Consider the following 138,233-nt stretch of genomic DNA (forward strand, 5'->3'; position numbering starts at 1 on the left):
TTGCCTCACCACAGAGCCGATGCCAATGGGGTTCCAGCCCAAGGGGTCGTCCCTTCCACTACTGCTTGGCTGGTGCTGTTTTTTCTACTTCTCCTTGCTATGTTAGAGGCCTGAGATGGACAGTGGTTGTCCCGCTTTGGAACAGCAATGGGATTGTGCTGCGTAGGATCCCTTCCCTGCCAAATGCAAGTGAACCATCCACCAACCCGCCTCCCCACCCCGCTTCAAATTTCAAACCCCAAACAGCCAAAGTCCTTGATGCCTCCAAAGCCTTCCAGAAACCTCCCTGCATGGCCCTCCTCCCAGTGAAGACTTTGATCTGACAAAGATGCTTAACCTTTTGATCCCATCATGGGACTGTACCCAGTCCTTGGCCCCTGGAAAGGGAGAAACGGAACCTTCCTTACTTGTTGCCATTCTTGTTTCTTTGAACAAGGGTTAGCTCCCTTTGGGTCTCTGCTCTGGAAGAGGAGACCGCAGACTCCTGACATCCAGTTCCCATTCTTATTTCCTCCTCTTGCCTTCAGTGCCTCCCAGGTGCGGGCTGGGGCCCAGCGACCTGCCTGGGAAGAGCCCTGGCCTTTGAAGCCAGTCTCTGGGGTGGCAGGGGACAATAGGACACTGTTTTCCCAAATGCCTCCTTCTCTCTGCCAGTTGTCCCTCCCATCTCCCTTTGGGTCTCAGAGGGCTGACTTCCTCAAGTGAGTGGGTGATGGTAAGGGAGATAGGAGAGGGAAGGTGGAGACATCGAGTTCTCCCTGGATATATCTCCTACCCTGTCTAGGCCCCCTGCCCCCTGTGCGGCTCCAGTGCTCACACCAAACACCCTGTTTTGTTTCAAACTTCTTTTTTCTCTGAATTTATTGATACCTCTTCTTGGCAACTCCATACCTCCAGAGTAGTCTTTAAAAACATAAATTAGATCGCATCCTTCCTCCGCCTGATTCCTTGTAGTGTCTTTTGGCCACACAAGAATGAAATTCCTGTCATCTGGTTTCCACTCACTTTTCCCCACCCCATCTCTGTCTCCTTCTCTTGCTCTGGCTTGCTTTCCATTCCTGGCACTTGTTGGCCTTACAGGCAGGTCCTGCCTCAGGGTCTTTGCACTTGCTGTTCCATTTATCTAGCACTTTCCTGTCAGATCTTCCAGGGGGTGAGCTCCTCCTTAGTTTTCAAGATCTACCCAAACGTGTCACCTCCCCTCCTCAGAGGGTCCTTTTTTTCTTGACCTCTCTCCCCAACCCCTCCCCACAGGCCCTCTAACTTCTCATTTTGTTTTCCTTCCTTCACAGCCGTGAGAAATTATTTAGATATGAATCGGCATGGTTTCCCTGCTGGAATGTGTACTCTAAGATACGGGGACCTTGCCTGTCCTCTCCACCTGTGTGTCCCCAGCATCTAGAAGGGGCTTAGTCAATGTTTTGTTGGATGGCAGATGAATCCTCTCGAGGTTGCCCTGGGGCTGGAAAAGGCCCATAATGTGTGCAGAACACTGGCTCCAGATACTGGACAACCCAGTGGCAGTTTACATCCCCGCTTTGCCATACTCACTGCACAGCCCCAGACAAGTCACCCTGTCTCTCAGCATTTCGTGTTCCTCGGATGTAAAACACAAGCGCTACCATTTAGCTGCCGGGAGGACCAGAGAATCATGTGAAAGCACAAAATAGACCCGGAATAAGCACTGGTTTAAAAACAAACCCAGATGGTTATCCAAAGGCAGTAAAATTGCCCCTAGGTGCCGGTGCGCACCAATCTCTTCGCCACTCCTTTAATCAACATTATCGTCCTTTTTATTTAAGGAGGGTGACAGGCAAGGTGATGGCAAGGGAAGGACCAACAGAAAACCACCCCTCCCCCCACGGGGCAAATCCAGGCCCCCCACTGGGTTTTGTGAGGCCGGCAGGGAGGAAGGGTTTTTACGTTTATACGGGGTGGGAAAAAAATAAAATAAATAACAAGACTAACCCGTGACACATGAAAATTGCATGAAATTCACATTTCGGTGTCCAGAAATGAAATGAAATGAGAACACAGCCATGCCCACTCACGGGCCTGGCACCTGTGGCCGCTTCGGCGCTGGCAAGAGCTGAGCCGCACGGCCCCCCACAAATTTACTATTTGGCCCTCCCTGGAAGAAGTGCGTGGCCCCCACGGCTGATGGTCGGAAGCGAAGGGCTTGTCTCAGAGGCTGCTTGGCAGCGAGGAGGACAGCACGACCCGGGGGAGGGGGGGACCCCTCCTCTTTCAGGGCTCCCTGCGGGCTGCCCTGGAAGGCCTGCTTCACCCCAGCCCTCCCCCCCAGAGAAACAGAGGGGGCTGCACCTGCTAAGCCTTTTGGGGAAGAGGCTCCTCCCCCCCCCCCCCCCCCAGCAGCTCCCTTGCCCTCTGGCAGCCGCTTGCCTCCCCTTCCCCTTCCTTGTTCCCTGGGGCGGTGGGGGGGGGGCGGTTGCAGCGGTTCCAGCGGCTTAACCTCAGGCACAGCAACTGAAAAAGGTGGGGAGCCCTCAGCACCCTTTCTCCTCAGAAGCTGGGCCACGTCCACACCGCAGGCCCTGTGTAGGAGGCAGCCGGTGAGAGCCCGGGTAGATTCTTAGAAAAAAACCAGGAGAGCGAGCTGCTTCTAGGAAGTGGCAAGTCCGCTCCTAATGACAGGCCTCTCTCTCTAGGGAGCTTATAATCACCTCGGGAGGCTCCTGGCCCCTGTGGCGGCTGAGACGGTGGCCTTAGGGGTGGGGAGGGGTGTGCGAGTCTCCCAGGCTGTGCAGGGAAGGGAGAAGAATCAAAATGCAAATGCCGAGGCTCAATGCTTGAACCGGCCTAGGCGCTGGGGATGGCTGGGCAGTCGCAGCCGCAACCCAGGGCAGAAGCAGAAGCCTGCTGTTCCCTACCCGTCCTTCTGCGGGTCCCCCCTCCACCTCTCTGGGGAGTCTGGAGGGCAGGGCAGAGCCCCCGCAATGCTGCCCTGTGCCCTCTAAGGAAGAAAAGGCCCATCCTACCAAAGACTGCTGGGGACACAGAGACAGCCAGAGCTTGGTCCTGCCTCCCTGGCTTAGGTCCCAGCACCCTCCTCTGGCTTAGGTGGCCTCCCGTTCAAGTAATCAAGGTCAGGGGGTTAGGGGGTGGGCCAGTCTCCGACACTCAGCAGATGTGTAGCCCTAGAGAGTCACCTGCTGTCTCTGAAGTTGACAATACCTCTTCTAATACTACCTGTCTCCCAAGGTCATCGTGAGGACCAAATGACATGCTGAGGACGAAAGCCACAAGGCCAGGGAGGGAATATTCCTGGGAACGAGCTATAATCTTTGTGCCCACCCCTTGCAATACACAGAGTGAGCCTATGGGCCCAAAGTGGCTGAGTGACTTTGAAATCACCAAGGCCTAGCATGTCCCGAGCACGTCCCAAGCAGAGGAGGACGGGGACTGGAGGCTAAGACACTCTACCGTCAGGGGTGTGAGTAAGGGGAGGGACGCCTGCTTCAGAGCTGGGAGGCCTCACGGACACTATCAACAACTCACATCCAGGCAGCCCACCTCGTGTGGTCTGATCTCAGCATCTCCGATAAGGCCCAGCCTTCCGGTGCCTGCCCTGGCAGTTAGCAGGAGATGGCAGTCTGCTTCCTGCCAGGCCTAGAGCAACAGGCCTCTGGTCCCTGGCTCTCCCCTACTGCTCACCTGCCCAGGGTAGAGAAGGTGGGGGAGAGAGAGGTTTTGAAAGTATGGATTTCAGGGGCATCTTGGTGGCTCAGTGGGTTAAGCCTCTGCCTTTGGCTCAGGTCATGATCTCAGGGTCCTGGGATCGAGCCCCACATCGGGCTCTCTGCTCAGCAGGGAGCTGCTTCCCCCTTTCTCTCTGCCTGCCTCTCTGCCTACTTGTGATCTCTGTCTGTAAAATAAATAAGTAAAATCTTAAAAAAAAAAAAAAGTGTGGATTTCAGGTGGCGCCTGTCACTTGCCTCTTTTGTTCTTGGAAGGTGTTGGTGAAGTCCTAGAAACCCCCACGTGACCCCTGGGGAGCGCAGCACAAAGGGGGTGGGCCTTGGGTTCTAGTCCAGCTCTGCCACTCTGTAGCCTTGGTAAGTCACCTCTCCAGTCCTGTGTCCTCATCCTAGAAACACAGAACTGACACCTTTCCTGTCTGTTGCTCAGAAAGGTCAGGAGCAAATGGGAGGTGTCTGGGCAAGGGTTTTGAAAACAGTGCGATTCGCGTGCAAGGAATGCCACTTTCATGGATGGGGAAGGGGTCAAAGACACAGACTGGCAGGGCGAGGGGGACAGAACCTGGCAATGCCCCTGAGAAGGGGGTGGGAGGCAGGGGATGGGGGGAAAGGGGCCAGGACAGTGATTATTTACTGCTCTGCATCAGGCACAAGCGAAGTGCCCCGTACTTCTCACACGACCCCATGGGATGGGTACTACAGTCCTCATTTTGCACAGGGCAACCTAGGCTCAGCAAAGTTAAATCATTTGCCCCAAGTTTACTTCTAGTAAGGGCACAACTGGCCAGCAAGCCCAAGTCTAACTCCAGAATCCATGATCTTTGCACCTACCAAGTCTCTGGAGACCCTATTCTGGTTGTGGGTGTAAGATTAAAAACAGGGGTAGGTGGGGCACCTGGGTGGCTCCGTGGGTAAAGCCTCTGCCTTTGACTCAGGTAAAGATCTCAGGGTGCTGGGGTGGACCCGCATCGGGCTCTCTGCTTCCCCTCTCTCTCAGCCTGCCTCTCTGTCTACTTGTAATCTCTATCTGTGTCAAAGAAATAAATAAAAATTTTAACAAACAAACAAACAAAACCAGCGGTAGTAGGACAGAAATGACCTGAAGCGGAGGAGGGGAGAGTCAGGAAGTATTCCTCAGACAGGGCACAGAGCCTGGTCCACGGAAGATGCCAGGGCCACAGCCAGCCCGTACAGAGCTTTTATGCAATGTGGAGAAAGGGGGATGCAGCCATGAGCCTCACTTACTTGTGCCTCACTTACTTGGGGTGTGAATAACATGTACAACTGTACAAGGCAGCCCTGGGAGGGCCTCTGAAGTGAATTGAAGTAAAGAAAACCCAGGAGCGCCTGGCTGGCTCAGTCAGTAGAGCATGTGACTCTTGATCTCAGAGCTGTGAGTTCAAGCCCCACGTCGGGTGTGGAGCCTGCTTAGGAAGAAAGGGAAAGGGAAAGAAAAGGAAAAGAAGAACCAAACGAAAGCTAGGATGTAGATTTTTGTGGCTTGATCCCTTGCCCCTTCCTGGCCTTGGAGCCCAGAAGAAGGGCCCCTCCTACCAATTCCTTCTGTTTCTCTGGGACTGCAGAGTCTGGGGACTGGTGGCCCTGCCCAGACCTAGACTCAGGCCTGGGCCTCTCTTCCCTGCAGGCTTGGGGATGGATTGTGCAAAAGTGGTACCATACCCAGAGGCAAGAGGTTAGTTCACCATCTAATTACTAATTACTCACTTGCTTATTTTACTGAGCATTGCATCAGGACCGTGAGAATGGCTTTACAGCCGCTTAAATTACTATCAGTTCCCCTCACCCGGCAGACACGCACACAGATCCAGGGACAGCAGTAAATCCTGCCAAAAGTCACTCCAACCCAGCCTATTCCCAACTCCTGGCCCATTCAGGTCATCCCTCACAGAAGAGGGAAAGCTGTCCTGCCGACAGGATTCCCCCTTTTCGGATCCCTACGATAGGGCCTGCCCCGGGTCATCCTACTTATTCCTTAGCCCTTCGATCTACTGCTCTGGGTTCAGCTTGAGGGGACACTTAGGGAAGGGAGGTTAGTTATGTCACACCTTACCTGGGATGCCTGGGAAGTCCCTCCTCTAGTCTGACTCCCACCCTTCTTGCTGCAGTCCTAGCATTCCCCCCCCCACCTCGTGTGGCCCCTCCCCACCTCTGCCTCACAGCACTTAATGGTGGGTATGGCTGAGCCCTCCTCCTTGCAGTCCTGTCTTGCAGCCCCGAAGGTCAGCCCCACACGGAGAATGGAACGAGACCTTCCGAGGAGCCTCTTCCCTTGCACCCTCCTGCCCCTTGCCTGACTCCTCTATGTCCCCCCTCTGAAGACCATGGAGTCACAGCCCGCAACCAAATCCCCTTCGAGTCGCTTGGCCTCCCCGTCTGGGCTCTGTCTGGGCCTGCACGCGGCACTGAGGCACAGAGCAGAGAGAGGGGGAGAATGGATCCCCGCCTCGGCCACCAGGCAGGAAACTCAGGGCTCTGAGCACACCCACAGGATGGGCCTCGGGCTCTCCCTGGCCTCTGCTCTGCCACCTTGGGCAAGTCTCTTGGCCTCAGTTTCCTCGTCTGTAAAAGGAGGTCAGCACCTGCCTACCGTAGAGGGACCTGTGAGAATCAAACTCGGTGTCTGTGAAAGTGCTTTGTAAGCCGTTAAGTATAGCACAGAAGCAAGTAATTATCATTCCTTGTCACCAGCACACTGGCCTCAGAACCCTGGCTCGGGACTTGCCAGCCGTGCCCGGCTTCCCCGAGTTTACCGCGCTGAACCCTGTGATCGCGTCTGACCTCTGGACTTGCCGTGTATCCCCGAGGGTCCCGCCCTTGCTGTTCTGCCGCTGAATCAGAGTTTTGCAGCACGTTCTGTTTCTCTGTGAAGACCGCACAGCGCGCGAGGGCAGGGAGCACGCCTCCTCCGTTCCTTCTCACCCCTGCACAGCGCCTCCTCCGTTCCTTCTCACCCTTGCACGGCGCCGCCGGGAGGACTACGCAGGTAGGCCTGGATGCTTCTCCCTTATTTAGGCAACGGCCTGCATTCCTACCGACGAACTTTCTGCATAAAAATTGAGAATCCCAGGTTAAGGGACTTGCTTGCAGGCATCAAATTACTACATCCCAGCACAGAGCCTGATTTGTAATTGTTATTTCATACATGTTTGTTGAATGAGAAATGAGTGACTGGACGCCTGGTGAGGAGCCCTGGAGAGCCCACACTTTTTCTACTGGAGCACACACAGCCTCTCAGAGACGAGCTGGTGGGAGAGCTCCGGGCGGGCGGGGCGGGGAGCCTAGGAGCGGGGTTGCCTCCGGCTGTCCCTCCCCACTCTCCGACCCCCACCTCCACCCCGTAGTTGGCCCCTCTGGCGGTCTGAGCTCCTGGAGTAGAATCCCTGGCATTCACCGCGACTTAATCACCTCGTTGCTTCGGGCATTTTAGAACCCAGCCCAGTTAACAAGTGTCTTTCGCAGTTAGGTCCTTACAGGGAAGTTGCCTGGTTCACCCCTGAAACCCGTTCTGGGAAGACCGTGCTACCTTTCTCACCGCTGCCACACTGCCCCAAAGGAGTCCTGTCCAGCCTCTAGCCCCAGTCCCGACCGACCTGTCTGGTTGCTCAGACTGAGCGCTCTCCGCTCCAGTTCTAAGGCTCCTGGACTCGAACATTCTGCCAATGCCCTTAAAATATGGGGGAGGCTAAAGGGCTCAGGTCTGGCCTTTGAGAGGAGAGTGGGATGGGTTTCATTGGCTCTTGGAGCTGGGAAGAGCCGTTGTGCTCACCCAGGCTCACCCTTTACCTGGTACCTCAAAGCCTTGCAATGGCCCCACCAGCTTTTTTTTTTTTTTTTTTTTAGATTTTATTTATTAAAAAACAAAAAAGATTTTACTTATTCATTAGAGAGAGAGCGCAGGAGCACACAAGCAAGGGGAGAGGGAAAAGCAGACTCTCTGCTGAGCTGGGAGCCCGTGGGGCTTGATCCCAGACCTGGAGATCATGACCTGAGCTGAAGGCAGACGCTTAACCATCTGAGCCACTCAGACGCCCGGGTCCCTACTACCGTCCTTAACCTGCTTCCAGCTGTTTGCAAACCTCTCACTTAGTGAACTCATCTGTGATCTGGCTGCTGTGACTCTCTCCTCTGCTCTAGGTCTGCCCTCTGAAGCCATTCCGTTTTGACACTGACTTTGCTGCAAAAGCCGGCACCTCTGCAAGGAACCTTGGGTGGGCGCGTTTCCCCACCTCTGTTCTCTGCTCGGCTGGATCTCTCTGCTTTGGAGGCAGTTTTGGTCTCTCCCCTGGTTCCCTAAGGGGCCCAGGTGGGCCGGGAGGGAGGGAGGAGCGCAGAAAAATCAGAAGGAGGTTTAAATCCACAGGAAAGTTCTCTTTGTGAAAGGGTTTCTGGTTTTCAAGGTCAGAGGGAATTTTCGTGATGTGTTGTTGTTTTAGAACCCTCCCTGCATGGGGCACCACTCAAATGGGACTGCCCCCTGCGGTGTAATGGGGGACTGCATTGGCCAGCGATTCCAAGGCTCTGCCTTCTAGCAATGACAATCCAAGAGGAGCACGAGTGGCCTCAGGAACCAGAAGCTGCTGTCATTCCCAACCTTGAGCTTGAGAGGAAGATGTGGTTGCCCAGTTCTTCTTTCACTGGACTCAATTTCTTCCTCTTCTGCGCCCATGAAGTTTTTGTTCAGGGTGGAAAGGTGGCCCAGGTGTGGGTATAACCCCTCCAGTTCACTTTTCTCAAACTCTGCTCCACTTCATTTCTTCGCCCAAATGTCTAGGGGCAGGAGGCCCTGGGGCTGGTCTTCCTGCTCAGGTCCCTGGTGATTTCTTCTTCTTCTTCATTTTTTTTAAAAGATTTTATTTATTTATTTTAAATCTCTCTTTTTAAAAATATTTTATTTATTTGACAGAAATCACAACTAGGCAGAGAGGCAGGCAGAGAGAGAGGAGGAAGCAGGCTCCCTGCGGAGCAGACAGCCCGATGTGGGGCTCCATCCCAGGACCCTGGGATCATGACCTGAGCCGAAGGCAGATGCTTAAGGGCTGAGCCACCCTGGTGCCCCTATTTTTAAAAATCATTTCTCTGTCTAGATATATACTTAAGGTTTTTTTTTTTAAAGATTTTATTTATGTATTTGACAGAGAACACAAGTAGGCAGAGAGGCAGGAAGAGAGAGAGCCCGGGGAAACAGGCTCCCTGCTGAGCAGAGAGCCCGATGTGGGGCTTGATTCCAGGACCTTGGGATCATGACCGGAGCTGAAGGCAGAGGCTTTAACCCACTGAGCCACCCAGGCGCCCCTTTACTTAAGGTTTTTGTTTTGTTTGTTTTTTAAGTAGGCCCCAGCCCAACATGGGGCTTGAACTCATGACCCTGAGATCAAGAGTCTGCACGCTCTACTGCCGCAATATATACTTAATTTTTAAAACTTTTTACTTTGAAATAATTTTATATTTACAAAAAAGTTGTGAAGATAATACAGGGTTCCCATATAGCCTTCCACCAGTTTCCTCGGACGTTAATGTAACCACAGTACAATTACCAAACCTTAGGCATTAATATGGGTGGAGTACAATTTAATAAACTGCAGATTTTATTCAGTTTTTCCCACTAAGTTCCCTTTTCTTTTTTTCTTTTTTTTAATATTTTATTTATTTGACAGAGAGAAATCACAACTAGGCAGAGAGGCAGGCAGAGAGAGGAGGAAGCAGGCTCCCTGCGGAGCAGAGAGCCCGATGCAGGGCTCGATCCCAGGACCCTGGGATCATGACCTGAGCCAAAGGCAGAGGCTTTTAACCCACTGAGCTACCCAGGCGCCCCTAAATTCCTTTTTCTATCCCATAATCCAATCCAAGATGCCACATTGTATTAGTATACACCGGATTTTTAAAAAAATGTATCTCCCCCTGGGCATGCTAATTCGTAGTCAGCTATTTCCATTGGCATATATCATCAGTGCTTCCCTGTAAATTAAAATTCTCCCACGTGGGGACAACTGGCTGGCTCCGTCCGTAGACTATGTGACTCTTGGTCTCAGGATTATTCGAGCCCCACACTGGGTGTGGAGATTACCTAAAAATAAAATCTTCAGGGGTTCCTGGGTGACTCAGTTGGTTAAGCATCTGCCTTTGGCTCAGGTCATGGTATTGGGGTTCTGGGATTGAGCACCCCTCCACCCCCACTGCAGTGGACTCCCTGCTCAGCGGGGAGCCTGCTTCTCCCTCTGCCCTTCACCCCATTCATGCTCTCTTTCTCAAATAAATAAATAAAATCTTAAAAAAATAATAAAAAATAAGGGCTCCCAGATGGCTCAGCTGGTTAAGCCTTTACTTTCAGCTCAGGTCATGATCCCAGGGTCCTGGGATTGAGCCCCACATCGAGTTCCCTGCTCACTGAGAAGCCTGCTTCTCCCTCTCCCTCTGCCTGCCGCTCCCCCCGTTTGTGTGCTCACGTGTGCGTGCACGCTCTCTCTCTCTGTCAAATAAATAAAATCTTAATAAGATAAAATAAAATAAAATTTTTCTATGTTATCGCCATTCTTAATGGTGGCATCATGTTGCACTATAGGGATTTGCCTTAAATTGCTTACCAGTGGCTTATTATTCTGCTGTTGTTTAAATTATTTCTAGGGGCGCCGGGGTGGCTCAGTGGGTTAAGCCTCTGCCTTCGGCTCAGGTCATCATCTCAGGGTCCTGGGATCAAGCCCCGCATTGGGCTCTCTCTCTTGGGAGCCTGCTTCCCCGACTCTCTCTGCCTGCTTGTGATCTTTCTCTCCCTCTGTGTCAAATAAATAAATAAAATCTTTTTAAAAATTGTTTCTAGTTTTTCACATTATGAAGAATGATGAGATGAACACCTTGTGCATATTTCTGATACATTATGATACAAAATAATCTCTGATTATTTTGCCGCAAGAGAAATCCCGTAACTGGAATTACGGTGTCCAGGAGACCCATCCCTCTTCCTTCCCAGTCCACGGCCAAGATTTGGCTCTGCTGGTGGCCTTTATGCTTCAACAGATTGCTCACCCCTCACCCTGAGGCAGGCAGGGGAAAAAGCAAAGAGGCCCTTAAGGGACCACAGTCACTGGATGGCGGAGATGGCAGGACATCAAAGGGAGCCAGAGCCTTCATACCTTCTCAGCCTTCTTCCAGGCTAACCAGCCCCAGTTGGGTATCTGATCTCTGTAGAAAGAGGATGATGCTTCTTCTGAGTCCAGGGATAATGGGAAGGGACTGTGGTGGGGGTGGAGCAGAAGCTGCTAATGCATTTTTGCCAGCATCTTTGGTTTCTCCAATATCCAGCCAGACTATTAGCCGTTCCCCAAGGATGGCCTTGCTCCTCACGTCATCCCCCATTTCCTATAAATGGGAAGTGGCTAGGGAGTAGGCTGTGTGTGTGTGTGTGTGTGTGTGTGTGTGTGTGTGGTGGGGGCAGGGAGGAAGGAAAGAGACATGGCAGTTTTCAAGGACGGTAGACTTCCAGGGGAACTGAGGCCCAGAGAAGCTGCCACGTGTGCAGAAGGACCCAGCAGTGTGAGAAGTACGATGGGTGTCAGGACGTTCTCTAAAACTCTGAAGTCGCTGGTGAACCTCTGCCTTGTTTCTGGAGCCCAGAGATGATGGGGATGCGTGGCTGGGGAGTCGTCATTGGACCAAAGGATTGCCTCAGCTTCTTTATCCAAAAATGGTACTGGTGTCTCGAATTGTCATAAGGAAGGAGTGAGCTAAGATACGGGCAGCATGTAGAAAGTGCCTGGCACCATCAGTAATAGTTAGTTGTTATTATCATGACATGAGGCTACACCAGCAGAAAGAGGAGGGAGCATCTTCATAGCAGATGGCCCAGTGGAACCCTGTGCCCGGTGGGCAGGCCCTGGCGAGGGCTTCTACCTGGCTTGGTAAAGAAGTTCACCTGCACTTACTCACTCAAGGTGGCCACTGCTGAATAGGGCCCGGGATCTCAGACCACGCTGTCTGCTCACTGCCCTGAGCACAAGGCATGAAGCATGTTGCCTCCAGGCCAAAAGTCAAGGGGGCAGAGAGGGGCTGCTTCTCCTCTGAGGCAGGACAGACTTGTCTGTCCTGCTCCCAGAGCTGTTTCCCCAAGCCTGGAAAATACCATCGTCCACTCTCTCCTTCTCTGTAATTTTCCAGCTGACCTGGGATTCCTCTGACTCCAGCCATCTTTTCTGGGGCAGAGGGGACACCAGCTCAGGGACCCAGAACTCTACCCTAGTCTTTCTGCAACATGGGTATGCCAAAGGCTTGGGAAAGTCACTGGGGCACTAGAAGGTCACCTGTTGGAGGAATGAGTGCTGAGACAGTTTCCAAGTGTCTAGTGACTTTGAAAGTTCTCAACTTTGCTCTGCTCTCTCCTGCACCCTCTGGCCCACGGCCACCCCACGTGGGCTCCATTGCGCCTGGCCCCCTCCTATACTTCCCACTTTTCTTGGCCTCCCAGCTCCGTTGCCCTTAGAGCTGTTCTGGCCAACTGCTTACAGAAGCCCCAGGTACAGAAGGGACTGGCTTCCCATCACACCCGGTTGGTGACAGGGCCAGCACTGGGTCCCAGTGACCCAGGTGCCCAGTCCAGGCTACAGCCAACTAGGTCCTCCCCTTCAGAGGCATCTTCCTGTGATGCGGTGGCATTCAAGCGAAGAGTCCACACACGTATGATTTCTCTCCACCCCAGCACAACGCCACGAAGGAAAAAGGCACAGCTGGGCCTCCCCCACCCCAAGGCCAGCCTGGGCCTCCAGTTCTCCGTCTCCCACCTGCATTGTTCTGCTCTTGTCAAAGGCCTTCTGGAAACACGGGATCTGTTGGGAACTTGCTCAACAGCTGACAAAGGGGACATTTCACTTGCAGCTCCTCACTCCCTCTTCCCCAGTCACATCTTTCGGGGGACACCAGATTGAAATTCGGCTCTTAACTTCAGAGGGACTGAAGACTGAGTTAGGAAGCGCTTTCTGCTTCGGATGGTGGCGAACGGCAGGAAGAGCGACTTGGGGAAGAGGGTGCCATCTCCTTGGAACGGCTGGTCCCGGCTGGGTGGGGTGCAGCTCCGCCCGGGCCCCACGGACCGCCAGAATAGCACGTGCGGGTAATGGTCGCAGACTGGCTCCGGGGAGGGGAGGTGCCCCGCGGAGCCCGGCAGTCTTTACCTAAATGTTTTGGTGGCGAGCGGCGAGGGGGCGGTGCACGGCCCTAGGTAATGACAGGGCAGGCGGGGAGCCACGCGGGGGCTGCCCGTCTCGGTCGCGGCTACAAAGACCGCTCCGAGACCTCCCGCTTTCTTCCCCCGGGACCAGCCCCACCCCTTCCCACCCCTCCCGCACCCCCCACCCCCGACCCGCCTCGCCTCGCCTCGCCTCGCCCCTCCCCCTCCCGCAGCCCCAGCGCGCATGCTCTCTCCCCCCGCCGAGCAACCTGGAGATTTAAAAGCGGCCGGCTGGCGCGCGTTGGGAGGAGGCGGCGGGGACAAGCTCGCGCGCGCCGGCCCCGGGTGACAGCCGCACACCTCGGCCAGGTAGGCGCGCACCTCCTCTTCTCCCGGGGGAGGGGACCCCCCGGCGCGGGGGAGGGAGCGGGGCAGCGCGGCGGAGCTCCGCGGGGTGGCGTGTTCCGCGCCCCGCGCTACTGCGGGGGGAGGTGGCGGGCCCCGGGCGCGTCCCCTCTGTTCTGCCGCTCGGTCCCCGCGGAGTGGATCTTTCCTCCGCGGAGGGCGGGTTGGGCTGGAGCGTCGGGTCCCCCGCTGTCCCGGGCCCCGCGGCGAGTGGGCGGGGAGCGGGCCCTCCCGGGAGCCCCGGGCCGGGCGGACGGCGGGCGGACCGGCCGCTCGCTCCTGTTGCAGCTCCAGCGTCAGAGTTTTCTTTGGAAAGTTGCATTTATTTTCCTCCCTTGTCGCGGCTTTGCCGGAAAGGGACGGGATGAGTCACCGCGGCGCGCACGGTCCGGGACTGGGGAACCGGTAAAGGGGCCGGCGACCGGGATGCCGTGGGGTCCCCGGCCTCGGGCCGGCTTGCTTGGGCTGAGGTGCGGGGGTTGAAAAGGGAGGGAGAGGTGATTGAGCGATCTCGAACGTTAGTCTTGGGGCCGGGCTCTGGGCAGAGAGTTGAGGCTGGAGTGTGTGGGTATGTGGGTTCCTCTGCCCCCCCTGCCCCGCAGCCTCGGTCATCCTTGCGGGGGCGGGAGGGAGGAAAAGGAGAGGCCCTTTTCTCCGCGTCCCCAGGGGGCCTCTGGTAGGGATGGTGGCAGTGCTGAAATCAGCAAACAGGTGTGATGAGATGGTACCTGGGCATCCGATCTGGCTTCTCAGGACTCTGGGCTTAGGCAGCGGCATGGCCTGCTAGAGGAGCTCCCGGGGACCTGCGGCGTTTCTCCTGAGTGCGAGCCAGGTCTTCTGTTCCCCTGAAGCGCAGGAAGCCCCCGTGACTTGCTTTTGCCCTTGACCTCTGAATCAGCTTCCATCTTCCTCACGGACACTCTTGACTTGCTCAGCTTTTCCTCCTCCCCCTGGGCTGCTGTGCCACCCCGCTTCCTCCTTTCTCCAGGGGCCATAGTTGGGGTTGGGAGGGGTTTGGCATGGTGGGTACCTGGTGAGGACTTGCCCTTCAGCTGTTACACGGACCTGATCCCAGTGGAGCGGACACTAAGAATAGCCCCGCTGCTGTTTTGCTGCCCTGCATTCTGCCGCCGGGCACAGCCCGGGCACCCAGGCCCAGGGCCACCTTCACTACTGCTCCTGGAAGCCTTGCTTGGGGGTGGGGGTGAGGCCCTGGGGGGCCTCTGGCCGCCTTTCCTGATGCACCTAGCAGATCTCCTTTCAGAACAAGGAGCCTTGGTGTGGGGCTCACCTGCCCAAGGCTTGGGGAGCAGATTGGCCTTGGGGGTAGGGCAGGGAGGGCCCGGCAGGGACAGGCAGGAAGGGAAGCCTGGGGAAGTGTGCAGCCCAGCTTCTTCTAGGGAGTGAGTGCTGCGGTATTTGAGGTCACAGGCCCTTCTGTTGGATGGGTCCCATCCCCTCATTCCTCCCTTATCTCCTCCCCCCAGGCCTGTCATGGAGCCAGGACTCTGTTTTTCTAAAGGTGCTCAGAAAAATGGAGTTTGAGTCAGCAGGATGAGTCTGAAGAGGAAAATACAGCTGTGGCTGAATGTACAGCTGTGGACTTACAGGCCCCAATTAGAGTATGTGTGTGGGGTGTGTGAGGGGAAGTTTTCCTATTTCCTCATGGAGCTTGTGGTGAACTTCCCTGCCGCTCCTGACTCTCGGGTTATCCCGAAGGAGGAGGAGAAAGAGCTGCTCCTGATTCTCGGTGGCCCACCCAGGTCCTTCCAGGCCACCAGGTGGTGGCGGGTTGGTGTGGGGGTCCCTCTCGCAGCCTGGGCAGGGCTCTAGAGGGACAAGGCAGAAAGGTGGGGATGGTCTGAGGATGGTGAAGGTGAAATTAAGTACCATCATTTGGACCATTAGAACCCCACAACACAGCATTATGGGTAAGAACCTAGATTGTCAGAAAGACAGCCTCTTACCTTGGCTGCTCTCTTGGCTGTGGAAACATTGGGTGAGTTACTTAACCTCTTCGAAGCCTCCACATCCCTGGCTGCAAAATGGGGCTGATAATAATAATGACAATACTTGGCAGCTTTTTTTTTTTTTAAGTTTATTTAGGTAAGCTCTACACACAATTTGGGGCTCAAACTCAGGACCCCGAGATCAAGAGTTGCATGCTCTTCGGACTGAGCCAGCCCGGTGCCCTGTAGCTTTTTTTTGTTTCTTAAATATAAATAGCTAATGGTCTGTAATATATAAAATAGGAAAAATGTAGAGCTTTATTAAATCATGCATACAGAGCACTGGACTTTGTGCCTTAGGTAATAGTGAGTGGTCAATAAACGTTAGCTAGTACTTACTATGTCTATTGCCCAGGACCAAATGGATAGCAAGCACCCAGCCTGGGACTCCGTGCTTGGGTTCTGCTCTTGTTTCTTTGGGAGCAAGGTCTCCCGGACCTCGGGGAGTCTATATAACTAGTGAAGAGACTGGCCTCCAGCACCCAGGTGCCCGGATTTCAACCCCGTTTCCTCTTGTGCAAGTTATTTCACTATTCCGTGCTTCCTGTTCCTCCGTTGTAAGGCACCGCGTCACGGGATTCTGAGGGTTGCAGGCGCTGGGACAGGTGGAGCTCCGAGCGCGGCAGGGGGTGTAACAGAGCCTGATCAATGTCAGCTAGTGTTATCTGGTGACCGTGGAGGCAATATTTGTGGTTTATGCTTAGAAACCAGAGTTTCTGAGCAGGAGAGTGAGACCGTATATAATTATATGTAAACTGTGAATGACCTACTTGCTGTTGAACTTGTGGTCTAGTGCAAAGAACACACCAGGACTGGACATCCTGGTCTGTCCTCCATCAATACTGTGTGTGACTTGTTTTTTTTGTTTGTTTGTTTGTTTTGTTTTGTTTTTTATTTGTTTATTTTCAGAGTAACAGTGTTCATTGTTTTGGTATCACACCCAGTGCTCCATGCAGTACGTGCCCTCCCTATTACCCACCACCTGGTTCCCAACCCCCCCCCCCCCCCCCCCCCCGTGTGACTTGTTTTTTAATCAGTCCAGAAACTCTGGCCCTGCCTATCTCCTCAAGGTGGGCGAGAGAGAGTACCAGGAGATAATAGAGGTGAATACGTATCTTGAAAGATGAAGAGCCTTCTGTGCAGAAAGGTTATTTGCTGTGATTTTTAGGGAAACTATACGAGGAGGAGGGGGCATACTGAAGAGGGGGTTTTGCTCTGTTCGCCCCCGCACCCGGCCCCTAAGCCCTTTGCTTTCTGATGGCCAGAAGAAAAATCCAGCTTGCCTTTCTTTGAATAGTCAGTGGCCCTGTTTGCTGGGCAGCAAGGACAGAGGCTGGACCAGTTGGTACCAGGCCCAGCATCGCAATCACTGATGCCACTTGACTCCCAGCATTAGAGCTGGAGTGTGGAGCTTTGTCTAGTGTATTAAGTGTCCCTGCTGGGGGGCAGGAGCTGACCGAGCTGTCACGGGGTGGTCCTGATATCTGGCCAGAACTTCCTCTTTAATCCCTTTCCCTGCTATGAGGTCTATGTTTCCTCCTCCATGGGAGGAAGTCCACAGTTTTGCCACTGCCCCCCAATGACTTGTAGGGCTTCTTGCTTCTGATGTTGGAGACGGGCCCGCCTCACCTATTGGCCGTGGCATCCGTGTCTATAAAATGGTGAGGATAATATTCACCACGCAAGGTTACCCTGGGGATTACATGAGATAGGCATGTTTTGCAGAGGGCCTGCAGAGGCCAGGGGCTCAGTATGTGTTTGTCCCCTTCCCCTTCTTTGTTGATTCTGGAGATCACTCTCTCCGGGAAGCTTGGATAAGCCAGCAAGAAAGGGTTGGAGAGCAGCCCCTGGTCCCATGGCCCATAGTCCCGTAGTTCCTCGGTCACCAGTTTCAGACCAGACCCAATGCCCAGAGGGATCCTTGCTCTCAGGAGCAGCCAGCCGGAGACAATTCCCTCCTTCCCCAATGCTCTTTGTTACCTCTCACCCCAGCCTCTAATCTCGAATATCCTTTGAGCTGGCACAATAGTTTCGGAGCTGGAACCACACAGCCCATCCCTAGGGATGTGAAAACCTAGCTTCCTGCTCCTGGCTCCTGTCAGCTGCAAAGAGCTGGGCGCCCAGATACCGCGGGTGTGGCCCTGCCTGAATCCCTGTCAGGCCGTTCATGTCGCAGCAGACAGGAATCCTGATTCAGCCTCACTTAAAGGCCTTCTGTTGAGGTCTCCTCCTTCTAGGTCCTGGATGGGGACTGTGGTCCTTGCTTTCCAGGAGCTGAAGGGCTGATGGGACAGAGGGCAGGGAAGGAGACCAGAAGGACCACTGGCAGCATCCAACCCTGAGAGCTGCCTGTTGAGTGCAATAAGTTTTGGAGGAAAGAGGGGGTCCTTTTTTGTTTTGTTTTAAGATTGTATCTATTTGTTTATTTTACAGAGAAAGAGAGAGCACAAGCGGCAGGGAGAGGAAGCAGGCTCCTCAAGGAGCAAGGAGCTGGATGCAGGGCTTGATCCCAAGACTCTGGGATCATGACCTGAGCTGTAGGCAGACACTTGACGGATTGAGCCACTCAGGTGCCCCTGAAAGAGGGGATCCTTGACAGCTTGGGTTCCAGGAGCCCTAGAGGATATGCGGGACTTGAGCTGGACAGGAGTCAGATGAATGAGAACGCATCAGGGGGAAGTAACTGGAGTATGGCCACCCTTTGGAAGGAAAATCAGTCCCAGTGCTGATACATTCCCCCATCTTGGCCCAGATCTGAGATCGAAACCCATTGCCACGATTTTGGGTCTGGTATTCTTTCCACCACGTCTCACCAGGGAGGGGCCAAACAGAGAGGTTGGTGTGTGTAGAAGTACCAGTCTCCAGTGACTGTTTTGCAGGTATCTGCCCTTTTCTGCATAGGTCTGACCTGCTCAAGGCTCTGCAACATGGCTTCTTCCTCCAGGAAGCCCTGGGAGAACCGGTCATGCCCTATACCACGGGCCCCCAGCTCTAGGGACTTGGGTCTTAGCATTGCCAAAGGGGGCTGCAGGCGGTGGTCTCTGTATCCCCCACACCTTCATGGTGGGCTTGCCCATAATTGGATCTCAGCGAGCGTTGGATGGGTGGGTGGGTGAATGAGTGAGCCAGTTAATTTTAGTGCTCTTTGACATTCCTTTGGGGGAGCTTAGGTTGCACGCACTGAGGCATACTTCCTTCAAGGGTGGGCAAACTAGCACTCTTTAATAAAAGAGTCCTTTTTGGAACCCCCTTGCACCCTGCTCACTACTGAGTGACTGGGGTTTTGAGAACACATTTCCACAAGGCTGGCTCTGGCCCAGAGCCTTCTGATGACAAATAGGACTGGTCACAGACTGTAGGGTATCAGGGCTGAAAGGGCCCGAGACCGCTGAACTTGAGACCTTAGAGGTGGGACATCGCAGAGCTAGGACCTCCCCGCCTGGGGTTCTGCTCATCGTAGGTCTGTCCAGACCCTCTATCCCTGCCTCTTTTCTGCGTGCTTGCACCTCCTGAGGGAGGCCAGTCTGCAGGAATGGGGCAAGGGTTGGCTGTGTGGGGTGAGGAAAGCTGCCCGGTCTGGCTGGCTGGCTGGCAAAGTTCAAATTCACTAGGAGGGAGGCTGTTCAAGTTTCACTTCACAGGGGCCCTAGGAACTGAGAAGGCATCAGAGGCAGAGAACTTCCCAGTGGCCTGGAGACTGTGCCAAGCTCCCCATTCTCCCCACCCTGGACCAGGGGATTTCTTCGTACCTCTACCCCACGTTGTAGGGAAGCATTTCTTGTGGCCCAAGTAGAGAAAGAATTTACCAGTTTCTGCCAGGCAATTGGAGTCCAGCTCTGGAAGGGAATAGGGAAGAGGGCACTCTGCCCCCAGATGTCTTGGTTACTTGGCTCAGTTTCGGGTGGCCGCTAACCGCTGGCACTCTCCACCTGGTTCCCTGGCCTTTCTGTCATGGAAGGCTGTGAAAGCCCCCTCCCCAGTGCCATGTGGCCTTGGCAGTGAGCACTTACCCGAGGGAGAGCACCATACCCGAGGCTGGGGCAGGGAATGGGGTGGGCGGCAGGTGGGTACTAGATCACTTAGCTGTTCAGCGGTAAAGAACCCTAGACCGTATATAGACTCGTTCTCATTTTACACCTGTGAGTCCCTGGGGTGTGTGTGTGTGTGTGTGTGTGTGTGTGTGTGTGTGTGTGTAAAATGGCTTGTCCAGGCTACACAGCAGCAAAAGTTGCTGAAATTGGACTATTCTGTCCTGGTTCCCAGTTCAGAGCACTTGGCAGCATTTTCGAATGCTTGGAATCAGAGGGAAAGGCATGCCAGGTATCCAGCACATGCCAGACACCTCTGGACAGCGGCTGTCAGCCACTGTGATTCCTGTCCCTGAGATGGGATCCACCCTCGTCCCATAACGGGAGGAGGTTGACTCCACCCTCCCTCTCCTTCTCAGCCTCCGCCCCCGCCCGCCCGGTCTGCAGCAGTGACCTCTCCTCACCTGTCCCGGCCAGCACCTGGGGAGGCATTTGCATTCCTGGCATTCCTCTGCCTCTGGGGGCCAAAAGGGGTGTGAGTGGTGGTGAGGGCGGTGTGGGCCGCACGTGGGTGAGAGGGGAATGCTACCTGAGAAGGGCTGCTAGTCCGTCCTGCTCTGACAGCCGCTGCTCCCGCTGCTCCCGTTCGGGGGTGAGAGAGTCCTCTGCCAGAGGCCCGCCAGAACTTCCACAAGCTGTCTCTGCGAGGTGGTTGGTATTTGTCTCCGGGTCCTCGCCCTGCAAATGCGGGTGCTCATGGTCCCCACCTCATGCGGGGTGGGGAGGGCCAATGACCAGGTCACGTGAGTGGGGGAGCTGGCGTGCACACCCAGATCAGGCTACCACCAACAGGGGCACCCTGCCGAACCCCCCCAGGGTTCAAAGACCGGTGGCCCCTCCCTGGGGTAGAAGAGAACTGAAGGGTGAAGAGTAACTTCTCGCCTTGGGTCGGAGGGCACTCGGTCACGGTGACCTGATGTGACCCTTGGCCGCCACTGCTGTCCGAAAGGAAGTCTGATTGGGAGGTCTCTGCCTGGAGCCAGATGTGTGTCTGTGCAGAAGGTCACTGCGGGATTGCCAGGTGACCCCTTGGGAAGGTGCTTCACCTCCACTTCGGCTGGCCAGGACTGACCAGCCAAGGCGAGGGTCAGAGCAGCCCCAGAACTCCTATCACTGGGTTGCAGAGGGGAGGGGAGAAGAGAGTGGGCTCCTGGGACTGCCTGCCCGCCGGTCCTTTCCCCTCCCCTTCCCCCAACCTCTTCGCATTTGTTTCCTTTCAGAAGCTGGACTGGGGCTCTCAGACAGGGCAACAAAAGCAACTTTCCTCCAAGCCACTGCCACCTGTTGGGTTTTCACACATTGGGGGTGAGTGGGGGGAGGGAGCCGTTGCCCCTTTCCCAGTGTCTGCGCTGTGCCCCCTCTGCCCCCCCAGGGCCTGGGATTCTCTGTACTGCCCGAAGTGACAGGGCTCCGGAGCGGAGCTGGAGGGGGTGGGGGGCCCGCGGCAGCTGGAGGGGAATTGAGTGGGAAGGGGCCAGTGCTGGCAGCCGGGAGAGAGTTTGATGGATTACTCTGCAGGCCGAGAGGTTTCTCCCTAATCCCCCTTTGTGTCCCGGCCTGCAGCCCCCTCGCTCTCTCTGACAAGCTGCTAAGCAGAAGGCTTCCAGTCCGAGCGAAGAAAAGGCAGCGCAGCAGGGCCATCTCCAAATCCCTGGCCCCTAGGCCCTGGGGGAGGCCGGAGCTGGGGAGCCAGTCTGGGCCAGGGGTGGGGCCCTCCTCCCCTCGCTCCAGCCCTCCCTCTCCTCCTTTCTGCCCATTCCCTCGAGGTGGAGAGGTTGCATCCTGGGCTGAGCGGTCCGGTGGCTGGGGGCGCCCTGCGGAGCGCAGGCCTGGGCTCTTTCTGCAGATCGCTGCCTTTTTTGCAGGGTGGGGTGGAGGAGAGCGGACCCGCCCTTCCTGCGGAGTTTGAGCCCGAGAATCCAAGACCGAATGTGGGTGTGAAGGCGCGCACCAGGCACGGTGTCCTGTGTGCTGCTCCTCTCCCAGCCGCCCAGGTAGCAATACCCAGAGCCCCCTACGTCCTGGCCCGGGGCTGTAGTGAGAGCTGGCGCCTCAAAGGATGCTCGTTTGCAGGGCCCCTGGCTGGCCAGCACGGCCTCCTTCTGGGGCGGCACCGGGCCCCAGGAGGGCAGAGCTCATTTGGGGAGTGTGCTAGGTTTTACCAGTTAAGGCCAAGGACATTGGTCCCCTGGGGCTGAGGCAAGGGGTTGGGTCACCGGGATGCGGGGCTAGTGAATGCCCCAGCCCTCTTCCCCGCCCCCAACCTAGAGGGTTGAGAGAACTGGGAGAGCTCAGTTTGGAATGAGATCCTCGGATCCAGTTGGGTGTGGAGGAATGGGGGTCCCCTCTTCCTGTGTGAGGGAGACTGGCCAGGAGTGGCCCCACCCCCTTCCTGCAGCCGAGTCATTATTCCTGGAGGGAGCCCAGCCCACCCCCTTTCCTTCTCCATGGGAGGGGCCGTCTGGGGGCTGTGAGGGGTAGAGGAGCGTGTGAGAAAGCTGGGGCGGCTTTATGAGTGTGGCGGGAGGACGCAGGGGAGGACGCAGGGGAGGACGCAGGGTCGCCGAGCTGCTGGGGTCAGGGTGGGTGGGGGCCAAGCTGTTTGATGTGCCTGGGCGGGTGGGGAACGCCGGCTTCTGCATAAAGAGCCCATAGAATTGCGGCCTGACACTGGCCCGCGGCAGGCTGCTCTGGCCTCTGTCCGTCAGCGCGGGGAATGGGCTCCCCCAGCCCCACCTCGGGTGCGAGGGGGGCAGGAGCCCCTTTGAAAGCCCTCAAAGGCCTCTTTATGCGTCCCTCTGACCCTCCCTTCCCGCAGGGAGCCACCAGAAGTGGGCTCTCGCCTTTCCTCCCACCGCCTTCACTCTGTCTTTTGAATTTTGGAGAAAGTTCAGACCAAGTTTGTTCTCGCTGCTCAGTTTCGTTTCCCCACGCTTGCCTGTGGCCGAACCCAGCGCGGGGCTTCCTGCCCAGCGGGCTGTGGGTCCCCTCACCACGTCTGAAACTTCAGGAGCTGCCCCTTCTGGGGGTCTGGCCAGGGTTTCCCTGGTGGGGGTGGGGATGAGGGGGCCTTCGGACTTTCCCATCTCTCCCACTGCCCACCTCCTGCCCCCACACTACTTTCCGCCTGCCTTCTTTGGGGAAACGTTTCCCAGGTCCGTGGTGCTAGGAAGGTTGCCCATGGGGCTGCTGCTCCGGGGCTGGGCTCACTGACCAGGCCCAGCGGGCTTGCGTTCTGCTCCCCCAGGGATGAGGAAAGATGGCCTGGGGCAGAGCTCCATGGAGGTTCCTGGAGGTCTTGGGCTTCTCCCAGCCTTCTTGCTGTCTTGTCATTGGAGGACAGATACCTAGAACTTGAGAGGGACCTGTCCTCCCCGAAGGCTGATGTTCCTTTCCTGAGGTCAGGCCACAATCACCTCTCTATACCCCACTGCCCTCCTCTTCCTGTCCCCTCCCTACCAGGTGAGTCTCCAGAGGCCGGCTCTTCCGGTTGATCTTCCGTTTGCCAGATGGGCCCAGTGGTCCAGGAGCAGAGGGACAGGCAGGGTGCTGGGGAGAGTGCATGGAGTGCCTACACTCCTGAGGAAGACAAGGGATGCCCCAAATGGGTACTGACGGTCGGTCACTTAGAAGCTTTGCTGGGCAGCGTGCCCTCGGGCTGCAGGAGGGAGTGGTTGCCAGGAAAGTGGGAAGGTGGCAGGGAACCACTTGCCTCCCCACCCCTGTGGACTGGGCTTCTGTGCTTCCGCCCTGGAGGGACGGCAGGGGGTTAGCACTGAGGAAGTCCTTTGTGGTGCCCTCCACCCTGAGGACCCCGGAATGGGGATGCCATGGGGCGAGGCTGGGGCTCTGGGGAACGTCCAGGAGGGGGATCTTTGGAAGGGAGAATATTCTTGTGGGCTTGGAGTTCCTTAGGCAGTTCTGGGCTGCAAAGAATCAACTCTAGCCTAGGTGTGCCCTGGACCTTGGAGCGCAGTTCAAGTCAAAAGAGCGAGGATGGGCTTAGCAACCTAAGAACGGAGAGGCACTTTGAGCCTGCCCACCTCCTACCCAATTCCTTTCGATGAATTTTTCACCTGGCCCAGCCCCCAGCTACCTGGTGCAGCAGAGGGGAAGGGGCAGGAGAAAGGGGGGGGGTCCTCCTGAGCTATCTGGACTGAAGGAGGATGAAGGGAAATCCTTCTCTTCACCCTCTTTCGTCTTTTTGTCTTTCTCTCTTGTGGGCTAAGGAGGGTGTCCTGCGTCTTCCAGGGAGCAAGGGGCTGGCTTAGGGAGGGAAGGAGGCAGGGAGGGCTGTAATTTACTTGAAACCCCAGGGAGCAGTGAGAGCTTGGGAATGTGGGCAGGTTGTGGGTGAGTCTGGGGCTGACAGTCTGTTTGCTCAGGGAGGACCCAACAGCAGGTGAGTGTCCAGGACCTGCCCTGGGGCAGGGGCGGGGGCGGGGAGTAGAATGGGCTGGAAGCCTTTTGACCCAGAACCCCACCCTCCAGGTTGGAGCGCACCGCTCCCTCTCTTGGTCTGTGTGCAGGCTCCTGGCTTCCCCACGGATGCTGCGGCAGGGGAGGGGCTTGGCTCAAAACTGCCCAGCGGGGATTGATGTGTGTCCCCCTCCCAGCCACCCCCTGTTTTACACTCCTCCCCATGCCACCCCCACAGGAGTGCATGCCCCTTCCCAAAGTGGATCTTCAGGGTCTGAGCAGAGCTTTGGGGAAGAGGCCGGAAGTTGCCTGGCCTTCCTTTCTGGTCTACCAGGGCTTGGAAAGCGGTTATGGGAGGGACACATCTTCCCCGGAATGGCAGCCACCTGGTTTCCCTGTGGCGTATTTCAGAGAACACCTACCACAGGCTTTGTAGCGCCCTAGGCCACTGCGGGTGAGGGGCCCTAAGGGTGCTGGACCCAGTGCTGTTCTTGGGCCTTCATGGGGGTGAATCGGTGAGGCAGGGGAGGGCATCTAGACTCCTGCTGGGAGTGGCATGAAGCTCTGTCCGCATCTCTTTGGGAGGAATGAATGACAAGTTAGGGGATTTTTCTCAGGAAGACCCACCTTCTCTACTCCTCTTTGTGGCTGACTTGATTTTCCCTCTTCTGTGGTCACCCCTAAACAGAGCGTTGGGTCCTGTTGTCAGGAAGCAAGAGCTGGAGGCCAATTGCCTGGGACTGGGGGGGCACAGCGTGGCGTGGCTGCCCCAATGGGGTCTCTATGCCCAGGAGGCAGGCCTAGCAGGGAGGGCCGTGGGGACATCTCTGCTGCCATTTGGGGAGCAGAGAAAGGCCGCCCGGAAAGTGGTGGGGCCTTCCGGCAGCGCCCGGTCACCGGTGTCAATACAGGCTGGTGCCATTTGGTGCCCCTGTGAGGCGGGGACCTGGGAGCAGGCCCCACTGTCCCGTGACAGTTGGGCAGTACACGTGGGAACGTTCCACGGAGAGACTCCAGGGAGAGGTTTGCAGGCCAAGGTTCCTCCAGGGGCGCCTCTTTAGTGGTTTCAATGACAGGTTAAAACTCAACCCAACAAACCACAGCCTCCCCTTGTCCTCGTTCTTGGGGGCCTGGGGTATGAGGCAACGTGGCTTGTGGCCAGCAGCTCGGGATAGGAAGTGCTGCTCTTAACAGACGGGAGTTGACCAGCCCAGCTTTGGGAAGTGGAGAAAGAAAAGCAAACACACCAGGCCCGGCAGAGGATCTCCAGAGGCCCCTTGATAACAGGGCCTGGGGAACTGGGAATTCAATTGGTTTGATTTTTTTTTTTTTCTTTTTTCCATACCGGCAGGCAAGGGCAATGGCAAAGATATTCCAAAACAGAGAAAAACGGACGTCTGTTTGGCTCTGGAGTGTGCTGAGGTTTAAAAGTGATATTTACCTTATTAGTTATGTCAGCCTTAGGCTAATGTCAACGCGCATTTCCTGATCGGCAGCAGGCGTGGCACGGCCACTCTGTTGTCAGCCTGGGAGTGAACAGGATTCAGAGAACTCAGAGCAAATCCCAGAGGCCTGGTTCCCAGGATTGCACAGTCTGGGTTTGACTGTTACTGTCCTTTCAGGATCTGAGGGATGAGCTATGTCCCCACCGAGGCTCCCCGTGCCCACAGGCGTGTAGCGTGGCCTGAGGAGCCGGACCTGCACGGAAGGCTGGCAGAAATGGGCTCCTGGCAGAGGCCGGGGCACTCAGTGGCAGCAAGGAGGAGAGGCCTGGGCGTCCGGAGTAGGGCCGAGCCACGACAGCCGGGGAGCGCGTGAAGCCCACCATGGTCCAGAGGCTGTGGGCCGGCCGCCTGCTGCGGCACCGGAAAGCCCAGCTCCTGCTGGTCAACCTGCTGACCTTCGGCCTGGAAGTGTGCCTGGCCGCCGGCATCACCTACGTGCCACCCTTGCTGCTGGAGGTGGGGGTCGAGGAGAAGTTCATGACCATGGTGCTCGGTGAGTCCGGCACAGCCTCCTTGCTCCTGCTCCAGGTCCATGACACCCAGGAGGCAGGGTGACGGTGCCTCTGCCCAAAGAGGGAGAGGCGGCTGCTGGCTCTTCCTGAGCCAGTGGAGGCAGCAGGTTGGGCCCTGCTGGGTGGATGGGTGACTGTGGGCAGGGCTGGGGCAGTGGGTGCCCAGTAGGAAAAGAGCACAGGGACATTCCGTGGTCCCCTCAATACCCCAGACCCCTATGCAGTGCCTGGCATGTAGCAGACACGGCTCTTCCCTTAGTCCAGCCCTTTCTATCTGTTACTCATTGAATCCTTGCAATAGCCTTTGGGGCCCCCCGCTTCACAGAGGAGGTCACGGAGGCCGATGAGCAGTTGGGTGACTTAGGCAGGCCGGAGGGCTAGCTACCGATTAGAAAGATCAGGGTCTCCCAGCCAGGGCTCTTTCTTACCTAGGGCCCGGGCTGGGCCCCGACTGCGGATGTGTTCTGCAAAAGCCACAGAAGGCAAGAGGTCACCCTGGGGCGGCTCCCAGGATGCCGGGCTCTGGGGGTCACACTGCCTGTTGAAACCCCGCCTCGTGGTCCCCACCTCTACCTCTGCCCCTGTGCTCCAGGCTCACTTACCGGTTGTTCCGTGTATCATTGTGCCCATCTGAGGATGCGGTGTTAGTGGTCCTGGCTGCGAGGGCTAACCTAGAGTCTGCGTAACATACCCCGTACCATGTCGGGCAAAGAAGTGGCCCTGCGTGCGTGGTCATTTCCATCCTCCTCCAGGAGCTCGGTCTCCCTTCCCCACCACTCCTGAGGGCCCCAGCCTGTGGCTCATACGACGTGTCCTTCCTGCAGGCATTGGTCCAGTGCTGGGCCTCATCTCGGTCCCACTCTTAGGCTCTGCCAGTGACCACTGGCGTGGGCGCTACGGTCGCCGGAGGCCCTTCATATGGGCCCTGTCCCTGGGCGTCCTCCTGAGCCTCTTCCTCATCCCGAGAGCCGGCTGGCTGGCGGGGCTGCTGTGCCCGGACACCAGGCCCCTGGAGCTGGCCCTGCTGATCCTGGGCGTGGGGCTGCTGGACTTCTGTGGCCAGGTGTGCTTCACCCCGCTGGAGGCCCTGCTCTCCGACCTCTTCCGGGACCCAGACCACTGTCGCCAGGCCTTCTCCGTCTACGCCTTCATGATCAGCCTTGGGGGCTGCCTGGGCTACCTCCTGCCCGCGATCGACTGGGACGCCAGCGCCCTGGCCCCCTACCTGGGCACCCAGGAGGAGTGCCTCTTCGGCCTGCTCACTCTCATCTTCCTCACCTGCGTGGCGGCCACACTGTTTGTGGCCGAGGAGGCCGCGCTGGGTCCGGCCGAGCCGGCGGAAGGGCTGGCTGTCCCCTCCGGGCCGCACGGCTGCCCGTGCCACACCCGCCTGGCTTTCCGGAGCCTGGGCGCCCTGCTTCCCCCGCTGCACCAGCTCTGCTGCCGCGTGCCTCGCACCCTGCGCAGACTCTTCGTGGCCGAGCTGTGCAGCTGGATGGCTTTCATGACCTTCACGCTGTTCTACACGGACTTTGTGGGCGAGGGGCTGTACCAGGGCGTGCCCCGGGCTGACCCGGGCACCGAGGCCCGGAGACACTATGACGAAGGTAAGGCCTCAGCAGCGGGGGGCCGGGAGGGGGCTGCTGGGAGAGATCCCCCCCACCTCCAACTCCAGGGGACGGCCTGGTGTCGCGGGAGGCCCGCAGTCTGTGCAGTCTGAGCCGGGCCCATAGCTGTGCGTCTGGGTTCCCGATTGTTCCCGATTTCCTGGTCAGGACAACGGGCCTGTCTGTGCACGAGGCCGCCACAGTGGCTTGCAGTCACAGCACCTCAGGCCACGGAGAGTTTGCCCAGAGTCATTGCTCCCATTTGCCAGAAGAAAAGGCTCAGCTGAGTTAAGGAACAGGGGGGGCAGAGGAGTCCGGGCCGCGTCTCGGGTCCCCCTGGCCCCTGCTCCCCCTGTTGACTCTCCCCCTTCCCTGGCAGACCTTCAGCTCAGCGTTCCCGAGCTCTGTCCTGGAGCCAAGGGCAGAGCTGTCTTTGCGTTCCCGTCTTAGAGAGCCGAGCACTAGCTGAGGCCCCGAGCAACCCTCAGGACGTGGTCCCTTGCCCTTAGCTGGAGGCTTTGACCGCACCATCTAACGGCCGGCAGTGGAGGAACCTAGATTCCACGTGTGGCAGTCGGGTGGGCCGAGGTGGGGGGAACGGGCCTGGCCACAGTTCTGAGCCCTCCCCAGGTTGTACCGGCCTTTTCCTGCTCTGGGGCTGACTTCTTCTCCCCCCCACCCCTGCAGGGGTCCGGATGGGCAGCCTGGGGCTGTTCCTGCAGTGCGCTGTCTCCCTGCTCTTCTCCCTGGTCATGGACCGGTTGGTGCAGCGATTCGGCACCCGGGCTGTCTATCTGGCCAGCGTGGTGGCCTTCCCCGTGGCTGCCGGCACCATGTGCCTGTCTCGCAGTGTGGCCGTGGTGACCGCATCGGCTGCCCTCACCGGCTTCACCTTCTCCGCCCTGCAGATCCTGCCCTACACGCTGGCCTCCCTCTACCACCGGGAGAAGCAGGTACTCACGCTGGCCGCTGGGTGGGGCGGGGGCGGAGAGCTGGAGAGCTGGAGAGCGAGAAGTCCTTCTTTGACTGGAGAGGAAGCTGTGTAGCCCTGGGCCAGAGACGTGGGCTGCACGGAAGGAGGGTGTAGATTAGATTCTGGGAATGACTTCCTGGTGTCAGGACTATAAAGCACTTGAGTGGATAATTGCAGGAAATGCTAAATCCTTCTTTGGGGATCCAGAAGAATTGGGCTAGCGGAGGCGCTCAGTCTGGGCTGGGTTGTTCTAGGCAGAGGTGGGGTGGGGGGGGCTGATCAGATGACCTCCTGGCTTTAGCGCCCCGAGTGGTGCTGTCTGGCCTTGGCAATGGCTCTCTTTATTCAGGGTGGGGCACTGTGATGGGCCCTGCCCTGCTTTGATCTCCTAGAGGGAGAAGTGTCCTTACTACCCTTTCTCTTTCTGCTTTATCTTCTTTTTCTGCCTAATTCTCTCTTTTCCTGCCTCACACCTTTGCCTCTGTCCCCTCCCCCACCCCCACGGTGGGTCTCTGAGCCCCATGCACCTGGCACGGCTCACCGGGCCGCTATAAGTTGGGGGCCTCCTTCCTGCTTGGTCCCACGCCAGCCAGCCCCTCCAGGGGCCCCATTCTGTGGAACGCCTCGTGACCAAAGCTGTGTGGTCACTTTTGTCCCCTCATGGACCTCAGGGAGCTCTGCCCAGAGGGTAAGAAGTTGGAGTGTCCTGAGGGAGGAGACGCAGACCTGCCCTCCTAGGGCTTCCAGACCATAGGGAGGAAGTTTGTCCGCCGGAGGACACGAGTGAGGTAGCGGAGAAATGGCTAGCTAGGAGGGTGGTTAATTGAATAGGCAGCTGCAGGGGTGGGGCGTGTAGACGGAGGGGCCAGGGTTTTGCTTGGGGTAGCCCTGTCCCTGAGGCCCCTGTCAGCACACGATGACCTTCATCGGCCTCCATTCTGCTGCTGCCCCGCCTGGGGGCTCGGGGCTGGTGTCCAGAGGCCAGGCTTGGGCATGTGCACTCACACTCAGGGAACATGCTCGGGCTGGTCCTCCCCTCCGAGTGCGGAGTGTGTCTAACCTAGGGGCCTCTTGAGGCTGCAGGCTCACTGGTCTTTCCAGGGGTGGCAGGCGGGGAGGACAGGTCCCACGAGGCCCACTCCAAGAAGCAGTTGATGGCACACTTGGCCACGTACGCCGTCTGTACTTGTCTTGCCTGCTTCTGGCCACCCCAAGAGCTGTCTGCTTCCCTTTCGAGCTCTGCGGTGGGTCCCAGCTCCAGCGCAGCCGACTCAAGAACCCTTCCACGTTAGGCGCTAGTGGGCACAGGGACATGGGGGATGAATTCTGGCCCTATCCTTAAGTAGGGGGTTCTGGGCAGAGGCAGGCTACCCTAAGGCACACAGTGAGAAAGAAGCAAGAAGGTCTTCAACATTAGCCCAGCTAGGCTGAAGGAGTCTGGAAGATTCCTCTTGTTCCTCTCTTCCTCCAGGCTGAGTCTGCTGGGCCTTCCTTGTCCTGAGTCTGGGGTCATGTGCCTCACAGTACGGCCTGGGACCCCAGTGAGAGCAGAGCACCTCTCTGCGAGGTTGAGAAGCATGTCCCAAGGCAGAGTGGTGAGGGGCAGAAAGTAGGAGGGTTAACCCCCTGTGTGGGCATTTGGGCCCTCAGGGGTCCCATTTTTGGATTTTGTTCCTCTGTTCTTACACGTCTCTCTTCTCACCTGTCTTCTTTCTGTCTTTTCCCTCTACCTCGGAGTTCCATTCTCTTCCTGACCTGCAGTTGAAGTTTGTCTGCCCCTTACTGGTTCCAGGAGAGGCTAGAGGAGACCTAGACTTCTGGGTTCAGATCTGTCCCCCCCATCCCCTGCCCTGGAGGAGAGTCTTCATTAGATCCAGACGAAGGAGGGTCTGGCCTGCTGCACAACTGTCATTGAGGCTGGTGGCCTGGCTTCTTCCAGCCTCTGGTGTGAATGCTGGGGTCTCTTCTCAGAGCTGGGATCCCATGCTTGGATTCCCACCTCTCCTGTTCCGCTCCTCCCCAGGTTTTCCTGCCCAAATACCGCGGAGATGCCGGAAGCAGTGCCAGTGAGGACAGCCTGATGCCCAGCTTCCCACCTGGCCCCAAGCCCGGATCTCCCTTCCCCAATGGACACATGGGTGCTGGAGGCGGCGGCCTCCTCCCTTCTTCACCTGTGCTCTGTGGGGCCTCTGCCTGCGACGTCTCCATGCGGGTGGTGGTGGGCGAGTCGCCTGAGACCAGGGTCATCCCGGGCCGGGGCATCTGCCTGGACCTTGCCATCCTGGACAGTGCCTTCCTGCTGTCGCAGGTGGCCCCGTCCCTGTTTATGGGCTCCATTGTTCAGCTCAGCCAGTCTGTCACTGCCTACATGGTGTCGGCTGCGGGCCTTGGTTTTGTGGCCATTTATTTTGCTACACAGGTGGTATTTGACAAGAGCGACTTGACCAAATACTCGGTGTAGAGTCCCTGTGATCCACTGAGGGAGGGCCTGCCTCCCTGGGTCCCAACCCCTCCCCCACCCCCCACAGCGGATCCAGGTGGCCCCCTGGGGGGGGCCTTCCGGTTTGTCCCTGCCAAAGTGGTGTGGCTCTCTGCTGCCACCCCGTGGCGGTGAGGTGCAGAGCCGCACAGGTAGGGGACTGGGGCTTCTCTCTCCAGTCTTCGGGGCTGGCTGACTGTTGGTCCAAATGGGCTTCAGTGTGGACTTCTCCAGGGAGGCCAGAAGGGTAGGGCATTTCCTTAGCTCCGTGCACTGGAATGCGGGACACTGCAGGGGCAGGGAGATGACCCAGGCAGGGTTAACTGCTAGTGTCCTGGTCGAGACATACCCAGAGAAGGGATTTGGAGAGCTCAGTAATCTCGACCACCTGGTCTCTCACCTCCAAGCCCTCTTATCCCATAGATTCCTTTGATGTTGTCTTGCATGGAGGTTTCTAGTATGAAACTCCTCTGCAGGAGTTGAGACTATGAAAGTTATTTGTGGGGAGAGAGGAAGCCGCCTGGCCGCGTGGCACTGCCTTCTCCCATCCCCCAGCAAGTACATTTGATCAGGACATGGCTTGTTGGCCCCTATGTCGTCATCATAGGGACACAGGCCTTTAAATATTTAACTTATTTATTTAACTAAGTAGAGGGGAATCAGTTCCCCAGCTCTGCCATCTCGGTGTCTCAGAGGTGAGATCCCCAGTGGGCCCCGGGAGGCAGCTGGTTTATCGGGCTGAGCATTGCCAGAATCATCTTCCCTTGGGTGATCAGTCTGGCCCTAAAACTGCCTAACCCAGGAGCTTGGAAGCTCTGCTTACCCAGCTGATATCCCAAATCATGTTACCCAAGACGGGGAGCTGGGGGTGAGTGAAAGGTGGGGCTCCGGGTCTCAGCAGCCTCCCTAGCCTCCCCTCCTCTCTTGGCCCAGCCCGCCCCCCAACCCCACTCCCCTCTGCTGTCTCCAGGGCTGGACTGATGAAGGAGCTGCTCACCCCCCCACCCCCTTTCCCCACTGACTCCACAACCCTCTCCCTGGGGCTGTTCCAGGACCAGAAGCACAGAGTGTGGCTCCTTGAGCTTTTATCTGTCTCAACCCCCAGGGCATATCCGTGCTTGGGGAATCTCGCACGGAAACTCAGGAGTACCCCCTGCCTGGGCTAAGGAGGTCTTATCTCGGGGGGGTTTAAGTGCCGTTTGCAATAATGTTATGTCTTATTTATTTAGTGGAGTAAATATTTTATACTGTTTGTGAGCAATCAGAGTATAATGTTTATGGTGATGAAATTAAAGGCTTCTTATATGTTTCATTGGCCTGTGTTTATCTTTCCTGAGGGGAGGGATCAGATCTCTCTCAAATTATCCTCAGCTTCCTTCTCAATAGGGATCCTGTGTGGGCAGCTTCAGTTCCCAGTGTCACCAGCAGGTGGAACCATAGACCAGCACTCGTCCTATGTTTGGCGCTTGGGCTTGGATGTGCTACTCCTTGGATTGGAGAGTTGTTGGGAATTTGGGGGTGGGGAGCAGGGAAAACATGGAGTGCAGGAGAGTGGGGGCATCGTCTTTCTCAAAGGGCTCATAATGTGGCCAAAAGTTGGAACAAGCACCCTCTATCAACTACAGCAATAGGAAGGAGGAAGGAGCCTGGCCCGTGCAGGCTCGGATTTCAACGTCACTGAGCCTTGGTTCCTGTCTCCTTCACCCTTCCTGCCAGGCTGAGGGCGGATTCAGAGTCTTCCCTGCCACGCCATCTCTCTCACCTTTCCAGACTTGGCTGCCCTTCCTGTTCCCGGTCCTCTTGGAACAGTGTAGTTAACACCATGTGCAGGACCAGCTTTGTTTGGGGCACTGGGCTGGCTCAGTGGTTAGAGCACGGGGCTCCTGATTTTAGGGTCAGGAGTTTGAGCCCCACCCTGGGTGCAGAGATTACATTTTTTTTAAAGGACTAGCTTTATTTATTTTTAAGATGTTCTGTATTTTATCCTAAATAAATAAAATCTGAAAAAAGGGGGGGCACCGGGGCGCCTGGGTGGCTCAATGGGTTAAGCCTTTTCCTTCAGCTCAGGTCATGATCTCAGGGTCCTGGGATCTGCTCAGTGGGGAGCCTGCTTCCTCTTCTCTCTGCCTGCCTCTCTGCCTGCTTGTGATCTCTGTCAAATAAATAAAATCTTAAAAAAAAAAGAGGGGGGCACCTTGATGGCTCGGTCAGTTGGTGTCTGAGTTCAGCTCAGATCATGCTCTCAGGGTCCTGGGGCCCAGTGGGGAGTCCGCTTGTCCCTTCGTTCCTCACCCCCAGCCGTGCTCTTGCTCTCAAGTACATAAATAAAATCTTTAAAATATTCTATATTTAACTTTGTGTTCTGGAAAATTTCAAACATACATGAATAATGAGCCTGGTACAATGAACCCAATTTTAACAATTATTAGAATTCTGCCATTTTAATTTTATCTACTCTCCCTCCCCAACCCATTGAGGGGGAGGTATTGTGAAAGCATACGGCAGACACAATTTCATTTCACTTGTAAATACTTCAGCGTGTGTTTTTTTTTTTAAGATTGTATTTATTTAATTTTTTAAAAAAGATTTTATTTAATGATTTGACAGAGAGCTAGAGGTCACAAGTAGGCAGAGAGGCAGGCACAGAGAGAGGGAGAAGCAGGCTCCCTGCTGAGCAGAGAGCCTGATGTGGCACTCAATCCCAGGACCCTGGGATCATCACCTGAGCTGAAGGCAGAGGCTTTAACCCACTGAGCCACCCAGGCGCCCCTTCAGCGTGTGTTTTAAGAAGTAGGACTTTTTAGCAACTCACAATACTATGAACATAGCCAACAAATAGCAATTCCTTATTATCACCGATTACCCAATTCATGTATAATTTTCCCCAGTTGCTCAAAAAATGGCGTTTCCCAGTTGGTTTGTTTAAATTGAGATCCAAACTGGAGAACGTGTGTCTAGCAGCCGTATCTCTGGTTTCTTTTCAACTGTAACAATTTCCTTCTTTTTATTTTTTTCTTTATGCCATGCATTTGTGAAGAAAGTGTCATGTTTTCCGCCAGAGTTGTCCACATTCTATGTTGGGTAACTGTATCCTCGGTGTTAATTGAAGATGTTCCTCTTTCTCTCCTTTTTTCCCCTCTGAGCTGGTGACAAGATCCAAAGGCTTGATTAGATGCGTGTTTGATTGTCGCATCAAAAGGACACAGGCCTGGGGCGCCTGGGTGGCTCAGTGGGTTAAAGCCTCTGCCTTTCGCTCAGGTCATGATCCCAGGGTCCTGGGATCGAGCCCTGCATCGGGCTCTCTGCTTGGCAGGGAGCCTGCTTCCTCTTCTCTCTCTCTCTCTCTCTCTCTCTCTGCCTGCCTCTCTGCCTACTTGTGATCTCTGTCTGTCAAATGTATAAATAAAATCTTAAAAAAAAAAAAAAGGACACAGGCCTTTAAATTTTGACTCATTTAACAATACCTCTGTACACTTCTCCTACATAATTTTGAAACAGATTTCATTCCATTCACTCATACTTCATTCTAAAGTATGTCAGAATGTTTTCGGGGCGCCTGGGTGGCTCAGTGGGTTAAGCCTCTTCCTTCAGCTCAGGTCATGATCTCAGGGTCCTAGGATCGAGCCCCACGTCAGGCTCCCTGCTGAGTGGGAAGCCTGCTTCTCCCTCTCCCACTCCTCTGCTCTGTTCCCTCTCTTGCTGTATCTCTCTCTGTCAAGTAAATAAAATCTAAAAAAATTTTTTTAAAAAGAACGTTTTTCTACAAGGTAAGGACTTTAAAACAAAAAATATAATCCCATTACTATAATCAGACCAAAAAAATAATTTCTTAGTGTAATCAAATATCTAGTGTTCACATTTCCCTGTCTCATGATTTTGTAGAGTTTTTGCTCAAATTGGAACCAAAATAAGTTCCAGATGTTCCAGTTGGCTGATGTGTCTCCTAGATCTCTTGTAATCCGCAGGTACCTCCAAGTTTTCATTTTTTTTTTCCTTGTTGATTTTAGAGAAACCGGGTTGTTTTCCTACAGATCCTCTGGAGTTTGTGGATTACATTCCCAGAGTGACATTTCACATGTCATTGCCCCTGTGTTTTCTGTAAATTGGTAAAGTGAGAGACCAGATCAGATCTGATTTGTTTTTGTAAGAATACCTAATATGGGGACGCCTGGGTGGCTCAGTGGGTTAGAGCCTCTGCCTTCGGCTCAGGTCGTGATCCCAGAGTCCTGGGATCGAGCCCCGCATGGGGCTCTCTGCTCCGCAGGGAGCCTGCTTCCTCCTCTCTCTCTGCCTGCCTCTCTGCCTACTTGTGACCTCTAGCTCTCTGTCAAATCATTAAATAAAATCTTTAAAAAAAAAAAAAAGAATGCCTAATAGCTGTGTGTACTTCCACAAAAGGGAGCAGGGGCTGTCTGGCTGTCTTTCTTTTTTGATGTTCATAGTCCCTGATTTCTTTACTTATGCCCGTTATTTCACAGACAGTGGAAAAATCACATTTCTTCAAAAAGTGCTTGACTCCTCCCTTGTATTTACCGGTTTTCAAAACAAAGAATTGATTCCCCAACTTCCTGGATGCCACCAGGGAGGTCTGTTCCCTTCGTGTCCCTATGCGTTCGTGGGTTTAAGCATGTTTGCCGGCCTTCAACCCCCCACAGCTGTTGTGCACGGCCGTGTTGCTCCTATTGTTGGCTGGGGGGAGCCTCTCCAAGTCGATTTCCGAGTCCTTTCTCGACACCATCTTATTTGGTCCCCAAAAGCTTCTTTCGTTTTGGGGCCTGATTAAATGTCCAGGCTCATCTTGTATGTTTCCTGCCATGACTCGGAATGAGCTATTTCTTCCGAGGGTCTCTGATTGCTTTTTGTGGGGTAAGGTTTTTGGAGACCATAAGATCTGCCTCAGCAGTCCCCGTTACTGGGTACGTCATTGGTTTTAGGCCTTTCCAGGGTACAAAGCTGGACATTTTAAAACGTAAACACATCGCGAGTTTATACTGATACTTCCAATTCAAGTTCAAGACTGTACAACACACACACACACACATACACACGCATAGTTTACTTCTCTAATTTCTCCCACACTGAAACAGTCCTGGCCCAAAGGCTTTTAGTATCTGCCTGTGTGTGGGGGATGTAGGAAGAAGCAGAAAGAACCGCCCGTCCATCCATGTCAGCCTGTCTGTGCTGGAGCGCAGAGCCTGGCCCACCGGCCGGGAGCCCTCCTTGCTGGTACAAACTGTTCCAGAGTACGCCGGTGAAGACTGGACACTCGGGAGCAGGAGACCGGGGCTCACGGGGCTTTTCTAGGGGACGCATTCCATGTCTGGGACCGGCCACCCCCGCTCACAGCCCCTGGGCCTTGTGTTGGGAGTTCCTCAGGTTTTCAACTACATTCCTCGTGGAAACACACTTGCTAGGAAGGCCAGGGGAGGAGAGAAGCAGGGAGAAAGGGGACTCTGGAGCCGACGGAGGAGGACGCAGCAAGTAGCCTCAAAGACCTCCCCACCAGAGTCACCGAGTCCTCTCCACCAGGAGTCTCAGACAACTGCAGTCTGGCTCCGCCTGTAAAGACAACTGGGGGGCACCTGGGTGGCTCAGTTGGTCAAGCACCCTGATCCCAGGGTTCTGGGATCCGAGTCCCTGAGTCATCAGGCTCCCTGCTCAGCAGGGAGTCTGCTTCTCCCTCTCCCTCCATCTGCTACTCCCCCTGCTTGTACTCTCTCTCTCTCTTTTTTTTTTTATAAAGTATTTTCTTTCTTTCTTTTTTTTTTTTTTAAGATTTTATTTATTTGACAGACAGAATCACAAGTAGGCAGAGAGGCAGGAGGAGAGAGAGAGAGAGGAGAAAGCAGGCTCCCTGGTGAGCAGGGAGCCGGATGCAGGGCTCGATCCCAGGACCCTGAGATCATGACCTGAGCTGAAGGCAGAGGCTTTAACCCACTGAGCCACCCAGGCGCCCCTGCTTGTGCTCTCTGCTTTCTCTCTCTCTCTCTCTGTCAAATAAGTAAATAATCTTAAAAAAAAAAAAAAAAAAGACCCTTGAATTTAGGTGAGAGGAACAAGCATTTGTGAATCAGATGTACCACCATGTATGGGGTAGGATATGAGTGGAAAATGCAGAGCAGAAACCTGGGAGTTTAGAGGAGGGAAAAGTAAGATCTTTTCTACGGTGGAGAGAGGAAGGGCTGGACTATTCCACAGCTGGCTCCCCCGCCCCCCGAAAAGGATGGAGCCCTAGGTGCTAGCTTGTGGTTTGACCTAGGAATTGGAGAAAGGGGGGCGGGGATGAGGTTAGGTGGGTGGTGCCCCGTCCCTTGTGCCTTCATGGGTCTTCTTTCGGGCCTGGGGTGCCTGTGGTTGGAGAGCCAGTTACAGTGGGATCGGGGAGCAGGAGGAGGAGAGTGAGGAACAGCCAGTGGGCGGCTGGGATCTCGGGTTACCACTTGTGCCATTGGGAAAAAAACCCTTTCCAGGGTCAGATTTGATTACAGCAGCCTGGCCCTCTCATCACCATACTGGCTGGAGGCCCGTTTGAGACGGGGACTTTCTGACACCCAACACTGTCACTGGACTTCGGCACACAGTGGGGGGCATGCCCCGGAGACAAGGTCACCAGACCCCGTCTGCCCCTGACCGGCATTTGACCTCTCCATCGTGCTTTGCCCTGTGCCCCCCAGTCTCCCAGAAACTGTTGAGCACTGGACGGCCCCCAGGTAATGTTCTTGCTTCCTTTCATCACATGGTGTTTGTCCACCTTCCTGTGCACTGGAGCCTGTGTTAGCCCTGGGCTGTGCTGATGAAAGACATGGTGTCGGCTCAGACGGGAGGTGAGGACGTGCCCTGGGCACCACCCGCTGGCTGCCAGGAGCCCGAGGTCCCAGGGGGTGGGAGGAGGCAGCGGGCTCTGGGGGCAGCAGGCTGGACCCACAGACCACCCCACAGGCTAGCCTCATCCCAGTGACTTTATTCCAGTGACACAGGGACAGCATGGGGAGGAGCACACACTTGTAACCTTTTTCACCAGCGACAGAACTGGGGCCAGCTGGGAGGTGTGACGTGTCCAAGGCCTATGTTTACTCTATCACTGGTTGCAAAATGTGCAGGTGAGGAGTCCACAAGGAGCCTCCTCCACATTATCCCCGAAGCTTTTCTGTAAGTCTAATGGTATTCCAAAATAAAAAGGTCATTGTTATTTTTTATTTTTATTTTTTAATTTTTTAAAAGGTTTTATTTATTTATTTGACAGAGAGAGTAAGAGAACACAAGCAGGGGGAGCAGAGGGAGAAGCAGGCTCCCCACCGAGCATGGAACCCGATGCGGGGCTCGATCCCAGGACCCAGGGATCATGACCTGAGCCGAAGGCAGACGCTTAATGTCTGAGCCACCCAGGTGCCCCTATTATTTTTTTTTAAAGTGAAGGACTTTTGACTCATCACCTCTGATATGCACCAGTCAACTAATGAACCATTCCTGTTTACAGACCACCTGAGAGGCAGAAGGCACCCCTGGGCACGCAATGCGGGGCAGGGGGCATCTGGAGACGTAGGAAGTGTGGTCCTTTCTCTTTGAGTGCTCAGGTCTGCCCACGGGAAGACAAGACGGGTTCGGCGAAGTTAGCGCTAACGGTGCCGGCAGCTGACAAGAACCAACCAAGAGTAGGAGTGTAAAGGAGAGGAGGAGAAAGCACCATCAGGACAAGACTAGGTCCTTCTATGAAACAAGTTCAACTTGGCTTTGACCTAATGAACACGTGAAATACATGCACATTTCAATCAATCGCACATAGATTTTCTCGGTCTCCATGCATTAGTCATAAAGAAAACCACTGAGCCTTATTGATCCTGCGTCCTAAGTGTGCCTCACGCTGATTACCTCACTGCTAACCTCACTGCCACCGTCTTGTGGCCTCTCTCCACCCACTCGCTGCCGGGAAGGCCCTCACCAGCGTCCTCCACAGCGCACTGAACTCACTGCCCCCACTGGAGGGGTAGCAGCCTCAGGGGACTCACCTGCATATGGCAGGGAAGCTCCTTCACAGCCTCCGGGGGCTCCGTCCACCTCTTTATGCCCTTCACAGCCGCCCCAGCCTCTCAAACCTCAAACCTGATCCATCATCTACTTTCACAATTAATTTTATGTGCCTGTTTGATGGGGTCATGGGACGCCCAGATGCTTGGGCAACCATTAGTCTAGCTGTGTTCATGAAGATGTTTCTGGATGAGATTAGCATTTTAAATTTGAAGACTGAGTAAAGCCAATGTGGGTGGGCCCTGTCCAATCAGTTGAAGGCCTGAACGGTACATAAAAACTGACCTTCCTCTGAGCAAGACAGGATTCCTTCTTCCCGACTACCTTCAGATTGGGACATTGATGTTTTCCTGCCTTTGGACCCAAACTGAAACATCGGCTTTCCCTGAGTCTTGAACCTGCTGGTTTTCAGACTGGAGTTACCCCTCAGTGCTCCTGGTTCTAAGGCCCTCGACTTGGATTGGAACAACTCCCCGGCTCTCTTGGGTCTCCAGCTCACCAACTCTACCTGCACATCTTGGGACTTGTCAGGCTCCACAGTCTGAAGCCAATTCCTTGGGCTTTGTTTGTTTTTAAAGATTTTATTTATTTGGGGGGCGCCTGGGTGGCTCAGTGGATTAAGCCGCTGCCTTCGGCTCAGGTCATGATCTCAGGGTCCTGGGATCGAGCCCCGCATCGGGCTCTCTGCTCTGCAGGGAGCCTGCTTCCTCCTCTCTCTCTGCCTGCCTCTCTGCCTACTTGTGATCTCTCTCTCTCTCTGTCAAATAAATAAATAAATAAATAAATAAATAAATAAATAAATAAAAAGATTTTATTTATTTGACAGGCACCCCAGAAGCCAATTCCTTGTAACGAGCCTTTCCCTCCAGGTGCATTCTATTGGTCGTGTTTCCCTGGAGAAGTGACTAACACAAGGAGGTTTTTTTTTTTTTTTTTAATAAATTTTTATTTTTTTATTTATTTGACAGAGAGAAATCACAACTAGGCAGAGAGGCAGGCAGAGAGAGAGAGGAGGAAGCAGGCTCCCCGTGGAGCAGAGAGCCCGACATGGGGCTCGATCCCAGGACCCCGGGATCATGACCTGAGCCAAAGGCAGAGGCTTTAACCCACTGAGCCACTCAGGCGCCCCAAGGAGGTTTTATTAACACTGGACGAATCAGCGAATCAGCGTCTCAGAGATGTCAGAGCTCGAAATCAACCCCCCCCACTGAGTTTATAGATGACCGCACAGAAGCCCCAGAAGGAAGGTTGCGCCTTTTACCAACCACGCTCAGTTCTTAGCTGATGCTCATAATCCCCTTAGCTGGAGAGGGTCATTAGAAATAAGACTTAGGATGCAAATATCCCTGGGAAGATAAGGAACTGATATCATAGGAAACCGTTAAGTGGCTCGCTGTTTTCTGAAGAACCGTTGTTGAAGGGGAGGGCAGGGCTACAGGATGAAGACAGAGCTCTTGGGCCCTTGGAGGTCCTTGACCCTTGAGAGCGTTGGAGATGTGCGGAAGAGAACTAGGCAGAGCTGGCGTGGTTTAGTTCTTGAAAGTGAAAGAAGAGGTACCGAGGACAATGGGAGACAGGGGCCAGGAAGGACGGGGCAGCCTGGAGGCCTCACTCCTTATTACTCTGGGAGCTGGCTCAGAGCAGCGCCCGCCCCACTAGGCTGGGAAGCGGAGACTGCATGCATCCGGGGGGATGAATGCACGGAGCTGGCCCCATCCTTAATTCCCGTGAACTCACAGAAAACCTGAAAATATGGATTTCAGGGTGCCTGGGTGGCTCAGTCGTTGAGTATCTGCCTTAGGCTCAGGTCGTGATCTCAGGGTCCTGGGATGGAGACCCTCTTCAGGCTCCCTGCTTAGCAGGAAACCTGCTTCTCCCTCGCCCACTTCCCCTGCGTGTGTTCCCTCTCTCGCTGTCTCTCTCTCTCTCTCTGTCAAATAAATAAATAAATAAATAAATAAAATCCTTTAAAAAATACGGATTTCTAGCAGGAACGCTTGCATCTTTTTAAAGAGAACATTTTTAGCGCATGGCCGTCTGCCTTCCTAGTTACATTGGGATGTGTTGTGGGTAGAGTGGGTGGTAGGGTGCTTGGAGCAGCGAGGCAACCGTAGCCTACTTTCAAAGCTTAGGTGCAATGCTTTTGCTTTTTTGCTCATATGACACTTCTGATTGATTTTCTCTTTGGGTCAAGAGCTTGAAAGAGAAAGGCCCGTTCTGTCCGGTACAGTGACTTCCCCTCCTATTTAGAGCAAGGGCAGCGGGGAAAGATGGTGAAGCTGTCTGAAATCCCATTATGTGCGGGAGGGGTCGGGGGTGGGGAGGCTGGGTTCAGCTTGGCCAAAGACCCCTCAGGAGGCTGGAGAGCCGTCCTGGGCTCCCAGAGGGCTGATCTGGGGAGGCAGGAGTGGAATCGTGCTGTGTTCTCCAGAGAGCAGGTCTGGGAAAGGCTCTGGGAATACCCACTCGGACAGTCAGAGGGGAAGCAGGCTGCTGTGGGAGGGAGGTCGGGGCTCAGGGCATTGGAAGCCCTGGAACCCGGGCCGGACCAGCACTCGGTGCAGGTCACGGAGGAGACCCACGCACAAGGGATGGTCGATCTACACTACCTCCAAGCACCGCTCACCCTGAGAGTCTCTGACGGGAGGCTGTAGAGGCTGGCCAGTCGCCACGAAGAGTGGGGTCTGAAGAGAGGAAAAAATGATGATTCGTCCAACCAAACATGCTGGTCTGTGGTGTATAACGCACTCTGCTCAGCAAGGGAAACTAAGGTCCCCATTCCAAGGACACAAATGGCTCTAAGAGAAAACAGGGCATTCAGAGGCTATAAATGGGTGGACACTTCTCTTCCTTGTCTGCTCCACACAGAACTAGGGTAAGGTGGCAAGTTTGCATAGAACCTACGAGACTGTTTTAAGACAGCTAAGGAGAATGTCTCTGCAGGTGGGAGATGGTCAGTAGGAAACAGAAGGAGGCGACTAGATAAACAAGGTGTTGGGAGTGACTGGCCCATTGTTGTTCAGGGAAAGGGGCTCTCTGGCCTGTGGAGGTGCAGTCCTCTAGCGCAATGGGCCCATCTAGTTATCCCGTGCTATGGTCCAAGTATCGGCACCCCAGCATTTGTTGAATGTTGAAATCTTAATCCCTAAAGATGATGGTATTAGGAAGTCAGGCCTTTGGAAGGTGCTTAGATCCTGAGGCTGGAAACTTCCAGAATGGGATTAGTGTCCTCGGAAAAGTGACCCTACGTTTCCTCACTCCTTCCACTATGGGAGGACACAGAGAGAGGACTGTCAGCTATGAACCAAGAAAGGCTCTCATCAGAATTCAACCATCCCGGTGCCTTGCCCTTGGGCTTCCCAGCCTTCAGAACGGTGAGAAATAGATTTCCGTGGTTGATATGCACGCAGTCTGTGGCACATTGTTATAGCAGCCTGAATGGACTGGGATATTATGGAACATGCGATTTATCCAACCCTCCTTCCCCACTCAGCCCAGACACCATGCTCCCCAATTAGCATGGTGGTCATGGTTTGGCTTTCCCTGTCAATTTCTCTACAGGAAAGGTGGATGACAAAGGACCCCCATCACGGCATTTCTCGCAGAATTATGATTGTTTACTTGATGGTCTCCTACCCTAGACTGAAGGTTTTCCTATCCATCCCTCTCAGCACAGTGTCTGGAACGCAGCAAGAACTTGTGAAATATTTGTTAGGGGAATGGACCTGGAAGGGATAGGCATATCTCACTGGGATGGGACGTGGGCAGTGGTCAGGAAAAGCAGTGGGGAAGTGACATTTGAGAACTGGGAGTCCTTTATTCAATATTCAGGAGGTCCCTGTGATGGGCCAGGCACAAAGCTAGGAGACAGAGGGTGTGCGAAGATGACCGGCTCGGTGTTTGCTTTCAAGGAATTTCATGGAATGGAGGAGACGTTCCAGGCTGAGAGAGTCACGTGAACCAAAGGCTGGCGTCCTGGCAGTGCTGGGTGTGTCCGAGGGGGTCAGGGCTTATGAGGCTAGAGCTCAGACTGGAAAGGGGCTAGCCAGGAAAGGGCCACTAATCAAAACAGAGAACACCGGAGGGTGATGTGGCCCTTAAACCTTGCCCTTCACAGGCCTTTCAGGTTAGAGTTTGGACCTTCTCGCCGAAGCAGCCGAGAAATCAGTTGTTGGATACTCTAGAACAGAGGAGTGACCCACTCAAGTGTGTGTTTCAGAAGGTTTCCTTGTGGCCATGTGGAGGTGGGCTGGCACGTCCAGATCCTGGGAAAGAAAGTAGGAAGCCATTGCAATAGTCCTGGACAGAGACGGTGAGAGCTTTGGGGACAGTCATGGAGAGGGGGTGGCGATTGCTACTCTAGAGATTTGACACAACAGATCATGGTGACCTATTGTGCTTGGAGAGTGGGGAGGAAGGATTGCCAGGGATGACTGAGGTGATGCCCTCAGCTGGAAGTGGGAAGGAGGATTTGGCTCAGGTGGCAGGTATAGGTAATGAGTTCAACTTGTATATTCTGAGAAGAGGGGTTCTGAGCACATCCAGGAGGAGAAGTTCTTTTTTTTTTTTTAAGAGTTTCTTTATTTATTTCAGACAGACAGAGATCACAAGTAGGCAGAGAGGCAGAGAGAGAGAGAGAGAGGAGGAGGAGGAGGCAGGCTCCCTGCTGAGCAGAGAGCCCGATGCAGTACTCGATCCCATGACTCTAGGATCATGACCTGAGCCGAAGGCAGAGGCTTTAACCCATTGAGCCACCCAGGTGCCCCAGGAGGAGAAGTTCTGTAGGAAACTGGGGACAGGGATCCAGAGGTTGGGGGAAAATTTAGGGCCAGGAAGAAAGGTTTGGGGTCTTGAACATTTGGGTAGTGAACAAAGCCTTGGAGAGAATGAGGCCCCTCACGGGGAGTGCACTGAGGGACCATAACCCAGAGACAGAAGCCCGAGGAAAGGCTAGAACCTCTTCTTTAGAGCTGGTGGGACAGAAGCTCTGAAAGAGACAAAAACTGGTCAGAGAGATACAGGGAGACTCATGGAAGCCAAGAGAGGCCAGTGTTTCAGGGGAAGGTACCAGGAAGGGACAGCTAAGCCTGCTTTGGAGGCGGGGGGTGTTTGCCTAAAATGGGCTTGTTCAAGCTGGGCCTGAGGAAGACTAGGGGATGGTGGGAGGGACAATGCCTCGAAGAGCTACTGGTGGTGGGGATAGCAGACACATTCAGGAGATTGGAAAGCAAGTGGAAGCTGAGCAAGGGTAGGCGGCAAATAGAAACCATTATTTCTTGAAGTCTGGTACTGAAGGGAAGGAAAGGATAGGCTGATGGTTGAAGGGGGGGTTTTCTTAGGATGGGTGAGACCAAACAGGTTGACCGGAAGGATGGAGAGCTGAGAGGCTAAGGACCCAAGAGAGGCAAGGGGATGGTGTGGGAGTCAGCAAGGGGGAGGGCCCAAGCTCTGGGCACCCCACACCTTCCACTGCCATCTGCATCTCTGAGCTGGGTTCCCTCCCTTGGCCTTGCTGGTCTGGTGGCCCATGAGCACTTACTGAGCAGCTCCTGGCGAAGGGATGGCCCCAGGTGCTGGGCTGTGAGGGTGCCTGAGACCTGGGCTCTCCCCTCAAGGACTCAGCCTGAAGGGTGGAACAGACAGAGAAAGTGAACATGCTGAGCCCCACAAGCAGGGTCGGTGCTGGCCGCCATGGAGACAGTGGAGGTCACCAGCCTAGGGCAGGCGACGCCTGAGCTGAGACCTAAAGTCAGCACTCAAGTCAGCGGGGACGCGGGCCAGGGAACAGGACAACATCCCAGACAGAATGCTTCCCTAAAAATCCCCTCCTGCTTCTTCCAAGGCCTGGTGGGCTCCGCTCCCCTTCCTCCCTCCACTCCCCCAGCACACTCCTCTCAGCCTCTACTTAACTATCAGCCCCTTCTGTGACAGAATGGGTTGTAGCCCCTCGTCTTTTACAAAACTTCTAAAGAGACTGATCTTTGTCGTCTTTGCCTCTCCGAAAGTACCCAGTGCTCAGATGTGGTTAATGCTTAAACATTATATATATATATATATATTTATTTTATAAAGCACTGCTTTTTTTTTTTTTTGAGTAAACACTACCCCCAACATGGGGCTCACACTACAACCCTGAGATCAAGAGTCCCGTGTGCTACTGACTGAGCCAGCCGGGCGCTCCCCAAAATATATCTTTGCTCTGACATTTTCTGAGGACGATGATCACTATTAGTAAATTCTCAAGGGGGCCGCTGGCACAGTAAAGGCATAGAGGTAAAAAGGGAAAGGAAGGGGCACCTGGGTGGCTCAGTGGGTTAAAGCCTCTGCCTTCAGCTCGGGTTGTGATCCCAGGGTCCTGGGATCGAGCCCCGCATCGGGTTCTCTGCTCGGCAGGGAGCCTGCTTTCTCCTCTCTGCCTGCCTCTCTGCCTACTTGTGATCTCTGTCTATCAAATAAATAAATAAAATCTAAAAAAAAAAAAGGGAAAGGAAAAGTAGGCAGAGAAAGAAAAATAAGGCTGAGGGAGAGGGCTGGGGTGGGGGGTCGGGAGGAAGCAAGAAAACCAAGATCAAGTATATTTCCAGTGGGGAGGGAGACAATTTCAAACAAGATCTAACCAGAGCTCTCTTAGCCGGGAAACCTTGCCGTTGGGTTCTTTCCCATCCTGGGAGAACCCCCTCCTCCCCTCCACTTCAGGGCTCTCCTGTTGGAAGCTGATTTCTAGACATAGTTCCACGCACCACAGTTGTATCTTCAGAGCAGCAGGGAGAAGCTGAGAGAAAGAAGTGGGGCAAAAGCCCTATCGACCCAATGATTTCCCCATTTTACAGGGTGAGCCTAGACAGAATTTAAATTTCCTTCCCTTGAGAGTCTGAAGGAGGGAAGCTGCTGGCCGAGTCACCCTTCTGAACTGAGTATGCAACTCGTCGCGCCGTGTTCCTTAGCATGGCAAAACTAATTTTGTTTCGCAGCTGGATAAATAAAGTAAGGCAGAAAAAAGCTGGCATTACACATTTTTGAATTAGCACCAAGTCTTCCAAACTCCACCTCTTTCAGGAAATGTTCCTGAATGCAGTGGGAGGTGGTAATTTCCCTCCCTCTCCCTTCTCACCACAGCGCTGCAAAGCTCCAAGAGCTGTACTTACCCCTACATTTGTCAGCCTGACTCTTCCTTCTCCATGATCTCCGGATCCTCAGCTGAATTTTTTGGTCTATGTCAATAGGATCATAACAGATAATGCGAGAGAATGTAAAATCGATGGAAGTCGTGGAGAGGAGTGATGGTCTCCGAAGGTGTCAGTGTCTCTGGTCCACGACTGAAAATTCCTTAAAAAAAAAAAAAAAGAAAGAAAGAAAAGAAAAAAGAACAAAGACTTTTGGTGGTGGTGCCTGAATTTTTTGTCGTTCCCAAATTAATTTTAAGTGAAAAAAGTTCCACCCAGTTATCATACAATTTACAAGAGAGGAAACAACTCCAGGCTTAAAATTCAGAGAAATCGGTATCCTACAATGAGTTTAGTCAAACCCCCAGAATCTTACATGGTTACCCACAAGGTAGATTTTCAATCAAGTCACACCTTTCCCAAAGAGCAGTTAGAAAAAGAAGTGATCAGTTCTGTCCTCTTTCTCTAATATATACATATTCAACAGCAGTTTTCACAAGCAGAAAAAGTACATGTATCGAAGACCAATAAAACTGTTTTAGGTTGAACAATATTGGATGTTTCAGTCAGTTCAGATCTGACTCTTGATTCCAGCTCAGGTTATGATCTCGGGGTTGCAGGACTGAGGCCCATATCTGGGCTCTGTGCTAGGTGTGGAGTCTGCTTAAAGATCTTTTCTCTCCCTCTCCCTTTACCCCCTCCTGCCCTCTCTCTCTGAATCAACCAATCAGTAAATAAAATCTTAAAAAATATACACGTTAGTGGAGGAGGAAAGAGACTGAGTGTAGATTCCGGTGAAGAAAAGTACATGAGGTATTTCTGAGGTGTGTTTGGGATAGGTCATGAAGTGTGGTAGATCCGTACCATGCCCCAGGCAGGTAAGTGCAATAAAGTCATGTATCGTCATGTCCTCTCTGGGAAATAGGGTGTTGTGTAAAGATCACAGCGAGGGCCGAAAGACGTTTCTATGAGCTTTCCTCACGGTCTAGAGGCCACAAATACCTTGTTCAAAGGCTTTTTCATGGGTTTTTCCTCTGGACCTGGAATACCTTCTGATTATAGGTCTTATTGTTGGGCATGATATGTCTTTGCCCAGAATGACAGTCTTGGTGTAGAGGTATTTCCAACCATCACGCCACTGGTGGGTCTCTGGTGACTCTTAGGGCCTTGACCGGTACTGCCAGATGCAGTATCCAGCTAGCCTGTTTTATTTTCAAAGGTAACTTTTCCTTTAACATTTCAAGCCCCACAAACATAATAACTATAGGGTCATTCAAAAAGAACTCAAAATCTGCTTTGATCAACTGTCTTTTTCTTTTCCTCCATCCACCACAGACTACAAGTGAAAGGTATGGATAGATAGCTTTTATTTTTAAAGATATTTAAAGTGAGGCCCAGAAGCGATAAGTTGTCAGGATTTTCTCAGGAGGATCAAGCTTGGAGTTTCGGGAGATCGAAAGGCGAGAACTCAGAATTCCCTGAGTTTTATTGCTTCATGACACACGTGCTACGTTTTGCTTCACATCTGTCCCTATCTGGGGCTGCCGATGCTTCCTCTGACTTAAAGCTCTCTCTTCTTTACTTCACGTGCTGCAAGACATTTCCCGGAAGACAGGACAGGCAATCGGATGGTTCCGCGCTTGCTCAGAGTCCAGGAAATACTTCTTTTGGAAAAAGGGGTGTTAACTTGGGGTAATGAGGAGGCAGCAAAACAGAAAAGAGGGAAGGGGGGAGTTGCTTCAAGAAGAAATAATCATAACTAGGTGTTATTGGGATAGGAAATGTAATTAAGTTAGGGGAACAGAAGTGGCAGGACTGGGGTAAGTAAAGTGACTGAAAAACACAATTGAGGGAAGTCCTGGGAGAAAAACATATAGGAAACCACTTAAATAAAATCTGCAGATTTTATTCGAGATAACCCTGAGTGGCCAAGGCTACAACTGGAAATCTATTGAGTGGGAAAGTGACCAAACAAGATAACAAAAAAGCAACAAAATCACCATGGAGTTTGCAAAAACAACCATCTGTTGTGTGAGGAACCGTGGAGAGAGAGTCTGTATTTATAGAATCTTGAGTGGGAAAACAGGGCACATTAATAAAATTTTTTCTCCCAGTTCACCAATCTGAAATCTGACTTTCCTTCTAGTTTCTCTGCTGTCAACATGTACTGTTTAAAAAAAAAAAAAAAAGTCAATTTAAAAACAGACAGACTTGGGGTACCTGGGTGGCTCAGTGGGTTAAAGCCTCTGCCTTCAGCTCAGGTCATGATCCCAGGGTCCTGGGATCAAGCCCCACATCGGGCTCTCTGCTCTGCGGGAAGCCTGCTTTCTCCTCTCTCTCTGCCTGCTTATGATCTCTGTCTGTCAAATAAATAAATAAAATCTTTAAAAAAAAAAAACAGATAGACTTGCTATGACTAATTTAAGAGCACCCAAAATAGGCTCTTTTCAAAAAATACACTCCAATGGACAAGACTGTTAACTCCATCCAAAGAAATTGTGATACCATTGCAGACCCCGAGGCTCAATCCCAGGTTTCCTGCTAGTTTGGGCAGAGCACCGTAGTCTCTTGAAGAGTTCCACAACCCTTCACTGTTCTTGGTCTAAGACTTGACATGAAATCTTTCTATAAACAAATGTCCCCAAGGGTATATCTTAAACAGCCTACCTTAATAATTCTTATTTTTTCCTCTCCCCCACCCCCCTCCACCACCAACCCCCCCATTTTAAAATGGAAACTGTTGCAAGGAAACATTTTATATCAGAAGCCAAGAATGCTAGTGTTTTTCAGTTATTGCACGTTTCCTCTTAATGAAAATATGTTTACATCCTCTGGTAGAATTATTTTTAAAAAGGTAACATCTCTTGGCAGTGTTGCTTTCACAGGAATACCTCTGTGTTATAATTACTCTGTCTTAGGGTGGAGGAGGTTGAAAATAAAATGACGTGCCAATGCTCTTCGAGAAGCCTACCCGGGATAATAGGATCACACTTTACTCAGTGAGTTCAATTAATTTTACCTTGAATTCAGTTGTGGGGGTGAGGTGGAGGCAAAAGTAAATGACATCACCATTTGGTGGGGTGTCTAGTATGTGCCAGGAAATGCACTAAGTAGTGACAGTCTTTATCTCATTCGATCTTTTCAGCAATGCTGCATATTATCATCCTCATTTTAGACGAGTAACTGAGGGGCAGAGGTTAAGCAACTCTCTGCAGGTCTTTCAGGTAGTAAATGGCCCCATAAAGGTAGCTCACACACCAGCCTTCTGGTTTCTCGTTTAAAAGAATGTGCAATCTGTTTCTTGTTCAGCAGTCCAGCTTACTGACTGTGCACCCCTTCTGCTGCTGAATTACTCAAGTAGTGTATAGTACCAGTGTGACTTGGTTCCTTAAGAATTCTATTTAATGAGGGTCTCCGCCGAGTCTCGGACGTCTGGAAGCGGGGCCGCTGCGCCAGGAACCATGCCGCGTGGAAGCCGGAGCCGCACCTCCCGCATGGCCCCTCCGGCCAGCCGGGCCCCTCAGATGAGAGCTGCGCCGAGACCAGCGCCCGCAGCTCAGCCGCCAGCAGCGGCTCCCCCGTCTGCTGTTGGCTCACCTGCAGCTGCACCCCGGCAGCCGGGTCTCATGGCTCAGATGGCAACCACTGCAGCTGGCGTGGCTGTGGGCTCTGCTGTCGGGCACACGATAGGTCATGCCATCACTGGGGGCTTCGGTGGAGGAAGTAGCGCTGAGCCTTCAAGGCCTGACATCACTTACCAGGAGCCTCAGGGAGCCCAGCCAGCGTACCAGCAGCCACAGCAGCAGTTTGGCCCATGCCACTATGAGATGAAACAGTTTCTGGAGTGTGCCCAGAACCAGGGTGACCTTAAGCTTTGTGAAGGTTTCAGCGAGGTGCTGAAACAGTGCAGATTTGCAAATGGATTAGCCTAATCAGGAAGTTCAAATTGAAGATACGGAAAATCATCTCTCATGACCAAGTTAATTTAGCATAAAAATATAATTAATAGTGAATATATAAAGTATAAAACCACCAGTTAAGCCTCTCCATCATTAATTACAGCTTTCTTCAGAATTGGAATGAAAAAGCATGTTCTTACTGAATACAAGTTCATTGAGATGGTTTGAGTTTGGGGCTGGGAGGATGTTTGTGTTCCTCCTTAGATCACCTTTTGTGATGTTCTCATTTGTGAACTAATTAGAATAAAGTGATTTTCTCTCAGAAAAAAAAAAAAAAAAAGAATTCTATTTAATGAGAACCTGTGTGCTAGGAACTCTGCTGGGTGACTGGAGCGTCCGATCGATCTGCTTTGATCGTCACAGCTCTAAGAGACTGGGCTCTCTCCGTGTCACAGACGATGAAACTTTTGGGAAGTTAAGAAAGTTATTAAGGTCTCCAAGACGGTGAGGGGTAAAAGCTCGACTGAATTCCAGGGCTGACTTCATCTGTCACACCCCGGGCCAGTGAGCGCAGCGCTGATATAACAGTCACTGGGGGTGTTCGTTGTGTCCCGGGAGCCCGTACTTGGGACAGCAAGCTGCGGCAGCACCAACTCCTCCGTCCATTCGGCCAGGGAAAAGGCAGGAGTGGCCCAGAAAAGAGAAGCTCTCGCGCTTTCGCTTGGCCACAACGCAGGTGTTCCCCCGACCGCCGCCCTGCGAGCGCCACCCCCTCTCCCCGCCGCGGGAGATGCGGAGCCCCCACCCGTCCGGGAGTGCCCCACACAGATGGCAGCTCCGGAGCGCCGGACTCGGTCGGACGCTTCAGCGAGCCGTTAGCTGCCACTCAGTAATGAGGCGCAGAGCGACCAGTGCGGGACTCCAGGGGACACCCGCACCGCGCCCAAGCCGTCCCCGGGAGCCCCCGAAACCCGGGCGCGGGGCCGCCTTCGGTCCCGACCCTGCACCGCCGACGACGGCGGCGGCTCCGCCCTTCCCGCCCCGGAAGTGACGCGCGGCGGCAGCGGAGTCTGGGAAGGGCCCCGACGTAGCCGGGGGGTTTGAGAGTGGCGGCGGCCGCGGAGCGACTGGCAGGCCGGGCCCCAGCGAGGAACGCCCCGAGCGCGCGCCCGGCGGGTAGCGGCCCCACAACCCGCGCCGCCGCCGCCGCCGCCGCCGCCGCGTGCGGGGGCGGGGAGGGCGGGGAGGGCGGGGCGCGAGGAGCCGCGGCGGGCGCGGCGGCGGCGGGCGATGCGGGCGGCTGCGGGTACCCGGCGGGCTCCGCTCGGCCGCCGCCGCCTTCTTCGGCTCCGCCGCGGGGGTCGCAGCCGCTGCTGCGCCGTCCTCGAGCTCCCGGCGTGAGGAGGCGGCGGGCAGAGAGAAGCATCGCGCTCCAGGCGGAGACCCAGAGGCAGCCCCGCGCCCGGCCTCGGTGAGCGGCCGGCCCCGCGCGCCCCGTCCACCCCGCGCCCCTGGGGACTCTCGCGACCGCCGTCCCCCGCCGCGGGGAAAGGGGAGCGGCGGCCGGGGCCGGGGGGCGGGGGTGGGCCGGCAGCACAACAGGAAGTGAGCGTGGCGGCGGGCGCGGGGGCGGGCGCGTGCTCCCCCGGGACCTGCCCCCGGCCCGCCCTGCCCGGCCCGCAGCCCCAGCTGCGGGGCGCGCAGGTGGACCGCGGAGCGTCTGGGGTCGCGCGTGGCCCCTCCGGTCCTTGGGGCACAGGGTGGCAGTGGTTTTTCGGCCGGGGAGGGGGGTGAATTCTGACTCTGTGGTGACAGGAAGTTGGAAAATGAAAGTACAGTAATTCAGCGCTTCCCGAGGCCGCGTGAGGTTGCGGCTCTTCCCCGGACTTTGATCTGCTCTGGGGCGCACGGTCGCTGAAGTTTCTTCCTCTCCCCAAGCTCGCTCTTCATCCGGTGTCAAGTTTCATTTCTTTTTCTACTTCTGTCCCGCGAGCCCCCTCCCCCTTGACTTTCCGCTTAATGTACAGCCGCGGCGAGGCTGGTCGCTTCTTGGTTCCTGGGAGGATCAATTGGAAACATCTTTGGGGGGACGAATATTAATTAACTAGCCCTGGCAGGAAATAAGGGGTATTGTTGACTGATGGAAGTAGTAAAAAAAAAAAAAAAAAAAAATACACAGTTGGCTTTTTCCCAGGCTGTTGCTATTTGAAGTTTAGGGCATTCACTCTGGAGTCTCTGCCTCATCACAGCGGTGGGTCAGGTCCTCCCTTCCCCTTTGCGCACTCCCAGCCACCACCCCACTGCGAGGGAAAACTTGGTGCTTTAATATTTAGGACTGTCAGTGGTGTTTTCATTAAGATGTTGTAGGATTCCGTCCACCCTCCCCCACCTCCCCGTCAGGAACTCCCTTCTCTTTGATTTTACTTAAAACTACAAAAGTGAAATCCATTACATTCTTAGGGAAATACTGTCTTCCAAGTTTTAGAGCAATGTAACTATACTTTTAATGTTTTCGTAATATAGGTACTGAGCAGTTAAGAGATTCCTGGTTACTTTTCATAAACGATGGTGATTTTAATTCAAAACTAGTCTTGATACATAATTTGGTTTGGTTTTATTTAAGCAGCACGCTGAATTTGGAGACCTTTAGTATTTGGATCTTAGCTGCTGTTTCTGAAAAATAGTTGGGCTCTGGGTCACCACAGCAACTGGGCTGTGTGTATTATAAACATGTTTAGGGTGGAAAAAGTTTCATTTACTAGAGACTTCCTTTCCCTAATAGGTTATTTCAACATGCTTTCTTTCAGTTTACCTCTGGGATTGATCTGTCTTTGAAGTGTTAAGGTAGAATCAGTTTCAACATTGAACTCTCAGTCATGTTCTTTCATTTGCAACAGTTAAATATTTCTCTCCCTTGTTACACTTTTTTTTTTTTAAAGATTTTATTTATTTATTTGACAGACAGATCTCAAGTAGGCAGAGATGCAGGCAGAGAGAGAGGAGGAAGCAGGTTCCCTGCTGAGCAGAGAGCTTGATGCAGGGCTCGATCCCAGGACCCCGGGACCATGACCTGAGCCGAAGGCAGAGGCTTTAACCCACTGAGCCACCCAGGCGCCCTCTCTCCCTTGTTACACTTTTGAAAAGCCCTTCTTGAAGTGTAATTTTAGAAGGTAAAGGTTTTTATTGATAAGTAGTTAGAATAAAAGTATTTGTATTTTTCTATTCATTATTTCACCTTTTTAATAACTGCCTTCTGGAAGTTTTTTTCCTTAGTTCTCTTTTATGCCCGAGGAAATACTTGAATTTCATATTGATAGCACACCTTTTTTTAAAAAAAATTTATTTATTTATTTGACAGAGATCTCACAAGTAGGCAGAGAAGTAGGCTCCCCGCTGAGTAGAGAGCAGGGCTCAATGCAGGGCTCGATCCCAGAACCCTGAAGATCATGACCTGAGCTGAAGGCAGATGCTTAACGACTGAGCCACCCAGGTGCCCCTGATAGCACACTTTTAGAAACTGAAATGAAGAGTTCAGCTTGACTGTATACCCAGAGGTTCACCCAACTTTTCAATAGAGTATGACCTGATATCAGAATTGAATGAGTAAAATACTCCTTTAGATTACCCACTGAAGATGTCCATTTTATATCCGTGTTAGTTTTTTGCAAAAGAACATTCTTTTCCAGTGCTTCATTCCAAAACCACAATGCCCTTTGATTCTAAACAACCTTCTATCCCAGAGGCACTGTAAAGTTCTAAAAAAGCAGCAGCATTTTCCACTACAGTTAGATTCTGCCCCAAAGTAGCAGCAGCAGCAGCAGCTCACCAGCATTTGACTCAATCCCTGCGCTCCCCTAATAACCAGAAGGGAAGGTAGAAGTTGCAAGGTGAAACCTGAGCCCCTGTGGGTGCACGCATACTTGGGGGACCCTCTCCTTTGCCCAGGATGGCACTCCTGTGCTCATTGTGGAGATGGTGATGCTTATTTCTGTCTTTGTGTGTTTACCTTAGCCATTATAAACCCATGGGACTCAAGCATTATCTACATGGTAGGTATTAAGACTATAGAATTTAGTATGGCAATTCTTCCAAGAACAAATGGAATTACGGGCACCAAATTTGTAATTGTTCTGAGGTTTTAGCTCTGTCCTTCACCTTTTCCCCTCCCTCACGCTATCCCCTCCCTCCCTGTCTCCCCTGTTTCCTCTCCCCCTCGTGTTCTCTCTCTCCCTCTCTCTCTCTGACACACACATTCATACCCCGACCTCTGTAAGCATTATTTTTTTTTTTTTTAAAGTAGGCTCCATGGGAGCCCAGTGTGGGGCTTGAACTCAGGACCCTGAGATCAAGACCTAAGCTGAGATCAAGAGTCAGACACCTAACTGATAAGTCACCAGGAGCCCCGCTAGGCATTCTTGGTATGAAGATGATGTCTGGAAATATGGAGACAGTTCTTTGGTTAAGCTAAAATTTACTAGGGAGTGCTTTTAACAGGTTTAGACTAAAAAAAAAAAAATCATTTTAAATGGGAAACATGTATAATTAAAAAAGTAACTAGCCATGAACAGACATCATTAGAAGAAAGGGTCTCTGGTAAATTGAGAGAAATGGCATCCCCCTCCCGCCGCCCCCCCAGTAGTTGATGGCTCAGACTATAAAATCACTCTTTTCTATTTAAGTAAGCCCTGTGCTTACTTAAACCTGGGGTTTGAACTCACAATCCCAAGATCAGAAGTCACATGCTTTACTGACTGAGCCAGCCGGGTAACCCCTAAAACTACTCTTTTAACTCCTTTTAAGTGAGGCTCTGGGAAAGGTTAGCAGGGGAGGGTTACTTAGCATCAAAGTCACACTTCCAATTTGTAGGCCATTATCACTTAGTATCTAATTGTAATACTTGTTACAGCCTCCTGCCTTGTGAATACAGTTACCCACCTAGGGAGTGGTTCTCCTGAGGAACAGAGTTGGTGACTGGGAGGAGAGAGACTTGGATTCCTGGGCTCAGCCTCTCCATTAACTATGTGACTGGAGACTTCTCCTGTTTCCTGTTCTTTTTTATTTTCCCATCTCTACTTTCGGATGACAGTATCTGTAACCAGCTTCAAAGCGGCAATTGAGGATTATTGAAGGACATTTTGAGTGTCTCGGAAAAGTTCTAGAAGCCCAGCTATCTTCCACTAGTTTCTCATCTCCTGCCTTTTTGGGGAGCAGACATAGTTGACCTTCAAGGATCCCATCCTTTGTGAGTTACACATTGTTAGAATTAGGCTCCTAAGAATTATGGTTTTGTAATATTTGTAGTGTTTGTTTTTAACATCTTTATTGAGATAAAATTCATCTAAAGTTGTACAGTGCAGTGGTTTCAGTATGTTCAAAGAGTTGTGTAACCACCACCACAATCTTAAGTTCAGAATATTTACATCAACCCATAAACAGTCACTCCCCATTCTTCTGTCCATCCAGCCCCTAGTAACCACTGATCTGCTTTCTGTTTTGAATACATTTGCCTATTCTGGACATTTCATATAAATGGAAGCCTGGCGTGGGGTGTGACCCTAGGATCCTGAGATCATGACCCGAGCTGAAGGCAGGTACCCCGAATAAATAAATCTTTTTTTTTTTTTTTTAAAGATTTTATTTATTTATTTGACAGAGAGTGAGAGAGGGAACACAAGCAGGGGGAGTGGTAGAGAGAGCCCAACACAGGGCTAGATCCCTGGACCCCGAGACCATGTCCTGCGCCGGAAGACAGATGCCTAATGACTAAGCCACCCAGGTGCCCCCAAATAAATAAATCTTTAAAAAAAATTCCTTCAGGAATAAAGAATTCTCTGGCCCAAAATGTCAGTAGAGCCAAAACTGAGAAACTCTGGCCTAAACAGGAAAATCCTAAAACCTGGTACATTGAATGATTTTTCATTTCATATCTTGATAATCGAGTAAAAGCCACTCATCAGAGAAGGAGGATCTACAGGGGCGTCTGGCTGGCGCAGTCAGTAGAGCACGCGACTCTTGATCTCAGTGTCGTGAGTTCAGGCCCCACATCGGGAATGGAGTCTCCTTTTAAAAAAAATCGAAAAAGGTGACAGAACTTGTAAATTAAATCAGGGAGCATTTTCTGAATTTTCACTGCTGCCAATTTAAATGTAAATTAATTTATGAGAACAGAAAGGATTTAGAGGAGAAATGCCGTGGAGCAAGAGTAGACTACTCCCGACATCTTCCGGCCACCGTGAGACACACATGCTTCTGGCAGATAAACCAAGTTGCTTGGTTTAAATGGTCTCAGAGGGCAGGGCCATGAGCTTCTATAAAACTTCAGTAACGGCGGTCCTCTGGCAATCAGCAGTCATCACACTGCTCCTGTGACTCAAGGGACTCACTTTATCTTCCAGCAAAACTTTTCTTTCTTTTTTTTTAAATTTTATTTATTTATCTGACAGAGATCACAAGTAGACAGGCAGGCAGAGAGAGAGAGAGAGAGAGAAGCAGGTTCCCTGCTGAGCAGAGAGCCCGATGCAGGGCTCAATCCCAGGACCCTGAGATCACGACCTGAGCCGAAGGCAGTGGCTTAACCCACGGAACCACCCAGGTGGCCCCCAGCAAGACTTTCCTTAAGCAGTGTGCCCTGCTTAAGAGTCCGGGCTCGGGGTCCAGATGGCCTGGGTTTAAATGGCAGCTCCACCACTGACCTCCTTGGCCTCAGACTTAGCTCTTTTCTGGATCTGTTTTTTCAAATGTGAAATGAGGCTGCAAGGCTGTAGGATTGGACTGTTGTGGGACGGAAAGGAAGTAATGCTTCTGGAGCACAGTGCCTGGCATACGGTGTCCTGTCAGTGCCCCCTGTTAATTTCTCCCGCGTCTTATCTGTGTGCTTCTTTCAGCTCACTGCTATGGACAGTGCGATCACCCTGTGGCAGTTCCTCCTTCAGCTCCTACAGGAGCCTCAGAACAAGCACATGATCAGCTGGACCTCTAATGATGGGGAGTTCAAGCTCTTACAGGCAGAAGAGGTGGCTCGTCTCTGGGGGATCCGTAAGAACAAGCCTAATATGAATTACGACAAACTCAGCCGAGCTCTCAGATACTATTATGTAAAGGTAATACACATCCGCCTCAGAACAAGAACGGTTCTGCTCTTCTGATGAGGTTATAAGGGACTAACGTCCTGGTTTATTTTTGAAACCGTTTTAAACTGAGGTGTAATTGACATAAAATATTATATTAGTTGTAGCAGTACAGCATAATGATTCGATACTTGTGTACATTGCAAAGTGATCACTGTCCTGGCTTACTTTGATCCAGTTTATTTCATAACTTCGGCAGTTTGGAATTAGGGGGGAAACATGTCAGTGTTCAGCTCCAGCTCCCACTCTTCACACATGCGTTGTTCCTAATTGCAGTTGTCTTTAAAGAAAAAGTGAGTATAGGGTTGGGAACAAGGAAGAGAAAATTTGAGATTCTTGAGGACAAAATAAAACATTCTCGTGTGTATCATAATTTAAAGGTTGTCACATACATGCTTCTTTTGTAGCTTCACTTTTTAACCCAGAGAAACCAGATAAATACTTTACAGAATAGCTATTAATGCACACAGATTTATTAGTTAAAGTTTATTTTTTGTCTAATTTCTTATTATTTTGGATACGTTCTTGGGTCCTGAGGTGAAATGAATGGCTTAAATGGATAGAGTTAAAATGAGAAACTGAGATCCTAATTTCTTTCACCTTTAAGTGGTTGGTCTTACCGGTTTTCCCCATAGGGGTGTGGGGTAAGGAGGAACCGGAGCTGCGGAAGGAAGTCGAGGGCCCAGCAGACAAAACGTTCTCTTCCTTTGTGCTCACTCAGGATGCAAATGGCTGGCACCTTTGGGATTGTTCGAGTCCGCAGTTCAGGGATCTTTGACTTAATACAGATAATTTGCTTGAGGGTGTCAGGCAACTGAAACCTCTCTTTTACTTACGTACTAGGTCATGTCAGTTGTTCATAAGACATTTAAATACACTCCGTCTCGGCTCCATAGCGCCAGGACCTGGTTTGGTATAGCTAGATCGATGTGGGTGATTTTGAAGCTCTTAAGGAAACTACTTGCCAAATAGAGACCCTTATTAGGTCCGTTTCTTCTGAGCTGTGGGAATTGCATTTACAAGAAAGTGTAAGCATGCTTATTTCGTTTATCTACAGAATATCATTAAAAAAGTGAATGGTCAGAAGTTTGTGTACAAGTTTGTGTCTTACCCAGAGATTTTGAAAATGGACCCCCTGACCGTGGGCAGGACTGAGGGAGACTATGAGGTCGTGAGCTGCAGTGAGGTGGGCAGCGGCTCCAGGGATGCCGAGAGTGGGGGCAGAGAGAAGCCCCTGCAGCCAGGGGCCCGGGCCTCTAGCCGCAATGACTACATCCACTCCGGCTTGTATTCTTCCTTCACGCTCAACTCTTTGAACTCCTCCAACAAGAAGCTCTTCAGACCTATAAAGATCGAGAGTCCGGCTGAGAAGCTGGCAGAGAAGAAGCCGCCCCAGGAGCCAACACCGTCTGTCATCAGATTCATAACAACGCCTTCCAAGAAGCTGCCGGTTGAACCTGTTGCTGCCACTGCGTCGGCCGGCCCGGGCATTTCTCCGTCTTCGGAAGACCCTCTCCGAGCCTTGGAGACTTTGGCTTCCCCAAGACTGCCCGCCCTGGAAGCCCCGGCCTCTGCCCCCAGCGGCCCCGCCACCTTTGCCGCATCCCCCGGGCCCTCAGCCTCCCCTTCTGTGCAGGAGCCCCCGAGGACACCTTCACCACCACTGAGTCCACACCCCGACCTTGACACCGACCTCGAGTCAGTGGCATCACAGCCCATGGAACTTCCAGAGAACTTGTCACTAGAACCTAAAGACCAGGATTCGGCTTTGCTGGAAAAGGACAAAACAAGTAATTCCTCAAGATCCAAGAAACCCAAAGGGTTAGAGCTGGCGCCCATCCTGGTGATCACAGGCAGCGACCCGAGCCCGCTGGGGATACTGAGCCCGTCTCTCCCCACGGCTTCTCTGACACCAGCCCTTTTCTCACAGGTAATGGCCTCTCACTTTCTGGGGCCACCGATGATTGCATTAACTCCCCTTTTAAAACAAATCCAGAATCGATAACCGCCCGTTCTCACGCGGCTGCTTAGGTCTGCTCGAGAAAGGCGGGCTTGACTCCATGAGAGTCATCCGGTTCCGCACCTGATCGGAGCTGCTGCAGGCGAGGGTTGGAGAGGCTCTAGAAGGACTCTGAAAGGACTCATTGTCTCTGCAAGCCAAGAAATATCTGTCAGCCTCCTCCTAAAGCAACTATTGTCGCTCTCGCTTTTTTGGAGGGGAGTCCTTATAAGACTCAGTGGTATTTTATACAAAAATAGTGATAGCGTCAAAAGCTAGAAAACAATAAATCCTGAGAACCTGAAGAAAACCAGTTGGTGTGATGTTGGGAAACGAAGTTGTATAGTTACATTAGCTATTTCTTAACTTGCTCATGTCCTGTAACATTTATTTATTTATTTAAGAGAGGGAGAGAGGGGGAGGGAGAGGAAGAGAGAGAATCTCTTTTTTTCAAGATTCTTTTTTTTTTTTTTTTTTAAATTACAGACAGAGTGAGCATGAGTGGGGCAGGAGGGGCAGACTCTGTGCTGAGCACAGAGCCCAACGTGGGGCTTGATCCCAGGACCCTGAGATCATGACCTGAGCGGAAATCAAGAGTCTGACGCTTAACTGACTGAGCCATCTGGGTTCCTCCCCTGTAGCATTTAAATAGATGACTCCCAGGCTCCCCATTACTAAGGAGAACTGTATTTGTGACTTTAGTTACCCGTTATTTTTCTGCACGTGACCAGATTGGGCTCTCAATTTGGGAAAGACCCTACAACACACGTTAGAAAATATTTTGCCCTTTATCTTACTTAGGTTGTAAAAATAATTTCTGAGTTTCTCCTCATGAAAAATCTCAGACCTACTTAGTAGAGAAGAGGACAATATTTGGGTTCGGGGTTGGGACGCCTGGGTGGCTCAGTCATTTAAGAATCTGCCTTCAGCTCAGTTCATTATCCTGGAGTCCTGGGATCAAACCCGGACCGGGCTCTGTGCTCAGCCCGGACTCTGCTTCTCCCTCTCCCTCAGCCCCTCCTCCCGCTCGTGCACACGTGTGCACGCATGCGCGCGCGCTCTCTCTCTCAAATAAATCTTTAAAAAAGATTTGGGTTCAGGGCTCTTGGTGTGTTACTATAAGGTGGAAACACATCCTGTGAGTCACTTAGTGACTGGTTTTGTTTTGCATTTTGCAGACGCCCATCTTGCTGACGCCCAGCCCCTTGCTCTCCAGCATCCACTTCTGGAGTACTCTCAGCCCCGTCGCTCCCCTGAGTCCAGCCAGACTGCAAGGTGCTAACACACTCTTCCAGGTGAGTCACCTCCCAGCCCGTCTCCTGCAGTTGGGGCCTGGCACAGGCAGAAAGAGGCGAAAGACAGTGTCTTCACTTCTCATTCTCGTCCTTACCAAACTTCTGTTTCATAAATACGCTTTCTGAGGGTTAATGCCAGCCAGCAGACAGCTCTGGCAGATATGTACAGCCACGTTTCCTTTGCATTCTTTACTGTTCCATGCATTTCAGTTAGACCAAGAATTGTTTAGCACTGTGTAGATTTTTTTTTTAAAGATTTTATTTATTTATTTGTCAGAGAGAGAGAGAACACAGCAGGTAGAGCAGCAGGCAGAGGCAGAGAGAGAAGCAGGCTCCCTGCTGAGCAAGGAGCCGGATGTGGGACTCGATCCCACGACTCTGGGATCATGACCTGAGCCGAAGGCAGCAGCCTAACCAACTGAGCCACCCAGGCGTCCCAGCACTGTGTAGATTTTTGAACACACCCAATTTCTTTGTCATTTTAAGTGCTAGAAATCTTTTTTTTTTTTTTTTTTTAGAAAAATGGAAAAAAACGTTTGTGTGTGTGTGTGTGTGTGTGTGTGTGTGTGAAAATTGGCAGGAGAATCTGCACATAGGTCTCCACTTCTACCTGAGGATTTTTAAAAAAGAGAAAACTTTTGAGAATGGTCTATCAGATACTCCTGTTTCTCACTCATTTAGATTTGATACTTATAAACATTTTAAATACATGTTTTAGAAAATGGATATTGTAGTATCCCTTAACTGAGATCACAGGGAAGGTCTCACAGCATTCAACCATTATTTTTCCCCCAGCATCTAGACTTTACAACTTGTAGAGTTTATTTTGGTTGATTCATTCACTTATTTAGGGGTAACTCACTGGGAAATTTTCTTAATACTTTGCAATTTAACTTTTCATTTGTTCTTTTGGAAATGAAATGGTAAAGAAAAAAAAGAAAATTAAAAATCTACTTCTTTGTTGTTTTTTTTAAGTTTCTGAATTATTGAATAGAAAGTGTTGAGAATGTTTCATATTTTATTTTTACAGTTTTCTTTGCCTCTCACAGATAATCGAGTTCTAGAATGATCTAAGAGCTTAAGCAAAGGCACAGTGCTCGAGCAGTTTCAGCAACTCTCCCTATTTAACTGGTCTTAGAATACATGACGGGGGACTCTGTTCTAGCATGAGCACCCCATGGCTATTTGCAGTAGTTATACGTAGAGTTCATAGATGGGCATCTCTTTCTGGACATCCTTTTGACAGTCTGTGATTTGGTTTGTAATTGAATTACACTCTCTAGGGCATGGGTGAACTTTCTAAAACCCTCGTGTGAAGTTAAACGTAAACCTGTATATTTTAGGCTATGAGAGAAGGTTCTGGTTTGTTCTTTCCATCAAGGTAGGCCAGAGAGTGTTACTATTTAACAAGAAGGACAAACAGCTTCCTTCTTTAACGTTTTTGCTGTGACATCCTATTCTTCCGTGATAAGTGGTTACTCCCTTTGTCCCGTGAGCCACTGCAGGCAGCTTTCACATGCTGCCTCAGGGACTCTGGCAGGGACAGAAAGTGAAAGTTGGGGTTGAGTAATAGGATGATAATGTGTTTTACTTTCTTTCCCAGTTTCCTTCTGTACTAAACAGTCATGGACCGTTCACTGTGTCTGGCCTGGATGGACCACCCACCCCTGGCCCATTTTCCCCAGATTTACAGAAAACATAACCTATGCACTTGTGGAATGAGAGAACCGAGGAATAAAGAAACGGAGAGACATTCAACATGATTACCTTTGAAGTGAGCGGTTGATAGTTCTACAATGCTAATAATAGACTAATGTGATTTTTGCCATTCCCCATTGAAATGCCTTTTTGAGATTCCCTTTGAATATGACTCAAGTTGAACTGTATATAAAAATGCCTTAATCGGAGTCCAAACTCCACCTCCCTCTTCCTTCCTTCACTCCTTCCTTCCTTCCTTTCTTTCTAATATTTTGAGCTTTGTGTTAAATTTTTGGTGGGGTTTAGCAGCTTGCTATGGTTCGCAAGAGCAGTTAAGAACAAAGTTACTCCTTCTGCCTTATTGGGACCCTTTGGCCAGGAAAACAGTTATGCTTTGCGTGTATTATTTGGAGAAATGTTAACTGCAGTTGGCCATATCTTCAGGACTAAGTGTGTTCTGTGGAAAAACCAAAAGTGAGCTGTGTGCAAGCAGTGGAGGAAAAGCAGTCATGCCTGTCCACTCACACTAAAATCGGAGCAGTGCTATGGGAGAGATTCTGTTTGGCTTGAAGAGTAATGTATGTAAGCAATCCGCAGAAAGACCTCTTACCTTTATTGCGGTGGGTTTCTCAGCCACATGTGTGATCTTGTCTCAACCTGTGAACAGAGCACGGAGCCTAGTCTGTTGCAACATAGGAAGGTGTTTTAAACCTGGGGTTTAAGACAGTGTTTGCAACAACCAGTGAGAGCAGGGGAGCCCGCCTCTAGCACGGAAGTGCCGTCGGCTCTCTGGGTGGGATGATCACACCCCCGTGATACACAGCCTGGTTAAGTGATGGCTTTTAGAAGGAAACTGGGTTTTGAAATCCGGAGGCATCTCTGAGTAAAACATTCAGCTGTATGACTTGAAACAACACGCGGGGCTGTCCCAGTTAGAAGAGACTTTCTCTTTTCTGTTCGTCTTACCCTATTTTCTACTGCACGTTTACCTTCTTCTTTTTTTTTTTTTTTAAAGATTTTACTTATTTATTTGACAGACAGAGATCACAAGTAGGCAGAGAGGCAGGCAGAGAGAGGGGGAAGCAGGCTCCCCACTGAGCAGAGAGCCCGATGCGGGGCTCGATCCCAGGACCCTGGGATCATGACCTGAGCCGAAGGCAGAGGCTTTAACCCACTGAAGCCACCCAGGCGCCCCATGTTTACCTTCCTTTAAACTTCAGGTTGTTAGGGGCTGTGCTAGTTTTAAAGATGTGATGAGGAAGACGCAAAGCAAGGCGAAGGCTCCAAGTCTGCGGTGAGGTGAAGGTGTGCTTATTTCTTTGGCAAAATGTTTTTTGATGAGAGAGCAGCAGAACTGGTTCGGAAGTGCTCCTACGCAGGGATTGGATTGTTCACGTCAGTAGGGAGAAGCGGAGGCCTTCCTCTCTCTGTTACCACATTGAGAAACTTTCACCGCACCGTAATCAGTGCAGATGCAGACGAGGCTCTGAAGCCTCCAGACTGAATCGATACCAACATCGCAGCGGAATCGGCGAAAACTGTGGCTTTTGAAGTCTAGGATTAGGGATGCCCGGGTGGCTCAGGTGGTTAAGCTACTGCCTTCCGCTCAGGTCATGATCCCGGGGTTCTGGGATCGAGTCCCACATCGGGCTCCCTGCTGACAGCGGGGAGTCTGCTTCTCCCTCTGCCTGCTGCTCCCCCTGCTTGTGCTCTCCCTCTCTCTCTGACAAATAAATAAAATCTTTAAAAAAATAAATAAAAAAATAGTCTAGGATTAGATTATATGCCACGGCTACCACCACAACACTGCCCATCTTTTAACTCTAGAAACAGTTCATTGAGTCCCGTAAACTAAGTGGAAAGAGGGAATAAGGATTGGAGAGCTCAGAATGACACTGAGACAAGCCAGCGTCTTCCAGATGTATAATACTCATTGTAAATACGTTTCTGTACCGTGCAGAGACGCTGTAGTGCGAGACAGCCGAGCTAGGTTAGTGGTCGTGGAGAGGGACGTATTCAGGGAGCTGTCTTTCTGTTCGTAGCGTCAGAGACCTGTTAGTGGTTCACGTGTGGTCACCAGCTGCCATCTGTTCTTGCGGGGTTCCGGAGCTCTGGGGAGCAGACGGTGGGACTTGTCTCCCACACTGAGTCATTTACTTTGCATGCTTGTTTGAAAGCAGACCTCTCGGCAGCACCTTGGAATAGTTTTATTAGGCTAATGACTATTTTGTACTTTAAGTGTAAGTATTGATGGCTTGATTTAACTTGGTATTTTCAATTTTGAAAGCACAAAAGTATTTTATCTTTTTGAAGTAAAGGAGAAAAGCCATTGGTTGTTTTCATAGACAATATCTTTGAAGATTAACTGTCTCAGCACAGGGGTGCCTAGGAACCAAGGGCACCACTAAAACTCAGTCACAGCACCTTCCTGGGAACCAGTTTTAGTGAGTACTCTGTCTGTAAACCTACCCCGGAAGCCTCCAAGAGGTGTGGGCCTCAGGAGACGGATGATCTGCTTTCTGTTTGAGATCAACTGACGTGGAAAGTGTGTGTGTGTGGTGTGTGTGTGTGTGTGTGTGTGTGTGTGTGTGTGTTTCCTTTTCTAAATGAAAGTTTACAACTTGAGCTCAAGCGTATGAGGCAGACCGTTCTGTTTGTAAACTACCTCCTTCCTGGAAAAGTCTCAGCTTCATGTGTTTTTTGTTTTTTTTTTGAATATCCAGGGTTGTTCTTAGCATCAAAAGGTGACCTACCACTTAAGATCAATATTCACTGGACAGCCTTCTGGTTTGGTGTCTGTGGCTGTATCCCAAAAGTAGCCCAAGTTAAGGTAAAGGAGCAGGTCGAATGAGTTTCTGAGACATCTGGGATCATCTGAGCTTTTCATCTGCTCTGGCCCGTATCTACTCATTTGTAGGCTGGGAAATGTTTAACAACCAGGCTTTCTGAAAGGAAAGAAAAAAGTCCATAAATTGTAGCATTTGCTGATTTCCATGATGTAAATGACTCCCCCCTTTGGCTGATTTTAAGCCACCGCCTTAGTGTTGAGAAGGGATGAACACAGAGCCGCACACGCAGCCGGCGGCCGCCTCATTTATTCCATCCCAGGGTGGATTTTCACATAAATTCTAAAATCATTTTTTTCTTATTCATATGCTGATTTTTTAAAAATACAAAATTAAAATCATATGTCTAACTTTAGTAATCTTTTTTTTTAATGGCTTATCAGTGCTTTTGTGATGTAATATTCCTCATGGCATATTTTATGTGTTCGAACAAAGGTGAAAACTTCCACTGATTTTTAAAAATAAATAACGGGAATAATCCAGAAATTCTCAAAAAGTCAACATAAGCGTCTTAGAATTAAGATACAGGTTTAATTTTTCCACATTTTGATAATTAAATTATGAGTATCAATTTCTTCTTCAGATGTTGATGGGGAAAGTAAGCCCATGAGCCCATATGTGCACACACACGGATAAATAACGGTGAAAGGATACTGGATTTGTTTTAACTGGAAGAATTCCTTGACAATTTACATACAGTTTTAGAGATCCCAAGAGGCAGGTCTGTTGAATCTATTCACGTGGCCCAATTTCTAGGTTTTTCCATACTGTGTGTCACTTGGGCTTGGAGGGGAACGGAAACCAGGAGCTGGGGATGCTGCGGCTGGCACAGCAGGCTCTTGGTCCTCTGACTGCAGGCCCGCTCCGTTGGGTGAGGTCTGGCCTGGTAACCTTGTTTCATCCCGATCTCAGAATATGGGTTAGGATCACGAAGTTCCACAGGCAGTTGTGTAGGTTTCTCGGGAAGGTGAGCACCTGGAAGCACCCCCTGGCATTTCAGAAAAGCAGTCTCCAGCCTTTCTGAACACACACCTTGCTCAGTAAAAGTTTTTGAACACCAGTTTCCTATTGCAAAATCCTGTGTGTATAAATTAAGTTGTAAACCACTGTGCATCGTAAGACATACGCAAAAGTCAGAATTAAGGATGGTATAAAAAGGAAATCTTGACTGGAAGCTCTAGTATTTTCTTCTTGCCCCCAGGAGATCGTCTTGTGCGCCTTCTGGCAGCACGCAGTCTCCACCTTACAGACCGCTGCCCCGGGGTATCATTTACAGTCTGATCTTGAAGACAAAAGGTGGATGCTTTTGTTGTGTGATACATGGAGAAATCCTTTACATGTTTGATTTGATTTTCATGTCAGATCTCTAGAAGTTCAATTTGGAAATCTTCAGGAAATCTTCAATTTGTCTTCAGCTTTCTGAAATTTTACATTAATTCTTTTTTCCTACATAAGCCATTACCGAGCTTCATGCATAGTATTTTTGACAGCCTGTTTCTTTTCTCTCCGGATTAGGTAGGTCTTTTGTTTTACTAGTCTCCTTACAAACTTTTGGCCTTATTCATGTTATATTTTACCAACAAATCCTGAACTACTTTAAGTTGCTTTATGCAGAACTGTATAACCACCTCCATTTCCTTGCTGCTTCGTAAGTTTTGATTTTTGATTTTTTGAAACATTTCAGCATCTGAAGAAGTACTTTCCTTAATGGGCCGGTGCTACTGATCATTTCACTAACTCATATATATTTTAGTTATCTAGACCTGAAATCCAGACTTGTGCGCAGGCCGCTCTTGGGCGTGTAGATCATTCTGTAGACGAGTGCAGGCGTCTTTGTGCGGAAACCTGGAGCTCCGAGTGAGTTACCAAACCAACGGGAAAGTTAGAAAGATTACTCACCAGTTATCTGAGGGGAGGACAGAACTTGTTATTTCTAAATGGAGCTGAGAAGTTAATTGTTTACCCCACAGTCGGGAAGTGGAGGTCAGCATTAGTTATCTTTCTTCACCCGGTTCCCTGACCAGAGAATGGGGCCTGTGGAAAACATTTTGTGAATTATCTTCTCGGTTTTGGGTCAACAGATGTTGTTAGTTTTAGTGCAGCAGGCCTTACCTGAAACAAGGAGCCCTGTTACCCCTCTCAGGTCATCAGAATTCTGCTTACTGCAGTTTGAAGTTTTAATCTTCGACTCTAGAAGTCTTGTGGGTGGTAGAGTATTAAGCAAGAGAAGAAGGCAGTTTGATTTCATTTCTCGTACTTGGTGGAACCTGTTAGCACAAAAGTCATGTTTTGACCTGTAAACGGAGTAGTCTGAAAGGTGAGTTGTTGATGTGGTTTACATGTTCCACTTAAAGCTGCCAGTTTCTTCAGGCTTTTCTGGGGAAAAAAAAAAAAAAAAAGATTGCAATAGACTGACAGCCTGCCAGAGCGTGGCTGTGGCCGGGATGCTGCCATCCGTCGTGAACGCGGGAAGCCCAGAGTGGCTGGTGTGACAGGGAGGGTGTTGGCCCTCAGGCTTTCCGCAGAAACCATGACATTCAGGCTGTTGTTAACATCGTTTTAAATGAACCCCCTAATAAAACTCAGGAGGGGTACAACCAAACATAGTAAGGCTCTTGAACTCTAGGTTTTTTTTTTAGTTATAGTACACATCAGAAAGTTTTGTGAGGTTTAAAATTTTATTTTTAAAGAGGCAATAGGGAGACAAGAGCATTTCCTTCCAAGTCATTCTGGCTTATCGGCTGAGTACCTGTGTATGTGTGGATATGCTGATGTACTGAGCGTGTGTGTGTGCGTGCATGTGTGTAAATAAACCTTCCAGAGGGAACATAATTTTCATCCTCTTGGATGACTCCTAGGCTATTTTATACTGAAACTTAAAATCGGCCGTACTTTGCAGTTGCCGCTTTGAAAAAACAAATCCCTTGCACATTTCTTTTGAAATCCCTAGAATTATAGACCTTAAAGACTAATTGCTTGCCACCCTTTTAGAACTAGAAGGTTGCACGTGATGCGTGCTGAACAAAGCCGCGTTGACCCGCTGTCCTGTACGTGCGTCGTGGCCCTTTCCTGACATTCTACACGTCCACTTTTGTGTAGAATCTTCATTAAGGGGGGTCTGAGTTTCTCACAGAGAGGTTTTATACTGAGAGTCGTATTTCTAAAGGACGGATTCGACCGTAATTGATGAAATAAGTGCTGGGGGAGTTCTGGTACTGTTTATCCAAACTTTACCAAAGCAGCATTAGCAGAAACCTCAGAGTATCTTGGACTGAATGTTCTTTTCAGCTTTGCCTTGTTTCCCATCTCATAAGGGCCCATTCTGACTCTTGTCCCTCCAAGGATTATGAGCCACTCTAGGACAGGCCTGGGACCTTCTGGACAAAGGTGGGCGCACCCTGCGGCCGAGCGGGAGTTCTAGCCAGTAGAATCATTCAAGTCTGCCTAGAATAGAGATCAGGGGTGGGAATGCCACGTACTGGTATTGAATCACTTGGCACTTTTCGGGGCACCATTATTAGCACTGTTTTGTTACTAATAACTGGAAGCACTTAATGATTATTTTGTTTAATTTCGACCTAAGGATACTGAGGGTCAGAGAAGTAATGTTTATTTCTCATTTATGTTTTCTGGAATTAAGACTCTTTGGAGAAGAGACAAATGGATTACCTGATGAGCCATTCTTTCAGGCTCTGTAAGGTATGCTCTTTTGGCTAGGATGTTTTAAAATCATTTGCAAGCTTTTAATATTGTGCTTTGTAGAAATGAGTGACTTTTTAAATGATTTACAGTTGATGGAACACACTCAGCTTTGTAAACTGTCCACTTTCCTGTTCCTTCTCTGTTTACTCATTGTTGCTTATTGTCTGTTAGGGGACACAGTCCCTTGTAAGACATTTCTTATTCCCTGTTTTTGAGGCCGGTACGATCAAGGCCTTTATATGTACATCACATTCAGTGCTTAGGTGGGGAGTAGCAGTGTTTTATGTATTTCTGTGTTCATGATCCGTGAAATTAACTGATATGCATATATGTAAAGATAGAAATTAATACAATTAAGTTTCTTGATCACTCGCGGCCTGTTTTTTGGTCTGGCCATTGGAGTTTCCTAATCTCAGTCATATCGGTTTCCGCACTTTTGCCTTCATGTAGTTTCACTGACCTCTGTGGGTAGGGAAGATTAAATATGAAACAGTCCAGTCATTCTGCTACTGGTAACTTGGTTTGAGGTGAATACAATTTTTGACTAAAATCAGGTTTTTAGAATTCTACCCTTTATTGGCCAGATAATCAAGTTGGCTTAAAAAAAAAAAAGTGTAACTTTGCATTTTGAAGAATAAAGCAGTAATGTTCTGTGAGCCCTACTGGATCATCAGGTGCGGCTGTCACATGAAGGTTGAATGTTACTACATAGTAAACATTTGATTTTCATCCACCCCATGTCTGATGCTGAAGACCAGCATATGTCTGCTGGGGCGTTAATGTCAGAGAGAAGTGTCCTTTTACGTTCGCCTCGTAGTTCGGGATGTGCGGTAGTAAGAACCTGTCAGGGTCTTTCCTCCAGCCGGGACCAGCTTGACTGGGAAGACCATTCCTTCCTGGTTCATTGTCCCCCTTGTTTGTTGAAATTGATCTCTCACCATGTCTAGTGTCCAGCACTTCTGAGTACATGAGAGACCGCTAGGTAACACAGGCACACACTTACCCAGGGGCACGAATGACAGGTAACGCGTCCCTATGAACTTGTCTTAATGTCAGTGTAATTTGCGCTAGGGACACCCGCAGAATATTAAAATCGCTTTTTTTCTTCTTTTTCCTAACACTGCAATTAAAATGATGGTGACCGCTACCATTTATTAAAATCATACTGATGGCTCATGCCGCTGGAGAGCAGCTGCTGTGTCTTCTCGCTCGGCAGTCTGACCTAGCCTGTTGGGAACCAGAGGCGGGTGTTTTAAGGTTGGCTAGGATTGACTGTAGCCAGAGTCCCGAATTCCGATGGGTTGTGGCCGATGAGTTGTGGCCGAGCTCCTTCACACAGAGCGCAGGGGGGCGAGGACGAGGCGTTAGCACTTTGAGGGCTTCCTGATACACTGCTTTCAGAAGAGAAGAGTGTAGCTGGTTCTCAGCGCCTTTCGGACACAGCAGGGGTTGCACTGATAACCTGTCAGGTGACCATTTTTTCTATCACTTCAAGTTTTATGCAAACATTTTGTTAAATTCTGTAATGGTGATGTGTGTCTTTGTAGAAGGATATGTTAAAAACAACTATTTTTATGCAGGAACTGACAGAGGAATTTGCTTTGTATAATGGCAAGCTAGCTTTAAGAAAGCACTGTAGCAAATTTACTGAAGCCCAAAACTATATAGATATGTTAATAGGTATGTGTGCAACTAGATATGGACAACAATTGTATTTTTTTAAATAAATATTTTTAACAAAATGACTTTTTGAATTGATTATTCCTCTCACCTCCACTGAGGTGGTCTGTGTGGACTCTGTTCATCCGTGCTAAATGGGTAAGTGTCAGTTAAAGGTTCAGTTTCCTAATGGTTATCATTAAAACCTGCCCGTCAACTCTTTGATGCGTATCTACATTAAAATATTTAAAGCCTGAGTTGGCATATAGGTGGTGGAAAGGGGAGACCGTAAAATGATCTTTGATATAAAAAGGAATTAAGAGAACTGCGTGGGCTAGAAAAATGATTCTCCCCGTGAAATCTTTTCATTTTACTTGTGAATTCACTTTTTAATTTAAAAAATGTCAGACTCGTTCTAGCCCTCGCAAGAAGCATGTCTTGCTTATTTCTGCCCTAGACATTATCTCTTCACGTAGTTTTCAGCCTAAGAAACTGGAGACTGGGGTTCATGAAGTAAATGAAATGAGGCCCTTTCAGAACTGAGTTGATACGGTATCCACAGGGGAGAGCGGGGTTACCAAGTGGCACCCGTTACATCCCAGAGGTCTGTCTCCCATCCCCGGGTGTGGACCAGATAGAGTCACAGAGGGTTCTTTGGGGGCAGCAGTGATGCGTCCCTTCCGGTGGTGGGTAGCCGCGTGCAGGCGGCTGGGCAGGAACCACTTCTGACGAGTGCTGGGTCCTCCTAAGCCACTGCGGTCAAAATATTCCCTAAAATGAGAGTCCCGTGAGGTAGAATAAGTTTGGGAAATGGGGGCACCAACTCTTGGAGAGTCAAAATGCATTATTAGAATATGGTAAGCTCTAAGAAATCCTTCAGTAAAAAAGCTTGTTTGGTCCACCATTTTCTAACCTTCCTGTGGACTCATTCTCCTGAGAAGCGTAAGGGCCATTTTGCAGTCACTTTCCGTGTTTTTTAGATGCTTCTAATGACAAAATTCTAGCCTAACAGCGGGTCATCTCCCAGAGCTCACGTTTCCAGGTGGGAGAGAATCATGAGCTGCTGGAAGCTTTCACACCGGTTGTCCCTGGAAAGCGCAGCACTGAGATACGCCCTGTAACAGGAGTCCATGAAGGGGACCCCCTTCGGGATCGGTTACCTTCCGAGGACGGTGTGGCGTGAAAACCGAAATGGAGACATCATTTCCACCGGACGGAAAGCCCTGGTGTCGAGGCGGTTGCTGGAGCATCACACTGATGTCAGGATTCCCACTTACTGAATACGGCGTCGTCCTCAATGTCATTGTCAGAAACCCTGCGTCAAGGCCACCGTCCGCGTTGCCCAGGCCGGCGGTTGATGCTCAGTCCTCACTGGAACTCCTGGCGGCACTGGTTACTTCCTCCTCCTCGAGATAAGTCTTCACGATGCCTTCTAGGAAACCACAGTGCCTCCTGAACTTCCTCCTCTGGCTTCTCTCACTTGCCCTGCTGGACCCTGTTCTTTCTTCAAACCTCTAGGTGTTGAAGAACCCCAGGGCTCAAGCTTCCAGTCTCTCTAGATTCTCTCTCTCTTGATGGTCTCTTCTTCAGTCCCAGAATTTAAGTGCTATTATGTATGTGACCACGAAATTTATATCTTTGGGCTTGACTTTTAAGCTCTTTTTTTTTTTTTTTTAAGATTTTATTTATGTATTTAACACAGAGATCACAAGTAGGCAGAGAGGCAGGCAGAGCAAGAGGCGGGGGAAGCAGGCTCCCTGCTGAGCAGAGAGCCCGATGCAGGGCTCGATTCCAGGACCCTGAGATCACGACCTGAGCCGAAGGCAGAGGCTTAACCCACTGAGCCACCCAAGTGCCTCAGCTTTTAAGCTCTTAACTTTGAAATTCCCCAGCCTTCCTGATACCCAAAGTAGCATCAAAAAATGAACATGTCTGAAGCCGAACTCCTGAGTGCTGCCCCTTCCTCTTCAGTAGTCAGTGGCCTCGTCATAGGGCCAGTAACTCAAGTCACATGCCTTGGCATCATCCTGGATTCCCGCCTTCCTCACACCCACACGCCATCCATCAGCAAATCCTGACTTTGAAAAATACAGCTTGAACCCAGTCATATTCACTACCTCTGACGCTACCAACACTGTCCTAGCCATCATCCTGTCTTACAGAGTCTAGGCAGTTGTGTCCTTGCTGGTGGCCTGGTCTCACGCCAGTCCCACGGTTTTCCCCACACAACAACCAGAGCATTTCTTTTCAAAAGTGTAAATAAGGGGCCGCTCGGGAGGCTCAGTCATTAGGCGTCTGCCTTCGGCTCAGGTCGTGATCCCAGGGGGGGCTCTGGGATCAAGACCGTGTCGGGCTCCCTGCTTGGTGGGAAGCCTGCCTCTTCCTTTTCCACTGCCCCTGCTTGTGTTCCCCCTCTCACTGTGTCTCTCTCCATCAAATAATAAAATCTTTAAAAAAAAAAAAAAAGGGTAAGTGAGAGGCATCTGGGTGGCTTAGTTGGTTAAGCGTCTGCCTTGGGCTCAGGTCAAGATCCCAGGGTTCTGGGATCAAGTCCTGTTCATCAGGGAGTTTGCTTCTCCCTCTGCCTGTCTACCTCTTCACCCCTCCCTGCCCCCAACAAATAAATAAAGTCTTTAAAAAAAAAAATGTGTAAATGAGACTATGTGCCCTGCCTGCTTGCAACTCCCAATGGGCTTACCTAGAAACCACAGAATCTGGACTCCTGCCGCGGCTTGTGGGATCCGGCCCCTAGCTGCCACTCCCACCTATTTCTTGCCTCTGTCCCCACCTTCCCCACTGCACTAAAGCCCCGCTGACCTGCCTGCTGCTCCTCAGGGGACAACACACCCAAGCTGGCCAACACCCCTGCGCTCGCCCTGTCCCCGGCCCTGTGTCTGGGCGACAGGCTCTTTCCCGGTACTGAGATCACTGCTCAAACAACACCTCCTCAGGAAGGCTTTTCAGAGCATCTGACAGTTCCTCTTCCCACTCCCTTCCCCCTGCTTTATCTTCATCTGTGGCGCTCCATTACCCTGCCCCATGTTCTTGCTGTCCACCGGCCTCCGGCTGCAGTATAGCCTCCGGGAGGCAGGGACCACTCGCTCAGGCTCTGCTTTATCTCTGCGCCTAATCAGGGCCTTGAACACAGCACGTTCTCCATCAATCTTTCAAAAACGAATAAAGGAGTCCTCTGAAAGACTTCTAGCCACTCTGTCTTCCTTTAGTGACGCCAGCGCTTGGGTGGATTAGATTCCTGCCTCCGAGTAGCAGAGGGACAGCTGGGAACGGGATGATCTCCGGCGCTCGGAAATGTCAACTCTTAAAAGAAGGAGGACCATGTAAAAAGCCCTCCTTGCTCTGAAACTGATCTTGAAGTGTGGTATAAAAACATATCTGCCTTCCCTTATTCTGATTATATATAGAAGGGAACAGTGATTCTCACTCCTAAGAGTTTTGCTTCTTCTAAAATATCAGCCATGTGAACCTATGGTTTGAGGGAGGCCACTCTGCGGGAAATATTTTGTCATTTGTTTCTGGGCTCCATATAAAAGAATCCATTGTCCATAATGGATACCACACTTATTAAATTTAAAATATTTTATTTCAGGAAAGGTACACTTAGATTTGTTTCAATCTTGTTTTCTATATCCTTAAATTAATCATGACACCTTAGATAAAGCCAGTGATTCTTCTACACCTGTATCAAAAGGAAGGGTTTTGTTGTTGTTTTTGAAAAACCACCAGAAAAATACAACTGCTTTCTTTTGTGTCCAGGTCAGTGATCCCTCCAGTTCGAGTGCATATTTAAGTCTGGCAGCCATCAAAGTATTTAGAGATCGACTTAAAACAACACCCCTAGACCCTCAGCTTTCAAAACGAATTTGGATCTGACTTCCAATAAATATGTGCCAAACCTAGGAACAATTCTGAAGCTGCTAACGAGGAGGTTTGAAGAATAAAAATTGCTAACGTTGACGAAGCAGTTTCTCTGTCAGCCATATAATCGTCGCTTCAAACAAAGTCACTTTCTTACAGAAGTCCTTTGAGGTAGGGTACGTGCTTTTAGAAATGTCATTTTGATTTAAAAAAAAAAGAAAGAAAGAAAAAAAAGCCAGGCCGGAAGAGCATCCGTGATCTGCGTGCCCAGGGTCACGGATGCCATTGGAGGGGGAGGCGGACGCCCCCACCAGGCTGGCTCCCCCTGGAGTCCCACCAGCACACAGGGCGCCAGTGGGGCTGGCTCACATGACAGATGCTACATCTGGGAGACACCTGTCCGTGTGGGGCGCACTGCTCACACCCGCCACTGAGAACCTCGACGCACTCTCCCTGTTCACACCCGTACATCTGTACCGACACAGAGAACCTGCAGGTAAACGAACGTACACTTGGTGTGAGAGCCATCTCACTACCTACGGCCACCTCGGTGCTCTCAGCCCTTTCCCAGTGGCTGGCTGAGGACTCTTTCTGCGTTACTAGAGGACTCGCTCAGGACAGGAGGCCTCCTCTGGGGTGCTGCACCGTTGGAATGGCTCCGCGGTCCCGGCTTTTTGTTAAAGGAAACAAGCCGACACGGTATAAAGGGCTTTTTTCCTCTATAAACGACGGAAAGTTAAAATTAGGTATTTTGGAAAAGTTCTGGTGCTGTTTTTCCACCTTCTAGAAGAGCAGTCCAGAAAAACAGAATCTTCATCCCATTCTCCCAGAAACTTCGGGGCGGTTAGCATTGGTTGTTAGCAGTGGCATGCTGGTGGATGTTTAACAGCGGGCTGGCGGGGGGGCGGGGGGGCGGGCGCAGAAGAAGAGCCAGGATCATAGCCTTTGCCAGTTTCTGTGGGATGAATATTCCCACGTGGCCGATCTCCAGCCACCAAACACGTGATCCCTGAAAGTGCTTCGGAAAGAGATGCTCAGAAGCACACCTTTCTGATATACAGATGCAAGACAGATTAAAAAAAAAAAAACCTCAAGGAAGTGATGAGTTTTGAGTGGTTATGACCTTTGTTTTTAATGTAATTCATTGTAAGTTTCTGTAATTTCATTTTGAATAATGGCTGTGTGTAACAACCAGCTCTCGAAATGAAATTTTAACAAGGCAAGTTTGAGCTAGCCCAGCATACCACGGAATTAGTGTCCCAAAGATAGCAAGATCTAACTTTTCCTTATGATGTTTTAGATGTTAAATGAACTACTGATAGCAGCAACCAGAATCTGAGGGACTTCGGACTCTCAAAAAGAAAAAAGCACATACACCCATTGAGCATGCCAGGGAAGAGCTTGGGGTTTGTTTTCGACCAATTTAAAATATATTTACATCTAGCCATGATCTTTGAACTTTACAATTTCAACTTATCCTTCCAAACTTCAACTAAAAGTGATCTTCAAACCCAGGCGGGGCATGGTCCATGCAAGAGGAGACCAACGGAGTGAAGCGTGTGGCTGTCTTCCTCCTTCCCATCTGGATGTCCTGGACAGCTCTGACCAAAGGTCCAAACCAGGGAAGAGGAAGGGAACTTGAATATCCATCCCATAAACTTCTAATGATTTGCCCCAGGAAGATCCAGGTACCAGAAGTCAATTTAATCTCTTCTACCCAACCAAGGATTAGTGGAGGAGATCCGAGCCAAGGCATGGGGAGATGGCCCCCATGGCCTCCCCCCGCTGTCTGGAACACTTTGGTCTGTGCTGGCGCCCAAGGGCCTGGCAGTCTCTGCCGGGCCCCTTCACCCAGCTTTACCTCTGGTAGCGCTCTGGGCTTTCCATCCCTAGGGCTTTGTCCTGGGTAGGAACTAGGAGAGAAAAAAACAGGTAGTGTGGCAGCAACGATTACTTCTGAACGCTTTCCCAGGCTTTTGTTTCTCTGCCCCTTCTACGGCTCGGCCGGGAGCCAAGTCCAAAGGCAGACTTACTAGTTCCGGCAAACCAGAGCCAGTAACCACTGGGGGAGGCAGTTTGTTGAGACTAGTGTGGGCTTGGGGAATAGGGGGTACTTTTTGTCTCCCATGACTTGGGAACCCAATGGGTGTTGCTCATTGCAAATTCGGCAAACGTTTCTCGAAACTGAATGAAGGCTCCTGCTCAGCGCTAGGCTTGGTACCTGCCACCTGGGGAGCAAGGCCACAGCCAAGTGCTGACTGGGGGCCTCCCAACGGTCTTCTGGGCCTTTAAACTGAGTGGCCGCCTGCGAGAGAGAGGACTGCAGATACCTGGTCCACTTTTTTTGTGATTTTTTTTTTTTTTTTGCTTTTATGGAGAGGATAAGAGCTCTGCCCGGACATGTTATCTTAAGAACTGGCTCCGTGCAGGGGCGCCTGGGTGGCTCAGTGGGTTAAAGCCTCTGCCTTCGGCTCAGGTCATGATCCCAGAGTCCTGAGATCGAACCCCGCATCAGGCTCTCTGCTCCGCAGGGAGCCTGCTTCCTCCTCTCTCTCTCTCTGCCTGCCTCTCTGCCTACTTGTGATCTCTGTCTGTCAAATAAATCAATAAAATCTTTAAAAAAAAAAAAAAAGAACTGGCTCCGTGCAGAGCTGATATGCTTGGTGGGGCCTTGAGATCTCTGGGCAGAAAGGCAGGGAGGCAGGGAGGCTCGGGGGAGGCTCGGGGGTATGAAAATAGCTTTGGGACTCCCCTGCCTGGGGTCTCCAGGAATGAGACTATTCTTTGGAGGCGTCTCTGCCCTGAAGGAGCTTTCCTTTGCCGCTTGGCCCGAAGGACCTCTTTTTGGAGAAGGAATCTGGACGAAAGTCAAAATCCTAAACTGCAACGAGATGGCCAATTAGGCTTCTGGGCCGCGTTCCAGCCGAGGAGGCAGACTCGGCCTTTCAGGGCCCCAAACGGGCTGGAAAGAGATTCTTGGCCCGTGGTCCCATGGCTTGGTGGGACGCAGGAAGCCAAGTTCACAGTCCATGCCCCTCTCCTCCTGGAGAAGCCATGAGTCAGCCTATCCCATTCCCTCCTGCCCTAAGCGTCCAGCGCACACAATCGTATGGAAAGCAGGAAGAGGGGGAAAGGAAGCTGTAGAAAAATAAACATTTCCTTGCATTTGACTTGGAACAGAATAGCATTCGTGGCAAGCTAAGATCTAGGGCATCTCTCACGGCTCCCTCCTCCCCCCGGTTTTCCTCCTCTTGTGTAGACAGAGATTCTTTCCTTACCTGATGAGAGTTCAGGATGCATCCTGTGGAAAAACAGGAGCAAGATATAGAAGGTGAAAGCCAGGCAACCAAAGATCACGCCGCAGACCAGGAAGCTATGGCTGCCCTGAGCTTGGAATATCTGCCAGAGGGGAGAACAGACACAGACCGTCATACCATCGCATGAAAGGGGGACGGCAGGAAGCAGCTTTCCCTGATCCCCCACAGGCTTCTCAGTCGGGCTGCAGCCCCGGCACCACCCCGATGGGCAGGATCATGGGCGGGAGGGCCACCTTGGCCTCGCTTCAAGGTTACGTTTCTGGAGGAGGCAGAAATCCTGCTCTGAGGCAGGGGCTGGATCCCATGACCCCTGCGGTCCCTGCTGGCTCTTTTCTGGGATCTTCTGGAAATCTCCATCTCTTCCTTAAAAGTCTGAGCATAGGGTTCCTCTATGCACAAGGCCTAACCAGACTTTGCAGAGGATTTTATGGGTGTCCCTTTATCACGGAAAATGTAAAGCAGAGGCCGAAGGGGCTTATGGAGCTCCCAGGGACCCATCGCCTGACTCGAACAATTAGCACCAACTTCCTCTGTACGCCCCCCTCCCCGCCCCACTTCTTCCCTAGATTACACTGAAGCAAACCCCAGACATCACGTCATTTTGTCGCAGCCCTTCCCCCTCCGGGCAGGGTACCAGAAGAGGGAAGGAGGCTGTGATTAGGGCATGAGGGAGACCGAGAGACCCAGGCTTGAGTGTCCTGTTCCTTATTAGAAGTAGGACTGACGGAGGGCAAGTTGCTAATTTACCTGACCGTCAGTAACCCCCTTTGGAAGAAGGACAATGACAATTATATCAATATATATGCCTTATAGTCAGCAGATTTTTGGCCCCCTGGTGAGCAGATGAGACATGGGTCTATCTGAGAAGTGGGAGGGCTGGCCCTTGATCGGGGCGGGGCTTGGGCAGGACAGCTGGGCCCCATGGAGGGTGGCCAAAGCCTAGGAGAAGTGGGGTGGGGACAGCGGGATGAGAAGGGCTGGGAAACGAACTCCCGACTCCATCAATCCCATCCCAGGCTCTGGAAGCTAACAAACGTTCCCATGGGGCCCCGCTGGCCGCGCTCCCAGACAGGCCTTGTGTTTGCTTTGGATGGTACCATCCATGCCTTCCCTTCTCCAAGTCCCACATTCAGAAGCTCGGCTTTCAAAGCTGGCTCGGAAGCAGAAACAGGTAACAAAGGGGGCCCTGCCTGCTGGGTGGGACCCTCAGGGAAAGGACAGCTGCTGGCTGAGGCCTCCCGTCCGCTTGGAGGCCCCTTCCCTTGGAGCTTCCCCACATACCGAGCCAACCAGCATCTGGAGGACCATCTCGCCAATTCCGGCCCCCGTCACCAGCACCGTGGTCGCACAGCCTAACCCGAAGAGAAGGGTTTGGGTCAGTAAACACAAGTTAAGGAGACAGAAGTCAGCCGGTATAACCCGTTATTCCTGGGAAGTCTCCGGAAAACGGTGCGACGGCCTGAGAAGACTACCTCGAATTTCTCAGATTTCTCACACTCTGGCCCTTAACTTGGCTGCGGGAGTGCTTGGGTCCTGCTGTCACGACGTTTTCACGGTTCTAGAACCTTGAAGTCCTCAGGTTTATCTTCAGGGTGGATTCCAAGTTGCCCAGCCTGGCATTAGGAAGGGTCCTTCCCAATCTGACTGCCACCTGCCTTTCCAGAAAGGTTTCTTGACCTGCCCTGGGCGGACGGATGGCCTCCCTGCCCCGGCACCGCATGATGACCACACCTCTGCTCCCTCCGGCGACATGGCACAGACCGTCCAAATCCAAGCTTCCCAGTCCGGCTTAGGCCCCGGCCCAGTGGTGTCAGCTACTGGCCTTGTGACCTTAGGCCCGTTCTCTCCCTTCTCTAGGCCTCAGTTTCCTTCTGTAAAATGGGCACAAACACCTCCACAGGGTTGCCCTGTGGGAGGTCCTATGCAGTACAGGGATGTGCTTAGCTTCGTGCGGGTGCACAGCGAACCCTCGAGACCCCGCCAGCTGTCGGCCTCACCCCTTCAGGATCAAGTTCCCAGGTTGTCATGGGGGTTTGCAGGGCCCTTTATAATCCGTCCCTGTGGAAAGCTTAGCCACCTCTCACCCTTGCTCCCGATCTCTCCTCCTCTCCCTCCCACCAGGAGAACCACCTGGTTTCCTCCCACTGCCCACTCCTGCTGGAAGGCAGCTTCTGGCATGCTGCACGCCGCCTCCCCCTCCTCCTCTGCATCTGCCAAGCTGCTGTTCATCTTCTAGCTTCCTCCGCTAGACCTCCTCCAGCACTCTCCCCCAGGCCCCAAACCCGCATTAAGCTGCTCTTCCTCCGCTTCCCTCGGCCCCTCCGCCCTTCTCCCAGGTCCCCCACTGTCTGTCTACAAGCCCAGGAGACAGGACTGTGCCTTGAATTTTAGTTCAGAGGCCAACGTACAGTAGACGCTTAGTGTTTTTTGAATAAAACAGAGATCATCACTGTCGACTATGGGCATCAAGTCTTCTTGCAGAATGGCTTGTATTTGTCTCTCTCTCTGCCTTTGCCGTCACACTGTTCACGACCACCCCCCTTCCCTGGAATGCCTTTCCTTTCTCGTTCTGCCTTTCCAGCTCCTGGGCCAGCTCCCATCCCATCAACTCCGTGAAGCTGTGTGTGGATTCTGCTCCGGTCACTCCCTTCTCTGAATTCCGGTAGCATCCACGTCTGTTTTACTCATTCATTCGAAAACCCTCTAGTACTGTGCGTCAGGTGCCGAGCTGGACACTGAGAGGACTCAGGGGACTAGAGTTAACATGTAGATTGAGCACCTGTGAGGCGGTTAAGCTGCTAAGTCAAGTGTTCTACATTTCCTCAAATGCACAAACAATCCGCCAGGTAAGTATATGCGCCCCATTTTGTAGATGAGAAAACTGAGGCTCAGAAAGGGGAAGAAAAGGGAATCATACGAGGTCACAAAGCCCGAAAGTGTGCAGGCAGGACTGACGTTCCAGGGGCCGCAGGGAGCACGCTGTCGAGGAGAGGACACAGATACAGAAGCTGAGGTAGGTACAAAGGGGAGTGGTACAGCTTTCCAGGGGGAGTTCAGAGAAGCTTCTGGAAGGGGTGGAGAGGCAGGGACAGGGTAGAGTGGGCACTCCGGGCAGAGAACAGAAGGTCGTTCACCATGGCTAGCATGCATGCCCTGAGTGGCAGTGGGATGGCAGTAGGAGTGAGAAAGAAAAAGAGCCCCCCAGGAAGTCAGGAAGCCGCGGCCGGCTCTGTTTCACAGGGACCCCTCCGCAGCAGTGCAGGGGACAGCCTCCCAAGTGGTCCTAGCCCGGCTGCACTTCAGAGCCCCCAGCAGCTCTGGATCCATTCCATCGAACTTTGTGGAAACAAAGCCCAGGCCTTGGGGTTTGTTACAAGTGCTCCAGGGAATTGTAATGTGGGGGCAGTATTGAGAACCACGGAGGGAGGCAAACGCGAAGGGGACAGGCCAAGACCTGCCAAGGCAGGGATGCAGACCATCAGAAACTGGGAAAAGCTGGGCTCCATGAAGGATTCCAAGCAGGCACCTGCTGGGAAAGGCCTGAACTAAGGCAGGGATGGCGAGAGAGGAGAAGATGGATTTGAGAGATCATTTGCAGGCAGAAGCAACCATACCAATTAGTGTTATTATTACTGTTATTCCATCTGACTTAGTTCATTCATTAATTTCTTTTTAAGTAGGCTCTGCGCCCAAACAAGGTGGGGCTTGAACTCATGACTCTGGGGTCAGGAGTCCCATGTTGTACGGACAGAACCAGCCAGGAGCTCCTAGACTCTAACGTTAGCTGACCACTTAGAACTCTGGGATCTCCCGTGTGACATGGGATACCCACGTTATTTTTCTGCTTCGTTTACTCACTTGGGGTTTGGAGATCATCCTTAAATTTCAAGGACCCAGGCCTCCCATCTCTTATTACTGTGGGTAGCTGAGTTAGTCTTAGCTCTATGACTCTGCCCCCGGCAACCCCGCCACTCCTCCCCTAAAGAAATCACTCCTCTTTGACGTTGGTTTTCCGACACCCTAGGACACTCTAGTGGCTTCTACGGGTAGCGTTAAGTGTTCAAAACATAATTATTTTTAATGAACTCATTTTAAGAAAAGGTCTTTTGCTATATGCAGCTGGGAGGCTACAGAAAGAGGAGGGAGATTAGTGCAGAGAATTTGAGGTTTCTGACATCAAAGAACCCCGTCGTCACAACCCCAAGTCAAGTGCAGAGCCGCTGTTCCACTCCTCTAGGCTTCCAAAAACACCCAGAAGCACAGTGAAGCCAGGAGGTGCTGTCACTGAGAAGTGATCGACCCCTTTCCAACGCCATCACTGTCCTGGTCTTGGGACTCGGAATTTCCAGCACAGCCATGTTATACCAATCGCCAGCTGCTGGTGGGTAGGCATTACCATGGGAAAGAGAAAATAGGAAAGAGAAGCTTACTGCTTCTCAGGGGCCTGAAGTCAGGGCACCCAGGTGTAAGGCTGCATGGGGGAAGCCACGTGGGTCAGCGCAGGCCCACCTGGGAAGCGGTTCCCAGCCCAGTCCGGAGGGAGGTTAGTGGGGGGCAGAGCAGCAAAGGAGCCAGAATACAGCTCGGAAAGGGGGGGTGAGGGGAGGACACTCGGGGCTCTGCACCCCTGCCCACCCACCTTTGTACTGCAGAATGTCCTCCGTGTAGGCCAGCATGCTGGGGAACGTGCTGCTGAGGAACAGGCCCAGGCTGGCTGTCCCCACGAACAGGAAGGCGACGTTGTAGGAGAACACGAGAAGCACCAGGAACGTCATCACTACGCCGACCTTCGACAGTAAGGACGGAGACTGTTAGCCACTGGGAAGAGCGGGGCCTCGGCCTCCTGACTTGGAAAGGGCCACCCTGACCCCAGGGCGGCGCTGTGTGACCAGGACGCCTCCCTGTGGACTCTGTGGGAACTGCACCTTCCCCAGGCTGGGCCCCGCGGAGGAAGCCCTGGGAACGGAGGGCGGCGGCTGGGGGAGCGGGCGGCGAAGGAGCCGCCCAGACGGCTGGGCAGACCGCCTGCCATCACACTCAAGAAGCGCTTGGCGCGGCAGTACTGCCTGTCCCCAAGGTCTTATCTGTGACCACGGGGACTTCCAGCCAAGCCATCAGCTCTCTGCCCTCCACTCCGCTTCTCTTGCCCCAAAAGCCGTGAGCTCACAGAGGAAGCCCAGGGGTAACAGGAGAAGCTGGCAGGGCTTGGGGTGGTAGGAGGGGTGGGTGGTGGGGTCCCCACCCTCTGGGGACCCAGGAGGACCTCCCAGGGAGAGGGTCGGTGGCCGTGACAGGTTGGCTCCCCCCACCCGGGGCTTCCGCTCAGACTCCTGTGACCAGATTCCTGCTTGCGGTTAGAAGCCCCTGGGATGTGGACTCTGGGACCAGAGATCTTTCTAGTTCAGAGTCTCTGTCACATGGGCATTGTTTTGTTAAGTCACATTTTTTCTAAATTCCTTAAAAATGTTTTTATGTCAACATTGAATACTTTCTTTCTTTTTAAAACAGTTTTTATTTATTTATTTGTCAGAGAGAGTACACAAGCGGGCAGAGTGGCAGACAGAGGCAGCGAGAGAAGCAGGCTCCCTGCCCAGCAAGGAGCCCAATGCGGGACTCGAGCCCACGACCCTGGGATCATGACCTGAGCTGAAGGCAGCGGCTTAATCAATCAGGCGTCCCAATACTGAATACTTTCTATGCAAAATTCGCCTTGGGGGGGGATAAAATTCTGCTGGGAAGAAACAGGCAGCTTGGGTCTGGTGGCAGAATTTACAGGTGTAAGTACCAAGTCTGGGACTTTGAAGTCCTTGATCTCTCTGATTCTAGGCCCCTGGTCTGCAGAATGGGAGAGTGCTGGAGAAATGACAGCAGCACAGGGACTCTTAAACTGTGAGTCTTCAGACAACGCTCACTCCTAGTATTTGTGTTTTGAGCGTAGAAGGTATGTAAGAAACCATCTCCAGCCCCACCCAGACCCTGGCTGATTGACAGATGAAATGAGCCTGGGCACAGGGAAGGGATGGTCACCCTCCCGGGGCAGATCCCAGTGACGTGCTCCAGCTGGAGGAACGAAGCCAGCAACTGTCACCCATGAGCGCCCTACCCTTCACCCTTCTTTACCAACCCCCAGGCTCTGTGCAAGATCTCTCAGTCTCGGACTGAGGCTCAGAGGCCTTGTCAGCCTGTCCCCGAGGGGGTTCACGGCAAATGGCGGCTGACGGAGACACTCTTCACAACGGAGAAGCGAATCGAAAGACTTCTCTCATGCAGTAAAAATGCGAGAGCAGTAGACATAGTTAAGGTTCCAAATAGAATGTATTTCTTTGGCACCGAAAATGGCCCCACAGCCTCACTGCTCTTTCTTCCTCCTCTGCTCAATCTTTAAACGTTGGCGCGGCCCCAGACTCCCCTGGCTCTTCTTTGTCTGCATTTCCTGCTGGTCCAGGGCTGTGGTTTCAAATATCTCTACGCCCAGCCTCTTACACTCATCCCTCCAGCCACGACCTGTGTCCAGAGCTCCAGCCTGGCACGAAATACTACCCCTTTGATGGGTGACTGGCTGGCTGACATGATTGTCCGAACAGAACTTGGCCTTTCCTCCCCTAAACCGACTCTTCCCCCAGCCCCCCAACATCAGTGATGTCGGCCCAGCGGACAGACCCCGTATCTAAGGTAGTCCTCAATTCCTTATTTCCTCCCCTCCTACATTCAGGCCAGGGCAAATCCTACCAACTCCACCCAAATAAAAGGTAGACTCTTGGACCTCTCCAAACCCATCCTGACCACCTTCATCCGGCCGCAGCCTCTCATGTGTGGACTGCGAGACGGGCTCCTCACCATCTCCCTCCTTGATTCTTGCTCCTTCTAGATGGACTCTCACCCGGGACAGGGGAGTGTGTTTTTGAAATACAAAGCAGATCATGTCCATTTCCTGCTTAACACCTACTGAAGGCCTGCCTTACTCCCACTTTGAATAAAACCCCAAACCTGGCCTACAAGGCCTTTTGCAGGATCTAGCCCACGTCTGCTGCCCCAACCTGTCCTCCCTGCTCCCTGTCGCCAACCCTGCCCACCATGCTCCCTCCCAGTTACCCAGTTAACTCCACCCTTGGGCCTTTCAATCGGCAGTGGCCTCTGCCCGGACCAGTCCCCTCTCCACGCCACCGTGGCACTGACCCCTTCTGCAAAGTCAGTTCCCAACTTACGTGCTTGGGGCAGAACCAGGGCTTTGATGCTATTCCTGGTCCTCTCCTGCTGCCTGGCCACCCCATTTTCAAATCAGATTTGAAATTGCAGGAAATTTACAGGACAGCCATGAAGAGTCACCCTGAAAATCCCTAGACTTGGGGGAGTTTGAAAAACACCTCTCTTCTTTTAGCCTGGGTGACAAAAGCCTGAGCACACGCAGGGCCAGCTAGCAGCATCACCAGGCAGCCCTCCTCCCACGCAGCCTGCTTCCCACCTGCCGGCCGCCCTCATCCCGACCCTCCCCTGCCCATCTTTTTCCCTAGCTGAACTTCCCCTATGGCTGTTCATTCACCAGGAAGTGGTCATGGAGACCCAGGAGAACAGGTAGCAGGGTGACCATGAATTTAAACATGAGAGGACCGCTCAGAAGAAGTCGCAGGGACTATAGGACGGCCACTGGGCAGGTGCGGCACCAGGAAACTCACTCCGGGCTGTGGAATGGTAACCCTGATGGGGTGCCCACCAAAGGCAGCTGCAAGGCCCTGGAAACGATCCAGATGCCATGGCTCCTCTCTCTGCACCCCAGTCCGAACCTCTGGGGGAGGGGCCCAGGAATCTGTCTTTTGCAAAAGCACCAGTAATGTATTTGGGAGTCATTTGCTCTAGGATGGTGTTTTTCCATGCTTGCTTGATGACACGAACCCCTGGGGTGTTGGCTAAATGCATAGATTGCTAGGTTCCCTCCCCGGGACACTGCGGTTCATGAAGCCTGGGCTGGGCTCAGGAATCTGAGTTTCCTTTTGAAAAACCAGTAGTCCAGGTGCGTTTCTTATCATCAATGGCTAAGTCGTATGGGGGCTTCAGATGCTCTTCTCCCCCAGACTCCGAGTCCCACCCCACTGTCCTCTGTCTAAGCAGCTGACCTTGGGTCCTGCAGAGGCTGGCCACCTGGAGCACATGTACCCAGGACCTGCTCCTTCCCTGGAGCACAGCCGCAGCCTCCTCCTCACTGAGCTGCATGCTCCCTTCTCCACTGCAGTCTGTCCCCATTCCCACCCCAGGGCCTTCCTCTGTAACAATGGCATCTGCCCAGACCCCTCCTCCCAGGCTTCCTCCCTTTCTCCTCTGCCTACACACAGGCTCCTGTCAAGCAGAACTCTCTCCAGCTCAGAAATATTTGCCACAGTCACACCTCCACTTCCTGTCTCCCTCTCCCTCTTGAGTTTGGCTTCTGCCCACACTATACCTCCCATCTACGGTGAACGGAAATTGCTTTCTTAGAGGTCATCAACCAGCACAAGGCCAGTTATAAAGGCCTTTCTTGCTGCTCATGGTCTCTGGTCTCTGTAGCCCTAATATTACATCCCGACCCCCTTTCCGCTGGAAACTCAACGCAGGGAAGAACTTTTTGACTGTGGATTTGGCTACCTGGAAAGGGATGAGTTCCCGGTCACTGCAGGTATGTAAGCAGATTGTGGACCCCTGGAGGGGATGTTACAGATGTGACTGGAGCCCTGGAAGGGAGGCTGGGCTAGATGACCTTACAGGAATCTGTAATCTAGACCCTTCATCATAGATGCTGTCATGGACACACGACAGGTCCAAGGTCTGACAGCTTGGGCCTGAACACCCTGCCTTCGAGACAGGCCAGTTCCCTGAATGCCATCCTACCTTCTAGTCTGGCTACGAAGAGTCATCTGGGAGAGTTTCAAAATGCAGATTCCGAGGCTCCAGCCCAGAGATGGTGATTCGGGGGGCCATGGGGCTCTGACCAGCTGGGCGCCAAGAGGACACAGGAGGATCAAGGCCTGCACCTGCTTCCCTTGTACCCTTGGCACGTTGTGCCCTGGGATCTGCTCCATTCACAGCAATAACCATCTCTTATAGCCCCTTTCTTTTATAGGTACAAAAAATCAGAGAATCAGAGAGGGAAACAGTTTTTCCAAGGTCACACAGAGAGGCTCCACCTTCTGGATTTCCATCCCTTCCTCACGAGCCTCTCACTTCTGCTTTCCTCCAGCTACTATATTCCTGCTCTGCTGGCAGAGTCCAGTCCTGAGCAAATGTCCTGGGGCAGCAGGAAGGCCAGGAGTAAATAGGAAGTGCTTCCTGTGCTTCCAGGGAATGATAGGAGGCCACTTACCACATTGATGAAAACCATGGTGACTGGCTTCAGTTTGGAAGAGATGGGAATGGAGATGAGCCGACCCAGGGTGATGAAGCCCCAGAAGAGGCTGGGGAGGTAACCAGCCACCTTGTGCCCCACAGAGAGCGGCTTCTCCACTGCATAGCTGTACACAAAGGCTGAATACTCGCCCTGTGGAGAGACAGGCCCTGCTGAGCACAGCTGCAGGGCAGCTGGACCCTCAGAAAAGGCGACCCAGGTTGGGGGCAGGTGTGCTGAGGGCTGAGGGAGGACTGGTCCTGCTCCTAGAGCCTCAGTGAAAGGGGGGCTCGGAGCCAGGATCGCTAGACACATGCAGGCCTGAGCTGAGGACAGGACCCACGCCATGCCACAGCTTACAGACTGCACCTGTCCTGAGGGGCAGGCCAAGGGAGGCAGTGGCGGTGGTGGGGGGAGTGGGTGTCTCGGGGTCTCCACAGGGGGCCCCGGGGGGTCTGGGCACTTCTCTTCTCCCCGTCACCCCACCGGAGCAGACTTTCACCACATGTCTTATCTCTGAGGATGCCACAGGAAGGAAGGCTACCACGGCTGAACAAAAAGGGTGTGTGAGTATCTCATTTGACAGATGAGGGGACAGAGAGAAGTGAGCTGCCCGAGGTCACACTGAGAGCTGGAAGTCAACCAGGGCTAGCACGTGCATTTCCCCCTGGGCCATCTGTCTCCTGGGGCTTCTCTTTGGAGAGACCCTGATACGGCAGTCAGTTAATTGGGCCAGCCATTCAAAAGGACCCCGAGCGACTCCTACGAGACTTCTGAGGACAGACACTAACTGGAGTAGCAGAGGCCCCTGTGGCTCACGGAGCTGGGCCCAGTCCTGCGTGTAGCTTGTTTACCACCCGGCTTGAGAAGCTGGGGTTTGGAGTGTGTTCCAGGAAGCTGAGTGCCCTTGGGTTTACACGGCATGACCTCTACCTGGAGAAATAGGGCTCTGCTGCTTGATTTATTGTTTTTTAAAGATTTGTTTTGTTTTGTTTTTGTTTTTTAAAGATTGTTTTTGTGGGTTTTTTTTTTTTGTTTGTTTATTTGAGAGAGTGTATGTGCACAAGCAGTGGGCAGGGGGCGGGGAGGGAGAGGGCAGAGGGAGAAGGAGACTCACTGCTGAGCAGAGAGCCTGATGCAGGGTTCGATCCCTGGGATCATGACCTGAGCTGAAGGTGGACGTTTCACCGACTGAGACACCCAAGCGCCCCTGGGCTCTGCCTCTTTAAAAAAATGTGGGTAGCCCACCCTTGGGAACAAACCAGAGAAGCCCCTAACCACAGAGGTAAGGAAAACAAAGACAATGGGCTAGGACGGAAGAGATAGTACCCAGGGGCTGCGAACAATTCCACAGACAGTCTCCCCCATTTAGCATGAATGTTGGAATCCACTGTACTCGAGGTGAGGCCTTTAGGACACCTAAAGGTGATGCTTGGCTCTTTCTCTTGCTACCCCCAGCTGGAGTCTCCAGGGAGGAGGGCAGGCTCACCGTCATCCCGTCGGTCATGAACAAGACCAGGGCCGCTGTGATGTGGATGGCAAAGAAGGAATAAGGGGCTCCTTTGAAATTCTTCCTCTGGCAGCAGCTGAACAGGTCCTCGTGGCCTGGAGGAGACGCAAGGACGAGGGTGAGTTTCAGCTCCTGCTCCCTTCCCCCCTGCAGGCCCGGGGGAAGCCGCTGGCAGGTAGAGAGCCTGGCAGGATGGGGACCATGTACCGCCTCCCACCTTCTACTAACTTCCACCACCTGTTAGGGACGGCCCTCTCAGTCCTGGTGGAGGCAAGCCTCTGAGCGATCCAGTAACTCGGCCCAGGTCACGCAGGCCGGTCTAGGCAGAGGGGAGGCTGGGGCTGTTGAAGGGTAACCCGAGCCCGCACGCTTCGGCAGGGTTGCTCCAGCCCCTTCTCGCCAGGCCGGCAGTGCCGTGGCTTGTTTCCAGCCACCATTACCCAGGATGGGATCTACGTTCATCCTCCGGGGGAAGGGGACACCAGGGCATCCTCAGTGTGGGGCTGTGGGCCGCAAAGTTCGTTAGAGCTCCCACCTGGGTGTGGCTGAAACTTTGAGGACAGGGCAGAGGCATCTTCCTTCTCGGGAGGCTGCGTCTCCAGCGCCAGCTCGTCGGCAGACAGGAGCAGGGGTCTCCTCTGGGGGCAGCAGGCCAGCAGCCGCTCTTTGGACAGCAGAAACAGCACGGCCAGGGGCACCGGGAGCTGGGGGGTGGGCAGAGGGTCAGGAGAGCCCCGTTCCCAGCAGGCGGACCCCTTCCCGAGCCTGGCCTGCTGCAGACACCACCACGCGGTTGAACAGCGAGCATCTGCACAGTCCTGATGGAAGACAGCTCTTTCCCACGGTGTCCACCTGGGAAATACACTATCCCTGGCCAAGGGCGTCAGGTGTGTTGACCCAGCGCAGACTGGTTTAATTGCGGCCCAGCCTTAACCACATCCGTTTTCTGGCAGACAGCTCCTTGTCCCATGCCAGACTCGGACTCATACCAGGGCTCTGGTCCTGGAGAGGTGCCAGAGCTAAACTCGTTTCTAAGATCCTTACCCTGAATGGTGCCCCCACACTGCTTCGTGCGAGGACATCACCTGACACTTTATAAAGACAGCTTGCGTTTGTTTACTGTGCCCATTTTCCAGATGGGACGCCTGAGGCTCAAAGTTATGACTCAGTCATGACCTGTTGCAAGGGGAAGAGATCCGAACGGGAAGCTACAGACCCCGAGAGCGTTAGTACCTGGTCACACGGCTAATGTGGGACAGAGTGGGATGGAAGCCTGGGCGCCCTGACTGTGTCCAGGGCCAAGGCCCCCTCGGGGCTTGTCTGGTTGAGGTTATTCCCAGGAGGTACAGAGCCTGTCCTCAGGGGCCTCATGTTCAAACTGGAAAGCGGAGACAGGCGCTGCTTTGGATGCGGGCTCCGAGCAGCATGCACACACAAGCCCGGTGTTCGGCGCGCGGCTAGTCCCACTAAGCCGCTGGGGTTTCAGGAACCCCCAGAGCAATGAGAGGTATCTCCTGCCTCTGTGGTTGCCTGGAGAAGCCTCCGCCGCCTCCCTCGGGTGCCCTGCCTGCATCCAAGCTCCCCCGCCTCCAGGAAGCTCTTCGTCAAGTCCGACCTCTGCTTCCTGCCACAGCTTCTTCCCGGTTCCCTCCGCTCAGGAAAGAGAGGAAGCCCAGGGGGCTGCGGAAGCTCCCTAGAGGCCCCCCAACCCCCCCCACCCTGATGGACGCAGCCGCTGTGGACGTGGGAGGCAGCAGGGCCCACGTGGCACCAAGGGGTCCTCCCCGTCCCTGGAGCCAGGCTGGTGTATGGGGGCATTTTCCCAGGGGTGCTCCCCCCCAAGAACACCAGCCTAGTGCTGGCCCCTCCCTGCAGTGCTGTCCCTGCGGGAGCCTCCCTCCATACTCGGAGCTGCGTCCAGGCCAGACATGCCACGGCAACACCACACATCAGGCCCGAGGGGGAGGAGATGACCCCTGCCCGGAGGAGTCCGGGTCTGATGGGGGAGACAAACCCTCCCTCCAGTCTGATGGGGGAAACAGGAAACCCTCACCCAGAGGCCCGCAGCAGCAGAAGGCCTGAGTGAAGGCCAAGGGGAAACAGCTGTAAAGAGCCTGGTCACTGCAAGTGGGGCTTTCCAGGGAGGCACGTGGTGGGAAGGACGACACAGGGGATTGGCCCCGCGGAACACTGCCTTTATGAGAAGCCCATTCAGAGGAGGCGAGCTCCACCTTCAAAGTCAGAGAGTGCTGGGTGGGCTGTGCAGGTGGGTGTGTGAGTGTGAGTGTGAACATGCATGCCCACAAGCGTGCACGGCCCCGTTCTCTTCTGGGCTGGACTGTTTATCTTCAGAAACAAACCAGTATGAAAGTCCGGACATCCTGCAGCCTGAAGTGCCTCCCGTCTGCACTTCGTGGGGCAACAGAAAACAGACCACCACTTAAGCTGGACCTTCCGGCTTCCTGGTCCCAGAGTCTTAGCTTCGACGTTGTTTGGACAGTGCTCCTGCCCCTCGCAGGTCCCCCCTTGGCAGCCACAGGCCCAACACTGCATTGTTTCCAAAGCAACGATCGGCACGGGCAGAACATGGAAAGAGCAAGAGATGGGGCCTGGGTTTTGGAGAGCCCCGAGGGAAGATTCTGGTATAAGGAAAATTACAAAGGAGAAGAAAGGAAAAACGAGCACTGACTCTGGGGCAGGAGGAAGGGGGTCTGTGCGGGCAGTCAGGGTTCCAGCCCGGCCAGAGCGTTGCTAGCCACTGATCGGGTCCTTGCTGGCCACCGATGGTCCCAGGGACGGTGTGCCACCCCCGCTCTGCTGCTCCGCAGGACCGGATGATCTCAGAGACCCCATTCAGTGTGACATGTACCCCGTCACTTTGAAGCCCAACAGCAGCTGGGTGCCTGAACCCAGCCTGCCTGCCTCTGGAGGGGGACAAGTCTGCCTGGAGCTAACGGAAGCCCTCAGTCATGACAAGCCATCTGGTCCTCTGCCCACAGCCAGGCAAATGGCGCCCCCCGGAGCACTGCATCGGCACCCAGAGCCCAGGCCGGGCCCCAGCCAGGAGGCCTGGGCTGCTGCTGCTGCTCCTGACGGTGCTTCCCCAACTGGAAAGAGGGTAGGGGTGCCTCTGGCCACAGGCTGGGCTCCTCTGCGGGGACCTGTTGCAGAGCACCAGGGGTTTCTAGCCAGAGACAGTCAGGCTGATGGGGAGGACGGCCGCCGGGAGGCAGAGCAGCCTCAGTCACGGACCCAGTCACTGGCCCGTGAGTGGCCTCTCCGCTCCGCTCTGTGGCAGCCTTGGGTAGGCAAGACCCCTCAGAGGACATCTCGTCCATCCCCCCGCCTCTGCAGGAGCCCGCCTCACACCAGGGCGCAGGAGAATCCCATCGACGATTAAGGGCCCTGGGGAAGAGCCTGACATCCTACAGGCTCTGCCCCTGGATGTGCTTTGGCCTCGGAGGAAAAGAGCTGGTTTCCCATGGAGCCTCAGATGGCTTGAAAGGTGACCCTGATTCCATTGTGCTAAACCTGCTCACGGCTTTATCTCCCTTGAGATCACAGTCATGGATTGTCACCAGCAAGGACCTTCGAGATGACCTCCTGTGACCCCCCCCCTTTGCCTTCAGATACCTCCACGGAGGGGGGCAGTTTTCCCATCCCCTCGCCTTCCCGCAGGCCAGCACGTTGCTCATAATCAGAAGAGTCTACCCTGGTTGCTGGTATGGACTGGTAGGTGTGACTGTCCACTTGTCCCCACCCAGCCCTCCCCTCGTGGCACTCACATTGATCAGGGCCATGATCCAGAAGGCGTATGACACGCGGGTCCCTGCTCTGTCCTGCGGAGGCAGCTTGGAGAATGACTGGTTGGACAAATGCCACACCTCGGCATGGTGCTGGCCCAGGACCCTGGACGCGTGGAACAGGTGACTGCCAGAGGTGCTGTTGGCTGTGCCGTTGGCAGGCAAGCAGTTGGCCTCAGACAGGAAGGGGTCGGCAATCAGGGGGCTCAGCAGAGCACCAAAGCCCACAAAGAAATGAAGGACCTGAGGAGCGAAGAGAAGTGGCAGGGGTAGGGGGGATGGCTCAAGCTTCCTAGCCCATCCCCCACTTTGTGCCCCATCTGGGGAGCCCCTGCCTGGCCCCAGAGTGGGGGAGCAATAGAGAAGCAGGAGAGGTGAGGAGAGATATTCCTCTCCACGACCTTCTTGATCTGGGAGAACTTGGGTGACAGTGGCCATTCTCCTCCCTCCCACTTCCTTCATTCCCAAATCTTTTTTTTTTTTTAAGATTTTATTTATTTATTTGACAGAGAGAGATCACAAGTAGGCAGAGAGGCAGGCAGAGAGAGTGAGAGGGAAGCAGGCTCCCTTCAGAGCAGAGAGCCTGACGTGGAACTCGATCCCAGGACCCTGAGATCATGACCTGAGCCGAAGGCAGCGGCTTAAACCACTGAGCCACCCAGGCGCCCCTTCATTCCCAAATCTTAACCACAACCGGGGGCTGGCCCCATGATAACATCTACCAGCTAACAACACCATAAGGGTGGGGGCTTGATAAAGGGCAGGGCTGGACAGGAAGGGAAATACAGAGAGGGCGAAGGAGTCGAGAAAACAACAAGCCCTCCCGTCTTGCCATCAGAGCACTCTTGGGTTCACAAAGAACCTCTTCTGGGGGGTGCCTAGATTCCCGTGACCTCCCTGCACACGGCGAGCGTGACCGCCTTTGGGAGAGGAGGAGACCCAAGTCCAGAGATCGTGACTGGAAGTGGCCACACTGCACTGAGTCCCCAGGTCTCCTAGCGCATCACCACCCGGCCTAAAGTAAAACACACCTAGCCCCGGGGAGGGGCCCGGGAGAGGTGGCCAGGGCCCAGGGAGCACCCCGTGGCCTCCCACCACCCAGCCCCATGCCCACGAGTGCACTCACCTGGAGGAAGACGGCCGAGTCCTTCTGATAGATCCTCACCAGCTGCATGTTGGCCACGGTGTCGATGCAGCCCATGGCCAGGCCCGCCAGCGCCATGACTGCGGCCAGCACCTGCACGTCTCGGCATAAGGGGATGATGGCAAACACCAGCGAGATGGCCAGCGTGGACGTGAAGAGGGCCCATAACGACTGGGCCAGGCTGCAGGAGCAGAGGCATGAGTCAGGGGAGGGGCCTGGGTTCTTCAAATACAGAGCCCCCTCCTCATCCTCCCCCCCGCCGGGCAGCCTCGGAGAAGCCTCTGGTAGAAGAGGGGAGGGGGCTGCGGAAGAAGCTCTGTCATTAGCTTGGGGCTTGCAGATGCGATGTCCCTTGTGCCCCATCTTCTCGGATTGCAGTCCCTGCCGCACAGAGGCGGCCCTCGATGCGCACTGAATGACGTGTGACTGCTCCTGTTTCACGTACAAGCAGTTTTAAGTTGCTTACGTAGAGGGGCGCCTGGCTGACTCCGTCAGTAGAGTCCTGTGACCCTTGATCTCGGGGTTGTGAGTTCGAGCCCCACGATGGGCGGAAAGAGGACTTAAAAATAAAACCTTTAAAATAATAAATGAATAGTTTACTCATAAACTATTATATACAGAGCTCTTTCTGTCCCTCTCACGGATGTGTGAGGGGCATCTGCTTTGAGCATCCCAAGGTACTGTGCCATATTCGGGGAAACTGGGGGGGGGGTGGGGCCAAGGTGGAACCCAAACCCCTCCCCTCCCCAGCGGGGCTGCAGTGCGCTCTCCCCACACAGGAATGGCCAAAGGGCCCTTCACAGGCGCCAACTAAAACCACCTGAACCAAAGCCCACAGCCAAGGTATTTGGGTAATTTGGCACCTTCCTCCACCCCATCCCCTTGGCCCTTAGGCAGAGATCTTGGCTCTGCAAGTTTCTGGAATGGAGTCCCTGTGGCTGTCCCCAATGAGAGGTATCTGGGAGGTTGACCTTCCTGCAGAGGAGCCCACAACAGGCAGGCTGAGGCCTGTTCCCCTCATTTCTGAGGGGAAGTGAATGGAACACGAGTGAGCGAGTGAATGGTACCTCTTAAGGGCTCTGTCAAGATCACGTTGGTACATCCTACCTAATAACCAGACTCTGAGAAAGGAAGGATATCTAGTGTTTTCTGACCACTCTGAAAGGCTAATGTGGGTGAAGGACATTGGGTAGGAAGAAGGTTCTGGGGACGCCTGGCTGGCTCAGCTGGCAGAACATACTACTCTTGATCTCAGAGTTGTGAGTTCAAGCACCACATGGGGCGTAGAGCTTACTTTAAAAAAAAAGAAGAAGAAGGTTCTGGAACAAAGAGGTTATAAAGGAAAATTTTCAGATTATGGAAAGTTCTGGCAGCTGGATCTGGAGAGGTGGCAGGGGCGTGTGACAAGAAGATTGAGGTTCCAGCACATTAAGTCAAAGAGGGAGGCCCCAGGAGAGCTCTCGGCTATGTCTTTCCCTTGAAGGTCATGCCTCTGACCCCTCTGGCTCTCTGCTACTCCTTTTGGTCCATCTTTGATTACTTCCTTTATCAGAAGGCCTCTGCCGATAGCACTAGTTCATTACTTCCTCTTTTCTTGTTTCCAGGCTGATCTGCTGGGGAGATCACTGATCATGACCCCTGTCTGTTCCCAACTCTGTGTGAGCAGGAAGATGCGGACTCCAGCCATATTTCACCCCAGCCACTAGAAGGAGGCCAGGAGGGTGGTGTCATGGGGAGGGCTGCTCAGGTCTCTCTCGGCCCCCCTTCCCCTGCTAACAGCTTGCGGGGCCCACCGAGCTTCGTGCATTTCTGCTTCTGCAACCGGCCTCAAGTCTCCCTTTGCTCCCTGGCACCCGGTGCAAAGGGGATGCCCATGTCTCCACGGGTGATGAACGCGACAGGCTTCCCATGGTTGCTCACTCTCTCTTTCCTGTTCCTTTGCCTGCACAAGATGAACCCGGCAGCCTCCTGGCTGGCCTGACTTCAGGGATAGCAAGAGGGTCCCCCTCTCCCCCTCCACGATTCTCCCCATTGAGCGTGCACACGGGTTGGGGTGAACTCTCCACCACCTCGCTCACCACTCTGCAGTAAAGTGTGGACGTCAAGGGCAGACTGTCGTGAAGGGAACAGCTGTGGTGGCTGGAACATGAGCCCCCAGGGGTCCCTCTGCGGGCGCTCTGGCAGCTTCAAACCCTTCCTGGGATAACTGCTGGCTCCTGGCTCCGTGGCAAGCTCCCCAAGGCATGTGCGGCAGCCTGTTCGCTGCGGGCCCCGTGCCTGGCACCGCGCTCGGCCCTGAGCTGCTGTTCTATCCAGAGGTGCGGGCTGTTGCCGCCCAGTTGGGAAACGTGCTTGAGGAAGGCTTGCCTTGTCACCCCACACAGGACGACCTGGGGACTTAGTGGAGCCTGATGCGGGAGTTGCAGTACGTGACAGAGAGAGTCAGAGACAGAGACAGAGGCCAGAGATAAAGCCTTAGGTAGGGCTGGGATGACAGTGCAGCAGCAGGAGGCTGCGGAAGGGTGGGGGAAGGGCCACGGTCACGGTGGACTGCCCCGTCTTGGTCTCTCCTCTCCTGCATTTGTACCTTCTCACCTTGTCGTTCTGGAGGACACTTGATGCCCGCAGGAAGATTTTTGTTCCAGGGCTCAGGGAAAGCCAGAAAGGGATGAGAAAACAGAAAGGAGAGGCTGGAGGGAAACTAGCCTGGGAAGGCCCCTTCCTGCATCTCCTGCCAGCCCCTGGGGCATGATTTGAACCTGCCACTTACCAGCTGGGGCTGGGGAGGGCGAAGCCCATCTTGGGCCTGCGATTCCTGGGCACCGGGGGATGGAGACGTGCCCCATTTCCTGGGGACGGCTGTGGCACAGGAAAGCCTGTGTCTCCACCCCAGCAACGGCCTGCCCTCCCCAGCTGCTTCAGCGGGGCTGTGCCTGGGCATTCCAAAACCCAGCCTGAACACATTTCTTGAGAATGGCGTGCTGCTGCCAAGGGAAAAGAAGTCCCAGATACATCTCAGAGCCAGACTGAAGTAGACTAATTGACTTGGTCACTTAATGGTTTTTGGTCAAAGGCCCCTTCCAGGAATGTGGGTAATTGAAAATTATGGAATAATAATGTCAAAACGGCTTTGGCAGCGCAAATGTAGTAGGGCGTATAATCGGACTAGCACACAGAAATGTCCAATCACGATGTTGTGCGCTCGACACGGATAAAATACGTATGTCGACTATACTTTTTTTTTTTAATTGAAAATTAAAAATTTAAAAGAAAAAAAAAAAAGACTGGTCCTCCTAACCCTCCACTTTCCAGCGGCGGCTCGGGGCAAAGCATTTACACACAGTCCCTCTGAGCTTGCAGGGGTGAATACCTAGCCATAGCCCCTCTGAGCTTGCAGGGGTGAATACTTGGCTCCTTTATGAATGTGGACCCTAAGCTCTGTCTCCTGTGGCTGCACGCGCATGCAGTCAGTGTGATCTTACCGTCTTTTGCTTGCTCCCTGGGATCTTTCTCTGGCCACTGGCAGCTCCCTTCCCCAGTGCTCACCTCCTCCCTGGCAGGGGAGTGTGCTCAGCAGCTCCCGGATTCCCGGATTCCCCAGCCGGGCTCCGTCTCTGGTCTCTGTACGGGGCCGGGCCGCAGAGCCTGCTGGTCTGGGATGACCGCGGGAGGTCGGTTTAGGACCTGCCACAGTGGCAGCAAGGACCTACCCCTCATTTTATAAATCAGGAGCCGAGCCCCAACTGGGGAAAAGAGTCAGGATCTGGTTTTCTGACTCCCAATCCAGGTGAAGGCCAGCATTGGGTCATTTGTTGATCCTCCCTCCCCTGGTCCTGGGTTCAGAGGTTAATTCAGGCCAGTGAGAGAGGGAGTCCCACTTCCCTAAGTCCTGGGGAGATGCCGGAAGAGCTCAGAGATTTTAAGGCACCCTTCCAGGAAGTCTTCTTCTCAGGAAGTCTGAGAAAAGGCCAGGTTATTCATTGATGGCTCCACGTGGAAGGTGAAATGGGGAGGGCGAGCCTCATGGTGCCTGCCCCACCAGTCTGCTGTGTGACCTTGAGCAGGCTGCAACCCTGCTGGCCCAGGTGCTCTGCTTTACCCCGAGGATACACGTGATCACCTTGACTTGGCCTTGCCAGGGTGCTGGCTCTGGCCCTCCTGGTTCCGTGATAAGAGGAGGGGCTGCTTGGCTCCCAACCAGGGGAAGGGCTTAAGCAGTAAGACATCAGCCAGCCCAGCCTGCCCTCCACTCCCGCCAGTGGTGAGAAATGCTGCTGAGGACCAGCCCCTTGCCATCGCGACGTGAGGGACCCCAGGCTGGGCACTGCTGTGCCCCAGTCTTGCCTCAGGACATCCCCACCCTGATAATCTTCTTCCTGGAGGAGCCAAGGAAGAGGGGAAGTGCCCGGAACCCAGAAAGAGTCAGAGGCACCCCCAGGTCCTCCCCACGCCGAAAGGAGCCGGCAGCTTCCAAGAGAGGAATGGGGGCTTGGGACAAAAAAAACAGGAGTCAGGGCATCTCCTGGGATCTTGGGCAGGCTGGAGACCAGAGCTCAAGCTGCCCAATGGGGAAGGGACGACCCAGACCGAGGGGGCCAGGAGAAGGCCCCCCTCTAACTGGTCATTCCCACAATGACACCCCAGCCTGCTCAGGGCCCTGTGTTAAGGCTCCGGAGACTCAGAGGGAGCAGCAAGAAAGCCTGTCTCTGGGGCGATCCCAGCTTAAAGCAGGACTCAGGGCCTGTTAGGGCTATCGGGCTGGGGCTGCTTCACCACACCCCTGGCCCGCTGGGGAGCTAGCCTCGCAGGGAGCACTTCCCGGCTTTGGATGGACTTGCAGCTCCGTTTATGCAGAACCCTCTCCTCCAGTTACTCGCATGCATGGTTCCCTCCTGGCCTTCCAGCGTCAGCTCCAATGTCACCTCCTCAGAGCAGCCTTCCCGACCCCCTTGGTAAAAGTAACCTCTCAACTCTGCCACTCTCCAGCCCCACCCTGCTTCCCGTCCTCCGTCCGGTTCACTGACTGGGGCTCCCTGGGAGCAGGGACCTTGTCCATTGTGTTCACCCCTGCAAACGGGGTCTGGCTCGAAAGATACTTGTTGGATGAGTGAATTAAGTGGTGGGATGAGTTTTGAAACCTTTGCATTTCAAAATTCTTTTTTTTTTTAATTTAAGAAACAGAGACAGTGGGGGCGCCTGGGTGGCTCAGTGGGTTAAAGCCTCTGCCTTCGGCTCAGGTCATGATCTCAGGGTCCTGGGATCAAGCCCCGCATAGGGCTCTCTGCTCAGCGGGGAGCCTGCTTCCTCCTCTCTCTCTCTGCCTGCCTCTCTGCCTACTTGTAATCTCTGTCAAATAAATAAATAAAAATCTTTTTTAAAAAATAAATAAAAATCTTAAAAAAAAGAAAGGAAAAAGAAACGGAGACAGGGGTGCCTAGCTGGCTCTGTCAGTGGAGTGTGCAGCTCTTGATCTCAAGGCTGTGGGTTCGGGTCCCACGTGGGGTGTAGAGCTTACTTAAAAAAACAAAATCTTAAAAATTTTTTGAGATAATTTACATACCATAAAATGCATCTCTTCAAAGTATATGATTTGGTGGTTTTTAGCCGTTCAGAGCTGTGACGCCGTCACTACCATCTAAGTTTAGCGCAGTGCCTTCACCTCAGAGAGAAACCCCGTACCCACGGGGCGTCCCTTGTACCATGCCTTTCCCGTATGCTGGGAACCTACCACCCTGCTCTCTGTATCAGTAGATTTTCCCCTTCAGGACTTCCATGGAAATGGAACCATACAGCACGAGGTCTTTTGTGCCTGGCTCCTTCCCCTTAGCATTTTGTTTTCAAGTTTCCCCCATGCTGTAGCGTGCATAAGAGCCTCGTTGCTTTTTCTGGCTGAATACCACTCTGCTGTGTAGGTGTACTACATTTTGTTTGTCCGTCCATCCACTGATGAACATCTGGTCGGCTTCCACTTTTTGGCGATGAGGAATAATGCCGCTATTCCTGTACAAGGTTTTATGTAGACATGTTTTCAGTTCTTTGAGGCATATACCTAGGAGCGGCACTGTGGGGTCGTACGGTAACTCCCAGGCTGAGATGAGTTTCTTTCTTTCTTTCTTACTTTCTTTCTTTTTTTAAAGATTTTACCCATTTTGACAGAGAGAGACACAGTGAGAGAGGGAACACAAGCAGGGGGAGTGGGAGAGGGAGAAGTAGGCTTCCCGCTGAGCAGAGAGCTGGATTTGGGGCTCAATTCCAGGACCCTGGGACCATGACCTGGGCCGAAGGCAGAGGCCCAGTGACTGAGCCACACAGGTGCCCTGTTGAGATGAACTTTTTAAAGCAAGAATCACGTCTGGGGCCAGACCCCCAGGGGCCTCTCAGCCCAGGCTTGCTGCATGCTGAAATGTGGACAAGCTGCTGGAGGGAGAGGAAGAGCCTTTCTAGATGGGAGACCACCCAGGGCTCAGCTCAGAGGATGAAACTAGCTTTTGTATTGTGTTCCAGGTACTTCAGGGGGCCAGCGTCTTGGGGAAGCAGGTTTGACGGTGGCCTGGGAAACCCTTGCATGGAAGGAAGACTGGATTTCATGCAAGGGGCAGGAGGGAGTGAGAGCTGGGTCTGGGGCAGGGCAGGACTTGCAGGAATGGGAAAATTAGAGGTAGAGAAGGAGACAGAGAGTACCGTAGAGGGGAAGAACTCAAGCCTTCAATTAAGAGCGTGCATGCAGGGTAGAGAGGCCAAGGTGAGGCTGGGATAAGGCCAGGGAAGGTCTGAAAGCCATTTACCTACCCTGATGCCTTTGAGATAAAGGGGTCTCCCAAACTGCCCAAGGTGGTTAGACAGGTCCCCAAGAAACCAGGAAGAAAAACCCCTAACCTTTTATCTAAATATCCCTTTCTCTTTCCTATCTGACAAAGCACATACCTATACACCCTGTCAACCGAGTGACTTGATGTCTCTGATTGGCTCCTCGCTCCCGATAAGCAAGAAATTTCTCTCTCTGTCTCTCTTTTTTTAGATTTTTATTTATTTATTTGACACAGAGAGAGAGAGAGAGTACAAGCAGAGGGAGTAGCAGGCAGAGGGAGAAGAAGCAGGCTCCCACTGAGCAAGGAGTCTGATGTGGGGCTCAATCCCAGGACCCCAGGGTCATGACCTGAGCCAAAGGCAAACGCTTAACTGACTGAGCTGGGGGCAGGGGATGAGGAGTGGTGGAGGGTCCTGATCCTACCCTGAGCAGAGAGCTCCTGTCCTGTCCTGTCCGACTCTAACATCCAAGGTTGTTCACATGCAGACCCTCCAATGCATGTCCTTATGGAAGCATCTAGAATCCCTCTTCAGCCCTGGCCCTCAGTCTGGGCCAAGCAGTAGGCAGCTCTTGACTTGAGCTGCCCCGGGCCTCTCGCCTCTCGGGGAGTCTGTCCACAACAGCTGGCTCTAGCCCTGTGTCAAACCAACCCCTCCCCCATGCTCTCGGCCCCTGCCAGCGGGGAGCACTAGCAGGTAATCACTTAAGCTGAAAAGCGTATTTGGGTGGGGGTGGGGTGCTAGCGTCTGAACTTGTAGTGAGGGCCCACGGAGTCAGGCTTTAGTGGCTCGTTTCGGGGCTTTGTTTTGAGAAATTGGGGATTGTGACAAGCTGTCAGGTCCAAGCTGGGTAGTGACTCCCGTGGACACACAAACCACACCTTTCATGCCCACTGAAGTCCACTCTGCTCTTAGCCAAAGGAAAGGGTTCTTACTGACATTTTGTTTTGGGGGCAGGAGGACTGAGGTCCCGAATTTAAATGTGAACTTGAACTGATAGGACTTAATGCCCTCCACCGCACCCTACCCCCACCCTCAGATCCCAGCAGGAAGCCCCAGAGGCCCTGGGTTTCCTTCCCAGGAGTGTCCGCTCAGGAATCCGCAACCCATATGCCTGTGCCTGGAGAGGACAGGGTGTAACTTGGGCCCTACACAGTTCAAGCTGACTGCTCATAAAGCAAGAGCCGTTTCCCACGCATCTGCTTCTAGAGACGAATGCCTGGGTTCAAATTCTAACTTAACAGCTGTGTGGTATGACCTGGGGCAAGTGTCTTGCCCTCTCTGTGCCTCAGCTTCCTTATGCACAAAATAGGGAGAAAATATACTAATCTGTAGGGTTGTGGGGAAGACAAATAAGTCAGTTCAAGTGAGGTACGGAGCACAGTGCCTGGCCTTGAGCGAGAGTTCGGCGAAGTTAGTTATTACTGTTATCAATATCATTTTTCTTTCCCGTGAGCCCCAGGACCCTTTCCACTGCCTGCTCAGAGCTCCTGGTTAGGGAGGGAGCAGTGAGCGAGGTGTGGAGCAAGTGAAGAAGACAGGGCCCAGCTGGGTGTGGATCTCTGTTGTTTTCATAAAACCTGGCCCGACAACCTGCTATTTAGAATAATCTTCATTCCCCCTTCCTGTTCTTTGCACTACCCGAGGTCCTAAAAAATTCCAGGTAAGGGAGCTTTTGTAAGTCAAAATACTTTTTAAAAAGAAAGAAGGAGAAACAGAAAAAACACCCTGCTAGATTTCTAATTAAACCTCGAGGCAGAATCAGGAAGGATCTTGAGATTTTTTTGAAGATTTTCTATATCCCCCATGCATCCAATCTTATATAAAACCCACAGAAAAACCAGCGTACACAAGACTTGCTTCTTCAGAGGAGGATTCTTCCATTTACAAGAGAATTTGATAATGGGGCTAATCACACCCTAATTGGTAATGATTTGTCAGCTGGGTGCCTTAAAGTGGGGTCTATCTATGTGACACCTGCGTTCTCTCCATCAGCTCCAGAAGCAAGATGCATAGGAAAACCCACCCTCAAGTGGAGGAGTGAGCCAAGGGGGGAGAGCAACTGGCCCAGAAAGCATCCCCCCCCCCAGATGTTTCTCTGGGAAAGCCTAACTATGGTTTTGTTCCTGGCCCTCTGCTTGCTTGAGTCCATGCAGTCCAGAAAGCCAGCCAGCCAGAAGCTGGGGCTAGGGAAATCTCCAGCAGTCTCCAGCTTGCAAGTCATCTATTCCCTGCTTTGGGTCTGTTTTCCCAGCTGCACTAGGAGAGCGAATCCTGCTGCCTTTCCAGAGGGCTCTGCGGGGGCGGCCCTGTCCAATTTAAGGCCGGAGATTGAGGCTCTGCAGAGGCATACAAAGGGGCATCTCTGGGGCGGTGGCAGGCGGAAGCCAGAGCTCTGTCCTGGGGCAGAGGCCCGGGAGGAGTAAGGCCGGGTGGGAGAAGTGGGGGGGAGGGGGGCTCCTGGCACCAGAGATGGAGGGTCGCCTTACCAAGATGTGCCTGAGACACTCCACGCCTCCCCAACATGGCCCGACATGGTCAAGTTCTGAGTGTCTCAGAGGCAGAAGGGCTTGGCCTCCAGGGACCAGTGCAGGAACCGCAGTCTCTCAGAAGCAGGACCACACAGGACCCAGCGGCCCCGAGGCCCCCCGGGGGAGAAGGAATAGCGGACTAGCGGTGTGTTCGCTGAACCAGAGCCGAGGCTGTGCGTGGAGCCCGCCCCGGGGAACTCTGTCAAGCAGCAGCCCTCTCTGGCACCTAGCATGGCCCCTGAGGGGACACTCCCACTCCTTCCACCTCACTTCCAATTCCGCCCCCGGCAGCAGGGGCTACTGCCCGAGCTCGGAGCCGCGGAGCAGGAGGGAGACTCTCCCGCCGCCGCCAACTCCATCACCCCTGGCCCCGTGGCGCGCGGGCGGGGCAGCGGGTGAGAGCCGGGTTTTGCGAAGGCAAATAAATAATCCCGAAGTCACCTTCAGTCCCTGGAGAGACTTTTCCGGGGAGAGCTGGGGTGGAGGAGGGAGGCAGCCCTTCAACTAAGGCGGGGCGCGGCTGGCGGCGCGGGGAGGGGTGGTCGTCGCCCGCCCGGAGGCCGGGGCGCCGGGCAGCCTCAGCCCCGCGGGGGCAGGGACGCGGCGGCGGGAAGGGAAGGGGAGGGGAGGAAGGAAAGGACGGGAAGGAAGGGAAAGGAAGGGAAGGGAAGGGTCGGCGCGGCCGTGCCGAGGCGCGGCGGGGGGAGGGAGGTTGGGGGGCTGCGGGGCTCCCGGCGGGCCGGGCACTCACGTCCTCTTGAAGACGCCCCCGAGGGCGCTGCCCAGCAGGAGGCAGAGCTGCTGCGAGAAGAAGACCCAGGAGATCTGGGGCAGCGAGCTGTGCGTCTGGCAGCGCAGGTCCAGCAGCGTGGGCCCCAGGAAGGCGATGCACAGGCCGAAGCTGAAGAAGACACTCCAGTAGGTGAGCGTGGGCTGCAGGTTGCGGCGGAGCAGCCCGGACACGCGGCCGTCGCAGCCCATGGCCCCGGCTGGCGGGCTGGCGGCTGTGGCTCAGCGCGCCGGTGCCCGAGTGCCGCGCCGCCCGCGGGAGGGCCGGCTGGGCCCGGGAGGCCGGCGGCCGGGAGGGAGGGGCGGGGAGGGGCGGCCCAGCGAGGGGCCCCGCCCTCGGGCCGGGGGAGCGAGGGGGGCGCCTGTGCGGCCGGCCCGCACCGCGTGGGGGTCCGCGCCCTCCTCGTGCGGCCCGGGAGCCGGCGTCCCCCCTGCTTCCCGAACCCACGCTCACCCTCCCGGGCTGAGGGAGACCGACCGCCTGCCGCTCTTCGCTCCCACCCCCTCTCCAGCTGCCCGTCCCACCCGCGTCCTTGCGCGGCCCGCCCGGGGGCGGCGGGGCCTGAGCCCCCATTGCAGAGCTGGGCGAACTGAGCCCGAGACGTCCTGGATGTTCGCACAGCCTGGAGGGCCGGCTCTTCCAGCGCTCCGCGTCCGCTCGGGGAGCGACAGTTTCCCCCCAGACTCCAGCCTGGCTTGGGCTCTGCCTTGGAGGAACCCCGGAGCACAGCCCCCTACACTTCGGGGGCTTCACAGATGGACTTCGAGGGTCTGACAGCGCCCCCATCTTTCCCTGGAATAGAAGACAATCACCTACATACATGCTTTTCTTGGGAGAGTATTCATGGCTTTCGTTAGCACCTCGAGAGGGTGAGCACTTGCGACAGAAAACCTTATGAAACATCCCATCTTCACGCCAAGCTCCGCCCGAGAGCTGGTCTTGGCCCGCCACATCTCATGGGGCGCTGAACAGGTGCAGGAGGAGGCAGGATGCAGATGTTCTGTCCGACTCCGTCTCTCTCCTTCTTCCTGGTGGGGAGGGGGCAGGAGGAGAGGGGAAGGAAAGGGCAGAGATCTGGAGGAATCCCATGAGGAATTCCGAAAAAATTCTCTGGGTGTATGGGGTCGGTGAGGAGTTCTGAGGAAAATTCCTGGGGTTTTTTTTGGTTTGTTTTATTATTATCTTTTTTAATGCTGGAAAACCCCGGATGGGGTTGTGGGGGGAGAGGTGTTAGTCTCCAGACCCGCAGTTCTTGGAGGAGCCTGCGGCTGACATGGCCTGTGCCTCCCCCCAGGTGGCCATGGAACTGACAAGTCCTGCTTGGACCAGCTTCTGGGGGAGCCAGGGTTCCTGCGTTGGCCTCTGGAGGCAGAGCAATAAGTTCCAGACTGTCACCTCTGCTCAGGTGTTCTAGGGGTGGCAGAAGCTGTGACATCATGGCCACTGGCCCTCTAGGGGGACCAGAGCTGAAGCGGCTGAGGAGGTGGGAGGGTGGGTGCTCTCATGACAACGTGGCCTGAGGACAGGTAACCAACTTCTCCCGCAGGCACTGGTTGTCTCTCACAGCCACGCTGGCTCCCGCATCTGCTCCATCTGCCGTAGACTCTGAGCGCCTGGGAGCAGAGCCTCAGGATCTTTGTGGCTTGGTGGTTTTGGAGGTAATGAGAATTATTTATTCAGTGGTGCTAAGTGAGTCTACACAGTATTTGTGATTCAATTAGAAGTTATCCTCTGCGGGGCGCCTGGGTGGCTCAGTGGGTTAAGCCTCTGCCTTTGGCTCAGGTCATGATCTCTGGGTCCTGGGATCGAGACCAACCCGCCCCCCCCACCCCCACCCCTGCCTGCCTCTCTGCCTACTTGTGATTTCTGTCTGTCAAATAAATAAATAAAATCTTTATTTAAAAAAAAAAGTTCTTCTGGAAAACAAAACCAAAAATAAATCATAACGACAAGCATTTGATTAGGTCCTCTCTGCCATTCTCACAGACTTCTAAAACCATAGAAGGTCAAAGCTGGAAGGAACAATCTCCAACTTGAGTCTCCTATTCCCGCCCCATCATAGCTGGTAAGAGCTTGTCAGTCCTGTTCTTGACTGAGCCCTCTTACTGTTCTGGGCCTTACCTATCATTTCCGGCGGGTCCCTTCCACTGTGAGTCAGCTCCAGTTGCAAGGAAGGGTTTGGAACTCAACTGAAATGCCCCTCCCTGTGGCTCCCCCCAGCCACCCACAGGACAAGGCTAATGGCTCTGGGCATGTTAATCCTTCATGCATATGACCTTGTCCCAGCACTTGGCCTCTTCAGCCCAAACAAAATGTTTTCATAATTTCCTTAGATGTACTCCCTAGATACATCACCCTACTGGTTCAGCTCCTCTAGCCACAGTCGCCATGACCCTTGTACAGTGAGGCAGCCCAGCGTGTCTGGGGTGCTCGAAGCATTCTATAGCTTGATCTGGGTGGTGGTTAACAGATATAAACATACATAAAAACTCATTCACGTACAAACATATGTACACTTAGGATTTGTGTCTTATATTGTAAGCAAGTTATGGTTTGATTAAATAGTGAAAAGTAAAAATAAGTAAGCAAAAACAAAGTGAGAACTGTCGGTGAACACAATATCCAGCCTCCTTAGAGTTGAAGCCTGCCTTCCTTCTTCCTTTCCTTTCCTTTCTTTCCCTTTCCTTTCGGCGTGCAGGGCCCCTGAGCTGGGACAAGCAGGCAGGGAAGCCGGCGCAGCTGTGAGGTTCTTTCTGTCGTGGGGGTGCTTTGAGAGCCCGCAGAGGGAAGCATCTCATCTTGCCTGGGAAGGCTTCCTTACTGGACTGTTGTGGAAGGAGGAATATGGGAAAAGGTTTTGCTTAATCTCTCTTCTTATTCTTCTTTGTCTCTATTTTTCGGTATCATCATCTTGTCTACCTTCTTCAAGAAACTTCTCTGAAAAAATCCTACCCAATCCCCGAATTCCAGTAAGCCCCCGAACCCCTCCTGGCCCCCTATAATCTTCAGGGTCAGCTGTTACACCCAGGGACTGCCGGCTTCCTCTTCCTGCCACCCTGCCTCCCCTGCAGCCGGTTAAACGGTGAGTTCTTAAGGGCTGGAACTGTATTTACCATATTATATTGTATTTGCCAACTCTCCCCACCCACACCCAGGTGCCTCACAGAGCACCTTGCAGATAGCAGGTCCCGGATAAGTAGCTGGGTACTGAATTATTTGCACATTGCCCTTATAATTATTTTTGGTTTTTCATCTACATATCTTATCTCCCAATGGTAACAAGTCCCCTAAGGACAGAAGCTGTCCTCTCTTTCTTCTGAGTCCACTGTCCAAATGTCTAGCCCTCGCTGGGCACCTTGGGGTCGTTCTTCAATTTTAACGACAAAACCTTGGGTGATCCCTTAGTCACTCTCAGAATTCCTCCCGCGTGCATTGGAAGGAAATTATCCCCATCCCTCACTAGCTGTGGAAAGCAGTTTGAGACCCCAAAATACGGAAAGATGGACTAGATTGGCAGAAAAGATCTATGGGAGTGAAGGGTCCTCAGGCACTTGCCGACTGCAATTTATTTGCCTCAAGGGTCACCTCCTCTGGGAAGCTTTCCCTGACCTTCCTAGGGTCCTTACTTGGGGCTCCATCCTAAATCACTGCTACACGTCTGTGCAGTGCCTCTCCTCCAAGGAAGGGCCATGAGCTTGGCTCTTCACTGAGTGCCAGGACTGGCTCTTTGGTGAGAGCTGTTCGCCCTCTCCTGCCTCCCTGACTCCCGCTTCCACCTGGATGTTGATAAGCAATCCATCAGCCACCTGGGATCAAGCCCTGCATCTGGGCTCCCAGCTGGGAGCCTGCTTCTTCTCCCTCTCCCTCGCAACTTCCCCCCATACCGCTGTGCTCCCCCCCCAAATAAATAAAATCTTTTAAAAAAGAATGTATAAAAGGAAAAGTTTTGATGATCACAGCCTAGAGGGTTTCACCTGGACTTGGACCTGATTTCCCATTTGGCAGGATCCTCTGTGACTGTGGGCCTGCTTTGGGTCCCCAGGACCCTCTGATCTCTGCTTCCCACACTCGGAGGAAGGCAGGCAGGAGCAGCATTAGAAGTCTCTAGTTCAAGGTCACTAAGCACATCTGCTGTTCCTCTGGCCATTGGGGAATGAGGCCGCCCCTCCCCTGCTTCTGGATTTATCTTCGCAGCCCCCGCATCAACTCCTTGCTGGCCAGAGTGTGCAGAGTGGATTGGCAGGCTCGGTCTGGGCTCGGCACTGGGGGTGGGGGGAGTTGCAGACAGCTTGGTGCCAAGGACTGTATCCAGATGACCCGGCCACCTTACCCCACACGAATGCCAACAGCAGAGATGGGTATGTGTATGAAAATCTCCTTTGCCAACTATCTGGATGCACCGAGTTATCAGCCTGTGTGTGGGGGGTGGTGACTAAAGGTGCCAGGAGGGACCAGGAGAGACAGGATTGGGGAGATGGCCCAGGAGCCTCTTAAGAATGAGACTGGTGGCCACATGCATCCTGGAGAGAATAGTGGTGGTGCTGAATGTGTGTTAGTGGTTAACGGGGCTAACTGAAGCTGGCCTCACGTTGAGGGTCAGAAGGACCCTCTGAAATGATCCTTCCACCCAGACACCCAATCCCACTTACAGCACTGCCCAGGGAGCCACTGGGCCTCAGCTTTAGCATGCCTGGGCTCGGAGTCAAGCTGTGAGATGTGTGCAAAACTGAGCCTTGGTTTCCTCCTCTCTTAAAATGGGGGGAATGAGGGCACCTGGCTGGCTCAGCCAGTAGAGCAGGAGACTCTCGATCTTAGGGTCGTGAGTTCAAGCCCATGCTGGGTACAGAGCTTACTTAAAAGAAAAAAGAAAATGGGGAGGATAATACCTCCCTTACTGTGAGAAAGTGTAGACAGGGGGTGATACAGAAGCTGGTGTACCAGGCTCAATGATTTCTCCTCCTCGTCCTCGTCCTCCTTCCCAACAACAGCACAAATCGCTCTCCTGGTCTATACACTAGCACAGGGGCTAGCGAAGTATGTCCCCGGACCAGCAGCATCAGGATGTCCTGGGAACCCATTAGATATGAAGATCCTTGGGGCGCCTCGCTGGCTCGGGTGGTTAAGCCTCCAACTCTTGATTTTGGCTTAGGTCACGATCTCAGAGTCATGAGATCGAGCCCTGCATCAGGGCTTTGCCCTGGGCGTGGAGCCTGCTTAAGATTTTCTCTGTCTCTCTTCCTCTGCTCTGCCCCCCCAACAGCCGCTTACCCTCTCTCTTAAAAAAAAAAAAAAAAAAAAAAAAAAAAAGTAAGAAAGAAATGAAGATTCTGTAGGGGTTCCTGGCTGGCTCAGTCAGTAGAGCCTGTGACTCTTGGTCTCAAGGTTGTCAGTTTGTGCCCACATTGGCAGAGATTATTTAAAAACAATACTTTAAGGGGCACCCAGGCGGCTCAGTCATTAAGCATCTGCCAGGTCCTGGGTCCTGGGATCGAGCCCCACATCGGGCTCCCTGCTCAGCCGGAAGCCTGCTTCTCCTCCCACTCCCCCTGCTTGTGTTCCCTCTCTCGCTCTGTCTCTCTTCTCAAATAAATAAATAAATAAAATCTTTTAAAAAGAGAGAGAGAGAGAGAAAGAAATGTAGATTCTCAGTCCTGCCCCAGACCAGCTGGTCAGAAATAATCTGTTTCAGTAAAACCCTCCAGAGGACTCGGCGGCAGCTACAGTGAGCGAATGACTGCTTTAGAGCCACAAAGGAGAACTCGAATTCCCACTCTACAGAGAGCCATTCACTATTTGAAGACATTCCTCATGTTCTCCCTTGACAAGTTTCATTGTCCCCAGCAACATCCTCTCCACTTCCTTCAGCCATCCCTCAGTGGCCATAGATTCCAGACCCCTTGCGATGCTTTTCTGCGATCATGTCATGCTCTGATTTTTAGCGACCTTCATAAAAATGGGGTCTCCCAGCACTCTACTCTGCTCCGAGTGGTCTAAACTGTACTGAGGACAATGGGCTTGCTGCCTCCTCTTTTCTGGCAACTTTGATGGCTTTATCGAGTGGCCACTCTGTGCTAAGCATACGACATACAGTGACTTTTTGTTTACATTTTTCGAAGTAGACTCTGTGCCCAGCATGGGGCTCAAACGCATAACCCTGAGATCGAGCATCACATGTTCTGCCGACTGAGTCAACCAGGCACCCCTTGTTTACTTTACCTTTTTTTTTTAAATAGAGGTCAAACTTATGTAGATTAAAATATGCAAGGCTTAAATAAACAAACTGAATTTTTATATGTGTACATACCCAGATCAAGATACAGAGTATTTCCAGCACCCACCCCGGAAACGGTAATGGCCCTGCTCAATATTATGTCTGTGAGAGTGTAAGTTCGTTATTCTTCATTGCTGTGCCATATTCCGCCATATACATACACGCAATTTATTTGCATACAGTTTTATGGCATACAAAGTTATGTACACGAATTTACTTATCCCATCTGCTATTGATGGACATTCATGTTGTTTCCAGTTTGGAGCTACTGTAAATAGGGCTGCTGTGAGCATTCATGACTTGTCTTTTTGGGGAAGGAAACACTCGGTCTGTTGAGGATTTGCTCAGAAGTGGAGGTGCGAGGTCATGGGCTTGGTATAGCGTAGGCAATGCTGCCAAGCAGTTACCCATGGGGTTGTACCAGCAGACACTCCTTTGGGGTTCCTTTCTCTCCACGTCCTTGTCACCAGTCACCTTCACTTTAATCCTCATGTTGGAAGCCACTAGTTTCTTAGTTGTTGTTGTTGTTTTTAAGATTTTATTTATTTGACAGAGAGAGAGAGATCACACGTAGGCAGACAGAGGGGGAGGGGGAAGCAGGCTCCCCACGGAGCAGAGAGCCCGATGTGGGTGGGGCTTGATTCCAGGACCCTGGGATCATGACCTGAGCTGAAGGCAGAGGCTCAACTCACTGAGCCACCCAGGTGCCCCTTTTAAGGGTTTCCATCTGCATTTCTCTAATAAGAGTTACCGTTCAATATCTTATATACCTTTTGGTCACTTACACATGTTCTTTTGTGAAATGTCCCTTCGAGTCTTCTGTCTACCTTTTTTTTTTTTTTTTAAGATTTATATTTTCATTTTAGAGAGAGAGAGAGAGAGAGAGAAAGGAGGGTGAGGAGTGGGGCAAAGAGAGAGGGCAAGAGAGAGAATCTTATGCAGGCTCCATGCCCAGCACAGAGCCCCACATGGGGCTTGATCCCATGGCCCTGAGATCATGACATGATCTGAAATCAAGAGTTGGTCACTTAACCAACTGAGCCACCCATGGGCCCCACGTCCTCTGCCGACTTTGAACATTGAGTTGTCTGTCCTTAAAAATATTATTGAGGAGTTTTATTATATTCTAGATAGAAGTCCTCTCTCACGTATATTATAAATATCTTCTCCTCGTCTGCACCTACATTATCTTTAATCTTCACAATGATTATTTTAAAACAATACCTTAAGGGGCACCCGGGCGGCTCAGTCATTAAGTGTCTGCCAGGTCCTGGGATGGAGCCCCACATCGGGCTCAATGAGGCAGGCATTATTATCTCTTTCTTATGGATGAGGAAACTGAGGCTCAAGAAGGCAGAGTAACTTGCCCAGAGCCACACAGCTAGAACATATCGCAGCTGAATTTTTGAGCCCACTCCAAAGTCTGGACCCTCCCCATGACGCCATCTGCCTCTCACATTCGACTCCTACTTATACACCCAAGACTGGTGTGCAGGCTTAGAGCTGGTGACATCTTCCCCTAGGAACTGCTATTTTTTTTTTTTTTTTAGATTTTATTTATTTATTTGTCAGAGAGAGAGAGAGTACAAGCAGGGGGAACAGCAGGCAGAGGGAGAAGCAGCCTCGCTACTGAGCAAGGTGTCGGGAAGAAGGACTCGATCCCAGGACTCGGGAATCATGATCTGAGTGGAAGGCCGACTGAGCCACCCAGGCGCGCTACCCCCCCAGAACTGCAGTTGTCGAAACGCAGTTGACTTATGGAAGTCCTATGCAGTATAGCACTTGGTCTATGTGGAATAATAGAAGAATCTGGACGTGGGAGCAGGACAGACCAGCACTATGTTCTGGCCCCGCACTCGACTGTCATCTCCGCCCTCAACGTTGTCAGCCCAATTCTCTTAAACTGCAAAATAGCATATCCTTGCAGTGTGGCGGTGGGAAGAAATGAGAGCACACTTGAGCCTCTGGTAGAACACGGAGTTCGGTGCCGCCTACATTTTTAGTTGTCTTCCCCTACCCTGAGCCTCATGTAATTTCCATTTGGGTTTCTCTTCCCTGCCTGCACACTATGGATCCCAGTTCAGCCGTGCCGCAGAAGGGCCATTCCTCCAGCTGTCCCAGAGCAAGGATGGCCCCTCACATTCATAACGGATGGTGACTAACTGTCATCCAACTCATTGAGAAAAATATTGAACACATGTCCCATTCTCCACCCTCCTAATTAACCTTTCATTCGGAACTCAGGTGAGCTAGTCATCCTGTGGGGAGCTCCCCACACCCCTATTGCTACCTAAGGGGTCTGCCTGTGTTCCCTCCATCTCCTCTTACCACACTTCCTTGTGATCACCAGCTGGGGTGTCCTTAACGCGGATCAGATGTCTGCGCCCCAAGGATGGAGATTGGGTCACACATTAATCCTTCTATCTCAGGTGCACGGCCAAACACCTACCTGGTGAACAGCAGACATTCAGGAAATAGGAGTGTGTGAATTTCAAGTTTCATTACTAGAAACTTGAACTTACAAATAAGCTCTGAGGCAAGAAATAATATTTGTGGAGGGTTTGGTGAGGGAAGTACATTTCATCTATTAGTCATTCTCAGACCTGGCTGTGGGTCAGAATCACCTGGAAACTAAAGACAGTCAGCTTCTCTGGTTGATGGGGTCCTGTACTGGTATTTTGCCGAAGCTCCTGGGGATTTTCTCATGTGCAGCCAAGGTTGGAATCCACTGCTCCAGAGAATGGACATTTTGCCCTTGGAGAATTGCTCGCATACCCTGGCAGAGCATTTAGGGCCCGAGTTAAAGTGCCCTTGTTGAATTCTACCGGGGCTTTCTGCCTAGCTGGAGCGAGCCTACGATGGATTACTGCAGTTACGGTGGGAATGTTGCTGCCTACGGATCCCTATAGGAAGATGCCCAGGAGAGATTCCTGCCGGGCATCCGTACCAAGAAAAACTGTGATCCTCCTGAATATCCAGTTCTTTTTTATCTTGTGGATGCTGGGAATTATTTAATTAACATCCTTTCCAAGCTGATAGAAGCTGCTGGAAATCTCATGGCTGAAGTCATGGCCCACCTTGATCGCCTGTACAGAATTGTATGGTATATGTATCGTAAGCTGACTCGGTTCCTTCTTTTCTGTTCTGTCCTTTTATTCCCCTTTCCTCATCCCCCTCCTTTTTTTTTTTTTTTTTTTTTTTTAGTTGAGGTATAATCCCCGTACCATAAAATTCACTCTTTTAAAGTGAATGACTCAGGGGTGCCTGGCTGGCTCAGTTATGAGTGTGCGACTCTTGATCTCAGGGTTGTGAGTTCGAGCCCCATGTTGGGTGTAGAAGATTACTCAAATAATTTAATTTAAAAAAACAAAGTGTGTGCTATGGTGAGTGCCGTGAAGTGTGTAAACCTGGCGATTCACAGACCTGTACGCCTGGGGATAAAAATACATTATATGTTTATTAAAAAAATAAAATTTATTAAAAAACAACAAAGTGTATGAGTCCGCGGTTTTTAGTACACCCGCAAGATTATATGATCATCACCACTACCTAATTCTAGAACATTTTCATCACCCCTGAAGGAAACTCTATCCATTAGCAGCCACATCCCCTTCCCCCGTCTTCTCAGCCTTTGGCAACCACTGTCTACCATCTTTCCTTATAGATTTACTTACTCTGGACAATTCATAGAAAGGGACTCATATCATATGTGGCTTTTGGGTCTGGCTTCCCTCATTTAGCATGTTTCCGAGGTTCCTTCATGTTGTGACACGCGTCTAGTACCCTTTTCGTGGCTGAACAAGAAATTCCATCACAGGGCTGTGCCACAATTTGCTTTTCCATTCATCCATTGATGGACACGGGTTTCCACTTTTCTGCCATCACGAATAACGCCGCTGTGAGCACTTACATACGAGCTTTCACGAGAACGAGGTTCAGGTCTTTCGGGCGCTTACCCACACCGGATTTACTGGGTCACATAGCAACGCCGTGGTTAACTTTCTGAGACTCTTTCCTCACGGAAAATTATTTTTTTTTATCGTGTTGTACTGTTCGCCTCTCTGTAAGCCTCTACAAATCCTTCTTTCTGGAACAAGGCAGAGTATAAATAAATAAATAAATCCCCAAACACTCCCAAGCCATCTGTTTAGTAATCTGTGCTAGAATTTTGCCAGGATTCTATATTGAGTCGTTTGGTCCGTTGTTTCCAGAAATACCGTCTGTCTCTTTGCGAAAATCAGAACATTCTCTCATCGCCAACGTCCTCTTCGTTTATCCTGGTTGCTTTTCAGTCTTACCTGCAAGAGATTTCATGAGGTGTCTGATTCCTTGGAATCTGGCCTCCAGCCCTCACGTGCGGGTGCATGAGCCCGCCTTCTTGTCTTCCTTGGGATACAATTAAATGTTTATATCCAAGAACATCCTGCACTTGGTTAAAACTACGGCCGAACGGAGGCGCCTACGGTGAACAGCCCTACCTCATCCTCTCCCCGAGTCTCATTCCTCAGAGGCAACCACTTCTACCTCCGTTATTCTGGGAGTGACTTCCGTATCTCGAAATAATGTGCTCATGCTGCTGTTTCTGGATGTCTGCTTTCTAGACAGCCTCTATTGATTTGTTAACTGGGGAGCACAGGGGTGGAGTTCGTGCACATCATCCATCCAACCCTCTTCCCGTCCTCTTCCCAACATGGTTACAGGGCTGTTTTTATTCAGTTCCTCTCAACAAAATGAAAATAAGTCTGTTGATTACCTTTGCTGTTTCAGGTAACGTATTTATATCTTATTTCTCGTCTCGTCGGCTCTAGCTTGTCTGGATTTGCCATCTTGTAGGCTGAGCCTACATCGCTCCTACCTTTCCCTTGGGCTCTCCTTCCCAGCTTCTGTCTTCTGAACATTTCCTTGAAATTCTAACTTTCTAACCGTTGTTAGGTCTTCACGTTTTGCCTGTAGGTTGGTTCTAAAAGTTTAAGTCCAATAAATAATGTTCACATTTGTGACAATGTAAACACCGATTGTGGCCGAGCCAGCAATGTCTTAGAATTACCTTTCCTTTTATTTGCTTTAGTTTATCCTAGAGTTCGACTGCCTGTCTCCTTCTCCTGCCTTCTCCTTGTCCTTCTCTTCTTCTCTTCGCTTGATATTATCATTTCCTCAAGTTTCGTCTTCCAACTTTTCAGCCGATCGAGGATAGGCTTTATTTGTTTATGAGGTCCCCCTTTTCCTCAGGGATCCCGCACACAGGGTCCGCTCTCTTGTGCTCTAATTTGGGCAAGTTGGTTTTTGTTGTTGTCGTTGTTGTTTGTTTGCTTATTTATTTATCTAGTAATCTTTATGCCCATTGTGGGGCTCAAACTCACAGCCCTGAGATCAAGAGTCACGTGCTTTTCTGATGAGCCAGGCAGGCGCCCCGGGTGTGTTGCTTTTCTGTCGCACAGTTGTCCACCTGGGACTTCTTCCTTTCACTGATGCCCTGGCCTGGTCCCATTGTTTTCCCTTCCTTCCTCCTTCCCTCTCTCCCTCCCATCCTCCTTCTCCTCTTCCCTTCCCTCCCTCTCTTTTTCTCCTTTGTTTAGGCTATCATTTTCCCACACCCCGTTTTACATCAAAGTACTTTCTTAAGAGGGGGCTTATGGTCCATGGATTTTCTGAGTCTCTCCTTTCTGGAAGTGTCTTGGCTCCACCATCACACTTGAATGGTAATGTGGGTGGATATAGACTTCGCATTAAAAGTTATTTTGGGGGGCACCTGGGGGACTCAGTGGGTTAAACATCTACCTTCGGCTCAGCTCATGATCTCAGGGTCCTGGGATCCGCCCTGCGTCCAGCTCCCTGCTCAGCAGGAAGCCTGCTTCTCCCTCTGCCTGCCCCTCCCCCTGCTCATGCTATCTCTCTCTCTCTCTCTCAAATAAATAAATAAATAATGTTTATAAAAAAATTTAAAATCGTTTTTTTCACACAATGTTAAAGGCATTATTCTAGCCTTAGCTAATGGGAATCCTGAGGCCAGTCTAATTCTTTTTTTTTTAGATTTTTTTTTTAAAGATTTTATTTATTTAACAGACAGAGATCACAAGTAGGCAGAGAGGCAGGCAGAGAGAGAGGAGGAAGCAGGCTCCCCGCTGATCAGAGAGCCTCACTCAGGGCTCGATCCCCAGGACCTTGGAATCATGACCTGAGCCGAAGGCAGAGGCTTTAACCCACTGCGCCACCCAGGCGCCTCTTAAGGTTTTACTTTTAAGTAATCTCTACACCCAACGTGGGGCTCGAACTCACAACTCCGAGATCAAGAGTCGCATGCTTCACCAACTGAGCCAGTTGCATGTCCCTGGTTCTTATATTTTTAGAGGTAAACTTTTTCCCCTCTAGGGAAACTTGTAGGATCTTGTGTTTATCATTGCTATTTTAAAAGTTCACGACGACAGAGCTTATTGGTGTCTCATTCACTGGTGATTCTTGGTGTCCACTTTATACTCGAAAATTCTGCTCTTTAGCTCTGGGGAATTATTTTATTTCTTTATTTGAAAATTTCTTTGTACTTTTGTTCTGGATAGACTTTTATCATAATGATTTTCTAATTCTCTACCTTCCAACACCATTTACTGAAATATTTATTTCTACAATCCTAACTTTAATTTCTGGTAGCTCACACTATTTTCTCTTTTTTTCTTTCTTTCTTTCTTTTTTTTTTTTTTTTTTTTTTTGAGAGAGAGAGCATGAGGGGGAGGGGAAGAAGAGGAAGGGCAAAGGGAGAGGGAGAGAGGAAATCTCAAGCAGACTCCATACCCAGCAAGGAGTTGGATTTGGGGCTCGATCTCATGACCCTGAGATCATGACCTGAGCCAAAATCAAGAGTCGGACACTCAACCAAATGCACCACCCAGGCACCCCACTCACACTGTTTTCTGGTTGTTTCTTTCATAGCCTCCTGTCCTTGTCTGGGAATGCAACAGCCCTCAAGTCTCCCTGAAAATACCTATCAGGTTTGGAAGGTTTTCTTGTGTCTTCTGTGTCAGAAGGTGTTTCTCTTTCCCGTGGAGCATCCTCGCCGCCCCTGTGTACTTACCTTTGCATCCTTTTCACACCAGAGGCTTTGTTGGATGTCTGAGGGTCTTTGTCTTTCCGTGTTGAAGAGGGAGGCTGGACTGGTCAGTCAGCTTCATATCCTCCGGGGAGGGAGCCTGGGTCACGGGGGGGGGGGGGGACTCCAAGTTACAGAGGTGGAAGCCCCTTCTTTGGGGCTGTTGAACCTTCCGATGGGGATGGGTCCCTGGCTGCCCTTCATGTCGCTTAGGGATCTGCCGTTGCCGCGCTGTTGGCCAGTCCTCCTCTTTTTAGCCACTGCTGCGTCTCCTGCCTCCTCTACGCCGTCCAATCCCCGGCCTCTCTGAGCCCCACTGTGGTTCTGCTGGGATGCCGTGGGGCCTTCTCCGCCACCTCCCACTCTGTCCTCCCCCTTCATCGGGGACCTCTCTTCTCCATGTCCATCCCTATATACTCACCCAAAATGTCCCTCTCTGCCAGCCTCCCTTCTGTTCTCGTCCTCATTAAGAGAATGTACTTTTCTTCATTGCTTTATCGTCGGTTTCATCGTGGGGGGGGTCACAGGAGGGATAACAAACATGTGGCTAGAAGTCAGTCTGGAAACGGAAATCTTCAATTCCCTCTTTTTTGTTTTGTTTTTATTTATTTTTTAAAGTAACCTCTACACCCAGTGTGGGGCTCGAACCCACAACCCTGAGATCCAGGGTCTGGATCTCACTGCACTGACTGAGCCAGCCGGGCGCGCCTTCAGTTCCTTCTTCATGGTCTGTGTTCATGTTTTCAGAGCATAGGAGAATGCTCCAAATCCAGTTTCGTGCTCATCATTAGTATCTTGACACTTTGGGAACCGGAGTTTCCTGAAACCCAAGGCTGCTTTTGTCCCAGCTGTCCCCTCACATCAGGTGGGGCTTCCCACCCGCCCCACCGCCCCATCGCCCCATCACAGACCTCCACACACTCCCCTCCGAATGCTCGCTGGTGTCCCTGCCCGTGAATTCTAGGTCCGGCACGTGTGTTGCAGCCGCAGGTCCAGCTCCGACCACCGCCTTTGTTGGGCGGTTCTGACCCACAGTTCAGTCCCGGGCAGTGTCTCCTGCTCCACGGCAGAGCCTCCCCGCCTGTGCTGCCTGCCTGCGGCGGGTCCTGCCTTCCTTAGCCTCCAAGTTCCCACCTGCTTTCATACCTCATTTACATCAAAAGAGGGACACTTTATTTTTTTTTATTTTTACTTTAAAAAATACTTTATTTGACAGAGAGAGAGAGAGCATGAGCCAGAGGCAGAGGCAGAAGCAGACCCTTCGCTAAGCAGGGTGCCCAACACAGGACTCGATCTCAGGACCCGGGATCAGGACCTGAGCCAAAGGCAGATGCTTAATCAACTGAGCCACACAGATGCCCCAGAAGAGGAACACTTTCTTTTTTAAAAAGATTTTATTTATTTATTTGACAGAGAGAGACATAGCGAGATATCTGACAGAGAGACAGCGAGAGAGGGAACACAAGCAGGGGGAGAGGGAGAAGCAGGCTTCCCGCTGAGCAGGGAGCCCAGCGCGGGGCTCAATCCCAGGACCCTGCGATCATGACCTGAGCCAAAGGCAGACGCTTAATGACTGAGCCACCCAGGTGCCCCGAAGAGGGACACTTTAAAGCAATTGGTGTCGCGTCTGCAGAGGGCTATTTGGCATCAGCCATCAACACTTATGACTGCACCAGACCCCTGACCTGTGATCTCATCATCCTTGTCATCATCGCACTTCTAGAAGGCTCTCCCGCAGATAGAGGTGTTCTTCTGCAAAATGACCCCTGTCCAAAGTTATTGTTTGCAGCACTGTTTATGCAGGCAGAATATCACTAGAATGACCACGTAGGGACAGAAATGAGATACCTTCATATCATGCAATATTATGTCATTATAAAAAATGAGAAAACTAGGGGTGCCCGGGTGGCTCAGTGGGTTAAGCCTCTGCCTTTGGCTCAGGTCATGGTCTCAGGGTCCTGGAATCAAGCCTGTGTCCGGCTCTCTGCTCAGCAGGGAACCTGTTTCCCCCTCTTTCTCCGCCTGCCTCTCTGCCTACTTGATCTCTCTCTCTCTCTCTGTGTCAAATAAATAAAATCTAAAAAAAAAGAAAAATGAGAAAACTATATTTGATAGGAAAAGTATCAAAGATACACGTAGTAAAAACCGGGCAATGCAGTCAGCAGCTAACACTTGTGTAACATTTGTGAAATGGGGAGAAGGAAAGATGTGTTTATCTTGTCTACGCATAAAGTCCCTGGAAGTTTCCAACAATATTCACTGACTCCAAGGAGAAAGCTAGCTGGGGGGGATGGGCGGAAAGGGACATTTTCACGATATACTCTCTTGGACTTTTTGGATTACAGAGCACATGAATGTGTTGTCTATTGAAAATAAATAAATAAAATTTAAAACTCCGCCTTTGTATAATCTCAATCTAGTTTTTTAAAAAAGCACGTATAGAAGCACCTGGCTGTCTCAGTAGGAGGAGCATATGACCCTTGATCTCATGGTCATGAGTTTGGGCCCCATGTTGGGTGTAGAGATGACTTAAAAATAAAATCTTTAAAGAAACCAAAAAAGTAAAAAGTAAAAAGCATGCATATTATACTAAATTATTATAAAATGGGCACCTGTGTGGCTCAGTCAGTAAAATGTCTGCCTTTGATTCAGGTACATCTCAGGGTCCTGGGATCAAACCCCACATTGGGCTCTTTGCTTAGTGGGGAGTCTGCTTCTCCCTTTCCCTCTGCCTGCTGTTTCCCCTGCTTGTGCTCTCTCTCTGTCAAATAAATAAATAATCTTTTAAAAAAATAAATTACTATAAAATAACTTGTATGTTAATATGTATTCTCTGAATTCAGAAGATGTTCTAATATAACATAATCTTTCAGTATGAAATACACAATTTCACCGTATTAAAATGCCTGTATGGGGGTGCCTGGGTGGCTCAGTGGGTTAAGCCTCTGCCTTCAGCTCAGGTCACGATCCCAGCGTCCTGGGATCGAGCCCCACATTGGACTTTCTGCTCAGCGGGGAGCCTGTTTCCCCCTCTCTCTGTCTCTGCCTGCCTCTCTGCCCACCTGTGATCTCTGTCTATCAAATAAATAAATAAAATCTTTTTTAAAAAAGTCTGTATGTTTCATGTTGTATTGATCATACATATCCTCTTCTTAAATTTCTCTTTCTAAAAAAGAATCTGAAGGGAAAACATCAAAATGTTAACAGTGGTTATTTCTGGGTGATTGGCATCCGAGTGATTTTAATTTTCTTCTTTCTCCTTTTGTTATTTCTCCCCCAATTTTTTATGATAAAGATACATGGCTTCCAATAATCAGGAAAAAGTCCTGTCTGTTCCTCCTCCGCACTGTCGGCAGGGTAGAGCTCAGTCCCTTCCACAGGCCTCTCGAGGCCCCTGCCTGCATTTCCATCCTCCTCTGTTGTTCTCCATCCCTCCCGGACACCGCCCCCCTCCCCGGAGGATTTGTGACCCCTGAGCAAGGTCCCTTGGCTGTTGTCCCCTGTCCTTCAGTAACATGACCCAGCCTGTCCAGCTCAAATGTCCCTGCCCCCAGATAGAATCAGAGGCGCCCTCCTCTGTGCCCGGTAACCCACTGTCTCCCTCTGCGCTGGATTCCTTATGTGTGTGGTCTTTGTCGTATGAGTCACTGTTCTTCCGGGTGTAGGCCAGCCCCTGACTCACCTCGAGAGCCAAGCGGGGAAGGTGTGGGCCCCACAGGGAGTCCCTTGTGCTCCCTCCACCTTCTGCACGGTGGCGGAGGCCCTAAGAGAGTTACCGCTGGCTGCGGTCCCCACTTCGCTTTGGTGTCTCCTTTCTGTGTATCAGAGTTTCTGGGGTGTGAACTCGGTGTTCTGCCTGATCTGGCTGCTGTCCTAGCTCCCGAAGCAGCGTCCTTGGATAGGGCGGCGTCTTTCATGCCTGCGATGGGTGCGCACGGACCCGTGGTGGTCCGATGAGAGGACAGGGCCCTCCCAGGACGGCGGTCTGCAGGAGGCAAGGAAGCCCTTTTCTCATGTCCTTGGAGCAAGTCGGGCTGGGAGATGAGAAGACCTTTAGGGCAGAGATTTGCACACCACCCCTCCCCCAACCCCACTCCAGGAGCCTTCCAGTCTTCCTGCCCTCCCCATCCTGGAGGGACAAAAGGGAGGAGATGGGAGCAGGAGGAGTGAATGGAGCAGGACCCCACTGTCCATCTCCTTGCCGGGAGGACTGGAGTCTTCGTGCGATTTTGCAGATTCCTGCAGAAGAAAGTTGCTGCCAGGCAATCCGGCTTGTTCCCGGTTTCCCAGCGTGGACAGACCCAGTGGTTCACCAATGGCCCCCCCAGTGCCCCCATCTCACACCGAGCCCCCAGTTCACAGGGGAGCTGAACTTGAAAGAAATGGCAGAGGTCAAGTTCCTTTCCCATCCATTTCTGCCCTGGCTTACGGGATATTCTCACAGACTCTCCCCTAATCCAGCCAGTGGCGAGGGTCTCAGGCTGGGACTCATCCTCTCGCGAAATCTCCTCGGGGAAAACCCTGTGAGGACAGAACCAGGGCTAAGCCTAGATGCGGCAAGCACACACCCTGGGCAGACGAGGGCACTTACCTATGAAGCCCGGTATTCGAAGTCCTTCCGTTAATAAGCACTACTGGCTGATATTTACCTAGAGCTTGGGATGTGCCAGATATGTTCTGCGTGCTCTCCCCGCGTTAAGGAAGTGGGCATGTTGACGACAACTCCGGTTTCGCACACAAGGAAACTGGGACACAGAGAGGCAAAGCCGGTGGCCCCGGTTGCTTGGCTAGTGGATGGGCTAGCCGGGATTTGAACCCTTCTGCTCCAGAGGCTGTGCCCCTAACCACAAGGCTAAACTGTCCGGGGAGAGGCCGTCATCCAGGCTGACTGTGTCTCTCATTTGCAGCTTCTTGTGAAGGGCTCATGTTCCCAGGGAGGGCGCGGGTCTGCCTAGTTCACGCCTGACCTTGAATTGGCTTAGCAGGTCCGTCTCCAGGAAGGACCTGGCTACCGGCCGGAGGATGGCCCCTGGGTTTCTTGCCGGGTGGGTGGAGAATGGAGCCTCTAAAGACGGTGGGAGGGTCCAGGAAGAGACGAGAGGGTCCTCGGAGCTGCCTGAGGGTGGCGGAGAGGAGAGGGGAGCAGTGAGTCCCCCTAGCTCAGCTGGGACAGCAGCAGGGAAACAAGACGAGGAAGAGCGGGGCTAGAATGAGGAAGGGCGCGAGCTGACTCCTCAGAGCCCGTGCTTTCGGTGTGACCCCTGAAGTGGAGTGAAGGGGCTTGAGAATGGACAGATGCGGAGCAGAGAGCTGGCAAAGGCCCTCCAGGTCTGACCGGGGCTTCGGAGTCCGACCGGCCATAGCCCGAGCCCTGACCATCCCACGATGACCCAGGCCACTCCACGGGAGTCCAGAGGCACAATTCTGAATTCCAACCCCCCACACGCAACCCAGCTTTTGGCTCCCCAGTGGAATGGTGTGGGTCTGAGCCAGCTGGATGCTGGATGCCGGATGCTGCCGGGAGCCTTCCCTTGGCATTGCCTAAAAACCTAGAATAAGCTTCTGCCACCGCACACCGGCGGCTGCCCATTCCGTGCCTACAGTGCCCTCCCTGGGCCGCCAAGCGATGTGGGGAGGTGACCCAGATGAACTTCATCTGCCCTGTGAGGACTTGAGGTCGGGGAGGTTGTCACTTGCCCAGGATACAAACCCAGATGTGCACACACCAAGGGTGACTCCTTCCACTAACCCACAGCGGCACCCCAGGGCTCCCAGCCCGTCCTGTAGCTCTGCGCCCTTCCCCGGTCCCCGAGCCTCAGGAGTTCCTTGCCTTCCAGACGGCCTGGGCACTGCTTCCCAAACCTCTATGTGCTTCAGAATTGCCTGAGGAATGTGTTTGAGATGCAGGGCCCCAGAGTTGCCCCCCCAGAGCTTCTGACTCTGGAGGTCTGGGTTGGGGCTCAGGATTCCGAATTCTTAGCAAAGCCCAAATAATTCTAAAGCGGGAGGTTCCTGCTCGCGCCCAGCTCTGAGAAACCTGTACTCCTTGCCATCTCAGGTTCTCTGAAGGGTCTGTGCCAAGCTTCTTCCCATGGCAGGGGTCCACAAACATCCCAGGGATGAAGAAGGACCCCTTTATCCCTGATTCTGTTACATGGATTCCTCTTGTGGGGTTAAAATGTTACAAAGGGCAACAGGAGACTTTTCTAGACTGTAGACTGGCTGTCTTCTTAGGTTCCAGGTTGCCTCTCCTGGGTTTCACTGCTCAGGTAAGGGACAAGTGAGGTGAGAGGGCCACCCCTTGAGGTCTTGGCAGGGGCTTGGAGGTGCACCCATGCTTTCAGACCAGGTTGGGGGTCCGTTTGGCTAAAGTCATAGAATGGAGCCCAGACCCCAAGGTAGTGTTTCTCAGCCTGTGGCCCAACTGCTTCAGAATCACCTGTGTTATTTGGCAAAAATGCAAATTCCTGCCACCCACTCTTGCTTTATTTATTGAATGAGAATGGGGAACGGTGGAGGAGGGGAGTGTGGGGACAGGGCCCAGAAAGCTGCATTCTTCGCGAGCACACAGTCTGTTCTTATGCTTGTGAATGTTTGGGAAACCCTGCTATAGAACATGGACTTCGCAGTGTCAGAGACATGGGTTCGAATCTCAGCTGGGCCAAGAAATAGCTGTGTGTGTGTGGGGGGGGGGGGGTGGTCTGGAACTAACCTTTGTGAGACTCCATTTCCTCATCTATAAGAAGTGGGTTATGGGGGGGGGGCACCTGGGTGGCTCCGTGGTTAAGCCTCTGCCTTCGGCTCAGGTCGTCATGATCCCAGGGTCCTGGGATCGAGCCCCAAGTCGGGCTCTCTGCTCAGTGGGGAGTCTGCTTCCCCTTCTCGCTCTCAACCTGCTTCTCTGCCTACTTGTGATCTCTCTCTGTCAAATAAATAAATAAAATCTTAAAAAAAAAAAGAAGATGTGGGTTACTATGTCTGCCATTGCTTTTTTTTTTTTTTTTTAAGATTTTATTTATTTGTTAGAGAAAGAGAGAGGGAGAGCACTAGCAGGGGGAGTGGCCAGCAGAGGGATGGGGAGAAGCAGGCTCCCCACAGAGCAGGGACCCCGATGCAGGACTCGATCACTCCCGGGACCCTGGGATCGTGATCTGAGCCGAAGGCCGACGCTTCACTGACTGAGACGCCTCAGGCGCCCCTGCCCATTGGTCTTGCTGTGAGGATTCGATCAGACCATGAGAGAACACGGCTACCCGGCCGCTGGCACCGAGGGACATATCTGGAGGTGCACCCGGCCTGGGGGTAGAGAGAGGGATGCGTGAATAAATGCCTTCCCTGGGAGCGGACAGCCGGCATTACTCATCCTCCGCAAACCCTGAGCTGCTTTGAGACCTTTCTGACCTTGTACTTCCTGTGAGGTGAGCTCAATGGGGCTTTTCAAAGGTGTCTAGATGGGTTCCCATCCGCAGGTGTGGGAACTCCAAGTTGCAATCAGGTGACATAAACTAAATGACCATTCAATTTGGCTCCCCCGGCCGAGCCCTCTGTCCGCCTCCACCCTCCCACCCTGTTTCCCCTCCACGTGACACTTCCAACCCCTTGCTCTGTGGGACAAAGCCCTCTTGGCAAACGGCATGTGGGCCAGGAGACAGGTGTCATCCTGTCTTCCCTGCCTCGCCTCCCCCAGTCTGGCTGATCCAAAGAAATGCCAACGCTTTCGAGAAGCTTCAGTCATTCATAACGGGTCAGTTCCCTCCGGAAATGTTCCCCAGCTCTGCTGAAAGCCTGCCAGGCGACTTGGTGACGCGCAGCTCTCAGCCCACACAATGGGCACGGGCAGAACAATGTGGACTAGGAAAAACATCCCGCCTGTCTTTAGGCTCACATCCTCCTGGGGACCCCACCCCGTGCCCACCCCAGGGCTCCCAGAGCTAGTTTGTGGGGGTCGGGGGAGGAGAAGGAGGGGTGCAGAGAGGGGCCCAGAGCAGCTGTGGATGAGGGAAGGTGAGGAGCGGCTGCATTCTGAACCAGCTGGGCAAGTCAGATTAGAAGTCAAATCTGCTTATTCTGGCTCCCTTGCCGGGGCTAGAGGCCAAGGGCTCTGGGCCGGAATGAATTAAAGTCCTAGCAGGCAAACAAAGCAGTTCAGGTGTACCTGGTGGGAGGCCTTGCTGTGTCGTTTAACTAACCATGTGCACAAGGTGTTAAACCTCCTCAGACCTCAGTTTCCACATCCATGGAATGGGGTCATTGTGCCTGCCCTGTCTACCTCATAGGATGTTTTCAGAGCAAAACGGTCTGCTGTGCATGAAAGTACCACCGTTGTTGCCAAGGGACTACCTGGTCACCCACGGGCACCCTGACCCCAACAAAGCAGGTGCGGTGGGGGTGGCAGGCCTGGGGGAGATCACACTGAAGACCACCCAGGGAACTGAGGATCTGAACCCTGGGAAGAGACCTGACAGACACTGGGAACCTGAGTATGGAATACTGGCTGGGAGGGGCACCTGGGTGGCTCAGTCAGTTAAGAGGTTTAGTGTCTGCCTTTGGTTTTGATCATGATCCCACATCTGTCTGGGCTCTCTGCTCAGTGGGGAGTCTGCTTCTCCCTCTTCCTCTGCCCCTCCCTGCTCGTGCTCTCTCTCTCTCTCTCTCAAATCAATAAAAAAGAATCTTAAAAAGAAAAGAATGCAGGCTGTTAGACTTTCTAGATAGTCAGAGAACTGATGAGAGGTGGAGAGTGTTGGAGGACTTACCTAGAGGTCACATTTCCATACTGAGCTTTGTTTTTACTCAGGTTGTGCATATTTGGATGGCTTTTTGGGCGATGGAGCTTATGAGGGGCTGAAACCCCCTGATGCCCTTGCATCAGCATGGGTGCAGCCTTACTTGGTGCCAACAGAACCGAGAACATAAAGAGTGTTCATGGAGTTCATCAAGGAGGGCTTCCTGGAGGAGGAGAGTTTGAGGCAAGCTTGAAAGGAGGAGAGGGAAATGACTCGTACAAAACACTAAAGTGGAAACAGACAGGTCGGTGTAAAATCTGGAGCAGGGAGGGCCCTGCAAGGCAACCGGGACCCCTTCATGAAAGGAACAGGGGCACTGAGTGCCAGTAAGGGGAAGGCACTACTCAAGGCCCGGTGAGTTTGACTGAGCTGGAGCTACTGAGGGAGGTGGAAGAAGAAGTCCAGACAGAGGAAACATGCACAGATACACTCTTGTGTATCTTGTGACGGAGGAAGTGTCTCAGGGCATGATGGGTCCTTGGTCTAGCAGCAGAGTACACAGCACGCTGTGGGCGATGGGATACAAGCCAGAGAAGGAAGGTCAGAGCTGGGGCACAAAGGGCTTGGGTTGCAGGAACCTTGCAGGAGAAATGACAGTAGGACACTCAATGGCATGTTGGAGCTCAACCGCGGCCAAGGTCCTCTAAGCCTCCTGAGGTGGGAGCGGAGGGAGTAGGGTCTGGAAACACCTAGAAACAAGACCGGCTTTACCTTGTGACTGTGAATGGGCACTTACGCCTAAAGAGGTCTGAGCTCAAGGCAGGGGTAGCGTTTGCTCGCTCCCTGCTGCAGGGAAGGGCAGGTGGTTGGACTGGGGAAAAGGGGGTTCCAGCAGTTTCCTGATGTATCAGGTGCTTCATTTTTATGTTAATTCATTTTTATTCGGCTCCAGAGCTGAACTGAGGGTACAGGTACAACTCACTTTCGGAGGCTTGCAAAACTCACCGGTACTGCAGAGGCTGAGGAAGGGGAGGGGAGGGAGGCTTACCCCCCTCCTGCCCCCACCTGGCGCTCACACCCTCTGGGCTTATCATGGGGCATCTGTGAGGTCCAGATCACTAAGCTCACTTCGAAGCCATTACTGTAATATATATGCAATCGGCTTATCTCTCCCTGACCAGGCGGGAGTTCCTTGGGAGAGCACACTGTTTACTTATTTCCAAATCTTCAGCGTTTCACAGACTTGCTAGGGCCAAGGAGATTTTTAATAACTGTCTGTTAAAGTAAAGAACATTTAGGTAGTTTGTTAAGCTTATAGCACTTTGCGTAACACGGAAACTGTCAGGATGCAGGACATGGGAATTCGCAAACTCTGACGGCAGTTTGGGAAGGCGGGTACTCCCTATGGACAGAAGGGGGTTTGTTCATTCCTGAGCCCCCATACAGCCCTTCCTCCCTAGTGAGAACCCTTTGGCCTCTGGTCACAGCACCAGAGGTGAAAACAGGGGGGCGGTTGATCCCTGCGGCCATCCGCCATCCAAACGGGACACAGATAAGGACACTAACACTTACGCTGAGCTTTCTATGTGGCCCATACATTCTGAGTGCTCTCCATGTGCTAACGCATTTCATCTCCACACTACTCCTACAATCAGCCTATTTTACAGGTGGGGAAACTGAGGCCCAGAGCAGCCATGTGATGTGGTCCCACAACCAGGAAGTGGGGGAGCAGGATCCAAGTGGAGGCCGCCAGGGTCTTGACCTCCACGCCGCACCACTCCCTTGCTCGTCCATCCCAGCCTTCCCCACGTCTTGAACAGTGAACTGGGCAGTCAACTCCGTCACCCAGTGGGGCTCTCGGTCAGAAGTGCACAGTCACAGTGGCTGAGGATAACCTCTCAAGGCAGGTGCCCACAGCAGGAAATGGTGCCCTAACCCCTGGGCCTACCCCCTCTTCCCCAAGGCCACGCTCCCATTCATCAGCTCCGGCTTCTGGAATCCCAGGTCTGGTTATTACCCATACTCCAGCGTCACTCCCTGCTCTGGAAAGGCCATTGTCTTATTGCGAAGTGAGTGACTTCACGGGGAGAGTGGCCCAGCCTCCTGGAATCCAGGAGGGAAGGGGGTTCACACACCAGCACCACCATGTGTCACGTTTTCCTCAGCTGCTCTGAGCCCTGCTTCTCACCTGTGGGCCATCCCATGCTGTCCTGCCTGGCAAAGCAGAGACCCAAGGAAGACAGACCAGGTACAGATCCGGCCAACCGAAGATGGCGCCTTCCTCTGCCAGCGGGTGAGAATTAGCAGAGCTGGAGCGCGTCCTGGGATTCCCAACAGGTGCTCCCAGGCCTCTGCTTTAGCGCTTCTAGGGACAGAGCACTCACAAGCTCAGAAGGCAGCAGACCCACTCCGACTGACAACCTTGACCCAGTGCTTTGACTGTGAACTCTCTTCCATAATGACTTCCGCATCTACATTTAAATCCCAAATCGCTGGGTTGAGGTCGTCTTCTAAAAGTCTTGCAAAATCTTTTAGGTAGAATGTGCTTAATATATTCTTATGAATGATCGAGATCTTATCAAGGGTCAAGAAAGCAAGCAAAGAAAAAGTGCCCAGTTTTAATGCCAGGACTGGGATCCCTGGGGGAGGGAGGGAGCTGGAACTCCTGCTCTCAGGGAAGGGTGTGGGCATGGGTAGCGTATGGATGCTTCCATCTTATGAGCATGAGGTGCCTGACCCCTTGCAGGCACTTGCTTGTGAATCCTCGAAATCCTGCAAAAAAGGGTGTTGCTGCTATCTCTGTTTTACAGAAAGGGAAACCGAGGCACAGAGAGATTGAGTAACATGCCCAAGGTGACCCAGCTTGCAAGGAGCAGAGGTGGGATTTGAACCGTGTCCATGTATTATGGAGCTCTGGGTGTGCAAGAGCCCTCCTCAAGAACCCAGGACCCAGCTGACTCCTCCTCCAGGGAAAACGTGGATGGCATAAAAAGGTTTTGTTGTCTCTGAAATGTTAACGGAAAAAAGAAAAAAAGAAAAAAAGAACTCGGTAAATTTTAAAAGAATGACTAAAAGACAACTCCCTTTCCCCCAAGTAACTGAGATCTCATGAGAGGAAGCCAAGACCACATCCTAACTGACTCTGAGACTCTGAGCTCCCCCAAGTAGGGTCTAAGGCAGGGTCAAGTTTGTATCCCGGGTACTGGAAACAGTCTGGCACAGAGTCAGGAGCCCTCAGATGAATAATGAATGAGGGAAGGAGGGAGGGAGGAGTCAGGAAGATGAGGACGAGGCTGGAAGCTCCAAGCAGGGAGGAGTGCTGACTGCAGCCAGCCCAGAGGGCAGAGCCACACCCCTGCCTGCCCCTACAGTCACGGCCAGGGCAGGCCGTGGCCCCCCATGTCTGTGTTGGCGTCACCAGAAAACCCATGAGGGCAGAGACAGGATGACGCTTGTATTCACAAGGGTCGGAGGCTTGGGGAGTCTGCAAAATCTTCTCCCTTAGGGAGGAGGCTGGGTCTGATGGCTGCTCCCCAGGTTTAAGAGCCCCCCATGAAGAGGAAGGAGGGGAGGGGCAGGAAGAGGGGGTGGTGGAGGGGAAAGGGGAGAGAGAGAGGTACAAAGGAGGGGTGGGGGAGAAATGGCTGATGGGCAGGGAAGCTGCTCTCTGCCCGGTCCTTCTGCCCCTGGGAAGGCAGCCTCAGAAAGGACAGCAGTCAGAGTGCTAGAGCAGGACACGGGCCCCGGGATTCTACGCTGCCCCTTTGGTTGGTGGACAGTGGGAGGTCCAGAGGGTCCAGAGGAGGGACTGGGGGAGGGCAGGGAGCATGTGGTGGGGTTGGGGGACAGGGCTACCAGGTAACCCTCTGGTGCCCGTGGTCACCTATGCCTGTAGGTGATGGGGGGCGGAGGCCAAGGCTGCTACCCGCAGTCCCCAGGATCCCAGAAGTGGATCTCCGTACAGACAAGAGAGGAGAAGCTCCTGCGATAGCTGCCCACATCTGCCTGGGAGGCAGGTGGTGTAGCACAGAGCCTGCGGCCGCACAGGTGCCCAAACCTGGGTTCAAATTCTGACGAGCCCGCTTAACTCAGTGTGGCCAGGCTCACCCCCAAACCCCAGCCGCCTCGCCCTGGGAATGTGATGGCCGCCCCCACCTCACAGCAGCCCGCATGAGAGAGGCTCCTCCTCCCTCCTCCCTTGGCTCTGGGCTGCGTCCTGCAGGGTGCCATGTCCTTCCCCTCTCTCTCACAGCCTCTCACAGCCCTCCTCCTGGGGCCTCTCTGAGCCTTGGAAAACAGAGATCTGTGACATCCCATCCATAGTGAAGCCCAGAGCTTCCCCCCTTCATGGCCCACAAGACCCCACATGAGTGGCTCACAAGCCTGGCTCCATGTTAGGGTCATCTGGGGGAGCTTTTTCTGGCTACCGATGCTTGTCCCCACCACCAGGGGATCTGGGCGAATGGATCTGAGCCAGACCCGGGCATTGGTTCTTCCTAACCTCATCAGCCTGCCCAGCCTCGGTGCCCCAGCCTGCCTCCTCCTTGTGCACGCGCGTGCGGACACACACACACACACACACACACGCACACACGCGCACGCCCTTCAGGGCCTTTGCTGGAAGGCTCTGTCCTTGGGGGTCCACATGGCTCCCTGATCTTAACAGAGAGCCCCCAACCTGGGCCACCACCTCTCTCCCAACCCTGCTTCATTTGGCTTTATCACACTGCTGACCCCTTGATGGGCCATATGTTTATTCAGGTGACATCTCTCTAAGCTCTAGGACACCAGGGACGTGCTGGTTTATTCAGCGTCCCCCTCCTCAGGGCCCAACACAGTGCCTGGCACACAATGGCTGCTTGACCGAAATCTGTGTAAAGAAAGGCCCCCTGAGCCCCAGGCCTGAGCTCCTGGAAGGGGAAGGCGGACTCATGCATCTGGGCGTCCTGGCGCCCGGCACAGGACCAGTCAGTCTGGGGCCAGTTCATGGTGCTGATGGTTTGCTCTGGAAACAGGGGGGCTGGTGGAATGCCGTGGAGCGTCAAGACCAGAAGGAGAGGTCCGAGCAGATGGAGGTGCAAAGATGGGCCGCAAGGCGCTGAGCGGCTTCAGGGAAGAAAAGGAGGAGGAGGTCTGGCCGAAGTGTTGACCACTTAGCTGGCCTGGGCAGCCGGCAGCTGAAGGCAGTGGTGGCCTGTGGGACAACAGCCCCGACCACTAGACCATGCAGTAGGGGCAGGACGACAGGGAGCCCACAGGAAGGGAAGGGTGCGGCAGGGGAGAGCCAGTCCCAGGCCCCACCCCGACCCCTGCGGCCGATATCCATGAGGACCTTTTGTCAGGCAGCTGTGGGGCTATTGCAAACCACCAATGTCCCCGGCCAAGGCCAAGGCCAAGTGGGTGTGGTGAAGGGAAAGGCCAGTTGGGACCATGGGCATCCCTGACCAACCCCAGGAGCAGATGGCACCAGGGGGGTCAGCAGGAGATAGGAAGGACTCCCCAAGGCGTGCTTTTGCCCAGGGCTCCAGCAGAACGGGCAGGCTCCTGCTTGTGGCTTAAGGACACGATGGTGGCGGTGCCCAGGGAACATGGTGCTCCAGGACTTGGGCCATTTTATCTATTCTGGTCACTGGAACCCTGGGGCCAGCCCTTCAAGCCCATCTGCCCCTACACCTCATAACCAGAGTCACTGGGCCCTCCAGTCTCCTCCTGAACTACCACTTCTCAGCTGAAAGGTTTTGGGCACTAACTATATACAAGGCCTGGGCACCACAGGCTTTTCTAGGGCAGCTCTGGCTGCCTTGCTGCCTCCACAGAGACCGCCAATATCCCCCCAGCCAGGTGAGCCTCCACACCTGTTCTTAAAGGGGCAGGCACCTGGGTGAACTGGCGGCTGCCACTGCCTACAACACAGTGGGGACCCAGTGGTGATCTCTGGGTCTTTCCTGGAACTCCTGCAAAGCAGGCTCTGCCCCCAGCTCCTTCCTGTGTGGTTTCCCTGGCTCTCAGGGCCCAGGTCTACACTCCCCCCTTGTTTCGGCTCCTTCCCCTCCTGCAAGACCAGCGCTGGCAGGGCAAACAGACCTGGGATTCTTGTTTGCTACAGCACTCTGGGGAGGTCATTCACACTCCCTGTCCTCACCTGCAGTGGAGAGAGAAGTGGGCTGTTGTGAGGGGTCAATGAGATGATCCCGCACCATGCTGGACACGTAGTAGGGAGCCTTGCAGACCTCAGCTCTGTCCTGTCTCCTTCCAAACTCTGCTTAAAAGGCCTGACTCCAGTTTCCACCACTGCATTTCCCATCAAGCACTAACTGTCCTACCATTTGGTGACCAGCTGCCTAGAACAGGTGAGGTCTGGGCTGCCAGTGGTCGTGCTGGGCCGAGAATCTAGCCCTGGTCTGCCCCTTACTTTCATGACCTTGGAAGACATCCCCCAACCTCCGCATTAGCTTCCTTCCCTGAAAGCAGGCAACCCATGCATGTCTTCAAATTGGAAAGTCCTTATGGCCGGCCAGGAGGCTGCTGGACACGTAGGGTCAGGAAGAATCGTTTGGGGCCTGGCATTCTCACAGTCCTCTTGGGAAAACAAACCTAGACACTGAACGGGAAAGCAGAGCAAGACATGGAGAGCCCTGGGAGAGAGCAAGGAGGTCGTGTGCCCCCAAGGTAAGAGGCAGTTTGGACAACAGAGAGTGGAGTCCAAGTTTGTAGAAATTGCTGGATTGGATTAGGGACATGTGCACCCTTGTTCTGGGCCCTGGCCTTGGCCACCCCCCACATCGGCCCTCTCTTAAACCTCCCCTTCTTCCCTCCCAAGAGGTCAGGGAGCTGTTTGGTTGGGAGAGCAAGAGGGCAGGTACAGCAGCCGGCCCCCCAGACCCCTCCCCCAGGGACTCCCTCTTGCTCTCCTGGCTGGCCCCACCCCTCAGGCCCTGTCCCTGGTCCCTGGGTGAAGGCCTCCTCCACGCCGCCCCACAACACCCAGAGAGAACTTCCGGTTCTGGAAGGGTGCAGGCTCCCCTCCCGTGCCCAGGGTGGGTTCACAGATATACACAAACCAAACTCTCTGTCCACTTTATACATATACACATACAAGCAAGCCCCACCCACACTCATGGGGCCTGGAGAAGGGTCTTCCGTCCTCCATCTTTGGCATCGATCTGTCAAAATCAGCTTTTCTGTACAACATGAATTAAATATATTATCTGTCTTTGTGCTGAGTCACGGGACATTCACAGTACAGTGGGGGGAGGAGGGGAAGGACTCGTGCGGAGGCCAAGACCCTCCAGGGTTGCTCTTCAGGCTGAGGGATTGGGCTGGGCAGAGGGCTTGTGGAGAACGGCTGTGCCCAGCCTCCCCTTGGCCTTGCCATTCGAGATGCAGGCAAGAGTTGAGGAGACCTTGGGAATACAACAGGCGTGCTCGGAAGGGGTGGTGAGGGGCCTTCTTTGGGGCTGCGGCCCCTCATGCTCCCAGCTCCCCAGCGTGGGGCTCTCTGGCTCAAAGCCTGTGTGTCCTGTCCCACCTTCCTCCATGTCAGACTGTGGCATTTACACCCTGCCCTCTGGGGAGGCCGGGGGCATGGGGAGGGGGCGGGGTAGAGCATGGACCGGGCTGTGGGGGCTGGGAAGGAGGGAAGAGGCTGGGCGAGCCCGAAGGAGCTGAGGCTGGTCTGGTACCAGAATCAGGGTGACCCTGCCTATGGGGGTGTCCTTCTCTGGACCCTGGCCCAGGGCTGGGTTATCAGGGCCCAGGCGTGTTAAGCAGGAGCTGCTCTTGGGGAAGGGTAGACAGGTTGGAGTTTGGGTCAGGGCTCCAAGGGCAGTGATGCTCTACCCCCTGCCGATTTAAGGCAATCCCATTCAGGCTGGGGGTCGGGTAGGGGCCAGCTGGTGGGACCAGGCCGCCTCTGGACTCAGCCAGGCAGCCAGCAGCATATGGGGCCTCTGGCCAGGAGAGGGAGCAGGGACAAGCTGGGGACATGGAGAAGCGCTGGGCTGCTCTGGGGACACCGGCCCTCCAGGTAGAGGCTGGGCTTTGGTGCCCACAACAGCACCCAGGATTCCAGGGTCCCAGACAAGTGCCCTGCGCTTCCTGCTCCCAGAGGGGAAGAAACAGAGTGACGTGTGCCAGGCAGCCCCTGCTGGGAGCTATGGTGGGACCCACATTCAGTGCTCCCTGCTCAGCCGGGCACCCAGATTCTCTCGTCCTTGTGGGTGCCACACTGGTGCCCAAGCACCTCGGGGTGGGAAAGTGTCGGAGGTCCCTCCCTGCCCCTCATCTCCTCCCAGGAAAGCAGCTCAGGCCCAGCTCCGGGGCCAGCGACAGAGGGGTGGGTGTTGAGGAGAAGGCCACAGGGGAGGCATGTGGGAAGCAGGAAGAGGAAACAGCCGTGGCCAGCAGGGCTGCCAAGAAGTCTTCTGGGCCGGCCATTAGCCCTTGTTCCTCAGTCCTCCCAGGGCCACGCACGCCCCCTCCTGTCGTGCTCTCAGAGAACTCTCGTCGCTCGTCCCGGGGGCCGCAGCAGGGTGGGCCCGGCTCAGAAGATGCTCTGCCGCCGGTTCTTCCCTCGGCCTGGAGAACAGAAGAGGGGCGGGGGGCAGCTGCAGAGAGGGGGCTGGGCAGCAGGGTGCCCCAGGAACCAAGGGGAAGGGCAACCTTGGGGGCTGCTCTGACAGAGCTAGCAAAAGCATGCTCCCAGGAAGCCAGTCGGTTCTGGGTTCAAATCCCACCCCTGCTACTGACCAGCTGTGTGAAACTGTCCTCGCCGCCCCGTGTCTCACATTCATTGATGATGAAACGGGGACCACGAATAGTATCCATTTCAGGGCACCTGGCTGGCTCCGTCCGTAGAGCCTGTGATGTGTGATCTTGGGAGTCATGAGTTTGAGCCCCACATCGGGTGTAAAGATTACTTAAAATCACACACACACAAAGTACCTACTTCAAAGGGTGTTTTAGGATGATACGAAATAATGCACTTGTCACATCTGAGGCCATCAGCTGTTCTAGAGACAAGGTATGGTTCTCCCAGAATGGAGGTGGGAGAATTCCAGAACGGAATTCTGGAGAATTCCAGAACAGACAACCCAGAATGGAGGTGGGTTTGCAGACAGAATGTAGCCCAGAGAGTGTGCACCTTCCTCAGGGCTCTGTCAGATGCTGGGTTGGGGCTGACAAGGGACACGCTGGGGGAGGAAGCCTGAGCAGGAGATAGGGAAACCAGTCCCATCCCTGCTCTCCCTGGGCCCCCCAAAGGGAGGCCAACGTTGTGGGGAGGCCATGCTGATTGCCCACTCTGTTCTTCAAGAGGGAGGAGCATGGGGCACCTGGGTGGCTCAGTGGGTTAAAGCCTCTGCCTTCAGCTCGGGTCATGATCCCAGGATCCTGGGATCGAGCCCCGCATCGGGCTCTGCTTGGCAGGGAGCCTGCTTCCTCCTCTCTCTCTGTCTGCCTCTCTGCCTGCTCGTGATCTCTGTCTGTCAAATAAATAAATAAAATCTTAAAAAAAAAAAAAAAAGAGGGAGGAGCAGCCTGTCCTGGTCTCTTCGAATAAGGGGCGGGGGCGGGGGAGGCGCGAGCCCCTACCTGGCTGCTGGAAGGCCAGGCCCCGGTAGCCCGGGTCCTTCTGGAGCTGGATCTCCTTCAGGGAGAAGATGGATGCCGCTGTGGGGAGAGAGGAGAAAGGTAGGGAGAGGGCCGAGCCCCTGGGGGGAGCCCCCACACCCGCAGAGAGCCCTCTGGCTGGGGAACCCCTTCATTCAGGACTGCCCCAGGAGCACCTAACTGGGCCTTTCAGGAAGCTTCTTAGATCCCCCAGTTTTGCCCTTAGTTACAGTCAGGATCCCAAGGAGGGGAAGTCCTGTGCCCAAGCAGCTTGCCTGCGCTGGGGGGCCTCCGGCCTCTTTACTCCTGCTCTTCCACGCACACCTGCCGCCCCATTTCTTTGGCTCTGGGGTAACCCTCCCCCAACCTCCCCACACTCACTGTCTTCAAGCTGGTGCACACGCTCTCCCAGAGACCGGAAGTACGGGTGACTCAGGGCTGCCTCTGCCGCCAGGCGACTCTTGGATTCGTACTGAAAGGCACAGGGTGGGCTATGGGGCCCTGGCTGGGGGACTCTGGAGACCCCTCAGTGCAGCAACTCGTACACTGAGTTAGATGGCGAGCATGAGGGGGGCCCGAGTCTAACCCAGGAGCCCGCAGGGTCTGCTGCCAGCCTCCCCCTCCAAGCCAGCCTGAGGCAGTCTCCGGGCTCAGCTCCCAGATCTCCAGCCACCAAGAGAAAACCAGAAATGGGACTTCCAGAGAACGACCTCCTCTTTGGATGGAAAGCCTCTGTGATCATAACATTAATAACAGCAATACTAACATGTAATACCAACAACTCCCCTTTACTGCGCGCTTCCTTCAAGACAGGTCCCACACTAAGTGTGTTCTATAACCTCGGTGTATCCTTGTGACCAGCTTAGGAAATATGAATTATCAATTCCTCTTTGCAATGGAGGAAATGGAAGCTCAGGGAAGTTCCAGAACTTGCCCAAGGCTACATAGTAAGAGGGTTTGAACTGCGTTTGAGTTCAGAGTGCGCCCACTCCCAGCTCTGTGTGGGAACCAGTGCTGGGGGGCAGGGGCTGGGGGTAAGGGGATGGGGTGGAATATGGGGGAGGGTGTGCGCTGTGAGCTCAGAGGTGGGTGGAGGGCCCAGGTGGAGTCCCCGGACTTCAGGCTGCCTGTCCCTGGGCCAGGCCGGGGGCACACTCACCAGGAGGAGGCTGGTCAGAAGGTGGATGCCGTCAGTGTCCAACCTGCAGGAGGAAGGAACTGGCACAAGCCTGGCCTGGTTGGGGGACTGGGGGGCGGGCTGGGGGCCCCCGTGGCCACCTCCAGGAGGGACAGTCGGGGCCAAGCCCATGAGAGAAGGTGTGGGGCGGCAGGGCTACCTGGGAGCGTGGCTGATGAGTGGCTGCGGGAGGTACCGCGGGAAGTTGTAGGCTCTGAACTCGGACAGGGCCATCACACCGGGCCACGTCTCTTCCGTAGGGGTCCCTGGGGAGATGAGAGCGTGGGAAGGGCACAGTGAGGGGCCAGGGCCACGGGGGACTGGGAAGGGTGCAATGAAGGAGGTGGGGGCAGACAATGGCGGAGGCTCTGCCCCGTGGAGAGCGAGTGGGAGCCCCTCTTCCCAGTCCCTGTGTGAGCCTGGGCTGGACGGAGTTCTTGCGCCCCCTGGTGGCGAGAGGGTGGGAGCGGCCGGAGACTGACCGAGGAGTCGGAAGATGAGGTGCAGCTCCTCCTTGACCGTGGAGCCGGGGAAGAGGGGCCTCCCCGTGGCCATCTCGTAGTGGATGCAGCCCACGCCCCTGCGGGGAGCAATGGGCAGGGGCGGTGTCAGGCTGGGCCTCTTCGCACCCGCCCTTCCTAGGGCTGTTCCACCAGGACACCAAGGACGCCCTGCCATCCTGCCATCGTGGCTCCAAGGGTCCTGGCTCTGGGGTGGGCGGCCCAGGACAGCGGAGGCTAGCACAGCCGCATCCGCCACTGGGGCCTCTCTTTGGGGCTCCTCTGGGCTCTAGGGCGCTTTAACCTCTCCCCTCACCCCATAGAGTTTGGGTCTGCACCCACGTAGCAGTTTCTCAAGCAGTGCTATCTCGAACTCTGTCCCACGGAAGAGGCGAGTCCGCAAATCCACTCTCTTGGGGACCCCGGGGCACAGAACACAGTGGCATTAGTCAGAAACCTGGTTTCAGCTTTAAAATTGGGCTGATTTTTTCTTCCATTCTACACCAAATCATATGCATGTTAATTTTAACACACACACACAAATAATAGATCCCTTCCAAATTTTTCAGTAGAACTGATGCTTGGGGAAGATTCGTCGTATTTACTGTGGCAGCCCTCCCGCACCCTCTGGGAACCTCCCAGGGATCCCTGCGGCAGTATTTCAGAGGCAGAGCCTGGAAGGGTCTACTTAGAGCCAGGGGAACGCTAACGGAGTCCAGACTTAATTCTTTCCCATCCGGTTACTTCAGGAGGAGGTCACATGGCTTCTAGTCAAAGGAGGTTAGGCAGTTCTTGGCAGAGGGCCTTGAGGCAGCAAAAGGGAATGTGGAGGTGTGGGAACCCCCCTGGCCCTGGTCCCACGGCACTCACTCACCACATATCAATGGGGGTGGAGTACTCTGTAGACCCCAGCAGCACATCAGGGGGCCTGTACCACAGGGTCACCACCTCATTGGAGTAGGTCTTCGTGGGCACTGACTTGGCCCGCGCCAGTCCTGGGGACGGACACGTCACTGAGCCTCCCACCTCCCTGCCCCCCACCAGCACCCAGCTCCTGCGAAGACCGGGCGGGACCCGCCCCCTGGCCCGGCCCCGCCCCCTGGCCCCGGCGCCGGGGCCCCGCCCTCACCGAAGTCAGCCAGCTTCAGCTCCCCCCTCTCGCTAATGAGCAGGTTCTGCGGTTTCAGGTCGCGGTGCAGGATTTTGCGGCGGTGGCAGTAGGCAAGGCCCCGGAGCAGCTGGAACATGAAAATCTGAGGGAGGAGGGGATGAGAAAGGTGAGCGTGGAAGACAGGTGTGTCCCACCTGGGAGAATCTATGTTTCTGCCCCATGGCTGGGGGTGTGGTGGTGCGGTGAGGTCCATGCGGAGCTACGCTGGTTCACCACCCATGCTGCGCCCGGTCCTGGGCTCCATGCATCCAGGGAGTCCCATCC

General features: G+C 52.9%; 5 protein-coding genes and 1 long non-coding RNA gene across 16 annotated transcripts in view; 4 read left to right on the plus strand and 2 right to left on the minus strand.

Moving 5' to 3' along the window:
- Window positions 1-6,706: 6,706 nt before the first annotated feature.
- Window positions 6,707-32,203, plus strand: SLC45A3 (solute carrier family 45 member 3). Of its 8 annotated transcripts, none has more exons than XM_045982894.1 (7): window positions 13,196-13,263; window positions 20,617-20,701; window positions 21,262-21,390; window positions 25,438-25,813; window positions 26,657-27,439; window positions 28,127-28,392; window positions 30,436-32,203. In XM_045982894.1, exons 4-7 carry the CDS (start codon window positions 25,642-25,644, stop codon window positions 30,871-30,873), a joined length of 1,659 nt encoding a protein of 552 aa, XP_045838850.1. In that variant the 5' UTR covers window positions 13,196-13,263; window positions 20,617-20,701; window positions 21,262-21,390; window positions 25,438-25,641; the 3' UTR covers window positions 30,874-32,203. The 8 variants fall into 8 exon arrangements, with proteins under 8 accessions (XP_045838857.1, XP_045838852.1, XP_045838850.1 ...); XM_045982895.1 differs by lacking the exon at window positions 13,196-13,263 and adding an exon at window positions 17,815-20,047; XM_045982897.1 differs by lacking the exon at window positions 20,617-20,701 and having other exon boundaries at window positions 13,214-13,263.
- A 17,290-nt stretch (window positions 32,204-49,493) lies between these two features.
- LOC123927992 (coiled-coil-helix-coiled-coil-helix domain-containing protein 2) lies at window positions 49,494-50,315 on the plus strand. The gene has a single exon (XM_045982991.1). It carries the CDS (start codon window positions 49,541-49,543, stop codon window positions 50,009-50,011), a length of 471 nt encoding a protein of 156 aa, XP_045838947.1. The 5' UTR covers window positions 49,494-49,540; the 3' UTR covers window positions 50,012-50,315.
- A 927-nt stretch (window positions 50,316-51,242) lies between these two features.
- Window positions 51,243-70,390, plus strand: ELK4 (ETS transcription factor ELK4). Its single transcript, XM_045982494.1, has 5 exons — window positions 51,243-51,449; window positions 56,863-57,078; window positions 58,163-59,035; window positions 60,283-60,399; window positions 62,003-70,390. Exons 2-5 carry the CDS (start codon window positions 56,872-56,874, stop codon window positions 62,099-62,101), a joined length of 1,296 nt encoding a protein of 431 aa, XP_045838450.1. The 5' UTR covers window positions 51,243-51,449; window positions 56,863-56,871; the 3' UTR covers window positions 62,102-70,390.
- Window positions 70,391-73,643: 3,253 nt separating this feature from the next.
- Window positions 73,644-103,929, minus strand: MFSD4A (major facilitator superfamily domain containing 4A). Its single transcript, XM_045983145.1, has 10 exons — window positions 103,396-103,929; window positions 93,289-93,487; window positions 92,145-92,405; window positions 88,895-89,063; window positions 88,339-88,454; window positions 86,829-87,002; window positions 82,137-82,284; window positions 78,779-78,849; window positions 77,459-77,579; window positions 73,644-76,093 (listed from the first exon to the last, which is right to left on the minus strand). The coding sequence occupies exons 1-10, from the start codon at window positions 103,623-103,625 to the stop codon at window positions 76,038-76,040; spliced, it is 1,545 nt and encodes a 514-aa protein (XP_045839101.1). The 5' UTR covers window positions 103,626-103,929; the 3' UTR covers window positions 73,644-76,037.
- On the plus strand, window positions 103,489-107,294 carry LOC123928084. The gene is made up of 7 exons (XR_006815602.1): window positions 103,489-103,566; window positions 103,946-104,303; window positions 104,729-104,839; window positions 104,981-105,092; window positions 105,421-105,499; window positions 106,444-106,516; window positions 107,014-107,294. It is a non-coding gene; the product is annotated as an uncharacterized LOC123928084 (long non-coding RNA).
- Window positions 107,295-132,584: 25,290 nt separating this feature from the next.
- CDK18 (cyclin dependent kinase 18) overlaps window positions 132,585-138,233 on the minus strand; it is a 25,816-nt gene continuing 20,167 nt past the window's right edge. For all 4 annotated transcript variants that reach the window (XM_045982489.1, XM_045982487.1, XM_045982488.1 and 1 more), the window contains 8 exons: window positions 137,928-138,051; window positions 137,673-137,793; window positions 136,781-136,878; window positions 136,459-136,564; window positions 136,281-136,323; window positions 135,503-135,593; window positions 135,104-135,181; window positions 132,585-134,089 (listed from right to left, as the gene is read on the minus strand). In XM_045982489.1, the coding sequence (XP_045838445.1) occupies window positions 134,055-134,089; window positions 135,104-135,181; window positions 135,503-135,593; window positions 136,281-136,323; window positions 136,459-136,564; window positions 136,781-136,878; window positions 137,673-137,793; window positions 137,928-138,051 (696 nt within the window). In that variant the 3' untranslated portion in view covers window positions 132,585-134,054. The remainder of the gene's footprint in view (window positions 134,090-135,103; window positions 135,182-135,502; window positions 135,594-136,280; window positions 136,324-136,458; window positions 136,565-136,780; window positions 136,879-137,672; window positions 137,794-137,927; window positions 138,052-138,233) is intronic.

The sequence above is a fragment of the Meles meles genome, chromosome 17 (genome assembly GCF_922984935.1).
Source record: "Meles meles chromosome 17, mMelMel3.1 paternal haplotype, whole genome shotgun sequence".
Classification (NCBI taxonomy): Eukaryota; Metazoa; Chordata; class Mammalia; order Carnivora; family Mustelidae; genus Meles; species Meles meles.

Coding starts and splice junctions, on each gene's coding strand:
- SLC45A3 (XM_045982901.1), top strand. CDS start 25,642: ATGGTCCAGAGGCTGTGGGCCGGCCGCCTGCTGCGGCACCGGAAAGCC. Junction 25,814..26,656: donor GTTCATGACCATGGTGCTCG/GTGAGTCCGGCA, acceptor TCCTTCCTGCAG/GCATTGGTCCAGTGCTGGGC. Junction 27,440..28,126: donor CCGGAGACACTATGACGAAG/GTAAGGCCTCAG, acceptor CCACCCCTGCAG/GGGTCCGGATGGGCAGCCTG.
- LOC123927992 (XM_045982991.1), top strand. CDS start 49,541: ATGCCGCGTGGAAGCCGGAGCCGCACCTCCCGCATGGCCCCTCCGGCC.
- ELK4 (XM_045982494.1), top strand. CDS start 56,872: ATGGACAGTGCGATCACCCTGTGGCAGTTCCTCCTTCAGCTCCTACAG. Junction 59,036..60,282: donor CACCAGCCCTTTTCTCACAG/GTAATGGCCTCT, acceptor TGCATTTTGCAG/ACGCCCATCTTGCTGACGCC. Junction 60,400..62,002: donor GTGCTAACACACTCTTCCAG/GTGAGTCACCTC, acceptor TTTCTTTCCCAG/TTTCCTTCTGTACTAAACAG.
- MFSD4A (XM_045983145.1), bottom strand. CDS start 103,625: ATGGGCTGCGACGGCCGCGTGTCCGGGCTGCTCCGCCGCAACCTGCAG. Junction 89,064..92,144: donor GGATCATGGCCCTGATCAAT/GTGAGTGCCACG, acceptor CCCACCCCCCAG/CTCCCGGTGCCCCTGGCCGT. Junction 82,285..86,828: donor CCATGGTTTTCATCAATGTG/GTAAGTGGCCTC, acceptor TTACTGTCGAAG/GTCGGCGTAGTGATGACGTT.